This window comes from Lontra canadensis, unplaced genomic scaffold (assembly GCF_010015895.1).
Source record: "Lontra canadensis isolate GAN:19392208 unplaced genomic scaffold, GSC_riverotter_1.0 scaffold51, whole genome shotgun sequence".
NCBI lineage: Eukaryota > Metazoa > Chordata > Mammalia > Carnivora > Mustelidae > Lontra > Lontra canadensis.
This window is the reverse complement of record NW_022631045.1, coordinates 6,159,116-6,303,294: the sequence shown is the minus strand read 5'-3', so window position 1 is coordinate 6,303,294 and position 144,179 is coordinate 6,159,116. Positions and strand designations below refer to the sequence as shown.

Here is a 144,179-nt window from a genome sequence, read left to right as displayed (position 1 = left end):
TGAAGATAGTGCTAGATATCCTCAGCAGAATACTAGCAAGCCAAATTTAAAAAAACATTGAAAGGATTATATAGTGTGATCAAGAGGGATTTATTGCAGGAGTATAAAGATGATTTAACATCCATAAATCAATCTGTGTGGTACATTAACAAAATGAAAGATAAAAATTATTTGATCATTTCAATAGATGCAGAAGAAGCATTTGATAAAATTCAATGTCTATTAATGATAAAAACTATAAAAACTTAGCTATAGAGCAAATGTAGCTCAATATCACAAAAGTCATATATGATAAGCCCACAGTTAATATACTCAGTGAAAAGCTAAAAGCTTTTTCTCTAAAATCAGGAATGAGACAGGGGTGTCCACTCTCACCACTTCCATTCAACATAGTTCTGGAAATACTAACCAGAGGAATTAGGCAAGAAAAAAAAATAAAAGTCATCCAAGTAAGAGGGAAAAAGTAAAATTATCCTTCTTTGCAGATAACATGATCTTATATACAGGAAAGACACCTGAAGACACCACCAAAACACTTAGAACTAATGAATAAATTTAGTTAAGTGGCTTGATTCAAAATCAACATACAACATACAAAACATAAAAAATCAGTTGCATTCTATATATCTATATAGAGATATCTATATATCAACAATGAACTATCTGAAAAAGAAAGAAAACAATTACAGTCACAGTAATATCAAAAAGAATAAAATAACTTAAATAAATTTAATCAAGGAGATGAAAGATCTATGCACTGAAAACTACAAAACATTGATGGAAGAAATTAAAGAAGAAACAAATAAATGGAGAGATATCCCCTGTTCATGGATTAGAAGATTTAATATTGTTAAAATGCCCATACCACCCAAAGTGATCTATAGATTTAATGCAATCTCTATCAAAATTCCAAAAGCATTTTTCACAAAAGTAGAAAAAAATTCTAGAGGTCATATGGAACTAAAGACCCTATGTAAGCAAAGCAATCTTGAGTCAAGAAGAATACAGCTAGAGGCATCACACTTCTGATTTCAAAATGTATTACAAAATTTACAAAAGCTATAGTAAACAAAACAGTATGATACTGATTTAAGAACAGACATACAGACCAATGGAACACAACACAGAGCCCAGAAATAAATCTACTCTTTATGGTCATTGATCTTCAAAAGGGTAACAAGAACACACAAGAGGGAAATGATAGTCCCTTCAATTAATGGTGTTGGAAAAACTAGATATCCACTGGATATCCAGATTGAATCCTTTTCTCACACTATGTACAAAAACCAATTAAAAATAAAGACTTAAAGGTAACAGCTGAAACTGTAAAAGCCTAGAAGAAAACAGAGAGGAAAATCTTCATGACAATGGTTGGGGCAATGATTTTTTTTTTTTTTTTTAAGATATTACCCCAAAAGCAAAATTGGACAAGTGGGATTTCTTCAATCCAAAAAAATTCCACACCACGAAGGAGCAATCAACAGAGTAAAAAGACAACCTAAAGGATAGGAGAAAGTATTAGCAAATCCTACATCTAATAAGGGAGTAATATCCAAAATAGTTGGAATTCAGACAACTCAATAGCAAAAACAACCAAATAACCTAATTTAAAACTGGGCAAAGGACAGACATTTCTCAAAAGAACATATATAAATGGCCATCAAGTATATGACAAGGTGCTAATTGTCAGGGAAGTACAAATTAAAACAATGCAATATGTATTCACACCTCTTAGAATTATTATTATCAAAAAATAAAAGGTAAGTGTTGGTGAGGATGTGGAGGAAAGGGAACCCTTATACACTGACAGTAGAAATATAAGTTGATGCAGCCACTGTGGAAAAAAGATTCCTCAAAAACTTAAAAATAGAACCTCCATATGATCCAGCAATCCCACTTTTTGGTATATGTCCAAAGGACATGAAGTTGCTAACTTAAAGTGATATGTATACATTCCCAAGCTTATTGCGGCATTATTCACAGTAACCAAGTTTGAGAAAATTACCTACTGTCAATAGACTAATGGATTAAGAACACGTGGTATGTGTGTGTGTGTGTGTGCGCGCGCGCGTGTGTGAGAGAGAGAGAGAGAGATAAATGTTTGTCTTGTTGGTTTATTTGTTATGGAACACAATTCAGCCATTAAAAAGCAGGAAATCCTGCCATTTATGACGTGAATAAACCTGAAGAACATTATGCTAAATGAAATAAGCCAGACACAGAAAGACCCAACACTGCATGATCTCACATGTATATGAAATTTTTAAAAGATGAACTGATAAAAGCAGAGTAAAATGGTGGTTGCCAGGGTCTGGGAAATGGGGGAGATGGTGAGATGTTAGTCGAAGGGTACAAAGTTCAGTTGTACAAGATGAGTAAGTTCTGGAGATCTGATAGACAACATGGTGATTATAGTTAAGTGTACTGTATTGCATACTTAAACTTTGCTCAGAGAGTAGATCTTATGTTCTCCCCTGTGTTAGGTGTTGGATATGTTAATGAGCTTGATTGTGGTAATCATTTCACAATGTATATGTATATGAAAACATCACATTGTGTACCTTAAATACACAGTTTTTATTTGTCAATTATACTACAATAAAGCTAAGAGAACCCCCCCCACAGCTAACCTCATGCTTAACAGTGAAGAAAATATCCCCCCCTATAATTAGGAGCAAGAGAAGGATGTCCAATCTCACTACTGCTATTCACAAGCAATCAAAGAGGAAAAAAAAACAAAAAAACAAAAAAAAACAAAACACATAGGACTCCATCAAAATTGAAAACTTTTTTAAAAAGACACTATCAAGAAATTGTAAAGAGAACTCACAAGATGGGGCAGGATATCAGCAAACTATGTGTCTGATCAGACCCAATGTCCAGAACATAGAAAGACCCATTGTGAGTGAACAATAAAAAGACAACCCAATTTAAAAATGGGAAAGAGGGGTGCCTGGGTGGCTCAGTGGGTTAAGCCACTGCTTTCGGCTCAGGTCATGATCTCAGGGTCCTGGGATCGAGCCCCGCATCGGGCTCTCTGCTCAGCAGGGACCCTGCTTCCTCCTCTCTTTCTGCCTGCCTCTCTGCCTGCTTGTGATCTCAGTCTGTCAAATAAATAAATAAAATCTTAAAAAAAAAAAAAAGGGAAAGCATCTGAATAGACATTCCTCCAAAGAAGATATACCAGTGGCCAATAAGCACATGAAAAGATTCTCAGTATCATTAATCATTAGGCAAATGCTATCAAGTCAGAGTGAGATACTACTTCATACCCACTAAATGGCTATAATTTAGAAAATGGACAATGATAAGTCAGTTTGTAGAGAAGTTGGAGCTATCATCATTGCTAGTAAGAATGTAAAACAATGCAGCTCTTTGGAAAACAGTGTAGCAATTCCCCAAAACATTAAACAGAATTGCCCTATGATCCAGCATTTCCATTCCTAAGTATATGCCCAAGAGAACTGAAAACATACGTCATAAAAAAATTGTGGACCAATGTTCATTGAAGCATTATTTCCAAGGGCCAAAAGGTGAACAGAATCTAAATGTATGTCAACTAATGGATAAGCAAATGTATATCCGTATAACAGAATATTATTCAGCCATATAAAGCAATGAAGTATTGGTAAATCCTACACAGTGGATGAATTTTGAAAAAATTTTAATAAGTGATAGCCAGACACATCATACAACAAATTATATTACTCCGCTTATATAAAATGCCTGGTGGTGGGTATTGCGGAGGGCACATATTGCATGGAGCACTGGGTGTGGTGCATAAACAATGAATTCTGAAACACTGAAAAGAAATAAAATAAAATGTGCAAAATAGTCAAACACATAGAAGCGCAGATTGGTGATTGCTAGTGACTACTGGTGGGAAGGAAATAGGGAGTGACTGCTAATGGATATGGAGTTTTCTTCTGGGGTGATGCAAATATTGTGAAATTAGATAGTGGTGATAGTTTCAAAATGTTATAAATATACTAAAAATCACTAAATTATATAATTTTTAAAAGTGAGTTTTGTGATATATGAATTATATCTCAAAAACGTATATTTTTTACATGGTTAACAGAGTCCCTGTAAGTTTTCTCCAGAGTAAACCTCTCCAGTCTTACCAATCATTCCTCATATCATTAACTCAAACTTCTACATAATGGTGACTTTTTTCTTTGGGGATATTCCTAAAATTTAATCTGAGGTAACTAAAGAGTGTAGTATTGATTTGATCAGTATAAAATAGAATGGGACTGATAGCTACAGTTTTAGACTCTGTATTCCTTTTAAGGTAGCTGAAGATTATGTTGTATACTTTCATCATGTTAACGCATACTGACCTTACTTTCATGTTAAAAATTGAAGTCATTTTTCAGATGTCATCCATTCTATACTTGTAAGATTAACTTTTTGGTTATAAGTGTAGGAGTTTCCATTTGGGCCTGAAGAAGTTTATCTTTATTTTGGCCCATTATTCTAAACTTTTTAGTTATTTTTCAGATTCTTATGTTACCATCAGGTAGACAAGGTATCCCTTCCTGTTGCCTATACAGTTTCTAATTTCATCAACATATTATCAGTGTCCCCATCCAGATCTTTTTTCTTTTTTTTTAAGGTAGGCTCCATGCCCAATGTGGGACTCAAACTCATGACCCTGAGATCAAGAGCCACATGATCTACTGTCTGAGCCAGCCAGGCGCCACCTCATCCAGACCACTAATAGGTAGAGACATGTCATATACCACTGTACCCCTTTTTTCCCAGATAATAGGCAACAGTTCATTGATTAGTGCTCTTTCAATATTTTTGTACCTAAACTAGGATATGCTGTTATAACAAATGAACCCCCAAATATCAGTAACTTAACAGAAATTTAATTCTTACTCATGTCTCTGTCTAGTGTAGGTTGGGCAACTCTCCTAGGCACTTTGCCTCTATGCACCACCAAGGGAACTGGGCTGATTTCCATCTCTATACCATGCACATGGTGGATAGGGCACAGAGAGAGAGAGAGCTAAGTGTCTCACAGGAGATTTTACGAGGTAGGTTTAAAAGTGGCCTTTATTGGGACACCTGGGTGGCTCAGTCAGTTAAGTGGCTGCCTTCAGTTCAGGTCATGATCCCAGAATCCTAGGATTGAGTCCCACATCGGGCTCCTTGTAGGGAGCCTGCTTCTTCCTCTGCCTCTGCCTGCCATTCTGTCTGCCTGTGCTCTCTCTCTCTCTATGACAGATAAATAAATAAAGTCTTTTTAAAAAATTATTTAAAAAAGGGGCCTTTATTACTCCTGTCCACATCCTATGGGCTGTATCAGTTACATGGCCTCCAACTAACTATTGGGAAATGTAGTCTTTCAGTGTCTCCAGGAAGAGGAAATAGTATTGATGAGCTTCTAGCTATAGTTTCGTAATAATAAAACCTCCACCATTCAAGGTTGGCAATAACAGGGGACTTCCTGAGTGGGAAAGGGTGAATGAAACTTGCAGCCTTACTCTTCTCCCCGTAGGGTTTTGCCTTCCTTTGGAGCTCTCTCATTGGCATTACTGCCATCACCACCAAGATATCAGGGGCTGCTGAAACCTCTATAATATGCCCACTGAAGAGAAACTCACTTTCCACCAACCCAAACAATGTGGAAGAGATGCTTTCACCAGTTGAGTTAGATGAAATAGGTGAGGTTGTTCCTTCCACAGTCCAAAGAAATATGGTGATGATTCCACCAGTTCCTAAGTCCTCTCTGCTGTGGATTCTTGGCCCCTCCAGGCAACAAAACAATATGACTCACCCAGTGACTCTCTCTTGCAGGTGGTCCAACATCTGTTCGAAGAGGAAACACTCCTAGATGTCTCGTCCCAAAGAACTATGAGAATTTTTCCTGATAAATCAGCTCTTCTCCAAAAAATTGTTACCTGGGAAGCCCTTCTCTTTTAGGGGGACATCCCAATTCCAGCTTCAGAAGGAGTGTAGTCTCACCTGTATGATCTTAACAGGACAATCATAAGATGACCACATGTTCCACTTAGAGGGGAAGGTGGGAGGATTCTAGAAAAATTCTTCCTTGTGTAGAGCTGTCCTAACAACTACCATGACATGCACTAAACAACCCTAGCCACTGTGTCTAACAAAAATGACTCCACAATTTTCAAAGGTATCCTAGGATCCACAAACTGAGAATCCCTGGGATTTATACGTAAACTTATCCAAACCCAACCCTTCAAAGAAGTGGATAACTTTTTCCCAGTTTCTTTTTTCTTTTTTTTTTTTTGAGAAATAATTGACATACAGCACTGCATATATTTCAGGCATACAGCATGATGGTTGGATTTACGTATCCTGTGAAATGGTTACCACAGGAAGTTTTACTAACACCCAGCAGCTCCTATAGATACCATAAAAAGAATAGAAAAAAAAAAAAAACACCCTTGTGATGAGAATGCTTAGGATTTACTCTCTTAGCAGCTTCTCCGTATATCATGCAGCGGTGTTGGCTATAGTCGTCATGTTGTACATTTTATCCTTAGTACTTACTTACCATATAACTGGAAGTTTGTGCCTTTTAACCACCTTCCTTTGATTCCCCCTCCCCAAATTCCTGATTCTCGGTAAACAAAAATCTGATCTCTTTTTCTAAGAGTTTGCTGGGATTTGTTTTTAGAATCTACATATAAGTGAGATCACACCGAATTTGATAGACACGGATATTTTAACCTTCAATTCCATGCACTTTAAAAAGAAAAAGAGGCTATTTATTTGGTTTCATGTGCAAAGAAGGAAATAGCACCATCAAATGCCTTCCTCCTTCTCCTCCCCCTCTGCCTTCCAGGCAAAACAGATTTGCCAGCTGATTGATGTGATGTAAGTGATCGTTCTTGAACTGTGATATGATACTTCTGGATTCCTATTTTCAGTTGCTTATTCTGTAAGAGAAAAGGAATCCAGGCATGGCATCACCCACACAAACAGCCCCCACCCCAAAAGAGACTTCTGAATCAGCAGCACCCCCAAACTGAGACTCCTTACAGAGCCCCTCTTCCTGTCCATCTCTCCAGGATCAGCTCCCCATTGGCCCATATCCCTTAAGGTCCTTACTACAGACTGGGGCCCTTCCTCATGGGCCTTTTCAGAGAACAGGGCTTCATTATTATTAAATCAATTGATTAAGTGATTGTAACATTTAGTAATTAATTTTTAAAGTATTTATTTATTTATTTATTTATTTGAGAGAGAGAGCAAAGCAGACTAGAACATGAGTAGGAGGAGAAGGGCAGAGGGAGAGGGAGAAGCAGGCTCTCCACTGAGCAGGGAGCCTGATGCGGGGGCTCCATCTTGGGACCCTGGGATCATGACCTGAGCTGAAGGCAGACGCTGAACCGACTAAGCCACTCAGGTGCCCCACATTTAGTCATTAATTTAGTAACGCTGAGAATGAAAACATTCTTATAGCCAGCATATAGTAACATGTCTGTTTCATAAATGCCTAAAAGCTTTTCTAAAGCCAGAGCATATTCAATATGACTTCTACTTTTTTCTTCTTTTGAGGTGAGATAATCATGATAATCAGAACAATATTTTGATACTAAAGCATAAAGTACTATGAGGGCTGGTTTTTATCTTGCATCATTTTACTGATCCATGTGACTGTGCCAACAAACATTATTCCACCAAATGGCCGGCTAATGACCACAAGCACTTGTGAGGCATTCCCCTAATCTAGCCAATATGCTAACTTCTTCAAGAGCAAATGAAAACAAAGGCCACATCATACAAGCTTAAAGCTCTTTCACATTTAAACGCACACAGTAAAAACCAATCAGATGTGGCTTTCATAAGACCTCCGAGAACTCTTCATATAACCTTTTCATTGCTATTACCTCTAAGGGAGGCAGCCCAGGCAGTGGATTTAGAGTCAGGGGACAGGGCTGGGCTTTGTCTCCTGTACCTAGCTGACGTTGGGCAAGTCATTTAATTCTTCTCTCCTTATCTCTAAAGATTAAAAAAATAATGCTTCCCTTCTAATTAGAACCTAGTTAGGAAAACACAACCCCCCTCAAATATTTAGAACCAAGGGATGTTAATGCAAAGAATTGCTTACTCAGGTGCTAGAAGCTCTGAGCCAAAGTGATGGTAAGGTAAACCAGGTTTGCAACAGAAGCAAGAGAAAAGGGCAAGGAGGCAGAATTTGCAATCCCAGGTACTGAAGGCATGTCTGGTGGGAGATGGAGCCCCAGAGTAGGAACAGCCACTCGCTGCTGAAATGGAGGAGCCCGCACCTCCCACCGGTGCTTCCCATTAGCCAACCCTGTGTTGGAAACCTGCTAACAGGGAGAGGGCATGGCCGGCAGGGTCAGGGCTCCGGCAGTACACAGCAGAGCTGAGAACCAATGAGGAATAAATCTGAGGGCAAACTAAGTACCTTTATAGGGTTATCGTGAGGATTAATAAAACCAGAAAATATATAGGAGAGACCTTTGTGAACCGTAAAGTTTTATACAACACAACCAGATCTTGATTTATAAGACATATTTCATTGAAAACATCAGGCACATCTCTTCTGTCCCCTATAACACTTTCCCTTTACTTGCTCTCCAGTTATGGTTTTCTGCCTAGTTCTCTTGTTTTTTGAGAACATGTCATGTCTTCCCTTGCGTGACTGTGCTCCCTGAGGCCAAGTCATAATAATGCTCACCAAACATTTCCTGTAGTGGATGTTCAGTAACTATGGGAAGGAGGAAGAGAAGGCAGGAGGGAAGGAAAGAAAGGGTGGAGGAAGAAAAGAAACATCGTATCTGGAAATGAAATTAACTCACAGTATAAAAGATGACTCCCATCTTGGGCATTAATAGCATCTGGGCAGAAAATTATTAATCAGAGGGATTGACCCAAGTGTTACAGGATGTTTAGCACCCCGACCCCCACCCATTAAGGGCCACTTATTCTGAGACCCACCCCAGGATAAAGATGCTTAGACATCTGCATCAAGTCTGGCCTCAGGACAAGCTTAGGCAACCCTTCTCCCACGCTCCCAACCCATCATACCTCCCTTTGACCATTCATTTGATTTTATGGTGGAATTATTCATTGTGTCCCAGTTGCGGGAGAAAGTAAATAAATAAAGTGTAAGTGTTCTCAGTACTCATTACGTACATGCAACACAAGAGCCATGAAGTGACTCAAAGGAAATTGGGGGGAGTTGGGCATTGTCATAGGAGAAACATTAGTTCAAAAGAAAAATATTTCCTTTGTCCTGCTGGCACAAGGCCATTCACTTATTCAATCAACAAACCTATTAATTAATTATGCCAGGTATTGTGTTAGATGCTGGAGCTATGGATAAATAGGGCAGTCTCTGCATGGAGTGTTTGCTCTAAAGATGGTGACTGAGAAGTGATTCATCAATTACAATGTTAAATGTGTGTTTAAAAGCTTAGATGGTGCCAAAGACCTTAGGGACAGGCCTGACAAACCACTGTGCTTCTTTTCCATTCAGGACGCTTTGGAAAGTCCTGGGCAATGACCGGTCCACATTGTAGGCTTCCAACAACTTCCCACCCCAGCCGTGGCAGGACCCGAGAGGACAGAAAGAAGCTGGTAAGCTGTCTGAGGTCACAGTGATACCTTGCGTTACAGCCGCAGGTTAAATTCGTCCTTGAACTGTGGAACACAGAGATGGCAGGCAGCTTGTGCCAAAGTGCAATCCATTGTATGACTTGACAAGATGATCCTTGTTTGTCTTTTCCACTAGGCTAGCTGACACATTAGCCTCTCTGTTGCTTAATGATGCAGTTGTTATTGTTGTTTTTCAGAATGAAGCATCACGCAGATACAGACACACGTGCGGAAAATATTTATGGCCTCTCCCAGTGAAATACATGTCAAGACAAGCTCTTCCACAGAATGCATTCACTTGTGTCACTCCATCCCCCATTTGCTAAGAAATAAGCGTCCAGGAATGGCAACATAACACTATAAAGATGTATAAAATGCACACTGTGAATTAGTCCTTAAAGATGAAAGGCTATGTACTTGGAAGTACTCAAATCTTTGTTCAAACTCCAGATATCTCCTGCTTGAACTGTAGATGCTGAGTGTGATTCATCAGAGCCTCACTCTTGTTCAGGCTGCAGACATGCTGAGAAATGACCCAATAATCTCGGCGGAAGATGAGCCTATCCGTTCTCTGAATTTTTGGAAACTCAATATGTGTAGCCGCTAATAGAGCAGAGTCATAATAGCTCCTTGTGGTGGCCCACGGTGTCAGGGGGTCCCAGCCTTGGACTTGGAATCAATAAAAACTGCACCAATGACTTTGTCTATCTATTGATCAGGGACCTTGTCCCTCATGGAGCTCTATGCGAGCCTCACAGTCCCCATGTGCACAGATGATTGTGTTTATGGTACTGGTGTGTGTTCCTCCTCTGGTATGAAGCTCTTATCCATAAGCCTTCCAGGCATAAACAGAATAGGAAATTTATTCAAATGAGACAATAAAGAATTCGAAAGTGCTTTGTAATCTGTAAAACACATGCTAATGATAGTGGTTTGTTGCCATTTTGTTATTAGTACCCATTTAAATCTTTGCTTGTCACAATTAGTTATCATCATCAACATATAAAATTTTGATGTTTAAAAAGCTGCAACTTAAGTTCCTCTTAGGACATCTTTGTTCAAGAAAAAACTGGGAATTTTTTGGTGCAGGAAGTAAAACCCAAGGACTTTGCCCTAAGCACATAGAGAAACGAAGTGAAGGAAAGAGGCAGTCAGTAAAGAGACAGGGAGAGGGCTGGAGGCCGGGAACTTGCTCTCTGATATTTATATCTAGGTTGCGTAGTACTGTGTTACACATCCCCCTCACTGCCCTAACACTTCAAGAAGACTTCTGCATATACAGCCTTATAGATCAGACATTAGTGGGCACAAAAGAAATCCGGGTGGCATGGAGCATAGGAGTGGTAGTGTACAAGACACCCAGAGAGCATGAGACGGCTAGACACTCTCTGGCAGTGGGCTCTTGTAGCTGCAGCAGAAATTTGGAGCCATAGTTACTAGAAGAAAGGTAACCTCACCCACAAGGTCTTTCCGTCTCATGAGGCAGAGCTAACAGTAACAGTGTGAGCCATATTTTTTCACCATGCTTTAAAGCCAATGTCATTTGAATCTCAAAGGCATAAGGATCCTAGTTGACATCTGAGCTGGAAATTCCTTGGGATTCACCGTTTCAAACTAATGGATTCAGGGCTGTGCCACTTTGATGGTGTTGTGAGTCTCCTGGTACCCTTGGAAACCAGGTATTAAGTCACGGCTCACAAATAAGCCCTAGCAGCCCATGGAGGTGAGAGCCCATTGGGTTGCTGCCCTTCATGCAGCATTTCTATTTCTGGGAACCAAAACAGCACTGGCTAGGATATGAGTAGGGAGCAGAGGAACTGGCCATGGTTCAGGAAAAACATAGACCAAATCCAGTAAAACCTTGAAGAAGACAGTTCAAGTTCCAAGATCCAGGAAGTGTCACAACTCGGATCCCACTTCTTGGTTTGGAATGATGGGCTTGGGGAAGCTGATAGGCCAACCAGAGCAGTATGTGTTCCTATGAGCCTGGAGTGGTCACTTGGTGGGGGTCCCTGCGTAGGCCCACTCCCCAGGCATCAGGGAGCAAGAAACACATTGTGTCAGAGAGATACAGTTGAGCCAGATCAACAAAGCCAGGAGGAGCTGAGGAGGAAAAGGGAAAACAAGAGGGGTAGGTTGGCCACGTGAGAGAGAAGTGCAGGGGTACAAAGATAAAAGCTCTTGCCTGCGCAGTCGCAGCCCCTTGGCATAGGAAGTCTGGGTGGGCTGCGAGAACTCAGCCCAGAGGTGACAGTAATGATTACATGACTGCATCTGATTCTTCAGGGTGCCCCTGAAGGCCTCTTGCATGTTCCGGCTTTCTAGTTTAGACTTGTGGGTCCATAATCAGTCATCAGCCAGGCCTACTGCCAAAGGAAATGTCTTCTGAAAAAGAAAGGATTTTTTTGGAGGGGGGTAGTTACCTTTATTTTTTCTTAATTGAGAACAAGAGGCAAGTACAGAGGCATCTGGCTTTGGACCCTCCACTGCCGTCCTGAAATAAAAGAGATTTGGACTGGCCGGGGTGGGGAAGAGCCATCCTGACCGCTGGAGACTACACCCCAGATAAGAAGAGCCAGTTTTCTAAGTAAAAGATTACAAGGCAAGACAAAACAAACCACAAATTAAATACATAACACTGTGAAATCACTTTGATAAGAAAATAACATAAAGATATTTTAAACTATAAATAAATATGTTCAGCCATTTTCATTCAAGAAAGCCAGAGAACTGCTTTCAAACCCTTTTAAGAATACTGAGATTTAAAAAAAAAAAAAAAATCCAAAGATTAAGAAAACTGAGAAGATGATTTTTGAGAGAGCTGAGAATAGTGTTGTGGGCAGGAAGGTGGATGGGCAGCTTTACAAAGGTGTCATTTCAGGGACACCTAATGACACAGCGCTCCCTAATAACCCGCCTTTGTCACTGGTGGCTAAATTCACTCCTTTGATAATGTATCCCTCTCCAGTGGCCTTCTCAGGACTCTAAGAGCCCAAGAGATTTCTGGAACATGTCAATCCCCTGGCCTGAACTTGTAGCCTTGGCTGGCTGGTTACACAGAAATGACTGAGGATGTGGGGGATCCCATGATTATTCAGTACTGGGGAGAGGTGGGGGTTGGTAGAGTAGATTTGAGGTAATTTTCTCCTTTCTCCTATATTGCCAGTACTTCTTATCCTAGGGAACAATCAGATGCCATCAAATGAGCAATAGAAACTAATACAGGTTTAATGAAATGAGGGCCTTGGATTGACAATACTTTGTTCTAAGGACTCTCTGGGGCCCTGGCTGCATAATTTATTCATAACTTGCTACTTCCCAGGAAGCGAAAACAGATGGTTCATCCCCATTTTCAAATTGGAGGTTGAAGGACTAAGATCAATAGGCATGATCCCATGGTAAACACTGTTGTCTGGCTATCCTCCAAATGCCCCTTCCTTTCGCCCTTCTCCTACTCTAAAGAGTGAAAATACCAGAGACTCATGTTCTAAACCTCCTTTGCCACTGAAGTAGTGCTAACAGAACTATACTGGGAGGTCTCTGGGAGGAAATTTTCCTCCTCAACCGAAAGTGGGAGGCACACAAGTGGGACACTTTTGTGTGACCCTCCTTTTTGCCCTTTGGACATGGTTAGGTGAGGATATAGTGCCTGGAGCTGTGGCAACCTTCTTGTGAGCATGAGGAGGAGGACAAAAACTGAATGAGATGACAATCTGGTGTCTTGACATCATAAAAATGCAAACTTTACCCAGCAACCACCTACCTCCAGACTTCTTGTTAAGTAAATAAAAATATATTTATTTTTAAGGCCCCACATTTCAGGTTTTTCTGTTACTTGTAGCCAAACACTTTAAAAAAAAAATTAGTTGAAACAAACAGAACAGCACAAATAATACAGCTGAAAATACAGAATGATGGAGTCAAGGTGGTGGTACAGGGGACAGTGTGGCCTTCCGTTAGAGGCTGCGACTTTGGTTACATTTACTAGGTAGTGACAAGGCATTTGTTTCAGACTCCTGATTTTCATGCCTTGAGATTCAAACTGCAACAGGGAAACAAAAGGGGCCCCATGGAAAACTGCTTTATTCCCTCCTTATCCTGCTTCCATTCTTGCTAGGACCTACACTTCCACCTTACACATGCCTTATAAGACAGATAAAGTAAGTCCTCCTTGTAAAGGTCAAGGAATTGAAGATTTCTTTGGAGTCTTCCCATACAGTAGATAACACCACCTAAGGAGTGACCTGGCAGGGTCACCAGGAACATTTTTCAAGACAACTGACTCATCAAGACCCCTGATTTGAGGGCATAAGTGACATATGGAAAACACCCAAACACTTGACTTTATTCCTGGATGTCTGAGAGGACATGTATACCAGACTACCATCCTCAATAAAAACCCCAGCATCTGAGCAAAGACAAGAATTACTTTCCTTTCCAAGTCTCTCAGATGCCCTGTCTGTATCCATACTCTCTTTCTATATCCTCAATAAATTCTGCTCTCACTTCCTCTCGGCTCATGTTTGATTTCCACCCTGCATGAAGTCAAGGATCCTCTTGGCTGGTCCTGCAGGACCCCCTCTGGGTCCTCAGACCCAGCCAGCCAGCCAGCAACATAAGCACGTGCCTACTGAGGCTATAGCGTGAAGGGAAGTAGTGAGGAACATTGAAGATGTTGGGTGATGTTGGCTACCTCTTTCAGCTTTTGGGAAGGTCCCACAAGAAGATACACATAGGTTGGAGAAGATCTGTCATTAGCAAGGGAAGAAGAAGATCCCTTCTGGGACGTTCTCTGCTGTAACCAGCAATCTAAATTGACTGAGAATTCCACAATTCAGAGATTTGTTGGAGTCAGAAGCAGGGGCACGTAGACAGAGCAAGAGATAAGACAAGTAAAATTAGAGCCCAAGTACTCAAACTCCTACCATTTGTTTTCTTTGCCAGGCAAAGCAGACACTCCTGCCAGAAAAGTTCTGATAAAGATGGAGCCGCCCCACCCAACCCTCTTGTTTTGAGCTGCTTCACAGCAGCCACCATTAAACTAGTAAAGAGAGGACCCGAAGCTGGTCAACCATATCCCTGGCCTGGGCTGCTGAGGAGGTGCCCCACTTGGGCAAGAAAGAACATATGGTGAAGATAGTTAGCTGATAGCCTCCAGCTGTTAGCCCCCTTGGGCTCCGGCCCAGCTTTACACATAGGCCTTCCTTGCCTTGCGTCTTATTTTCCTCACCTCGTGTCGTATCTCCTTGTTCTGTATTATAGGTTGCCAGATAGGCTGACGAAGAAATGGAATTCTCTCTCATTCTTACCATTAAAGAGCAACAGTACTGGGTACGTGCTAAAAACCAGGGACTGTTGTAGGCTTCCCATTGGGCCCTTTTCCAAATGCAAAATTTTATTGAAGGCATCTTCTTTCTACATCATTGTGTTTGAAGTGGCTACATTGTTTTTTAGTTAGAGGCTATTGCACTTGAATCTACACTGAGACATGATGGAGAAGATTACCAGCCAGCCAGAGATTCGAGATTTGGTGGCAGCTATAGTAACTGGGTGATTCAGCACATTTGTTCTCCCATTGAAAATGGGTGACAGTACTCCACCCACAGTGGCTACTGGGGAAGAATGAGGCCTAGAGACAGTGAGTGGCCAAGGAGATGGATTCTGGTAAACACTCTGGCAGGCCATCCACAGCCATGCCCAATCTTCCTTTCCCTTGTATACCTTCCAAAGTAGAAGCTGAAAACAACAATGGATATTTTCTTTGTCAGCTTCCTTTGCTGCTGAAATAAAAAGGAAGTCTGCAGGGAAGGCTTCTGGGAAGGTGATTTTCTTTCTAATAAATGGAGAGGTACACTGGGCCAGGGCTATTCTGCTTCCATACTTTCTTGTAGTTACAGTTATGTGGGGAGTTGATATCTGGAGCTATGGTGGCCATTTTATAACAGAGAAAGCAAGAAAGTGGCAGAGATAGAAATCCAGGCCCTGACACCTGGAATCACCCACCTCCAGACGTCTTGCTGGGTGAACAACAAATGTTCTCATGATTTCAGTCATTGGGTTTTCAGTTACCTGGAACTGACTGTGTGTAATTGATCTAATCTCAGACTTCTTTGAAAGAAGCACCTCCAGTATCTCCAGTAGTTTGGTTACCTACGTTCATCCTTCTAAAATTTAAAAAAAAAAAAAAAAAAAAATTAAACCAAAAAGCAGTATTTTGTCTTCCAGCTCTAATTACTGGCAAGAGCCATCTGGCTCAATGATTTTCTAATCCCTATTATTCTTCAGGTATCAGTCTGCCGCCGTAATTTTACAGATAACAAACTGAGGTCCCGAGCTGTGGGGGTGACTTGCTAAGTTCACTTTGCTTCTTAGTGACAGAACAGGGGTGGGAATTAACCCCAGGTCTCTTGCTCCCTTGTCAGATGCCTTATCGACTGAACTTTTCTTTCCAAGGGCAAGGACAAGCATGATCTCTTCTTTTGTCTCACTGCTTCCGAAATATCTAATCCAGAGCTGTCACGACCATATCTAATAGATGGTAAACAAAGTCTGGTGGAAGAAAGGAAGGAGGGGAGGGAAGGAGAAGAGCTACAGTGTAAACATGGGAGAAATCACTTGGTGACTGCTCGAGTCAGACTCAGGAGCCCAAAATTGTTCAGAGATATATATATTTTTAATCCCAAATCATCCTGCTGAAATGAAACACTGTACTCCCACACCATGAGCCTCGGACATCATAGGCATTTAATTAACACTTACTCAATTGAATGGAAGGAGTGGAGTCGATTCTTTATGGGGTCAAAAGTAGCACAGACATACATATTTTCTGTTGAATTACTTATTAACAGCAACATCGGGAATTATGTTTACTAACAATATTGTTGAGGGGAGAAGATGAAGATTCTTATGTTTCTCAGAAATACACGAGAAAAGAAAATGCTTTCAAGAATCATTTGAATATGACTTAATTCAATAAAATTTATAGAGCACCTACTATCTATAAGTGCATGGTTAGGCATTGTGGGATACTAAAGGGTGAAACAGATACAGTATCTTCCTAATCGACAAGAGTTTATAATCTGGAAATATGGATAAGACATTGACGTCTATACCTAACAAATCATGGGGTTACAAGAGCTATATAGGACCATAAAAGATGCATATATATTTATGAGTTCCTAAGAGAAGGCAGGGTCCTCCCAAGCCATATTAATGATTGAGTTTCATCAGAAGAGAGGTAGAAAAGCCACTGAAGATTTTAAATGAAGTGGTGTTTTGATGTTTATTTTTAAATGCATACTAGTGAGTTAAGGCTCAGATTATATTTCAGTATCTTGGCCAGCTAGCAATAGCACTGGGATACTGGCGATAGACTTTGCAAACTGTTCTCAGACGAGATTCCTTCTCCAGATTTGATGGTTGTGAAAAGCCTCAGGTCCCCTTTGCTGTTCATCATCAGCAAGCACTTGAGGAGCCCTGACAGTGATCTGGTTGCTGATCTGGGCTGGATAAAAGTCTAGTGCTGTGTTTGTATAATGATAGATTTAATATATGCCGGCTCACAGCATCAATGCTTTATCAGAGGAATAAATGGAAAGTTATTCTGGGCTGAGAGGGTAAAGAGATCAGTTTATGGAAAAGAGAGCCTCCTTACGCACATATTCTGTAAACTACAGATCAAAAGCCACAAGAGGAGCTCCAGCCACGAATAATGAAATCATACATCCAAAGGTCTGGATAGAGTCAGACATCCTGATGATTTCTTTTTAAGGAAAAATCAAGACTTTTGCCTAGTGTTGAATGCTTTGAAGATAAGTGCTCTGAAGGCAGAGCAAGAGAGCTATCATATTCAGGAGAGATGGGCGAAATTTCAAAAATGGGTTCATTTAAATAGCATGCCCTAGAGTATCCCGCCAGACAAGAAAGGTCAGAGTGGCTTTCACTGCATTGGAGGGGCACTCTGATCTCCAGTAATGTGGTTGTTCCATGATGTCAGGTGGTTAGAGACTAAGCTGACCTTACCGGAAGACTTCACTTTGGACTAAATACCCAGGCCCTACATCCTAACCAAGAAATTCCCAGTGTGGTGAAATTGTCAGAAAAACACAGCACAACCATGAAAGCCACGATCATACCCCCAACAGGTACATTTCTTAACTCCCACTCACTCCCCAACCTGTTAAATTTCAACCCTGTTGTCTCTCCACCCTCAGTGACAAGTAACCGCTGATGCTGAGGGAGGGAGACCAACTGTCCAGGGGGTCCTGGCCCTGTGCTGAACGCCCTGCATCTAAGGCAGCCCCCACAGCCCCCCACAGCCATGGGCAACCAAGTGAGGTTCCCAGTGCACGTGCAGTGACCCGTCTGCACCCCTCACACTTGACCTCTCAACAGCTGTGGATGTGAGTTCGTCCTTGTACTTTCAGAAGACTCTTTATTCCCCTCGTTTCCTTGCCTCCTCCCTCTCTCATTCTTACTTTCCCTATCTCTCCTCTCATTTGTCTGCTGACACTTCCCTTCTAACCTCTAGAATGTTAGTGTCTCTCAGGATTCTGCCCTTAGCTTTCTTTCCTTTTTTCTTCCCCTTTGCACTGCATTGAATAGAGACCCCCTCAAATTCATGTTCACTCAGAACTGCAGAACGTGAGCTTCTTTGGAACTAGGGTCTTGGAGGACACAATTAGCTAAGTTGAGGTCATGTTGGATTAGGCCAGGTCCTAAATCCAGCATAACCGATATCCTTACAAGAAAAGCACAGGACCCACAAAAATAGACCGACACGGAGGGAAAGCCATGTGACAACGGAGGCAGAGATTGAATTGTTGCAGTTGCAAGCCAAGGAACACCACCAATTGCCAGGAGCTCCCAGAAAGTAGGAAGGGGCCAGGAAGGATTCTTCTCTAGGGCATGGACCAGGTGAGAACCTGATTTCAGGCATCTAGCCTCCTGGTCTCTAAGAAGAGAATACATCTCTGCTCTTTTATCCCAGCTTATGACAATTTGTTCCAGCAGCCCTAGGAAACCAGTACAGGCATCTTAAATGTTTTATTCAGCCCTCATGGTCTCAATTCCATCTACATACCTATGACATCTAGCTCTTTCCTAAGTTCTAGATCTAAGATCTGCTACAACAGCAGTAACAGTGAACCTCATGTGCCTTTCATGCACTATCTCTGCGCAAGGTCCAACTCTGAATGTATCTTTTACATACCTGCTCTCCCCTCAATAATTTTTTATCTAGGCTAGTGCCATCACCAAACACCTCCCTTCTCAACCTTAAATCTTGATGTTACCTTTGATTATTTTTCCTCTTTCTCCTCCTTCTCCTCCTTCTCCACTTACCTGACCATTGAAACCTCACAATTCTCCCTTAGCAACTTCTCTCTATTCAGTATAGACGGTGTGTCCAGCCAGAGCCCAAGTGATCTCCAGGGCTAGATTTTTGACCTGGGTCTAAGCTTGTCTGATACATCTGGGCACTGGGCCGGTGGGGGAGATCTAGCCAGGAGCCAGTTTGGTTAAGAGATTTGTGTGAATTTGTGAGAGTATAACCTACATTTTTCCTGGCTTCGCCGGCCTATGATTACAAAACAAGGTCGTACTTCCCTTGTACAATCCAAATTATTATGGCAGGAGGCCTCATCCTATGTGCCTGCAGGAAACGAGTCTTCCTCACAGTGTCTTCGTGTTATTTCCAGAAGTCCCTAGAGGGATGTCTCAACTGTATTCACAAATCAAACTGGCACCTGCTGGCATCAGAAAGTGCATTAGTCAGGCCCATTTTGCCACGTGTGTTCAAGGCCATCACAAACTAGCTTATGGAAGACGAGAAAATAACTGGCTCCCATTGTTCAGAAAAAAGGCTGAAGATTTTCATGTAATTCAAGTAGCCGTGGAGGGGACCAGGGCCCCGGGACTAGAACCAGTACCTGGTACCTCCACACTACTTCTCTCTCCTCCTGTTTCTCATTTCGGCTGTCTTTGCTCTTCTTTATGTACTGGCTTCATTTTCTGTCCTTACCCACATGGCACAGATCATGGCAGTGATGTGAATGGATCCCAGGGACAGACTCTGATGAACTCTATGCAGCTCTCATGCCCTTGCCCGGACACATCACTGTGTCCAGGAAAAGGGAAGTAATGATTAGTGAGCCTGGGTCATTTCTTGCCCATTTCTGCAGCTGGGGGACAAAGTCCATTACTAGGACAAAGAGAGTGTCAGACAAAATCAAAGGCTACCTCAGGCCACTATACATGTGCTCCCTCTGTAATCCATTCCTGCTCATCTGTGTCTACCCTTCTGAAGCCTCCTGGTAAGAATTCATCACTGCCAATGCCATCATGAGACCCAGAACACAAGCAACATTATTTAAGGCCCAAGGGACACAATGCATCACCAAGAAGAGAAGAAGGGCGTTCTTTCATGTGAAAACTCATAGTCTGATGCCCAGTGTCCCCACGTGAAATCAGCAATTATATCTAGCATAGGAGGAAGTAAGATGAAGTAAGATGGTGACAGTATCCAGGGTGTGAATCTATAGGAAGAGGAAGTGAAAATTTCAGAATCAAGACCAGTGTCCCAGGGCTGGCTTTCTGTACAGCTGTTCAGTGAGCAAGAAATGAGAAAGAGATTTGGGAACTCAGAGATCAAACCAACAAGTGGAGACATACTGGCCCTGGGGGGGTTTCTTTTAAAGGTGTGTGTGTGTGTGTGTGTACCTGTTGACCAAATAACCCAAGTGAAAAAAGCCAGTTGTCCTAGACGGGCCCAAGATTCGGTACTTTCAGCATCCCTCACTCTGTCTTTCACCAAACAGAGTCATGGAGGCTCTCCTGGATTCCCACTGCAAGGGCTCGCCTTCTGCTTTCAGGGCCTGTGGCATCCTCCTCTCAGTAACCACAGCACGGCCAATAGAGCCCACAGTTAGCAGCCCAGCCTGATTTAAAGGGACCTGTTTAACTGAGTCTCACTTGCGGTGTGAAACACAAATGATTGTGCTTATACAGAGAGAGGCTTGGGGAATAGAAGTTTGTGGCTTGACAGAATATAATTAACACATCATCTACACAAAACCCAAAGATGGACTCCACAGCACCACCGCGATTATTCCCAGGAAACACACTGTAATTGTATCATCCCTTCCAAATACACTCGGACAAGCATTTTGTGTCTGGATGAAAGTCAAGGCAGATTAAGAAGTGCTTATGCCAAAAGCAGCTTCCCTGACCAGCAGGAAGAGGCAAGAGGTGAGAGGAGCTAAGGCTGGTTAAGTAAATAATTCCACCGCCGTACAATAGAATATGCTACATAATTAGGAATTACATTGCAAAAGAACATAGAATAACATGGGAAATTTCCACAATATAATGTAAAAAGAGAAGAATATGAAACTGGAAGAAACCATAGAATTGCAAGATCCTCAAATGTTTATGATTTTTGTGTGCTTTTTATGTATCTCTAAAATTTTTCTTTGGACTGGGTTATTTATAGAAGGAGAAAATCTCAACTGGCATTATTTGAAACAACAACAATGGCAGTGAAGTTCAGAAAAACCCTTTCTCAAACTAGAAATTTTTTTTTATTATTATTATTCCTGACCTTCTCTTCCTATTCCCTGGCCTGAATCCTACCCAAAAGTCAAGTCTGAGACGTTGAAACCTCCTGTCCCCTTTACTGCCCCTACTCATAGTTGGAGCCACCAGGGAGCAGAAAGTCCCAGGGTCTAATCTGATATGGGACACACACACACACACACACACACACACACACACAGTAAATAGACAGCCTTTCTAATGGGAACTTGAAAAATAAACTCTTTAAGTTAACGATGTTCTATAAAAACCAATTACTAAAGAAAATAAATTATAACAAAGGCAACACCACAAAGGATGACCATCTGCTGAGAATGTCATAAAGAAGATTTCTGCATGGGGAAGGAGGTTGAGGCAAATTATCTCTTAGGACTCCTCTGAATCACAAAGTCCATAAACCAAATAGTGAGCCCATCATAAAAGGAAGTACAGGGAAAAAAGAAAAAGAGGAACCCCCCACCCCCGCCCCGCTTTGACATATCTTCTGTGACTTCTGGCACAGCTGCCCACTTAGCCTTAGATTGGTAACCTGGCCTTTTTCCCTGTTCCCAAAAATCTCACCCTGTAGGTGGTCTGTTTCCCCTTAAAGGAAACCTGGGGATCACCACGCTCTAGTCCACTTTTATCTCCCTGTCTCTTGGGCAGTTCTGATGACAACCCCTCCTTTCCCCCTGTCAGCCCGCATAGCATCCTCTCTCCAAAGTTCTCAACTTCAACCCTTCTCATGGCTCTTCCCTCATCCGTCTGGTTGAGGCACCAATCCCTAGCAGGCCCTGGGGTGGTTTCTCACTGTGCTGAGCAATGGGGAAGAAACAGGCAGGGCTCCCACCGGAAGGGCTAGTGCTTCATGCCCTATACTGTATGCCAGTGTGTTTCCATATAGTAAGTGTGGGTTTGTGGAGTTAACAGACCTCAGCCTCCCCCAACCCCGCGTGTTTATGAGAACAGAAGGGTAAAGGCAGAGTGAATACAGGCTGAGCTCCGAGAGGCACACATTAGGTGCTTATCTGAGCTCATTTTAGCGAGTGGGAGCTGTGAATCCCAGAGTACTCAAATATCCTGCCCGGGGCTACGCAGCCAGTAAGTGGCAAAGGGAGGGTTCAAACTGGTTTTTCCATATCTTCCTGCTTATTTAGCTGGTTGAAAACATCAGATTTTGTTAACTTCTTCTGAGTGTCACGTCATTTGAAAAAAAAAAAAAAATAAGGAGTGGATGTAAAGGTCATGCTTGTTCCTCAACAATACTTCAGTTTAAATTTCAAGTTACATGTAATTAAATTGTATAATTTAGAATATAATGATGCCACTGTATTAGCAAGATAGACACACTTAGTGATGCTTACTACTGAACACAAAAGAGCCATTTAATTTAAACAAGATAATTCAAACATTTGCTTTGCCTAAAGCTCATAAAATGCCATTTCATTAAATCATGTTTTCATTTATGTAAGATGACTGTCGTATCAAAGCTATTTTATTGTTATAGAAGTTAAAAACAGTATGGTGCATTGTTATTAAATTATGAACATATAATGAAAAACACTTTCTAGAATAAACTATACTTGCCTATATTAATTTATTTAGTCCCTTGGTAAGATAGCAGCTAAGAATCTCTCCATTGTGGGCAAGGTTCTAGGTGCCTGGGGTGGAGCGGATTTCCTCCACGGAGCCACTGAGGGAGACAGACATTGTGGGAAGCAGGATAATGGTCCCCAAAAGATATCAGGCCCTAATCCCTTGAACCTGTGAGTGCCATCTTGCCCGGAAATGCCACCTTGCCCGGAAATGCCACCTTGCAAGGAAAGAGGTGCTTTGTAGGTGTGATTGAGGGGAGGCTCTTGATATGGGAGCTGATCAGAGCGGGCCTCCAGTGCAATTACACATGTTCTCCTAAGAGGGAGGCAGAGGGAGGTTTTGACACAGATGGACAGAGAAGGTGATTCGAAAATGGAGCTGAGAGAAGATGTCGGTCTTGGAGGCTGGAGGTTCGCAGCCACGAACCAAGGAGTACTGCTGGGAGAGGCAAGAGTGAATTCGCCTCGAGGTCCTCCAGAGGGAGAATGGCCCTGCTGACTGACACCTTGATTTTGGCCCAGGGGCGCTGACCTCAGACTTACGGCCTGCATTAACTGTGGGAGGATACACTTGTGTTGTTTCAAGTCAGCAAGTGTGTGGTGATGGGTTTCCGCAGCCACAGGGAGTGAACACATACGTGCACAGGGAAAAACGAGTACACTGCTGGTGATGGATACGCCCGGGCCTGCGACAGGTGGTGACTAGAGGCGCCACCCTGGGCGACACGACCAAGGCAGGCCTCTCTGTCCTGAGAAGGTCCGTGGGAGCCTGTGTGTCCTGGAGCAAGGCAGGGCCAGAAAGGCCGGCTCTGGGCAGTGGGCAGGAGGGGCAGGCTGGGCTCCGTGCGCGTCGGGAGCCAGCTGTGAGATGGTGTCAGATGGACCGGCCGGAGCCACAACTGGGAGGCTTTGGCGGCCGGAGTCAGTAGCCCGGACTATCTATTTGCGTGCCAGGAAGACACTGCGGGGATCTACCAAGGGCATAAGAGGACCTGCTTTACATCAGGTAGAGCTCAGCATCGAGAGAGGGGTTGTAGGACAGCAGAAAGGAGGGAGGTGGTCCAAAAGCTACTGCAGGCTGTGGTAGCTCAGAACCCAGATGCCGGTGCCCGACACCATGGCTTCGTCTTGCTCCGCAAACCAGCTCCTCCTCCAGGAGCCCCTATCCCAGTGACGGTACTGCTATTTCCTGGAGACCGACAGCAAGAAGCTGGGCAGTCCTTTTCCCCTTTTCTTCTCCAATCCCTCCCACTCGCCTCCTGCCATCACACATCACACATCCCCGGTGGCCTCTGATTCTACGAGTTCACACCGTGCCTCCACCGCCCCTCACTTTTGCTCAGGCCCTCATTGTGTTTTGCCTGAATAAACAGATTCGTGCCCCTAGCTGTATCCTGGGTCTTTCACCTATGACATGGGGGACCCTGAACTAGTGACTTAACCTCTCTGTCCCTTCGTTCGCTTATCCGTAAAACGGTGAGAACAGCAGCCTCCCTCACCATGGTGTTGTGGGGATGGATTCAAAGTGCCAGAAGCCGTGAATGCCATTATAAGGCTTACCTTCCGTCATCATCTTCCTCCTCCTCATCCTGACCGGCCTGCCCTTCTTCCTGGCCCTCTCTCTCCCCAGGCCCTGACGACACCACAGGGGGATTCACTTGCAGGAGCCTGCTCTGATCTGATCACTCTCTTCGGACAACTTGGGGAGCCGTGGATGCCTCTGGTATGCAGTCTGGACCCCACAGCCTGGCTTTCGGCCCGCTGCCCTTGCCCATCTTCCTGCCTCCGATCTGACGGCCCCCACCACAGCCAGACGTAAGCCTCATTTTGCCCGAACACGCGGTGGGCCGCTTCCTCAGCTCCAGGCCTCCGCCCTGCTCTCACCGTCTCTTCTGCTTGCACTTCTCTCCCCGAGAGCCGCCTCCGGGTGCCTCCTCGGCTGCCGGCCTGCATTTAAGCTTTTTATTCTTTGAAACCTTCAAAAGTTTCTCAGCGTTTCCCTTGGAGTCCTTGCCCTCTCTTCCCTGAATAAGCTCATTTATCCACATGTCTGTTTGGGGGTGAACTGCTTCCAACACGCTTTTTATTAGAAGACCGGGATCAAGACAATGTAATCTGAGGCAGGGCAGTCTCGCTCTGCACCCGTGAGGCCCTCCTTGATGACCTCAGGAAGGCCCCGGGCCTGGGAGGGTGGGGCAGGGCGGCGCCCACCATTCCTGAGATAAGAGCAAAAGCGGGTAAATTGGAAACAGGCCCTTTTTCCCCTGTAGATTCTAGGATTAGGTGGTGTGGTCTCTGAGGAAAGTCTGTGCTAGACTCGTGAGGTGCAACGTCACAGATGACCCAATAAGGCAATTGGCCAGTCCACAGGCTCCCGGGGCCTGTCAGCCATCCTCAGCCCACCCTGTCCGGCAGCTGTGATGACTGAGTGGGAAACATCATTGCATGTGGAGGCAAAGGTTACAGAATTCTTGAAGGAAACTTTGGAAAAGCATAGCATTTTCCCAGTGCAGGTGTGGGGTCCCTGCACTGGGATCTGGGGAAGCAGCTGTAGGGTGGGTGACCAGAGGGAAGAAATCCAAGACCAGAGTGGGGAGGGGGCTATGTGAGGGGACAACCTCCATGTATGGGCCCAAGTCTGGAAGGTGTGGCACAAAGAAATGTCTACCTAGAATTTCAGTTCTAATTCTCCCTACTTATTTGCAAATACTCTTCAGAGTTGTTTGTCTTGTCTCACCGCTGGGAACGTTCCCGGCTGCCTCTTCCACTCAGGGCGCACACACATTTTCATGGAGGAAAAGGATTTCCACCTCAAGATCAGAAAGAAGTATTGGGATGCATACTGTGTCCTCTCTTCTCACCCTCTCTTCATCTTCACAAAGGAGGAGGAATTGGTCTGGTTGATGCGTTGACAGAGGACAAATTCCTGACAAATTCCTGGGATCACATGCCCTATTCCAGCAGGTAGGGGTACTTGGCCTTAAAGGTGGGGAATAGGTTCAGCCCTTTCCTTGCTCTCCTGGCCTGTCTGTGCTCAGGCTAAGGGGTCCCTTGAATTCCCAGGCTGCATTGGGAGGAGGTCACAAACCAGACGGGCCTGCTGTGGGGAGGCTGGGCCAGGTGTCTGTCCCTTAGTTCCTCTTCCTCCATCTGTGACTCAATGGGGAGATCAGCTGGCCTTCACTGGGGGGCCTTATAACTTCAATTCTGGGGAAGGGAGTAAGAAAGGACAATTTGACCCTGGGTGCCCCCACCCCCTCAATGCTATAGTCCAGAGTTGCCCAGAAGACCTAGACTCTCAAGGTCATTTAGCACGTGCTGGGCCCACAATAAAGTGGATCCAACCTTTTTATTCCCAAGGTGGCAACTTGTACCATTTCTGGATTAGGTAGAACCTCCAAATCAATAAGCATCCAGTAAGGAATTTCATGTACCTATGCTGTGGTCTGAAGTAGTGGACGGGGTTGAGTATGAAGCACAGGGTAGCCCAGGTAGAGAGAGACCCGGTCCAGCCCTTTGGGTGAGTTCCTTCTGGGATAAACTACAGAGCCAGCTGCAGAGGAGAGACTCATGACCCAGGAGATGCTAGATAAGACTCCAGATTTGGGAGGCAATGTGACTTAACCTCTTGACTCTCCTCTGAGAGTTGGCAAAAGTCACCTTTATGAACAGAAAATGAAGGGACTCTACCATATCAATGCAATGCATCTACTTCCCGCTCCAGGTTATAACTGCCTCATGATCTACAGCTATGTTTAACTTATCTTTGTATTCGACTGTCAAGCATTGAATTTGGCATAAGGTTATCAAATCTCTCATGCTTATTGGACTGAATTAAAGCCAGATTGAAGAAAATGTGCTTCTGGGTAATAGATTTAAGGAGGAGGTTGGAGGGCATGGCCTCTGTCAGGATCAGAACAGGAAGTCCCCCAAAAGATCACGGCTCATCTCATTTCAACAGGAAGTAAATGACATCACCAATGGAAGTAGAATCTTTAGATACAAAGAACCAGCAGTTGTGAAAAGAGAAACAAAATCATTACAGGAATTGAGAACCTCTCTAATTAGTTCCATTTTTCTTTCTCTTGTCTCCCGTATATTTTCTTCCACATTCTCTGTAAGATTGCAGTGTGGGTCCTCCCCGGTCCTTTACCTCTGCTGGCTCTGGTTCTTGGATGAACACACACACACACACACGTGCCATTGTCCCTGTCAACTTGAGTATCTGCTAAGTTGCTATTCAGAAAAGGAATCCATGAAGAAATAAAGACCCAGTAAGATGAACCTCACAATTTCCTCCAAGGCACTGGGTCCCTCCTGTCATGGCCTCCTAGGCACACAGCAGTCATCCAGATGTCGGCTACTTCTTAACGATTAGAAACCAGGTAAGTTAAATTGATGATCTGAGATTCTGCCTTGGGGCATTAACGTCAGTCAATTATTGAAGTTACTGCTGGTTCTGAAATAGTGTTTGCTTTAAATCTCCAATAATGTAAATCTCATAGGCAGGAAGAGTCCCCCAGCAGCCATTCCAGCTCCAGTGAGAAACCGGAGAAGATGCTAAGAAGTTAAGAGGGGTAAAGACCAGGGTCTGTCATTTGACTAACACAACAATTATCTTTAACACCCAGAGGGGAGATGAAGACTTCTGTTCCGTTTCCTTCAAGTAGCAGGAAGAAGGAGAAGGAGAAGCCACAGACGGGAGTTTCAAATGACAGCATAATAATTCACTTGTGAAAATCGTAAGTGAGATTATGAAATGCTGTTATGAATAAAATATATACACCAATGCAATTTAAGCAGCCATCTCTCCCTTGTTAATTCTTATATTTTAGTCATATTAAATAAACCATTAAGATCTAAACTCCTGGGGCGCCTGGGTGGCTCAGTGGGTTAAGCCGCTGCCTTCAGCTCAGGTCATGATCTCAGGGTCCTGGGATCGAGTCCCGCATTGGGCTCTCTGCTCAGTAGGGAGCCTGCTTCCCTTCCTCTCTCTCTGCCTGCCTCTCTGCCTACTTGTGATCTCTCTCTGTCAAATAAATAAATAAAATCTTCAAAAAAAAAAAAAAAAGATCTAAACTCCTAAAATGTGTTCATTCAGCCAATATTTACGAGCAAGCACTGTGATCTGTGTTAGGAAGTGGGCTGTAGGGAGTCTTTGGAGCTTCCGGTCTACTCAGTGAGATCACAAGTCAATGAGATTATCTGCTCTAAGGACCGTAAGAGGTCCTACTGGTTTGTTAGGGCCGCTTAACAAACTGGGTGGCTTAACACAACAGAAATTTTTTTCACTTCTGGAGGCTAGAAGTCTGAAATCAAGGCATCCGCAGGGAGCCAGCTTTCTCTGAAGGCTCTACGGGAGGATCCTTCTTTTTCTCTTCCTAGTTTCTGTTTGTTGTCAGCATGCTTTGGGACTCCTTACTCTTAAGGTGCATCAGTCCAACGTCTACCTTTGTGGTCCTAGGGTGTTCTGAGTGTTTCTGTGTATACATAGCCCTCTTCTTACAAGGACCCCAATCATATCGGATTAGGGGCCCACCATATTCCAATATGACCTCATCTGAACTGATTATATCTGTTATGACCCTATTTCCTCATAAGGTCATATCTGAGGTTGGGGGTTTAAGACTTCAACTCCCATCTTTTCTGAATGTGTGTGTGGAGGGGGACATAAGTCAACTCATATCAGAGGGATCTTTTAAAAACTTGATGCCTTCTTGTGAATGAGAACAAAATTAAGGATTAACTCTTACTCTGTATGCAGGACTGTGGCATGAACATAATCTGACTTTTCTGGCCAAAGGGTCAACACTTGACACTGTTCCCAGTCAGGCATTTGTCCTTTGGGTGTCAGGGCTGCCCTGCCAGTATAGGGTTGACCCACTCAGAGCCACTAATGTCTACCCACTGGGGAACATGGGCCCCCTCTTCTCTCTCTTTCTTTTTTCTCTTCCCATGGCATCTTATTCTGAATGCTAGAATATACTATTTCAACATGATCCAACCAATTTTTCAATTCCAACCACCACCAATTGTCTATGTATTTTGAGGAAAGGTGTGGGGAGAAGCCTGTCCTGAGCAGACTTCTTGCCTGTCCTGAGCAGACTTCTTGGTCAGGCGACTGAGAGACCAAGAATGTTCTTATGAAGTGAAGAGCCATCTGGACATGGTCACCCAGGGAAATACCTCAGGCCTGCCTACTAGTCTCCTAAGTGAGGCCCACTTTTAGGGTTGGAACTAGAGCTTTCCTTGAGGGAGAACAGCTTATAAAATCAAGAAGGAGAAAAGCACTTTGCAAACCTTGAATAACAACAGTGGGTTATTTTGATGACCTTCATTTCCCACAGAAACAAAACAAAACAAAACAACAACAACAACAACAAAAAAACAGTGCCGTCAACATTACTGAGTAAATGCTGTTATTGAAATTACTGTCAGGGAACAGCTCAATTAGGCCCAGGCCACACAGAGGATACTAATGGCAGATTCCATGGGCTCAGGTGGAAAAGATCTTTACCTCCCTTTGCTGCTCCTCTCCCCAAACCCAGTCCAGCTGGAACCCAAAGCAAAAGAGCAGGAGGGAGGGGAGGAAATTGTTTTTATAGTCCTTTCCTGCAAGTTTCTGAATCTGGCTTGAGCTAGAGGGAGGAGAACAGCTTAAAGAAGATGAGAGAAAACAATTTTGATATCAGATTGTTTTGGAGTTTTTAATGTCTGCTAATAAGAATGGACATTTTCGGGGCGCCTGGGTGGCTCAGTGGGTTAAAGCCTCTGCTTTCGGCTCGGGTCATGGTCCCGGGGTCCTGGGATCGAGCCCCACGTCCAGCTCTCTGCTCAGCGGGGAGCCTGCTTTCCTTCCTCTCTCTCTCTGCCTGCCTCTCTGCCTAGTTGTGATCTCTGTCTGTCGAATAAATTAAAAAAAAAAAAAAAAGAATGGACATTTTCACCTGGAAATAACCAGAAGAGTTATGCATTCTGCCCTAGGTATTGTCCAAGGGCAGGGAAGAGCAGGACTGAAAGAGAATAAGTAAAAACTAGGAGGTACCCCATTGTGTGCAGCTGAAACATGTATGGTAGTAAGAGGATTATGATGGAACTAGTAAAAAGGTCTTTTTTTTTTTTTTTTTTTTAAGTAATCTCCGTGCCCAGTGTGGAGCCCAATGCAGGGCTTGAACTCATGACCCTGAGATGAAGGCTTGAGCTGAGATCAAGAGTCAGACACTTAACCAATTGAGCCATCCAGGTGCCCCAAACTAGTAAAAAGGTCTTTATTAAAGGGTCAGGTATAGCTCACAGTAGCATTACCATATGGAGAAACAGAAGTTCTTCGTGGATTTCATTTGAGCACTGACTGGTCATGGAAGGAAGGACTAGACTTCGGCCTGTCAAACATGCTGGTGGCACAGGCATTTCTCACAGTCGCCTTTCTTCCTCTCTCCTGATCCTCACTCTCCTTGTGGTCCCTACACAGCTTCCTCTTTCTAGCTCCCCAGTGTCCACATCTCCCCCATTCTACCTCGATAAATCCTATCCCTCTCCAAATGAGTTTCAACCCTTTGGTTTCTTCCCTTGTGTTGCAAACTTGAGTAGCCAAGGTTCAGCCAGACCCTAAAGGAGATGCCCATCTCAGGCCTGTTGACACCAGACAGAAAGGTTGTGTTTCTAAATGTGAGGGAGAAGGTGGATCCTTGGTATGCAGCTTTAGTACCACCTTGGAGCTTGCTGGGAAGGAAGAATCTTGGGTCTCACCTAAACCTACTGAACCCAAATCTGAACTTTAACAAGCTCCTGTGGAATTCACATGCAAATTAGCATTTGAGAAGGAAAAATTTTAAAAGTGCTGATAACTGGTTTTAACACATACCCTGGATGATGTCCATGACATTGGGAGAGGAGCCCTAGGCCAGACACCACTTCCTACATCCCACATGCTGAGTGAGAGGCTGTGCATTCAAAAGAGTCTTGCCCCTCTGGGTCATTCTCTGAAGAGCAACTTCTCAAAATCCATATGGTGATGATGATGATCATATTCTGTGTGTATGTGGGCGGGGGTGTATCTTTTTTATTTAAACATCTAAGGTTTCTGTAGTCAAATGCCCTCCTCCAACTTTGACAAAGTTCATGGCTGCAACAGATGTGTAACCAAGTCCCTAGCAGGGACCACAGCCTGGTTTGTGAGGTGAGCCTATTACCTCACAATGGGCTCTGGAAATCCATTCTCTAGTGAAGTCCTCATATACCACTCAGTCAGCTGCCTTCCAAGATCAGTAATTTGGAAGTGGCAGGTTGTAAGGAAGAAATTTCTGGGCACGGTTGGTGCCCCCGAAGCAGCAGAAACTGAAAATATTGATTGGACGTTTCTTCAACATTCCTCAGAGAATACATTTCACAGAGTGACTAGTTTAAAAAACAAAGCAGAACCTTTGGAGGGCAAAATAACATTCTTTCAAATTCTAAATGTATACAAAGTATAAATCTGACTAATTTTTGGAGGGGTTTTTTTTTCCTCAGTAAATATCCGTAAAGCCCTCAAGATAGCAATTGAGAAATGTTCTCCATTTCCTCCCAGCATATTTTAGCACTTTATTTTAGAATTCTGAACTTTACTGGGGCCTCCTCCCTAGCAACAAACAGCATTAAATCAACTGTATCAGAAGTCCCAGCCCCGAACCCCTCATACAGGATGGGGAGCAAAATATATCCAAAATCTACTCCAAGATAGATGATTCACGAGCACCCTTGAATCATCTTTGCTCTTGCTTTCAAGATGGCCTCTAACAAAATGTATGCCCAGAAGTAACGAGCTCATTTTTTTCTTATCCAAATTGCAATTCAAGTCTAAGAAGTGTATTCGTTTTGCATGAAATATTCTTTCCAAGAAGTTCTTCCCAGGTGATGACATTTAAACGTGCTTGCCTCGACAGGGAAGGCAGACAAATGGCTTTAGCTGGTCAAGGGTTGTATTTCTCACAGCCAAGGTATTCCAAATGGTTTCTTATTCCATGGGATCAATAAACAGCCAGGATCATATGCATAAAACTGTCTTAGCCTCACCAATGCTAACACAGACCATTTCTTGAGCTTCTCCCAAGGTAGAGCCTTAAAAAATCCTGACATCACTGAAATATATGTACAGTAACAAAAACAATAAAAGGTTGAAGATGAGCGAGACAAACTCAGCTCTGGACATGCCCTCAAGACAGTTGTTCAGTGCCATTCAGGCTTTCTTCTTATGCAGAAGAAACACAGACCAAATTTAACTCTGTCAGCAAGAACAAGTCCAGATTTCTGTCACAGTCGTCTTCGCCCCAGATAGGATCTATAAAAAACCAGCCGATGTGAAATGAATTAATGTGACAGGGCAATCACTGTGAGTCATAAAACCCCTTGAAGGACCTCAGACCTTCAGAGGACCACAAAGATGGAAAATGTTTAAATGCCATGATCTCCATTTATAGACCTCCTTCGTGCTTGAGCGTCCGGTGGCCAGGCTCGAGATCCACGCCACCCCCTCAGCCTGTCCGTGAACAACTCCCAGCCCCGACAGCCTGTTCATCCCTGAGGGGCCATCCTACACATGGGATCACATGTTTCCTTTTATAACCATACTTCCTTCTGCAGAACCATGATAAAATTTGTCCATCTACTTCCTGGAAGGTTTTGTGGGAACGTGTGCTCTTTTCAAAACTAGGGTGACTTTTTCCTGTGAAGTTTTTGGAAGGAGGAAGAATCAGAACTAATCTGTCTTCCTCTTTCCTCGGTGTGTTCTATCCCTTTCTCTTGATACTCCCTCCCTATATCGCTGTGACTGAATGCAGATTGGTCTTAAGATCCCAAGTCCAGGAAGTTTGGTTTCTCATTGGGTTTGCTTCTTTCCAAACCCTCCCACCAAATGGCAGAGACGAAAAACTGAGAAATCTAGCTTGGGCTTCTGCAAATATAGCCATCTGGCAACCATGCTTGTCCAGTCTTTCAGCCATGGAGGAACCTTCTTTCACTATTGGTATTGACCAGTGAGTTGAGTCCTCAGTGAGGACAGGAAAATATAAAACCCACTGTGGGGAAAAAAAAAAAAAAATGATAAATAAGAATGCAGAAGACCCGCAGTCACACATGAAACACATCAACACAACAACATCCTTAGAGATCCCTACACACATGGAAAAGAGAATTAGAAATAATAGTATCCAACAGCAGATATTTCTTGAGTCTACTATATGCCAAGCAGTATTCTAGGCCCTGCAGGTAGAAAGGGACACACTTAATAGAAAAAGGCTGAGGCTGACCTTGAAGACCTCATGCCTAAATGGAGATGCAGAAAGGTGAATGTCTTCATAGCACAAAGGGGCCGGGAGTGGTTATTTAACAACACCAGTGGGAAGGAAATCACCTGAGAGCAGAGAGGTACCTGACCTTTTTAAAAGCAACCAGCAATAGTAAGAGGAATTTTTTTTTATCATGTAGGAATATTCAGGGACAAACTAGCCTACCAAACCAGTGGTTTGGTAGCATAGTGGGTCTGTGAGCGGGCAGTAGTGTTAAGTCAAATTGACCCGAGTTTGAACCCAGGTTCTGGCCTATTAGCAGGATGCCCTGAGCAGATAACTTAGCCTTGCTGAATCTGTGAAATGGGGAGAGTATTGTCTATCTCCTAGAATTCCTAAGGGACAAAACACCATAATCTATAAAAAAAATGCTCATGACCAGGGTGCAGCACATTCTAGACTTTCAAAGCAACTTCTCTTCGTTTTTCTGTTTTTGGCTTTGGTGCCTACATGAATGAAGGACCACATTTAAGAGACAGAGTCCTGAAGAAGAGAAGACCTGGGTGGGTGTTTAACCCTTAACTTTGTATTTAAAAAAGAAACGGGGAGAAAAAGAATATAATGTAACTCCCCCAGGCATTGCATTAGTGAATGGAAAGAAGTTGCTGTTTCTCCCTTCGAGGCTGTCAGACCTTCAGGGATATCTGAAGAGTCTTATCCATGAAAGTCAAGGCTGCTGACACCATCCCCATTCAGCATGCCTGCTTGGTTGATGGACAGCCTGCCTGCGCAATCAATCCTGGCTCAGGGTAGCCCCTTGTACCCCAGCCCACTCCACACGTCAGGGCTTCCTATCGATTCTCTGTGTTGTTACTGCTCTGTGGGCCAAAGTCAGGATGGCTATGCTATGCTCAACTCCAGAGAGGCGGATCTGGGGAGCTGCTGCTGTCCTTCGGGGAGACAGCTGGGTGTCCAGCAGATCTCATAGGTAATTCACACACTGGAGTCATCGGAGAGCTGGGCTAGCACCCAAGGTGGCTGAGAAATGAGCTCCTTGGGGGCAAAGCTCTCCAGGCTTGTTCATGTAACAGAAGGGGACCCTGCCCTGGAGTTCATTGGGTCAAAAAGCAGCACTTCTCAGCACCATACACCAGGGTTCCCAAACTTAACACAGAAAAATACCCAATGTCCAGCTAAATTTGAACTTCCTATAAACCATGGATTTTTTTTTTTTTCCTTTTAAGGTAGAACCAAATTATTTTTTTATTTTAAAAAAAAAAAAAAAAAAGAAAAAGAAATTGTCCATTATTTATCTGAAATACAAATTTACCTGGGTGTCCTGTATTTGTGTCTCAAATATTTCATGGGATGTACTTATGCTGAAAAATGATCTGTTGTTTATCCGAAATCCAAATTTAACTGGGTCTCCTGCATTTGATATCTGGCGTAGCTACAACATACATAAATAGATGCATAAAGGGGACAGACATGGCTCCATCTGCTGTAACCCTGATGTCCAAAGCAGAGAGTCGCCCTTAGGACCAGTCCAAGCTTCTCTGTCTGGCATGCCAGGACTTCTACTATTTGCCCTACCTTTGCCAGCCCCTTTCTCTTCTTTCCCAGTACAGCCATTCTGTTCTAGCCTGGACAGTCTTCCTCAACCCTGAACATGTCCAAAATAGCCTACTGTCCATCACACAGGGACATAAATGTGTAGTGTTCTTTCTCCTGTTCATGGATCCACATCTTAGCCATGTTTCACAACCTACTCAAATCTCCCCCTCCTCTCTGTGTTCCACAATAACCCCTCCTCAACACACAGCCCCCGCCCAAGTCACCCTGAGATCGCCCTCTCTTGCTTGGAACTCAGGGAGTGTCTGCTTTCTTCCTCACTCATTTGGCGTTGAGTTGCCACGTGAGGTAATTTTCATGATTCTTGGTCAGGTATGAACTGATGACTCTAACTCTACAGGGCAAGAAATGACTCAGCCCTTTATTCTTCTACATCTGTTCTGAGCCCCCATTTGCCCAGCTGGTGGGAAAAGTCATGCCAGTGAGAGTAGAGTGTAGGTTCCCGCCATAGGACCACACGTGATGCCCAGGCTTGCAGCGTGGATGCACTTAGGGACAGGGTGGGTGAGGCGTAGGGCAGGGAGTAGATGCTAACTTCAGTCAGTCTTCAAGTCTGACAATCCACCCTGATACACACAAATGTCAACTCCCAAACTACATGGTAGGTCTGGCAACACCTCTTTCCACGGGAGAATGTATTAACACGACTCAGCCTTTAAGATCCAGCTCCAAAGTACTATCTTTGATGAACTGTTTTCTGATTTCTTCAGAAAGAAGCCAACACCCTTACAAGGGCTTGTAGACCCTCACTGACACTTCAGCCTCCCTTCCTTCTTGCTGCATCTCCCATCGCTTCCCCTTTGCTCACTCTGCTTCAGCCACACTGACCCCCTCGCTCTTCTTCAAACATGTTGTGCATGCTCCCCCCTCATGGTCTCTACCTTTGCTGACTGGAATGTTCTCCCGCCTCTTATTCACACAGCTATCTCTCTCTTGTCAGGTCCTTGCGGTAATGTCGCTCCTCCGTGAGGTAACTGTTGACTGCCATCTTTATAAACACCTAATCCTTTCCAGCCACCTCCATTCCTGCTCCTGCTTTAATTTTCTCCTTAGCACTTATCATCAGGTAACACACTGGTTTTTTACTAGCTTTTCTATTTATTGTTTATTGACCCCCACACTATAACTGCCGTAGCTCTAGTCTCAAAACCCGTTACAAAATCTCTAACTCCACCTCGTTTATTTTCTGATGTCCAACAGACTGCTCTCCCCGTCTCCCCCACCAGAGCCTTTGGTGTACTCTAGTAAGTGAACAACAAACGTGCCAGGGAATTGAGGCAAAAGAAGTGTGTAACAGTCCTTAATGTGTGGCAGGTAACCGGCAAATAAAATACTTGCTCATTTAATGAAAATTGAGCGCTCCAAAAACACATGCACAATCACCTTCGAGAGGATGTCATCTCCCAAATGTCACCTCCCAGGATCTAATAGGTCATCTTAGAGCAAACCAGTGTGGGGGACCTTTGCAGAGGGTAGAGGTATTATGGGGCATTGCTGTTTCTCCAGGAGAGGTGGAGTCAGGGTGTGGAGCCATTTATCTCCTGCCACTCCCTCCTTTCCGTTGGTGTGCCCTTCGCCCAGGGTCACACGCACAGGCTCCAACCAGAGTGGCTGGGTGCAGTCCTGGGAAGTGGAGCAGAGTGAACCCAGACTTTGGCCTCATTAGCACCAGCTGCCACCCACCAGTCACACACAGACTCCGAGAAACAAAAGAGAGGACACAGGATGGCTGGGGCAGACACATGAATAAACCAACACACCCGTAAATAATGAAATATTTACATGAGCCACAGGGTTTAGCAAGACTTCATGAGGAGAGCATTGAGTGGGAAAGCAGGAGCATAGGTGTTTTTCCTCTCAACCAGGAAAGGCAATGCCACCTCTGTGCATTTCAAAAGGATGCCTTAAGTCTCCTCAGTCTGCTAACACCAGCAATTTGCGGCTGTTGCTACTGTTCTTTGGATTACTAAAATACGTTTCTTTCTGTTTTAAAAGAAACTAATTGCAAACACCTTGGACGCAAAGAGGCTTAATTTTCTCCCAATTCAATACCTTTGTTGATGAATAAGAAAGGCCCATAATGCTATTTCTTAAAAGCAAATAACCAACTCTTTCTCCTGCCTCGGTCTGTAGGAAACTCGTGGCTTCCAGAGCTGGCTGTGGGTCAGGAATCATTCAACAAATGAAAGGGAGGGTCTTTGGACTCTCTCAGAGGGAAGGGCTATACTTTTCACTGCCCATTTATTTGCCTAAAAGCTGTTTAGAAAATAAATAAATAAATAAATAAATAAATAAATAAATAAATAAATAAAAGCTGTTTAGAGAACATTGCCAGAGCCCTGAGTAGGACTCTTAGAGGTGATTTTCTCAGCCACATCCTGCTTGCAGAGACTGAGGCAAGGACAGAGGACAGCTACCGTATTTGGGAAGTAAAACCCTAGAGTGGGGAGGATGAGAAGAACCCGGGCGGAAAGGCAGGGAAGACGAGCAGCGAGGTGATGTGATGGTACTGCCCCAGGCACTGCTTCTTGGTGGGTGGCCGAAGACACAGGCTGCTCTGTGTGTGTCCCCTCAGCCCAAGGAACCGCTGTAGGTTTGCCAGCAGAAGCTGTACCCCAGGTTAGAGACAGAAGAGGCTCTCCATCTTCAGTGACCTGAGCCCAGGTTCACTCCCAGGGAGGCAACACCCTGCTCTTCTGGGTGTCATCTGGTCCCTCAGCAGCCACTCAGGAAACCAGGTCCCATGTCCCATGGCTGTGGCATTACATCTAACTACCAGGGTGGAGAGCAACTTGGAATGAATGAGCTGGGCAGTGAGGCTATGAGGCTTACAGCCTCCGCTTGGCATCCGGGCAATTCCAGAGCTTGGCAAAGGCAACAGTGCTGTCAGTGGGGGCTGAGGGAATGGGCAGCACCTTCAGAAGCAAGGTGGTCATAAAGGGAATCTGAGGAGATCTTCAGCTTTTGGGTCCAATACAATGGATTTTTCAAAAAATTCTTCCTACTTCCAAACTTAGAACAAAGTTGCATCACAGAACAATTTTTTTGAAATCTGTTGCCATTTCTTTTTGTCTCACTGGTTTGCTTAAATCCAAATCAGGTCAGAGCTTTGCCTGGAAGGATTCTGCTACCTTCCCCCTCTTTCAGCCCCTGCTGTTCTGCTCATTTTCAATCCCATATTCCCAGAGTCCTCTCGCTATAACCCAGGTGACACCTTTTTTCCTTTCCCACCTAGTCCCTTCCCTCATCAGAGGATGGAAATTCTCCAAGATTACCACTGGGGACTCAGGTTGCAAGATTGTGACTTTGAATGATATACACAAGCCTCAAGAAAGATTGCTCAACCTGTCAAGGTAGCATTTGCAATTAAGCAGACTCCCTTGGGAAATGATTCTGAGCCAGGATACGAGGTGGGGAGAATGAGACTCGGCGGTGGCCCATCCAGGTTTATGGTCTGTCTCTTCTCATCACCGTCCAAGTGTTCCTTGAGGCTGGAGCGCTTCGCTTTTCACTTGCAGAGTTGGGTGGTAGAAGGACGGCCCAGAGCAGCGGCATGGGGATCTAAGCGACATGCTGCCTCAGTGCCTCAGTGACATTTTAATGCACTGACGTCTAAGACTTCCACAGAACTCAAGATGTAAGATGAAAAGGGGTTAGGATCCATTTAGCAATGTAATTCAAAAAAGTGATAGCATATGCATATTTTCCCAGATAGAAGATGCATTTCCCACCATTTTCCACAGACCATTTATTATTCAGTACTTGAACACAGCTAAGGTAGGGGCGTGTGGGGTGTGTGTGTGTGTGTGTGCAAGCATGTGCACATGTATCAGGAGTTATGAGACCAAAGAATGAGGCAGGAATACGATCTGAAAAAAGTCTCCAGCCTAGCCCCACAAATGCCCAAAGCAAATCAGTACAATGCAGTAGGCTATTTTAAAGATGATGGAGGAACAGAAATCTCCCTGCCATCATCCTTCCTGCCCTTTAACCATTCTACCCACAAGACCTATTGACGTGCTTTTTCCAGGAGAAATTTGAAATTCATTTGGATCCCCTGCCTCTCGTCCTATTTTATCTACATACTAACTGTTCACTCAAAAATAAAAGTAAAGGATCACGCAAGATGCATGCCACTGCCTTTTATAGTTAAGGATGAAAAGCTGGCTATGAAGGAGGTTAATGTTGTTATTCCAGAGAGATAACCCCGGTTGCTATGGCGAGGAATCTTCTGTCAATCACTCTCATGAAGTTGGCTCCTCTTGCGAGAACAGCTTCTCTTAGAGCTGCGGTTTGAATACATTTGCCACTGAGCTTTGACTCAAATGTGTAACTTAGTGGACAGGTCTCTGTTTTATTAATTGGAATATTGTAGACTTTACAGGTGATGCCTATAGAACGCAGCTGTGTGAAACTGTCTGCCTTCGGAGTGGGCCAATTTCACCACCAGGCTAGATACTCTTCCATCTCTGAAAGAGTGCATAAGGATTCGGGCAAGAATAGAGCTAACGGTGACCATCGAAAGGAGTGGATCCAAAGAATATGTTAGGATATGTGGTGTGATTCGGTTGGTAAGATAGGAGTTCTTCTTCATGGATTAGTTGATTGATTTTTTTTTTTTTTTTAATTTCGGTAGTTTTGATCTGTGGCGTTCACGGCTTAATGATCTGTCTTTCCCGCTGAAATTTATTCAGGCAATAATCCACAAGAAATTGGTTGTTTTCAGCAGTTTATGACTTGTTATTTAACATTTAACAGAATGGCTATTTATTTTGGAAACAACCAATTGTGAGAGGTTTATTGCTATTGTAAACCATAATCAACTGCTTGTATCATTACTAGTTTTGCAAGAGATAAAATGGGCAGCTGCAAGAGAAAATTGTTGAGTAGCTTTAAACATTTGCATTTGCCATCATACCGGGGAGCTACTTCACCTTGAACTTCGCCTTGCATTTACAGTGACTATGCACTTGCCTTCAGTATGAAATATTTCGCATTCTGGTTAAAATCGGATCTAAATAAAACAATGCTCCAGAAGGTCTCTGCAATTTTTTTTTCCCAATTATTTACATGGAAAAAGAAGATACGATTTGGATGAGCTAGGACAATGCTGTAGATTACATTCCGTTTATCCCAGTATCATACCACAAATTAAGTTTCATCGCTTTTAGAGAAACCCAAGTGTTTGAGTAATTTATTCCACCAAACCTCCGAGACTTCCTTCTGTCACCGGGGTTTCTGCTTTGGCTCTCGCAGCTCCGCTGTAAGATTCACTGCCATGACTAAAACCGAGAACATGATTAGATCTCTGAGCGGTGCTCAGCCTGGAGCCCCAGCCAGCTCCTGTGGCCCTAGACCAGGATTTATAGAAGACACCATGTGCATACAAGCCACACCAACTCTCTGGGGCAAGTTCAGTCTGAGTTGTTTGGAATTTCTGGAGGGAACCATAGAGTCCAAGAGCTGAGGCCATGGAGGGGAGTGAGGGCCTCAAGGTCCCCAGTGGATGGGGGCCCCGGACAATGAAACTTTGGGACAGAGGGCAAATCATTGTGTCTCTCTGAACCTCAGTTTCCATTCTTAAAAATGGAGATAATAATAATAATAATGCCACCTTGGGGCGCCTGGGTGGCTCAGTTGCTTAAGTGTCTGTCTGACTCTTGGTTTCCATTCAGGTCATGATCTCATGGTGGTGGGACTGTGGCCTGTTCTGGGCTTGCAGGATCTGTGCTCAGTGGGGAGTCTGCTGCCTCTTCCTCTGCCCCTCCCTCCACTCTCTTTCACTCAAAAACATATACATAAATTAAAAAAAAAAAAATACCACCTCTCCACTATGAAAAGTTTTTCCTGAGAGACAAAGAGTGGGATAATATATCAAAAAATACATTATGAAAGGGTTAAGATACAGCACACTGCTATAATTATAAACATTTTATTTTTAGGTATTCTGTATGTCTGCAAGTAGACTAAACCAGTTAAACAGCCACGAAGATTTAGTTTCAATACATGTGATATTTAAAGGTTTGTTTTGCAACAGGACTTCCTCAACCAGAAGTTTTTCCAGGCAGGAACCTGTGTACAGTAATTTCTATTTCAGAGAGAGGGTGGTAAGTAAAGGGGTGAATTTTGATCTCCTGCCTAGGAAGGAGGAATCCATTTTCTTTCTTTCTTTCTTTCTTTTTTTTTTTTTAAGATTTTATTTGTTTATTTGACAGAAGGAGAGAGACAGTGAGAGAGGGAACACAAGCAGGGAGAGTGGCAGAGGGAGAAGCAGGCTTCCCACTGAGCAGGGCTGGAGCAGAATGAAGGGCTCCACCCTGGAACCCTTGGATCATGCCCCGAGCTGAAGGCAGATGCTAAATGACTGAGCCACACAAGAACCCTAGGAATCCATTTTCTGATGGTCAGCGCCCTTCCTGCTCCTCCAACATATGTCTGCTGAGGGTGTGTTAGAGCTTGGGGAGGGGGGCATGGTTTTTATTAGTAGTACCTGCATTCCAAACCACAACCCCCAGAGGGGTTTTGAAGATTCAAGGGACACAGAGAGAGAAGGGTGACAGGCAAGGGAGGAGGGACAGAAACAGATGCACAGAGAAAGACACAAATACGCATAGAGACAGAAAGAGGGAGGGAGGAGGAGGTGGCTCTGTGGGTCCTCCCAGGTTGTTGACTGAGCCCTCATTAATAGCCGTAGGATGTGAACAGAAGGGAGGAGACAGGCCAATGGAAAGAAAACTGGAGAGTGTACTTTTTGGGGGTGGAATTGCTGCAAAAAGCAAAAATCATTTGCAAAAATGACAGACTTGTAATTAAAAAAAAAAAAAAAAATCCCTCCAAACCTCCATGGCTTAAACCAAGAAGTGTAAAGTGGTGTGAGGAGGTTGGCAGCATCCTCCTGGAGAGAGCGGGCAATGGAGACTTAGCAGGGCTGCCCTGTGGGCAGAGGGCTGGGGCTGACGGGATCCAGAAACCACCCCAGGCTTGGACCCTTCCCAGCCCTGGCCCACTGGAAAGGGGACCAAAGCCATACTATGATAAGGATGCCAAGGATCCTTGATCTTTTATTATCCTGCAGATTTCTAGAGCAAAATCACAGTAATAGCCATCTTGTACTTAGCATTTATCATGTGCCAAGGGCTGTCCTAAATGTTTTTCATGCATTATCTCATTTATTCCTCATATAACCCAATGAGTAGCCACTATTACTGTTCTCATTTCACAGAAGGGATCACATCTATCTGACCATATTCTTAATCATCCTGATATATATCATATTTAAGGAATTTTAAAAGAAAAAAAATCCCAGAACTCTAAACATCTTCACACATGCAACCTATTTTTTCCATAGTTCCAATTATAATGAACTTACACCCTAAACTCCCATTTATTTCATACACCATCATGTCATCATTATTATACCATCTCTCTTATCCCCTGAGTGAAAAGTATTTGGCATGAAAATTACCTGACTGTCCTACATCAGGTCCCTGGGGGTCTGCATTAGATCTGTGTCAACCCGATGAACGCTTGCTGGGTACTTCAGTAAGCCAAGCACTGCACCAGTCCTGGGTAAGCACAGAGCCCCCACCACTAACACGTGTCTCCACATGAGGCAGCCTCCGTCCCTCCCTGGGTTGCAAAGCACAGTCCAGGTCCTAGAACCATGAGAATGATGGGGATACTAGATTCAAAGTTACTTTTACTTTTGTTTCCCTCTGAGGCAGCCAACGACACGCAGCATATGGAATGTAAACAAGACAAAGAAGCAGGAGGGTAGTCGGGGGGTTCCCCATACCTCCACCATTTCTCACAGGGTATACCCAGTGTTTCCTGGTCCTGCCCGCTGGCATGGATTTGCGGTCCACCAGGATGGAGAACACAGAACTGCTGGACCATTGCCTTTGTACATCCAGGCTCATCAGCCACCAGAAAGATGGATGTGGCCAAACAAGGCAGTAATCCTACCACTCAACCCTGGAATCTCAAGGTCGTAGGCTGGCATGGTTCAATGGAGCTTTTTGCAATGTTGAAACTATTCTGTATCTTTGCTGTGCAAAAGGGTAGTCACTAGGTTCAGGTGGCTATTGATCACTTGATATGGAGATAGCGCACCTGAGAAGACCAATTTATAATTATATTTAATTTTAACTAAATTCACATTTTAACCGCCAATATGGCCACTGGCTACCATATTGGTCAGCACAATTCTAGGGTTTGAGATTCCAGGTGGGCCAGCGCTGGAACAGTCTCCCCTCACGTGTTCAGTTCTCCCATTCACACATCTAGGGAATCTCTGTGGGCAGACCTGGGTTCTGTCCTTATGTTCTTACATAGCCCTGATTTTCATAGTCATTTGACTTTCCTTTGCTCCATGTGCAAGTAGCAGGAGGCAGGGGAGAAGAGCTGCATGAATCACACAGGCTTTTTCTTGCAAGAGACAGGAACTAACTCAGGCTGATTTTAGCAGAAAATAAACTCATTACAAGGATACTTAGAGGTTCACAGAATCACCAGGAGGGCATGGGAACCAGGTTCAGGGTCCTGCAGCCAGGACAGTGACTTCAGCCAAATGCGGAGTTCACAGTCTCCACTACTGATAGTGCTGACATCAGTCACTGTGCGCCACCAGTCAAGGTTGGTGCCGGTGCTACCTTCAAAAGGTCATCCTTCTGCAGCCCCTGCCAGGACCTATGTTGTCATCGTAACTCCGGGGCAAGTTGGTGCTGTGCGGGTCACCTGCCCACCTCCCCGTTGCAAAGGAGGCTGGCAGAACACGGAGCTGCCCTTTTCAGCTTCTACAATGGTAGGGAGGAGCCATGTCAGCTTAGGGAATTCCACAAAGCTAGGAAGGGGCTCCGATGCTCAGTAATGAAGAGAATGGATATCCTTCATGACTGCTGCATTGCCCTTCTCCAAATCTCCAGGGAGGCCAGCAAGACCTGCAGTTCCTCTGGTTCAGTAAAGTCTGTCTGTGAATCTAGCCAGGCCAAGCAAAGACTGTGCAGCCAAATCTCCTTGAATGGGCCACCGTGCAGAATGGCTTACCCTGAAGGGCACTCAGATGTGATGCCATAGGTGGACAGTCAAGTATGTTTCCTAACACAGCCCCATGAGCTGTACTCCGTCCATTCCAAGGATGCTGCTGAGGACATTGCTGACAACCACTCAAAGGGTTGGGTGGGCCCCTATAAAGCTTAGGGTTGAAGCTGGGGTCCATCCGAAGCCTGAGTAGAAGACACCAGAATGTGGATTCTATGCATAAACCTCATTCTTTATTATTTCTTAAGTTTTAAACCTTTCCCCCCATGCCCTGATTTTTCTCCTACTTTAAAGTATGTGGTTTATTTTACATTTTAATTGTACATTTGCAATCCACCGTAACCCCCCTCTCGGAGCATGTCAAAATTAAAAATATTCAATAATATGTACTCACAACTATGCCAAGAGGTTGTTTCAATATGCACAAAGAAGCATGGGCGGGCTCTGTCTGGGGAGGTGGGGAGAGGAGGCAGTGCTGGGGAAAGCTCCTGAGAGGAGATGACCTTTGAAGGATAGAGAGGTAGACATTTATTCATAAAGAGGATAAGGCAAGGGAGAGCCTTCCAGGAAGCATGAGCAAAACCAATATTTAATTTTGGTTTTCAGCTTTTTTGCCCCTAAAGAATTACCGCTGTGGTTTGGAGGTGAGTTTTTAACGCACAGGCTCCTGGATGGTTTTTTCTGGCTCATGTTCTTGCCTTCCATGGATTTCCTCTTTCCAGGGGCACTCAGAGCAGAGTGGGAAAGGACTCTGAGGCCAAATTAAGAGGCTATCTGTTGGCCTTGGTCCGATCCCATCTGCCCCATTTGGCTGCCATCCTTTTGACAGGTGGGCCTGGCACAGCAGCTCAGGACTTTCGGCTAATTGTGTACAGCTCTGAATAGGCCTGTTCACTCACTTTGGAAAGGAACACCCAAATAAATCCACCCTTTTTGGTAGATTTAGCAGCCAAAGTAGCTTTCTGGAGAGCAAATGGTGCCAGACCTATTTAATTTCCTTGTCTGATAGAATGAAAGAACACACAGATAAGGAAGCAGAAGTAGATGCAATCTCCCAGGGCTGCAGGAGAGCTCTCAACTCTGCCCATTGTAACATTCTCATCAGCAGAGCAAGATGGCAGGGATGCAGTAGAGCACGATCCAGAGCAAGGTCAAGTGGAGCTTGATGCCCAACATGCCTGAGGCCCAGAGAGACCGGGGTGAGCCCAAGCTCTGCACCAAGACAATGTTTCAAAGTCTGCTGAGACTCCAGGGCTTCTTTCTTTGACAACTTGGTGGTCCTGGTGGGCTTCAAGCAGGGTACAGAGTAATCTCTCACGGAGGGGTTGGCGTGACTGCGGGGGCCCATTGGTGGTAGGAAGCACCTTCTGTGAGAAGGTACACCTGGGTTTTAAAGAGCCTGGCCTCGACTGTCTTGGGCGTCAGGCAGACACACTGCAGTTTGGATGCCAGCTCTGATCCTTCCTGCTAGCTGGGTGATGCAGGAAGGTCATTTACCCTCTCTAGACGTTAGTTTTCTTGTCTGTGAAATGGACAGAATTCTTTTTTGTAAATGCCTTTGTGTGCGCTAATAACTAGAGATTAAAATGAATGTAAAATGCATAGTGCCAAGCACTCAATAAATATTATTTCCTTTCTCCTTAACCCCAGACTTCTCAGTGCTCCCTAAATGGTCTGTGTCCAGTAAACCAGCGCAATTTCCAGGAGTCAAGATACACCATTGCTGCCAAGGATCTTTAATGGAAATAAAAATCTCTCAGAGGCCCAGAACCCTTGAACCTCAGGCCAGGAGCCCTGTAATAAAACAGAACCAAACAAAAAGTAAAGCACATGGGTATATAATCACAAATGGATAGAGCCAATTGGACTTAACAGGATTTTTTTGTTGTTATTTCTTTAAATTTTATTTTTGTTCCACCTTTACTGAGATATAATTGACATAAAGCATTGTACACATTTAAGATATACAAGCTGATAATTTGGTCTCTTTACGTAATCATTGCAAAATAATTACAATAGGCTTTAGTTAACACTTCTATCACATTATATAATTACCATTTTTTGTGTGTGGTAAGAACATTTCAGATCTACTCTCTCAGCAACTTTGATGTGTATAATATGGTATTGTTAACTATGAACCTGTGCTGTGCATTGGATCCCCTGAACTTACGCATCTTATTACTGAAAGTTAATGCCCCCCCCTTTTTTTAAAGACTTTATTTATTTAACACAGAGAGAGATCACAAGTAGGCAGAGAGGCAGGCAGATGATGAATTGGGCCGAAGGCAGAGGTTTAACCCACTGAGCCACCCAGGTGCCCCAAGTTAATGCCCTTTGACCAACACCTTTATCCCATGCCCTAGCCTGTGGCAACCATTCTACTCTTTGTTTGAATGATTTGGCTTTTTCAGATTCTACATGTGTAAGATCATACAATATTTGTCTTTGTCTGACTTAGTTCACTTAGCATAATGCCTTAAGGTCCATCCATGCTGTTACAAATGGCGGGATTTCCTCCTGCCTCGTAGTTAAATGATATTCCATCATATATCTGTACCACATCTTCTCAATCATTCATCTGTTGTAGACATTAAGGTTGTTTCTGTACGTATCTTGGTTATTGTGAATAAAGCTGCCACGAACATGTGGGTGCAGATATTTCTTCAATATTCTGACTTCATTTCCTCTGGATACATATCCAGAAATGGGATTGCTGGCTTATGTGGTAGTTCTCTTTTCAATTTTTTAATGAGCCTCTACATTGTGTTCCTTCCTTGCTGCATTGATTTACACTCCCACCAACAGTGCACAAGGATTTCCTTTTTTCCACATCCTCATCAACACTTCCTGTCTCTTATCTTTTGAGGTTAGACTTACTGTAACAGGTGTGAGGTGATAGCTCATTGTGGTTTTTATGGGTTTGATGTGGTGTGATTTGCATTTCCTTGATGAACCTCTTGGCTAGCTGTATGTCTTTTTTGGAAGAATGTCTGTTTAGATCCTCTGCCATTTTTTTATCACTTTTTTTTCTTTTTTTGTTATTGAGTTATACAAGTTTTTTAATATACTTGGGACATTAACCTCTTATCAGATATATGCCTTGCAAATATTTTCTCCAGTTTGGTAGGCTGCCTTTTCATTTTGTTGATGTTTTCCTTTGTTGTCCAGAAGCTCTTTGGTTTATGTAGTCCCACTTGTTTATTTTTGCTTTTGTTGCCTTTGCTTTTGGTATCAAATCCAAAAAGTCATCGCCAAGACCAATGTCAAGGAACCTTCTCCCTAAGTGTTCTTCTATAAATGTTTGTTGAATGTACAAGAACTGAGAGATTGTAGGTGTTCAGTGAGCCAGATGATACCACCTCTATGATAGTCTTATTGAACCAGGAGGATGCAGGAACCCTTAATCTAGTCCCCTAGATCTATATCTATACCTAGATCTATCCAGATCTATATCTACATCTAGATATAGGAATATACAATGCAATGTGAAGGTTGAATGCCTTCTTTCCCAACACTCACTTTCCCAAGTGAGCTAGAGAGCTCACTTCACCTCTCTGATACAGAGCAGACACTCAGTAAGGAATAACTTTCATTCCATAAAACTAGAATTAACCAGAAAGATGCCTACAGGGAATGTTGACCAGACACAGTGCATGTGGAAAGACTGGAGGATCCTATGGTCCAGGTTGTTGTTGGTCCTATGGTCCATGATGTTGTTGAGAGCAGTCAGGGTGTTGTTATTTACATCTCTGCTAAGTGTTAGAGACACTGGATTCCCTCGTTTAATCATTACAACTTGCAAGCAGGAGAGGGGTTTCTTAAGCTTTTTTGTGCCCTGGGGCACTGAACCCCTTTTCAGAATAAAGTTTTCAAATGCACACATTAAATAAATAAATAAATAAATAAATAAATAAAATTACAAAGAAAACCAATTAGTTTAAAACACAATCTTCATAAAGATTTAAAACATTTATGATGGAGTAAGTGCCTCATTATTAATACATTAAATATTGAGATCCAGCAGCAAGTCTGAAGCTATAATTTTGAAGTAGATGAATACAAACATATGTAGAGATATCTGCAACTGTAACGTGATATGCAAACTTCTGTGACTTCCGCTATCGACAAAGTCGTAATTTGTTGCTGACATTCGTGATTAAACAGGATGCTAAATTTCAGTTAAAGATTGTCGAGAATGAAAATGTTTTCCTTCCCATCCTGTCCTTAGACCCCCCCTCCCCCGGATTCCATCCACAATCCCCTTGGCAGTCTGTTATTAAGGTAAATGTTTGTATCCCCAGTTTTCAGAAGAGGAAACCAGACCTCAGAGAAGATCACAGAGTAAGTGAAAGAGCCAGGGTTCAAACTTAGAAGCACTGCTCACCTCTAAAACTTGTTCTGTTTTCACTCTAGTTGTGCTTCTCAATCTTTAATGAGCATCAGACTCACCTGGGAACCTCATTAATTGCACAGTTCAAGGCCCCACCCCTAAGGACTCTGGTTCAGGTTGGCCGAGGGGTGAGGGTTAGAGATTCTGCATTTCTCACTGGCTCCCCAGTGATACTGCTGGTCCCAGGACTAACCACACTGCGCTTCCCAACAATGATATGGGGAGACCTCATTCAAAGTAATGAGTCCATTGGTCTTTGACTCTGGAGAGACAAGGAGAGGGTAACTCTGGGCACCTTACACTGAAAGTCAGAGCGCCTTCATGGTCAGGACCTGCGAGTACAGGCTTGCTCTCACTATCTCCTTCTGTTGCCTCTTCTCCTCCTTTACATGCCATCTCCCCTTAAGCGATCTGTTTTGGCCTTGGTTCTTTCCCAAGATGTCCTCAAATTCCATTTTAAGCTGGTTTCACTTGGATTAAAAATTCTGCCGGGGGGGGGTGGGGAAGGAGTGGTCCCAGGGTGATTAACTTCAGCTGGGCCCTGGGGACAGCTCTGCCCACAGCTCTGAGGGAGAGCTGAGAGTCCCAACATGACTTTCATGACCCTGTGACCCTCAGTCCCTGATGCCTGGTCCACTGTGCTCCTGCAGAGTCCGTACAAACAGGCTCAGCCCTGTGCACCTGCTGGGTCACTCACACTGTACCCAGTCCCAGGATGCCCAACCTTGGCTGGACATGGACATACGGAAGGGTTTTGGAAAAAACCGTGGCCTGGCTCCCGCCCAAGAAACTCTGAGATTCTGGGGCACTGCCAGGACATTAAGAGTTGTAAAAGCTAGACAGGTGATCTCAAGGAATAGTCAAAGTAGAGAAGCCCTGGCTTTGTGAAAGGAAATCGGTCATGTGCACAGTGAGGGACTGTTGGCTATGCACTGGACAGTATGTCCGGTATTTGACTCACATCACTTTATTTCATCCTCACAGCAATTCTATGAAGTAGTGACATGATCCCCATTTTTCAAAGAAGAAAACTGAGGGTTCATAGAAGTTAAGTAACTTCTTATCATCATGAGCACTGAGTAATGTATAGAATTGTTGAATCACTATATATTGTACACCTGAAACTAATATAGCACTGTATGTTAACTATACGGGAATTAAATTTTTTTAAAATAGTTAAATAAGAACCAGTTGATAAAACAAGAGTGATATAATGGTTACTATATCTAGCAAAGCAGTAATTTGTGCCCCATTTTTATTTTAAAAAGAAATAATTCCTTAAAAATAAATATAGACTCACATCTTAAAAAAAAAAAAAAAAGTAGTAGTTAAGTAACTTGTCTAAAGCCACAAGTGTATGAGCCAGAATTTAAACCCACATCAGTCCACCTCTAAAGCCTGAGTTCTTGGAAGCCTGCAGGTTCCCAATGGAGGGGACATGAAAGAGGTAACATTCTCTTTTGCCCCCAGGCCTGATGCTATCCCTTTTAACTCGCAGTGTTTATCCTCTTTGCTGTGATCAAATGCTTAGAAAATGCCATGCATCTGGAAATCCATCAGACAGCGCCTGAAGGAGGCCTGCAGATCTGTAAGGTCTTTTCCAGCTCCAATTCCGGCTTTGTAAATCTATTTGTCACAAAAGGGCCTCCGTTCGTTTTGCTGGATGCCTCCTCTGGCATCCTGAATGCAACATGACAAGTGACAAATGTCTTCAGAGGTAGGGAGGTCCTTGGACTGAGATCATGTTGGAATGAATGACCACACCGAGGAGACTTAATAAAATCCCCAGCATCCACTCTAAGCCAGGAGTGAAGTTTTTAGTAACTTAGGCTAAAAATCTTAAGGGCAAGGAGTTTTGTACTTGGCTGAGAACAGTCCCTGGGAGGCAGCAGAAAAAGGGAAAGAGAACAGACTTTGGGGTTAGTCAACCTGGGAGCAGATCCAACTCTACACCTTCCTAATTGGGATTCTGAGCAAGGTGCTTAAGCTCTTGAAACTCCCGTTTTGTGGATGAAATGGGCATAAAAATACCTAGCTAACTGGGTTGTTTTGGGGAGTAAAGACATCATGTATATAAAGAATGTCTGGCACAAACATGAGGCACCCAATAATTGTCCGTTGCCATACCTTGCTTTGCCGTAAAGCTGGCCAAAGGACTGTTCTTTCTCTAGATCCTCTTGGATCAATTTTTCTTTTTTTTTAAATTTATATATATATATATATTTTTTTTTAAGATTTTAATTTATTTATTTGACAGAGAGAGATCAAAAGTAGGCAGAGAGGCAGGCAGAGAGAAAGAGGAGGAAGCAGGCTCCCTGCCGAGCAGAGAGCCCGATGTGGGACTCGAAGCCAGGACCCTGAGATCATGACCTGGGCCGAAGGCAGAGGCTTAACCCACTGAGCCACCCAGGCACCCTGGATCAATTTTTCAGCTGTTAAATAAATAAGAGCAAATATTCTTATTTAGTCACTGGCATTGATAAAAGTATTCATTCTAGTAAAAGCATTTAATTTGAGATAATATTGTAAAATATTATAGCTTGATTTCCAATCTAGAGATCTGTGTATTTGTCCATAGGCATTTTCTGGAAGATAAATTCCCAAGATCTATATTAAGAGGCACAGGAAGGGGCAGGCCCCAGAAAAAAAGAAAATGGTTGATGTTAGGATATTGGAATTATTGGTAATTTGTTATTCATTCTTTTAAAAATCCTTTAATTGCTGTTATATTTGTGCAGTACTTGAGAGAAAAAAAAAAGTAAAGCCAAATTGATAAGCAGTAAAAACGAACATTTGTGGAGAAGCTACCATGTACAGGCATTGGTAAACAGGCACATCTTTGTCTATGAAATTATTAAACTCCTGAAATCACCCTCTGAGGTACATATCATTATACCCATTTTATGGGTCAGGAAGCCCAGAGAGGCTACAAAACTTCCACAAGACCACTCTAATTGAAGGTGGTTCAGACACTGACACTTAGGTCTGTGTGACTTGGGAACAAGTGCTTCTTCAACAGACTGCGTGACTCTTAGAAAACAGCTAATTCAAGTGGCTCAGAAAAGGCTGCATCCTGCCCAGAGTCACACAGCTTATGAGCTGCAGAGCTAGGGGATTAGAACCCAAGTGTCCAGTCCCGAAAGTTACAGGAACTCAGGTGTGTTGTCCCTTTGAGGAATAGTGCTATCTTTAAACTTATTGTTAAAAAAAGAAAACACAAGATACTCAAATAAATCATTACTGGATAATTTAGATTAGACATGCAGGATTATGAGAAAAATGCCTTGATAATAACATAAGATTTGTTGTCCCCTCCCCTCTGTAAGCACTTGGAATGGGTAGTTTTCCAAGAGGCATCTGCACAAATAGTAGCATCAGGAAGAGAAAATCTAGGCACCATCCTCCTCGGAAAAGCAAATCAAATCGGTAACATGTGTAGGTGTGTCTGCTTAATGGAGTGGGTGGAGAACAAGACCAAAGATGACTCTGTGTCAAGTGAAAAATATCTTCATATAGGGCTGAACATATGCAGATCCCATTAGAGCAATCCAAGTCACTTACAGATGTTACCTGGCAGCTTTGCACCTGGCTCTGTGAAAAATACTAATTGGCTTCAAGGTATAGTCGGACACCTGATTGGCTGGGTTGCAAAGGAAAATTTCAAATCCATCCGTGTGCTAAGGTTGCAGCACAGAGCCTGTACTAAGCATTCTTGGCATGATGGAGTATGTGCTTGACACTGGCTAACATACACTGAGCTCCAGGTAGAAAACTGAAAAGAATGCAGTATTATCTCCCAGCCACTGACAAAATGGAGCAGATATTCATATGTGGAACTGGAAATAAGAAATACTGACTTCAAAGTCTGTGCTATTAGGCTGTGGGTGAGGCATTTGACCCATTTACGAGAGAAAGTTTCCTTCTTTCTTTCCTTCCTCCCTCCCTTCCTTTCTTTTTTAAAGATTTTATTTATTTATTTGACAGACAGAGAGCACAAATAGGGGAGCATCAGGCAGAGGGAGAGGGAGAAGCAGTTCTCCACTGAGCAGGGAACCCAATGCAGGGCTCAATCCCAGGACCCTGGGCTCATGACCAGAGCTGAAGGCAGATGCTAAACCAACTGCCCCTACAAGAGGAAGTTTCAACATTCCAACTCTGTACACATGCAGAATGGTTCTCAGATGAAAAAAATCAGTGTTGCCCTTCCTTGCAAAGATATTAATGCCTTGAACCTCTCTTGAAGGTGTCCAGAACATTCCGTGTGGTTCTCATTATTTCATTATTTTCCACTCCTTTCTCATTAGTCTCACTGTCTCACTCTATGGGCAGGTAGGTGGATGGTATTCCCGGGAGCAAACACGGTGAGGTGGGTTGGGGTGCTGGGCTGTGGGCCCAGAGCTCACGGATGGCAAAGCAGGAAACATGCCCCAGCGCCCTGACGCTGGGGAGTCTCCCAGCCTGATGAAGTTGTGGCTGGTGTGAAAGTGAAAAAGAGGCCAACAGTAGAAGAGGACAAAGGCAGATGGGCTTATTAGGACAGAGAAAAACTCCGGCTGCCATATGGCGGACTGCTAACTCCCAGAGAGCAAACACCAAAATCTTGGCCTCAGGCTAGGCCGCCTTATGAACAGAAGTGCTTGCTGTTGGGGCTTGGAAGGGGACACAAAACCTAAAGATAAGCAGTCAGCTGCTATGCATTTCTTCACTGGATCAGAACATTGGAACCTTTGTTGTAACACCAGCACTAAAAATCTTCAAACCTCTTTCGGTTGATCAAATTGTCCCCGACAGTCACATTATGCCATGGTAATTCCACCATGGGCCATGAAGGAGGCTCTGAGCAAAGACCGCCTGGCTTCCGGCTGATATCCACTTCCTACGCGTGTAGGACTCCTATACATTTCTTTCAGGCTGGTGACAGATTGGTCAGCCAAGTTCCTTTTCTGTCCCCAGGAGTAACTTTCAGCCTGGCTTTGCGGAAAAAAATGCATGAGGACAAAAGGCCCTCGGACCTCCTGACACCAGATACTCTACTTGGAGCCCTGAGGGCTGAAGCTGTTGTTGAACCTGCTGTCACCAAGCCATCCATGAGACCCCAGGAACTACCCGTTAGGCATTCTTGCTGTTAAAAAATTCAATCCGAAAAGGAAGAAGGTAACACATTAAGATAATTTACCTTTGTATTTCTACATAGAATGTGTCTACTTTACATATATCTTGAGCAAAAACTTCAAGTTAATAATTTCATCAGCTGCGTTGTTTTCAGTTTAATTTTCCTCTTTGTTACATTTCTTAAAATTTAACAGCCTACACAACCATATGTATGCTTCCAGTTTTTCATATCATGGTAATATGTACTCAATTATGTCTGTACAGAAAATTGATGTTCCATACATAAATCCTATCAACAGAGTCAAATAGAACACGTTCCCTGTAGGACTCAGTATATTGTTCTTAATTCACCAGACTGCTGTGGAAAACATATTCCTCTCCTGACAAAACAAAACTCAAGCTCGTATTTTATGATAGACACACCCTTCATGTTATGTTATCCCAATACTGTCAGTCCTCTTTCCCCTTCCTGTCTGCAAACACATCATAGGATGGTGTCTCATGACAACACAAGGCCCTCCCAGGCCAGGTGACTGTGGCGTGCACTGTCCAACTGGCCTTGGGAGAGAATTACGAAGTGACCACTGTGTGGGGCTGGCCAGATGATGAAGGGCGAGAGAGGAGAAACATAGGGCACGCCTATCTGTACTCCCCTCGGTGAGAAGTTGGAGACAGAACAGTAGCCTATCCGTCATTTACACTAAGTATGGAATCCAGGCATTTGTGCAGACATTTTCGGTAATACCCAGGGTAACAGTCTGGTTGCATCAGCATTTTGAATACCAATGCCTCTGTTTAGAGTTCTTTATGCAGCTGCAGGCCAAAAGCTGCTAGGGATACACCTGAGGCAAGAAAGAAATAAACCAAGGAAATAGGTACTTTCTTTGGTATCTGTGTTACAAGATAAATACACAAATCAATTTTAAAGTATCATTGGGCTGATTTCTATTTTTTCCCCTTGCTTATTTTGGTATGAAGGGTAAAAACTCAAGTTTCACCAAGGGCTTCTAAGAAAATCCATGCGTCTACAGTTTCAGTTTCTGATAGTAGCCTTTAGAAGTGAACCAATCAATAGTGTGTCCTGAGAGGCAGCCGGGCCCAGCATCTCCTGAAACAGAGGTATAAAAGAAATAAAAGCAGGGCCTGCAAGAGCGATCACGGTGTAAACGAAGTTACACAACACATACGATTAGTGTATTTTCTTCAAGAGTTGTAGGACAGAAAAAATTTAGTGTAAATTCAATTTTAGCAAGTCAGATTTAATTTTAACTGTGTTGGAAAACGAGACAGATAGAAGTATCTTAGTTTATCCTTTACAATTTTAAAGCAAAACAAACAGAGTAGTATATATGTATATATGTAAGTATGTATATAATTTTTACATATTGGGCTAAAAAAAATGTTTGCAAGGGGAAAAAAGCCCAAACGAGTATATAGTGTAAGAGTGTAAAAGAGTAGAATATTTAAGTAAAAGACTGAATACTTAAGTACCCAGAAGCTGAGGAACAAAGCATACCATCAGATCTGAGTGGGGCTGATTTAGGGAGGGCTGCATTTCTGTACATGCTGCTCTCTCTGCCACACTGCACTACAACATTCCAGGACAGCCTAAGAGATGCAAACAATACAGATGTCGTCTGACTTCCCACCACCACAGGACAAACATTATTAGATAATTTCGTCCCACTCCAGAGGCATAGAAGCCAAGATGTAAATACTTCGAAAATGAAATCTTGATGGTCCACATTTACAGAAGGAAAGAGCAAAGGGCATGGGAATCTAAGAGCAGATAGATGGAAAGACCAGGCAGTTGGCTTTGGAATGAACTTATTCGTGAATATAGGGGTATCTGACATTCAAAGAACTCACAAATCCACTATCAATATTAGAGTTATGCAGAGTTATAAATCTCTGGAAGTTAGAAACCTTTTCACCATTTGAGTAGAGCAGCTGAGAACACAGAAAATTAAGTGGTAATCTTAAGACACATTCTTAGATCGGCGACTTAAGAACTATGGGTTCTACTAGACAAGCCTTTAACTGTGCAAAATGTAATTCTGGAATTTGTATAAAAGCATGGCATGAACAAATAAGCCAGTCTACAATTGGGAATATTGCAAAGTTTTCAAGAAATCTACTGAGCTCTGGCAATTCTCTTTCAAATGCTGTAAGTGATCTCTTCTTGGTTCAGTTGTCTCTCTCGTTAACCTTAATTTTTTCACTACCCCCGTTCCTTTCAATAAGTTCAGCCTTCTTATTCTCATCTTTATTATATTGAGCAATTTCTTCATTTCTCTCCCAATGCCTGCTGCTTCAGTTTCACAAGCCGTCTTCTGAACTTTGCTCTAGATGTTTCCCTAGGAAGCTTTGGCCCATGAAAGTTTCACATAAAATCTCTTCTAAGTTTCATCGACCCCCCACTCAAGTCAGAGAAACCCAGCTGCTAAACTCTACAAGTGAACTTTCACTATGTGCAGCTAGACGGGCATCACAAGTTTCCAGGGCAGAAATCAAGACATTAGGCAGTCCTCATTCATAGTGCCAAATGACATGACCCTTCCATAAACATTTTACAAACTATCACCTGACATTCAGGGTTATCGATGAATGAGTACAGGGCCATGCGAGCCCCTTCATTTTACAATGATTCCCACATGTCTAGAATCAGTGCAATATAATGGGAAGGTAAAGAATATGTGCTTCAGAGTCAAGCCAAACTGGATTTGGATCCTAGTCCCACTGCTTATTAATTACATAATTTTGGTAAAGTTCCTAAACTCCTCTGACCTTACCTTTCTTTCTTTATCTGTAAAATAGGGATATAAATAGTACCTATTTCTTAGGGGTACTGTGAAAATTAAAAGAGATAATGTAGGCAGGATGCTTGGCACAACGTGCTCAACAACTATTAGCTAGTATTAATAAAATCTCTTGGACTTACGGTAACGAGCTGATTCTAATTTCTTAGTCTTTAGCACTACAGCTTAGATGTCAATATTGAACTAGTATTTTCAATGTGATTTTCATCTTGTCAAAACTGAATTAAATTTCCCACTGTTGATTTTACTTTCCGAGGGGCATCTTGCCCCTCTAAGTTGAGGTACTTATGTGAAATTTATAGCTAACATCTAGCCTGAGTGATCGTATTCTGCCCACGTGAAATAAAACTCTCTCTTGATGTTAGAGATTGCATATCTCCATCTATATTATAGTCTGTTCAGACTTAAAATGTTGACCAGGGCTGCTAGGCACTCCTGAATTGAGCAGAGGGGGAAAGGGTTATTATGGCAGGAAGAGAAATGAATAGCACTTAATGAACTTGCATTTCAATTGAGCAGGGTTTTTAATAAAAAAAAAAAAGCTTTTTATAAATTTTTGCTCAGCAACAATAAAAAAAGGAAAAGAGCACTCAACTGGGAACAATAGCTACTCAGCTCATAAAAATCATTAGAAGGAACATTTTCTTTGTCTACCATGCCCAGCAATTTCACTGGTGGGCAATGATCCAGATCACTTAGATTCTACCTAAAAAAAATGAGTCCAGAGAACTTCTCAACTTTTCCAGCTAATAAATTAAAATTCTAATTTTCTAATGTGTCTAACTCTACCATAAATAAAATTCGGCCCATAATTCATGGAATGCTTTTGACAAGTAGATGATACTGATGTAGTGTTAATGGGATATGCTCTTTGGGTTGCCCTTCTGATAGGAGGGAGGCACACTGCTGACATTGCCATCAAATCCTCGTTGGAGCCAGAGGCCTTTAAGGAGGTGACTGTGGGCGAGGAGCTGAGTGCCTGTGGATGGTATGGTTCCCAATGTGCAAAATAAGCTGGCCTACCTAGATATTTAACCTTGCACTGCAGCCTCTACAGCTCATCTTCAGTGAATTGAGTCAGAGAAACTTCAGTATTTTTGATTCATCTTTTCCCACAAATGTCAGTAAACTACCTTAAGCTAATTGCCAAACGTGTTAAAGATATGTCACTAAAGGCTTTTTTTTGTATTCAAGATTCTCCATGACAACCAAAGGATTTCTGTCCTTGGATAAAATACGTTATGTCTAATGACCATGCTGGGTAATCACAAGTGTGCCCAGTAATAAAATTCAGAATTTCTTAATTCAGTAGTATCAGGGGGAAAAAAGTAAGAATCTGTTTTTTTCTATTTATTTTGAGCATATTATGCATTTTAAGAATGTACTTTTTTTATATCTTTACGCCTGACATAGTATTTAATATTAACTGAATCACTAAAATGCATTTCAAACCAAATAAAGGGAATGGTCTGAAGACTAAATAAAACAATGTCTTCTGCAATCACCATAGTTTTTCCCTTACTGACCAACTCTCCACTTTTGACTTTATGCTGGAGATTAGCGCCACCAACTACGGTCTAAATGGCATCCTGTGCTCCCTTTAATTAACTGTCCATTTGACTTACACTTTCTCTGGATCTGGGAAGTAACTGTTTTATTTTTAAAAGGTCTTTTCTGCTTTCTCAGATTGCATCTAAGTTGTAAGAATCAACAGAAACTGCAATATCAACAAAGAACTTAATTAAGAAGAATATGCAGGGACGCCTGGGTGGCTCAGTTGGTTAAGCGGCTGCCTTCGGCTCAGGTCATGATCCCAGCGTCCTGGGATCGAGTCCCACATCGGGCTCCTTGCTCGGCAGGGAGCCTGCTTCTCCCTCTGCCTCTGTCTGCCTGTGCTCGCTCTCTCTCTCCCTCTGTCTCTGACAAATAAATAAATAAATAAAATCTTTAAAAAAAAAAAAAGAATATGCAATGACAGCAAATATGTAAAAGCCATCTTTACTGAGGATAGGTAACCATTCAAATAAGCTTTTTACAGATACTAAGGAGTTGAGGGTGGGCAGCTTTTAAAACCCAATTGCATAAGTATAACGCCATTTACAGAATGACTACTGAATTAATATCTACCTAGAGTAGTACTTGTGTCATCTGAAACTACTCTAGTTTACTTGAATTCTATGCTCCTGACAAAATTTTTAAAGCAATGCCTTAACTGATTTGAGTAAGCGGGGGAAAAAAAAATCTAAACCCTGCCCTGCTACATGTTAAAAACGGCCACTAGTTCTTCCACAATCCCCTGTACCCTCTGTCTTTGAGTCTAGGCAGGATCGGTGCCTATGGGAACCACTACCGGAGCCAGCTTGAGTTTGCAGCTTCCGCCTGCTGTCTCTTCACCTTCTCTCATTACACAGCCGCTGTAGTGTGATGATGCTTCTCTCCACAGCCCTGGGGAGAAGCTACGTGGAGAGCAACTGAGGCTCCTCCTGGCTGATGGCCCCGGTCAACCTCCCAGCCAAAGCCGATACTCACTTGCCAGCAACATGAAGAAGCTCCTCCACAGTATTTAAAAAGTAATTTTAAGATAGTTGAAATATAGTGGTCAGTTTACCTGGGATGACCGAGGATTTATAAAGGAGTACTGGAAAATGATGCTGCTGGGACACCTGGGTGTCTCAGTCGTTACTCATCTGCCTTCGGCTCAGGTCCTGATCCCAGAGTCCTGGGATCGAGCCCCACATTGGGCTCTGTGCTTGGAAGGAGCCCTGCTTCTCCCTCTCCCACTCCCCCTGCTTGTGTTCCCTCTCTTGCTGTGTCTGTCTCTGTCAAATCAATAACTAAAATGTTTTTAAAAAAAGGAAAGAGGGGCACCTGGGTGGCTCAGTGGGTTAAAGCCTCTGCCTTCGGCTCAGGTCATGATCCCAGGGTCCTGGGATGGAGCCCTGCATCGGGCTCTCTGCTCAGTGGGAAGCCTGCTTCCTCCTCTCTCTCTCTGCCTGCCCCTCTGCCTACTTGTGATCTATCTGTCAAATAAATAAATATCTTTAAAAAAAATTAAAAAAGGAAAGATAAGAAAATGATGTTGTTACTCTGTATCTGAATCTGTTTTCTCACCTTTGGGCCAGTAAAGTGATGATGACTGAGAGTTATTGGAGATAATAATTTCATGCAGTGTAAATAATAATATTTACAGATAATAATTAGCAGTATAAATTAAAGGGCTGGTCCTTCAAGATTATGTGTCTGCCCATTGCTTCTGAGAAACCCTGTATTCTAATCACACTAATAAATCCTATTTCTGCTAATTGTGAGTCATCTCAGGGGAAACAACACTGACTTACCAATCATATGGTTTATCTCTTATTAATTGTATCTCAAGCCCAGCTTTCATGCCACTTATTTTATGAAGCTCCTCCTTTATGTTCTCAGTTTAAAATATTATTTTCTTCTTTGTACTTCATTAGCATATCACCTGTACTTCTCTAATAGTGTGATTTATCTTTTCTCTAAATGTAACTTCTTTGAGGTCATGATCCATGGTTGGTTCACAACTATAACTCTCAGAGGACCCACTAGAGAGCCTTACACATTATAGGTGGTCAATAAATACTTGCAGAATGAATAATTGAATAAATATACAGTACTGGAAGGCTGTGATTAAAGACAAATTCCTCAGACTTCTCCTACCACTTTTTCAACTTTTCCTCACTGGGCTCATTTTGCAAATCTTTAATCATTTTAGTAGCTCTCCAAGTTCCCATGCTTCAGTTATAAGGTCTCAGAGAGAACACAGTTCTTTAACAAGTCCTAACCACTATTTTACAAAACACCATTTAGTAAATTTGATTGAGTTTCCAATCATTTTCTCATGGGATGACAGTCAGCGTTTGATCTCAAACCCTTACATAGGCAGAGCAGTAAAGTCCTCTAAGGAAACAAGGGATATTGTGAATATCAGTATCAGCAGTAAGAAAATTTCTACTTATTGTTCATAATTCCCACATTACTGATGATGATAACTGAGTGAGGGTGGGGAGCCAAGAGAACTCAGGACTAAAAGAACAAAAAACTTCAAATGTATGACTATCACAGAGAAAGGAAGGGAAAGAAGATCAGTCATTGAATTTTAAGGTGTTCCTTTAAAAGATAATAAAAAGATAGGGGCATCTGGGTGACTCAATAAGTTAAACGTCTGCCTTCAGCTCAGGTCACGATTTCAGCATCCTAGGATCAAGCCCCACATCAGGCTTCCTGCTCAGCAGGGAGCCTACTTCTCCCTCTCCCACTGCTGTTCCCCCTGCTTGTGCTCTCTCTCAAATAAATAAAATCTTTAAAAAGAAAGATAATAAAAGATAGATTGTTAATCTTTTATTATTATATACCTTAATAGTGGAACAAATGATTGTGGTCAGTACAGGTATGAAAATTATGAACAACGTGGTTTAGATTAATTTGCAAGACTTTTTTGTTTTATATTCTCCTTTCTTTTCCTTCAGAATGATTCTTAAGTATTGATCAATGTTTGGTGGTTGCTTCTAATAAGTCTTTTGCTTCATTTATTTTGGTTGCTAAGTAAGGAGATCCACCTGAAAGGAAAAAGAAAAAATAAATGGATTAAAACATACTTCATTATTGATATTTTCTAAAGTCTCAAATAAAGAAAAACACTCTTAATTAGAATTCTCTGATACTTTCCCACATATTCATCTTCTTGACAAAATTATTTTATAAGCTAAGTAGAAATCACAATAGCATAAATTAAATTTGTTTAGCGAAGCACTACAGATACCCAACAATCAAAGATAGCCTCTGGAAAAAATAGTGAAAGAAAGCTATGATCAGGAATTAATTTGAAAAACACTCAAATATTTCACTCAAATATTTCAATGAAATATTTCAAATATTTCACTGGTCAGATGTTGCCATTCAAATACTTGATCAGAGATTAAGTGGATGTTTAGGTATATAAAATAATGGTCTCACTCCAAAACTTTTTTCTGTAAAGGGAAGAATATTCAACTATGAAGGAGGGTATCTTTCTGAAGGAGGTAAAGCAATTCAAGGGAACTTTCAGAGTCATATCAAGCCTTACATTTCCACACACACACACAAAGTATTAGAAAATGCAACTTACCCAGTTCTAAAAATCATACTTATTAATACAGGTGAATGAACTAATAAATGAAGATAATAAAAATAATGTTAAAGGAAATGCTCCCTATTCTCCGAAATGATCCTAATTAGAATACTTATGGAGTAGTCTTAGATTCACTGTGCCCTAAAATAAAATTACATCAGTTCTTTTTTTAGAATTCTTTGTAATGAATTCTTTCTAATGCAAACAGCAAGATGGAAGGAAACTGAGCTGAATTTCAAATTCAGAATCATTATGAATCATAAACAGAATCTGACATACAAAAATACTAGCCCAAAAAAGTCACATTAAAGCTATTTAAGCATTATATGCCTTCTAACTTCTAGTCCTGAATATTTTCACTGCTTAATGCTTGAGCTAACAATCATACTACGGTTCACCAGTCTCTTTGTGTTTGTTTTTATTTTTTCATTCTTCCCCTGAGTACAAACCATCTATGGCTTGTGAAAACCTCAGAAAACCTCAGTATCTTACAACAAACCAAAACACATCTAGACAGCACTGGTGTATAAACTGTCCAGACCATAACCAAGCCTTTTATTAGTATCATACCACCAACTTATACAGGAAGAAGAAAGCAGGGAAAACAGATCAACAAATACGGTGCTGTAGTAGAAAGCGCAACGCTAGAGGAAGCTATATTTAGCTTTTTGCCCTTGAGGATCCTACTGACATTTCCATATCAAGATCTGAATTGCTATGAACACTTATGGGATATATTATGGAGTGTCTTTGAATATATAGCAAGAATTACAAATGAAGTTGATGAAAGTTTCCATATGCACTTGGTTATGAAATGAATTGATTTCATGATTACCTTTGAAATAATCTTGAATTAGGTAATGTCAATCTTGGTAAGATGTTTGAATGTTTAGTGTTTCCAAGGTGATGCCAGGCATTTTGTATGTCTTCAACAAATATTTAAATATTAATTGAACTCAAATATGACCTGTAATTGATTGATATGTACTCTGGATATTTAAATCATAGACCATAATATGCTCATTTAGCAGCTAGAAAAAAACAGAGACACTTAAATTAAAAGATGCATTAAAGGGGTGCCTGGGTGGCTCAGTGGGTTAAAGCCTCTGCCTTCAGCTCAGGTCATGATCTCAGGGTCCTGGGATCGAGCCCCACATCGGGATCTCTGCTCAGCAGGGATCCTGCTTCCTCCTCTCTCTCGCTCTGCCTGCCTCTCTGCCTACTTTTGATCTCTGTCAAATAAATAAATAAAATCTTTAAAAAAAAGTTGCATTAAACACTACATTTACTGATGGCAGAGTTACAGAAAAAGAACCAACAATTTAGAATATGGTTGAATTACCACTCACCCTCTTTAAGTCAGAGGCACAATGCACTTTCAATTTATGTGCATGGTAGAAACTTTGGTCAGCTCTCATTCTACCCTCATTCTGTCTTCCTAAAACTTGGAAAACTACAACTCCTATATTCTTTACAAGTAGTGTGTGATTCTAATTCGGATCTCTCAGTGAAGGGCAATCTTGCAAGATCTGGAAGGCTCAAGGGATAGCAAGGCTTTCTTGCTGGTCCTCTTTGTTCTTGCTGCTATCAGTGAGATCGTGGTATGGTAGTGGCAGCAACTGTGCTTCTTGTGCAGTGCTAGTGGCAGTCCACAACATAGCAGTTTCCCTGACAGAGCAGCTCTAGCACTATTTTGGGAGTCATTTTTGTAGGCCAAGTCTAGAATTCACTCCTTCAAACCTTCCAACAATCTGTAAACACTAACTCATTGTATTTAACGCTCTCCTGTTTAGAACATCCAGTTTCTGGCACTGAATCTTGACTGATATAATGATATATAGCCTATATTTAATGGACACAATCTACTTTTGGATCTTTCAAACCTGCTCAGATTTCTTGGGAGAGTCATCTGAATTCCATTTAGTTAGAACACTCACCCTCACACCTGATGTCTATACCACTGTACCTTCACTAAATACTGCCAGAGCTCTTCTGCCTTTGGCTACCATGAACTATTGTTTTAGACCAACCATCCCACTGACTCCAACTACAAGAGCTGAAAAAAACATATTAGTAGGAAAGCACTGGAGTTCTACCAAGTCAGCCAGGTCTTGAGGGTCAAGATCTTAGAGATAAGGAAAATGCATTGTAATGAGCCCAAATTCTGCACTATTTATATCCTTCACAGAAATCAGACACAAAATAGCACATACTATATAATTACGCTTATATGAAATGTTAGAAAAGACATCTCTAGGGGTGTCTAGGTGGCTCAGTCAGTTAAGCATCTGACTCTTGATTTCAGCTCGGGTCGTGATCTCAGGAATGTGAGATCAAGACCCACATCGGCCTCTGTACTAGGTTCTGTCTCTCCCTCTCCTTCTGGGCCTCTTTCCCCATTAAAACAACAACAACAACAACAACAACAAAAACAGAAAAAACCCCCACAAATCTATCTAATCAAACCCATAGCTGCAAAACATAGAATGGTGATGATTGCCTGAGTTGGGGTTAGGGACTGGCAGTGAGTTTTTAAAATGTTCTCTATTAATTGTGTTAGTGGTTACTTGGGTGTCTACATTTGTCAAAAATCCATCAAACAGTGCATTTAAATAGATATATTTTATTGCATGTAAATTATGTCTCAATATAGTTAAGTTAAAAAACATGATAAAGAAACAATCTAAGTAACATACATAAAACACTCCACTCTGCAAGTATAGAATATGCCTTCTTTTAAACTGCATGAGGAACATTTACTGAAGCTGAAAATGTGGAAGGTTATAGAGCAAGTCTCAACAAACTCTGAAGACTAAAATCACAACAAGCAGTGCAACATGGAAGTGTTTCCCATGGACTAGTGCTGGTTCACAGGTGTTAATGGACCACAACTAGATAGGTTTAGATATTGAGAATAAGTGTTTAGAAAATATAGCCATTTGATATAGTAGTGCGTCTCTATAGAACCTAATAATAAAAAAATAAACCTGGGGCTTTGCTCTTATATATCTTTTTATTTTGATTTTCTAATAAATTCATTTTTATTGTATTTTTTAAAAGTTGCTAGTCCAACATAAATTGGGAAAAAGGAACAAGTCCTCTATCACAGTTTGAGAAGTACTATATGAAATATGCTAATTGACTTCAGTAGAATTAAGGTGGACAACAATAATAAACACACATAGGGGATCCTAATGCTTGGAAATTAATTACTGTATTTGTAAATAACCCATGCATCAAGGAAAATGTAATAGAAATTAGCATTCAAGAGAATTAACAGAGTTAAAGTTTAGTTCTCTGAAAAAATTGATCAAATTCATACCAAAGCATTTGAAATTTAAATGAAATAAACTCCAGGAAATGGGGCGCCTGGGCGGCTCAGTGGGTTAAAGCCTCTGTCTTTGGCTCAGGTCATGATCCCAGGGTCCTGGGATGCGCCCTGTGTGGAGCTATCTCCTCAGCGGGGAGCCTGCTTCCTCCTTTCTCTCTGCCTGCCTCTCTGCCTACTTGAGATCTCTGTCTGTCAAATAAATAAATAAAAAATCTTTAAAAAAAAAAAGCAATAAACTCCAGGAAAAATGTAATATATCAAAACTGATACAAGAAGAAATAGAATACCAAAAGGATCCTCTCTTTTTGAGAAATTGGATCTATAATTAAAATCTTCCCACAAATAAAAAGCCTGGTCTGGATGGTTTCATCAGTGAATTTTTCCAAAAACTAAAAGAAAGAAAACCTCCCCCACCCCTCATTTCAACTCTTTTTATGAGGCTAGCATATCTTTAATAACAAACCCTGAGAGAAGTATCATAAGATGAACATAAATGCAAAAACAAATAAAATATTAGCTTATCAAATCAGGCTAAATATCATGACTGAGAATCTAAGACTGGCTTCAACATTAGAAAATGAATCAATGTAATTCACCACATTAATAGAATAAAGAATAAATATCCTATAATCATCTCAATAGATGTAGAAAACTCAATGCATATTCGTAACAAAAACTTTTAGTAAACTAGGAACGGAAGGGAAGTTCTTTTATGTAATAGAAGTCATCAAAAAATATAGCAAACATACTTAGTAAAATGATGAGACCTTTGGCTCTGAGATCATCAACAAGAAAAAAGATACCTACTATCATAATTTCTATTTAACATTATATTCAAGGGTCTAGCCATTTTAATAAATGCTCCCTTCCTTTCCCAATTAAAAAAAAAAGAAATAATGATTAGAATGAAACTGTCATTCTTCACAGATGACACGACTGAGTATGTAGAAAATCCAAAAGGATCTAAAGACAAAAATCATAGAATTAAATGAATTTAACAAGTTGTTAGATACACAACAGCAAATATACAAACTCAATAGTTATGTCTTAGAAAAAAATGACTATACAATATAAACTTTTGAAATACCACAATCTATAGTAGCATTTAAAAAATTGACGCCTAAGGATAAATTTAACAAATTAAGTATATGATTACAACCCAGAACACGGAAAAGCCTTATTGAAACAAATTAAAGATCACATACATAAACAGAATGATATGTCTTGCTCCTGGATTGGAAAATTCAGTATTGTAAAGATGTCAATTCTCCTGAAATGATCTACAGATTCATGGCAATCCCGATCATAACCCCAGAAGGTTAGAGTAGGAATGTGTATGTGTACACTTGTTCATGTTCACATGCAAATTGATACAATAATTCCTAATTTATGTTAAAGTGCAAAGGGCCAAACATAGTAAAAAAATCTTAAGTAGGATTTACACTACCAAAAGTAAAGATGTGTTATGAAGCTACACAAATTAAAATAGTATGGTATTGGCATAAAGACAAAGAATTTAACAATCAGAAGAGAGAAAATACAAAAAGGTCTCCATAAATATGAAGTTACTTGACTTATAACAAAGTAATACTGTAGATCACCAGGTGAAAGAACATTCTTTTCAGTAAATAATATTGGACCACCTGGATATCTATATTAATATCTCACATGATATACAAAAATTGATTCTAGTTTATTATAAGTATAATTATGCAAGATAATAAAGGTTTCAGAAATTATCTTCATGACCTTGAGACAGGCAAAAATTTCCTAGGCAAAATAAAACACACTAAGTATAAAGGAAAAATTGGATAAACTGGAATATATTAAAATTTTAAAATTTCTGTACAATGAATGGATACCATTAAGAGGCAAAAGCAAGCCACAGAGAGAAGATACCTACAACACAAAGACTCATGTCTAGAATACCAAAATATATGATTTTCTCAGAAGTCAATAAGAAAAGGAGATGACACAGGGCGCCTGGGTGGCTCAGTGGGTTAAAGCCTCTGCCTTCAGCTCAGGTCATGATCCCAGGGTCCTGGGATCGAGCCCCTCATCGGGCTCTCTGCTCAGCAGGGAGCCTGCTTCCTCCTCTCTCTCTGCCTGCCTCTCTGCCTGCTTGTGATCTCTGTCAAAGAAATAAATAAAATCTTTTAAAAAAAAAAAAAGAGATGACACAACAGAAAAAAATTAATAAATGCAGGATATTCATACCATGGAATACTATACAGCAATAAAAATGAGGGAATCATTACTACTGCATTCACTGCTACATAAATGAATCTCACAAAGATAATAAATGAAAGAAGACAAATACAGAAGACTGCATGCTATATGATTCCACCCATACAAAGTTCAGAAAACAGGCAAAGCTGATCTATGGCAATAAAAGCTAGGACAGAGATCACTTTTGGGGAGTGGGGAATGACAGGAAATGTACCTGAGGTTTTTTTGTTTTTTTTTTAAGATTTTATTCATTTATTTGACAGAGATCACAACTAGGCAGAGAGACAGGTGTGGGGTATGGGGGAGCGGGAAGGAGGCTCCCTGCTGAGCAGAGAGACCAATGCAGGGCTCAATCCCAGGACCCCGAGATCATGACCAGAGCCCAAGGCAGAGGTCCAACCTACTGAGCCACCCAGGTGCCCCATGGGGAGAGGTTTTGTCTGGTTTTCTTAATCTGGGTAATAGCTACATAAATTGGTTCACTTTGTGACAATTTATTGAGTTGTATATTTATGATCTGTGTACCTTTATAAATACATATATTTCAATTTTTTAAAGTTTATTAAAAAATTTACTATAAGGGAGCCTGGGTGGCTCAGATGGTTAAGTGTCTGCCTTTGGCTCAGGTCATGATCCCAGGGTCCTGGGATTGAGTCCTGCATCTGGCTCCCTGCTTTGCAGAGAGCCTCCTTCTCCCTCTCCCTCTGCATGCTGCTCCCCCTGCTAGTGCTTTCTCTCTCTCTGTCAAATAAATAAATAAAATCTTTTTAAAAAATTTAGTAAGGTATGTTGACCTCCTGCAGTTCAATGACATTATAAATTTATACTTTCCTCAAATCACTAGGGCTCAACAAACCTATGATCAAGACCATGATGATGAGGACAGTGACTAGGCATTAGTCTACTTTTTTATATAATCTCATCCCAGGTTCCCTTCTTCCTGGAGAAGATTGAAATCATGACTGTGATTTATCATTTAAATATGTCTATTTACCCATTAGATAATAAATACCTTGAAGAGCAATCTTGCCTTAGATATTTATGTATTATCAACACATCTCTGAGTATACAGATGGGGCTTGAGATACTCTTTGTGGAGGAGTAGGAAAAGTGATGAGTCACTATTCCATTATTTTCTTGCATCATGTACCAGCTTCACAGAAGTAAAACCACTCCAAAGACTCAGAAAACAGGTAAACAAGAGTGTTACAAGTAGGTGCTTTAAAAAATAAATAAATTCTGCAAAACATCTGAGTAAGAAATCTAACAAGCACAAGAGAAAATAAGCAAATATTCTATAAATAACAAGAATTTCAAAGCTAGATAGAATTATTAATAATTATATGTAACTAATAATAATAGTTATAATTTGATGATAATAATTTTATCTAATCAAGTATAATAATTGTTACTAATGTAAGTTTCATAACAAGCACACCAATCTGAGGAATAAGAAGATACAAGTTGCCTTATATCCTTGGGTCTTTCTTAGATCTTTTCATGGGTTTTTATATATTCTTTAACTTTCATTATAACTTATGAATATCTACATACCAAATCTGTAAGACAGAAGTAAAAAGTATTATCATTATCATCTACTGTCTGAAGGGTTCTTAAAGGCCACCCACATTTCTTAAAACAAAGATGGTAAAATCATGTGGAGGCAGATATTTTGACTTCTGACATGAGGAGTTCCACTGATCTGCTCCCCACTGGAACTGGTGAAAATTATGTAAAAAACCCCAATCACTTAAAACCTCTGAAAATGGTCTTAAAAGTGAAAAAGAAACATCCATTCAAGAAAACCTATGAAAAATTCAGTAAGAAAGGCAGGAAACTGGTATTTGAACAAAAACAGCTTCTTCCTTCTTTCCTCCCAGCTCAGGCACTGGACTGCTGCAGCCAAAAAACAGGGCTCCCTCTCTCCCCAGCTCCTGCACAAAGGACTTTCTTCTTGGGAGGAGCAGGCTCTCCATATTTCCCTTCCTGCTCCCAGCTGCCTGACACCAAGGCTAAGTCCTAAGGAAGTGATACAGAAGTTATACCTTAATTGTGGTTCCCTTAGAATACTGGGTCTCAAGAGCCCTTTTCCCAGTCCATCAGGCATGGTAGTCTCACATAGAAGAGGCAAGCCAAGAAGACTACTGCTCCCTGCACTGCATGCTTGGCTCCAACAGTGGGGGTTTCACTTGGAGAGAAGACTGCCATAGTTTCCACCCTCAGCTCCAGAGTCCCAGCAGATATTTTGCCTGTGAAGTACACAGGCCATAAAACAGAGAGCCCCTAATTTCTTTCCAAAGGAACAAACTTCATTTGCAACATAGCATGGAGGATGCTCACAGGGACAAAAAAATAATTGGAAGAAGATTCATGAATCTCGTGAACATACAGCATAGATTATAGGCCAATTCACAGGACAGAACCAGGGAACAAGCAAGCAGAGAGGAACCCCTCTGGGGTCAGAACAAATATCAAACACTGATCCCAGAAACTGTTCCATCAAAGAAGCAACTATTTGATTGTATTAGTTTATAGAGGAATTTATATCTCAGAGCATTGTTGAGAATGACTGAGTAACTGGTCAGAAATTAGGGTAGTTTACAGTTGGGTATGATCAAGAAAAGAGAGGAAGAGTGCCCTACTAGTACCACTGTCATCCCATGGTAACTGATGGCATACCCAAAGCCATACCTCCTTGGGGAGCAGTGTAAGAAACTGAACATTTCAAGGTGGGGGTAACAATTTCACTAAAATAATACTGACAGTTACTAAACAAATAAAATAAAAATAATAAGCCCTCCCTGGGGTGGACAAGTACCCAGAGCTGCTATGACACATAATATAAAATGTTCAGTTTCCAACAAAATATGCAAGGCATGCAATGAAAAAGCAAAGTATGACAGTATGAGCCATGCATATGTAATGAAAAAAGCAGCAACAGAAACTACCTGTGAAAGTGATCAGATGTATTTATGGGAAAAGATTCCAAAATAGTCATTATAGATCTACAGAACAAAATTTTTAAAAAAACCACTAGAGGTGCTGAAGAGTAGATCTGAACTGGCATAAGAAAGAATTAGTGAACTTGAAGATAGAACAATTGAGATTAAGGAAGCCAAAGATCTAAAATAAAAAATAAGAAGAAAGAACAGAGCCTTAGAAAGATGTGGGACATCATTAGACTCACAAATATACATGTAATGGGAGTACTAGAAGAAGAGGAGAGAAAGAAAATCAAAGAAAACTTTGAAGAAAAAATAGTTAAAAACTTCCATAGTTTACTGAAAAACAAAAACCTACACATCTAATGAGGTCAACACACTCCAAGTAAGATAAATAAAAAGAAATCTAAAGACACAATAAATCTAAAAACATAGTAAATCTAAATCATAGTAAAAATGCAGAAAGTCAAAGATGAGAAAATCTATAAAGTAATGTTAAATTGATTAAATAAAGAAGCCATTAGACTGAAGTGGCTTTAATGCTTTACTAGCCTATATAACCAAATCAAAACCTAAGGCTGTAAATCCCTTAACATTAAGAAATTAAAACCTGAGGAGGACTAATCACAGTCAACTAGGCTTTTCTAAATAAAGCAAATGGTTAAGCTGCAGCCAATCAAATAATTTGTTTTGCTTCTGCCTCTTCTCTATAAAAACATTTCCCCTAGCTCCTGTCAGTGGAGTGTTCTTAACCAATTTCAGTTTGGCAATACCCATTTCAAATAGATTTTTGCTCAAATAAACTCTTAAAAATTTTTTTAAAGAGGGGTGCCTGGGTGGCTCAGTGGGTTGAGCCTCTGCCTTTGGCTCAGGTCATGATCTCAGGGTCCTGGGATCAAACCCTGCATCAGGCTCTCTGCTTGGCAGGGAGCCTGCTTCCCCATCCCCCTCTACCTGCCTCTGCCTACTTGTGATCTGTCTCTCTCTGTGTCAAATAAATAAATAAAATTTAAAAAAATTTCTTAAAGAATTTATTTATTTGAGACAGAAAGAGAGTACACAATGGGTGGGGTAGAGGGAGAGGGAGAGGAAGAAGCAGAGACTCCACTGAGCAGTCAGTCTGATTTAGAGCTTGATCCCAGAAGCCTGGGATCATGACCTGAGCTAAAGGCAGACACTAAACCTACTAAGCCACCCAGGCACCCCAATCACTTTTTAAAAATCTCAAAAACCATGAAAAACTAATTAATGATATTAAAAAGCTACATAGAAAACATTCACTCAATGTAAAAGAAAGTAGTAAAAGAAGATTAATAAAGGAGTAAAAAAGACATGAGATATAGAAACAAAAAGTCAATCAGATGTAAATGCAACTATGTTAATAATAATATATGTGAATGGATTAAATAATCCAATCAATCAAAAAGTTATCAGATTTGATTTAAAAAACATGACCCAACTTCATGCTATCTGCCAGAGACACACTTCAGATTAAAAGACAAACAGTCTGAAGGTCAAAGGATGCAAAAAGATGTATCATGAAAAAAAAATCAATCACAGAAAAACTAGAGTGCATATACTCAAAATAGGCTTTGAAACAAAAAATGTAAATGAGACTTTAAAAGGGACATTTAATAATGATAAAAGGGCCAATTCATTAAGATTTGGCAATTATAGGGGCACCTGGGTGGCTCAGTGGATTGAAGCCTCTGCCTTCGGCTTGGGTCGTGATTCCAGGGTCCTGGGATCAAGCCCCGCTTCGGGCTCTCCACTCAGCAGGGAGCCTGCTTCCCTTCCTCTCTTTCTGCCTGCCTCTCTGCCTACTTATGATCTCTGTCAAATAGATAAATAAAATCTTAAAAAAAAAAAAAGATTTGGCAATTATAAACATACATGCATCAAACAACAGAGCACAAAAACAGAAACTAAAAGACATAAACAGAGAAAAAAGACAATTCAACAACAAAAATTAATGCTCCACTTTCAATTAATGGACAGAAGATCAACAAGAAAACAAAACTGCACAACATTTAAACCAACTAGATCTAACAGACATCTATATAATGTCTGTTAATCTATAGAACACTTCACCAAATAAAAACAGAATATACATTCTTCTCAAGTGCACATGAAACATTCTCCAGGAGAAGCCATGTACTAGGCTATTAAAGAGACATAAATAAATTAAAAGGATAGAAATAATACATCATGTTTTCCAAACACAATGGTATAAAATTAGAAATAAAAACAAGGACATATTTAAGAAATAGATTTGTGGGAATTAAACATACTCTTGTACAATCAACAAGTCAAAAAAGAAATCAAAAGGAAAATCAGAAAGTACTTTAAGATAAATGATAATGAAGACACAATATATTAAAACTCATGGAGTACAACGAAACCAGTGTCTACAACATGGCAATTATAGCTATAAATGCCCATGTTAATAGAGAGATCTTAAATCAATGACCTAACTTCAACCTTAAAACACTAAAAAGAAGAATAAACCTAAAGCAAGTAAAAGGAAGGACAGAGTTAAAGTTAAAATAGAAATCAAAGAGAGAACAAAAGAAAAAAAGAGAGAGAGAGAGAGAAATTAACAATCCCAACAGCTGGTTCTTTGGAAAGAATCCTTTAACTTGTTGATCAGCAATACAAACCTTAAGCTTGTTTGGCCAAGAAAAACAACACAGTCAAATTACTAGAATTAGAAACCAATGCTACTATCAACCTTAAAGAAATATAAAAGACTATGAAAGAATACTAAGAACAACTGCATTTCAACAAATTCGGCAATTTAGATAAAGTGATCGAATTCCTTGGAATATACAAATTACTGAAACTTAACTCAAGAAGGAACAGACAATTGAAGAGAGCTTTAACAACTTCAGAGACTGAATCAGTAATCAAAAAACTTTGCACAAAGCAAAGGCTGAGCCTAGGTGGTTTATAGAAGAGGAGGAAACACCTCCTAACTCATTTTATAAGGCCCACATTATCTTGACACTAAAACCACAGACATCACAATAAAACTACAGACTAATATTTCTTATGAGTATGGATTTAAAAAAAAAAAAAAAACCTCAACAAAATGCAAGCAAACTGAATCTAGCCACATTTTAAAAAAATTATACACCAGACCAACTGAAATTCATCCCAGGGATGTGAGGTTGGTTTAACAACCAAAAATCAATTAATATGATACATTACATCTACAGAGTAAAAAACAAAAATAGAAGGGAACTTATGAACCTGATAAAGGGCATCCATAAAAACCCCACAGTTATATCCTACTAATGGGGTAAAGATTGGATGCTTTTCCCTAATATCAGAAACAAGATAAGACTATCTGTTCTCACAACTTTTCAAAATATTATACTGGAGACTACTCAGGGCAATTAGGTAAGAAAAAGAAATAAAGGGATCCGCACAGGAAAGGAAGAAGTAAAGCTACCTCTATTCACAGACGACACAATATTCTCCTGAAACCACTAAAAAAGCACTGGAACTAATAAACAAGTTCAGCAAGGTTGCGGGTGATAAGACCAATATATAAAAATCAGTGATATTCCTATACATTTTCAATGAATAATATAAAAATGAAATTAAGAAAATAATTCTTTTCATACTAGCATCAAAAAGAATAATACACTTAGGAATAAACTTATAAAGTGCAAAACCTGTACACTTAGAACTATAAAATTAGTGTTGAAAGAAATTAAATTATCTAAATGAATGGGAAAAATCCCATGTCCATGAATCAATGGCCTAACATGTTAAGATGCAATATTCCCTAATCTGACTTACAGATTCAACACAATCTCTATCAGAATCCAGCTAACTTCTTTGTAAAAATTGACAACCTGATTCTAAAATTCATATGGAATTCCAGGGGACCCAGAACAGCTGAAACAGTCCTAAAAAAAAGAATACAGTCAGAGGACTTGCACTTCACAAAATTAAAACTTATTACAAAGATTCCCTAGAGAATTCTACCAATCACTAAAAGAAGAAATAATATCTATTCTCCTGAAGCTGTTGCAAAAAACAGAAACAGAAGGAAAACTTCCAGACTCTTTAGACAGCATTACTCTGATCCCCAAACCAAGCAAAGAACCCACCAAAAGGAGAATTTCAGACCAATATCCCTGATGAATATGGATGCTAAGATTCTCAACAAGATCCTAGCTAATAGGATACAACAGTACATTAAAAAGATTATCCACCACGACCAGGTGGTATTTATCCACGGGATGTAAGTGTGGTTCAACATCTGCAAATCAATCAATGTGACAGAACAAATCAATAAGAGAAGAGGGAAGAACCACATGGTCCTCCCAATTGATGCAGAAAAAGCATTTGACAAGATACAGCATCTGGTCCTGATTAAAATGATTCAAAGTATAGGGATAGAAGGAACATTCCTCAACTTCATAAAATCTATCTATGAAAAACCCACAAAGAATATCATCCTCAATGGAGAAAAGCTGACAGCCTTCCCTTTGAGATCAGGAACATGACAAGGATGCCCACTATCGACACTCTTGTTCAACATAGTACTAGAAGTCCTCGTAACAGCAATTAGACAACAAAAAGAAATAAAAGGTATTCAAATTGGCAATGAAGAAGTCAAACTCTCTCTCTTCGCAGATGACATGATACTTTGTATGGGAAAACCAAAAGACTCCATCCCCAAACTACTAGAACTCATAGAGCAATTCAGTAATGTGGCAGGATACAAAGTCACTGTACAGAAATCAGTTGCTTTCTTATAGACTAATAATGAAAATACAGAAAGGGAAATCAGAGAATCAATTCCATTTACTATAGCACCAAGAACCATAAGATACCTGGGAATAAACCTAATCAAAGAGGTAAAGGATCTGTACTCAAGGAACTACAAAACACTTATGAAAGAAATTGAAGAAGACACAAAAAGATGGAAGACCATTCCATGTTCATGGATTGGAAGAATAAACATTGTTAAAATGTCTATACTGCCTAGAGCTATCTATACTTTCAATGCCATCCCGATCAAAATTCCACTAGCATTTTTCAAAGAGCTGGAACAAACAACCCTAAAATGTGTATGGAACTATTAAGAGACCCCAAATTTCTAAGGAAATGCTGAAAAAGAAAAACAAAACTGGGGGCATCACCTTGCCTGATTTCAAGCTTTGCTACAAAGCTGTGATCACCAAGACAGCATGGTACTGGCATAAAAACAGACACAGAGACCAGTGGAACAGAGTAGAGAGCCCAGATATGGACCCTCAACTCTATGGTCAAATAATCTTTGGCAAAGCAGGAAAAAATATACAGGGGAAAAAAACCAGTCTCTTCAATAAATGGTGCTGGGAAAATTGGACAGCTATATGTAGAAGAATGAAACTTGACCATTCTCCTACACCATACACAAAGATAAACTCGAATGGATAAAAGACTTCAACGTGAGGCAGGAATCTATCAAAATCCTAAGGAGGACATAGGTAGTAACCTCTTTGACATTAGCCACAGCAACTTCTTTCATATATGTCTCCAAAGGCCAAGGAAACAAAAGCGAAAATGAACTTTTGGGACTTCATCAAGATCAAAAGCTATTGCACAGCAAAGGAAACAGTCAACAAAACAAAGAGGCAACCCACAGAATAGGAGAAGATATTCACAAATGACACTACCGACAAAGGGCTAATATCGAAGATCTATAAAGAACTCCTCAAACTCAACACACACAAAACAGATAATCACGTCAAAAAATGGGCAGAAGACTGTGAATGGACACTTCTCCAAAGAAGACATACAAATGGCTAATAGATGAAAAAATGTTCATCATTAGCCATCAGGGAGATTCAAATCAAAACCACATTGAGATACCACCTTACACCAGTTAGAATGGCCAAAATCAACAAGACTGTAAACAACAAGTGTTGGAGAGGATGTGGAGAAAGGGGAACCCTCTTACACTGTTGGTGGGAATGCAAGTTGGTGTAGCCAATTTGGAGAACAGTGTGGAAATTCCTTAAGAAATTAAAAATAGAGCTTCCCTATGACCCTGCAATTGCACTACTGGGTATTTACCCCAAAGATACAGATGTAGTGTACCCCAATGTTCATAACAGCAATGGCCACAGTTGCCAAACTGTAAAAAGAACCAAGATGCCCTTCAATGGATGAATGGATAAAGAAGATATGGTCCATACATGCAGTGGAGTATTATGCCTCCATGAGAATGGATGAATACCTAACTTTTGTATCAACATGGATGGGACTGGAGGAGATTATGCTGAGTGAAATAAGTCAAGCAGAGAGAGTCAATTATCATAGGGTTTCACTTACTTGTGGAGCCTAAGGAATAATATAGAGTATGTTGGGAGATGAAGAGAAGTGGGTTGGGGGAAATTGGAGGGGGAGATGAACCATGACAGACTGTGGACTCTGAGAAAGAAACTGGGGGTTTTGGAGGGGAGGGGAGGAGGGGGTTGGGTGAGCTTGGTGGTGGGTATTATGGAGGGCACGTACTGCCTGGAGCACTGGGTGTGGTGCATAAACAATGAATTCTGGGACACTGAAAAGAAATAAAATTTAAAAAAGAGAGAGAAAAAAAAAGCAAAAGTCACCAAAGATAGTGTGGTACTGGTAGAAGGACAAACATGCAGATAAGTGAAATAGAACTGGGAATTAGGAGAAGGGAGAAGGGGAGGGGATAGGGGAAGGAGGCTTTTTGGCTAAAGGATATGGGGTTTCTTTGTGAGGTAATGAAAATAGTCTAATCAACAGTGGTGATGGCTGCACATATCTGTAAATATATCAGAAACGACTGAATTGTACACTTGAAACGATGAATCACATGGTACATGAATTATATATCAATAAAGCTGTTTAAAAAAACAATCATGTAGAGACAGGAGAATTTGAAGAAAACTTTGAATCTTGATTCAGTGTATCAGGTGTAGAGAATCACTGAAACATAGAGTTGGAAGAGTCTTAAAGGGTTCTACACCTCATTACCCAATAAATGAACACTTCCTATGATATCCCTAACAAATTGTCCTCCAGCAGTTCTCAATCTCAAGTTCACTTCACTGCTCTTCTGAACTTCTCTTCTTCCACTGCTGTGGCTGCAGTGCCTAGAACAGGGCCTGGATCCCAGAAGGTACTCCATAATAACTAGCTGACTGATATCTTTTGAAGGGGAACTAATATAACTCCAACTATAAGAACAGTCTTCCACATAGAGGTCCAATATTCAAACTGCTCATGGTCTCGTCTCAGTAAACATACTTCTGTCCTCACAAAGGCATAGAAGAGAGACTTCACACATATGTGCAACATTTTAAATATTAGATGCCTCCAAGATTCTCATTATAGTAAGGTTTCTTGTTCTTTACTGCTTTGGCCAAAAACCTAAGTAAGCCATTCTTCCTTACTTTTTTCTTATCCCCAACCCATCAACTTCGTTGGCTTCACTTTCTTTTTACTTTTTTTTTTTCTTTTTAAGATTTTATTTATTTATTTGACAGAGAGAAATCACAAGTAGGCAGAGAGGCAGGCAGAGAGAGGGGAAGCAGGCTCCCTGATGAACAGAGAGCCCGATGCGGGGCTTGATCCCAGGACCCCGAGACCATGACCTGAGCCAAAGGCCGAGGCTTAACCCACTGAGCCACACAGGCGCCCCTTGCTGGCTTCACTTTCAAACTGTATCATCAAGTAGACCATTCTTTACCTCTTTCTTAACAAAAATCCTAGTCTAAACCAGTATCATTCTTTCTTGGGTTACAATATTCTCTACTGACTTCCTTGCTTCTACTCTTGACTCCCTATTTTTTCGATACCTAAGCAGTCTAATTATTATAAATCAAGTAACATCATGCCTGTCACACTTAAAAATAAAAGCCAAAATTCTTAGTATAGCTTGCAAGCTACTCCATCATTTAACCCTGGGTATCCTATCTAATCATACCTCCTGTCATTCCTTCCTTTGCTCATTATACTCTGGGCAATCTCCTTATAATTTCATAACATACAGTATGCTCTTTGTACTTGATGTTCTTTCTGCCTAAAATACTCTTTCTTCAGATTTTTGTATAACTTACTCTCTCAGGTCTCTCTCAAATATTATCTCCTTACAGAGAATTTTTAAGATGCTATAAGTAATACTGCAGTTACAGGAGGCAGCTGTCTCTCTCCAGCTGCCAATCTCTATTCCCCCTACCTCATTTTTCTTAAAAGCACGTACCATCATGGTACATTTTCTATATTAGCCTTTTCTGCATAACAAACTATCCCAAGACTTAGTGGCTAAAAACAATGGTTTTTTATTCTCACTATTCAATGGATTAAGCCGGGTGGTTCTTCTGGGTTGGCTCAGGTCTGCTATAACTGGATGGTTATAACCTGGATAGGATACCATGGGCAAAATGATGGACTGGGACCTTGACTGCACAGCTAGGCCGCTGTCACTTGCCTTTCATCCTTCAGGATCTGAGCCTGGTTTTCTTCATATGGTGGTCTCCAGGTTCTAAGAGGGTAACGGCTAAAGCTGCAATACTTCTTGAGCTCTACTATATCCTTTGGTCAAATCAAGTCACAAGGCTAGCCTAAATAAAAAGGGTAAGGAAACAGACCATCTCTTGATGTGAGGTGCTGTAAAGAATTTGTAGACAATTTTAACCTAACAAATTATCTATCTACTGTCTCTCCCAGTGGAATATAAGATCTGTGAAGGCAAGACTGGCTCTCTTTTCAGTGTCTAGTATATGTCTGGCTTGTATTATATACTCAATAAATGTGTGCTGAATGAATGAATGACCATTCACATGACATTGCTTTCAGCTTTTCACCATCCTGTTTGCTTTCCTTTGAATACTACTTAGTTTGTCAGGATCCTTCAAAATTTGGGATATAGAAAGAGACACAAAATTTTACATAAGGTCTAACTGCCCAAGCTCTGTACAGCAGGAAAATAAGTTATCAGGTGAATGAATGAGTGAATGAATGACAAGCACAAAAGACTATAGTAACATTCAATCTCATAATACTGATACCCTGTATCAAGTCCTTTAAGGCAGCTTAAGAATCCACTGACATATTTTAGTGACTTTTACACTGCTGAGTCTTATAGGCTTTGAGACCAAATATACCCCCATGGCTCCTTTACATCTGAAACACTGGCAAGTCTCTGTCCTGTATTTACACAATTGATTTAGGGGACCTAAAAGAACATTACCTTTATCCCTATTGAATTTAAATTTAATCTCTTCTAAATCATTGATCTCTCTAGTTGATCATTTCCACTGACATAAAAACCTGCTCAAAACTGCTCAACAAGCTTCCAAAAAGCATATTTTCCAAGTAAAAAACAAAGAAAACAAAAGAAATTCTTTCCCTTAATGCCACATCCCTACTTTCTAGCTACTATTCCATTTCTCTCCTCATCTTCCTTACAATACTTCTAAAGAAAGCTGTTTATATAAGCTAACTCAACTTCCTCATCTTCCTTTCACTTCTCAACCCACCACCAATTAAATTGTTTTATAAGGTCATCAAAGTCTTCCAAAGTTGCAAAAATACTATGGATCCTCTTCTCTGTCTTCATCTTAATGATTCTCACAGTAATATTCAGCATAGCTGATCACTGGTTTCTTGAAATATATTCCTCTTTTAGCTTCTATGGCACCATTCTCCTCATTCTACTCATATTTTTTAAGTATATCTATGAAGTCACTGAAGAAAAAGACACTCCAATCTTTTAAGATTTTGAATGTGCCAAAAGTAGTAAAGAAGAAGGAACATAAAAGAGGTGAGTCAGATAGAAAACAAACAGTATTGCATGGAGCACGGGGTGTGGTGCAAAAACAATGAATTTTGGAACACTGAAAAGAAATAAAATGAAAAAAAAAAAAAGAAAACAAATAGTAACATGGTATAAATATATTCAAATGTCACTAAGTACATTAAATGTAAAAGAACTAAAACTTGTATTAAAAGTCGAAAATTGTCAGACCTCATTAAAAAAAGTAAAGCGCAGGGCTGCCTGGATGGCTGATTCAGTTGAGTGACTGATTCTTGGTTTTGGCTCAGGTCACTATCTCATGGGTCATGGGACTGAGCCACATGTTGGGCTCCATGCTCAGGAAAGAGTTTGCTTGGGGATTCTCTCCCTCTGTCCCTCCTCTAACTCAAATGGGTGTGTGCACATGGCTTTTTCTCTTTCAAATAAGTAAGTCTTAAAAAAAATTAAAACCCAACTGCATGCTTCTTAGGAAAGACCAACTTCAAACTTCAAAAATAAAGATATAGAAAGACCGAAGAAAAAGATTGGAAAAGATATACCATGTAAACACTAAACCAAGTTAGTGTTTACATGGTATAGTTACAAGTAAAGCAGACTTTACAACAAGAAGCATTACTAGATATGAAGGACGACATTTTAAAATGAGGAGGGTTCAATCCACAAGGAAAATATAATAATTCTAAATTATCTGTCCCCAAATCATATAATCATATTACCACAATAAGTAAAGCAAAACAAACAAAACCTAAATGGAGAAATAAACAAATATACAAACATAGCAGGTAAATAAGAAATGAGCAAGGATAGGAGTGAGTCCAAGATGGTGGAGTAGGAGATCTTAATTGTGCCTGGTCCCAGGTATTCAGCTAGAAGGTTTTCATATCATTCTGAACACCTGCAGACTCAACCGGAGATAGAAGAAAAGAATAGCTTCAAGTCTACGAGTAGAAAAGTGATGACTTTTTGTAAGGTAGGAGGTGCAGAGAAATGAATCCGAGGTGATAAATGAGAAGACAGACCCGGTGGGGGGGTCCTCCGTTAGCCAGCTCCTAGCAAACGGTGGAGCAGCGGAGCATAAAATCAGAACTTTTAGAAGTCTGCTCCGGTGAGGGACATCACTCAGGCGGCTAAGTGGGGGCCGAAACCTAGCTGGGACAATGTGGTCTCAAGACCCTCGGGTCACAGGAAGACTGGGTGCCTGAGTGCAGCAGAACTCCCAGGCATCAGAACAGGGAAGCCAGCTGCAAGAGCGAGCCCAGGAATGGGCTCTCAGCTCGGGGTTGCCATAAACTGCAAACTGCAGCATAGTTAAGCAACTGCTCCTGAGCAGGGGCCCAATAAGCAGGAGAACCAGCAAGATCACCCCCAATTTCCTCCCGTAGGAGTCTGCAGGGTTTGGAGATTCCAAATGGGCTGTGTGCTAGAGATAGAAACACCGTGACCTGGTGAACATGGAGTGTGGCCTCGAGCTTTCAGCTCCAGGCAGAGATTGGGAGGCCGCCATTTTCATTCTCATCCTCTAAAGCTGCACAGAAAGCCTTCAGGGAACAAAAGCCAAACAGAGGAAACAGGAGATTACTTAACTTAGCCTGGCCTCCTGCCAAGTGAGGTACAATTCTGCCTGAGGCAAAAACACTTGAGAATCACTGCAACAGGCCCCTCTCCCAGAAGATCAGCAGGAACATCCAACCAAGGCCAAGTTTACTGATCAATGAGAACTGCAGAACTCCAGCACTAAGGGAATACAGCACATAGAATTCATGGCTTTTTCCCCATGCTTATTTAATCCATTAAGTTCAATTTAAAAAAAAATATTTTTTCTTTCCCTTTTCAACCAATTTCTTATCAACTCCTTTCTTAAATCTTTTTCAATCTTCATTTTTACAGTTACACTGTATCCCTTTCATTGTATTTAATCTTATTTTTGTGTATATATATATGTTTTTCTTTCTTTAAAATTTTGGGATGCAGTTTCTTCTAACAGACCAAAATACATCCAAAATCTAGTGTATGGCATTGTTCTATTCACCTGTCTGACCATATTCCCTTTTTTTGTTGTTTTGTGATTTTTTTTTCTTTTCTTTTTCTTCTTCCTTTTTGTTTTGTTTTGTTTTTGTTTTTTCGTTTTGTTAAAGTCTTTTAAAATTTTCATCTTTAGGGATGCCTGGGTGGCTCAGTTGGTTAAGTGCCCGCCTTTGGCTCCAGTCATGATCCCAGGGTCCTGGGATCAAGTTCCGCATCAGGCTCCCTGCTGTGCTGAAGCAGGAACCTACTTCTCCTTCTGCCTGCTGTTCAATCTCTCTCTGACAAATAAACAATAAAATCTCTTAAAAAAATGTATCTTTACAGTTACATTCTATCCTTTCAATAGTAATTAATTAATCTTATTTTTTAATATACATTTTTCTTTACAATTTTGAGATGTAGTTTCTTCTAACAAACTGACCAAAATACCCTCAGAAGATAGTGTATTATTCTGTTCTGTTCACCTGTATATTTATATCCCTTCCCTTTTTAAGGGTTTTTTTTTCTCTTTTGTTTTTTCTTGCCTTTGAATTTCTACTTTTACAGAGACATTCTAACCTTTCCTTGTATTTAATTTTATTTTTGTACACAGATAAATTTTTCTTTCTTTACAATTGTGGGATCTCATTTTCTAAAAAGCAGACCAAACTACACACAGAATCCAGTTATTGCTCTATTCTGCTCACCTGTCTGATTATATTCTCTTTATCTCTTTTTTTTCTCCTCCCCCAACTCTGGTTTCAGGTTGATTCTGATTTGTTTAGTGTCTATTTCTCTGGGGTTGTTTTTGCCATTTTAGTATTTTGTTCTTTCATTCATCTATTCTTCTCTGGACAGAATGACAAGATGAAAAAACTCACCTCAAAAAAGAGAACAAGAGGAATTACTGACTGCCAGGGACTTAATCAGTATGGATATAAGTAAGATGTTGGAACTAGATTTCAGAATAATGATTATAAAGATACTAGCTGGGCTTGAAAAAAAGCATAGAAGATACTAGAGAATCCCTTTCTAGAGAAATAAAAGAATTAAAATCTAACCACACTGAAATCAAAAAGGCTATTAATGAGATGCAATAAATAATGGAGGCTCTAACTGCTAGAATAAATGAGGCAGAAGAGGGAATTAGTGATACACAAGACCAAATGATGCAGAATAAGGAAGCTGAGAAAAAGAGTAATAAGCAACGAGTGGATCATGAGGGGACAATTCAAAAGATAAAAGAAACAATATTAGAATAATTGGGACCTCAGAAGAAAAGGAAAGGGGGGGGGGCAGAAAGTATATTGGAGCAAATTGTGGCAGAGAATGTTCCTAATCTGGGGAAGGAAACAGGAATCAAAATCCAGGAGGCACAGAGAAATCCCCCCTCAAAATCAATGAAAATAGGTCAACACCACAACATCTAATAGTAAAACTTACAAATCTGAGACAAAGAGAAAATCCTAAAAGTAGCTCAGGACAAGAGTTCTATAATCTACAATAGCAGAAACATTAGATTGGCAGCAGATCTACCCACAGACACCTGGCAGGCCAGAAAGGGCCAGCATGATATATTCAGGGTGCTAAATGAGAAAAATATGGAGCCAAGGATACTTTATCTAGCTAGGATGTTATTCAAAATAGGAGTGATAAAAACCTTCCAGGACACACAGAAACTAAAAGAATTTGTGATCACTAAACTAGCCCTGCAAGAAATAGTCAAAGGGATCCTCTAAGCAGAAAGAGCCCCAAAGTAGCATAGACCAGAAAGAAACAGAGACCATATACAGTAACAGTCACTTTTCATGTAATACAATGGCACTAAATTCCTTTCTCTCAAAGATTACTCTCAATGTAAATGGGATAAATGCCCTAATCAAAAGACACAGGGTATCAGACTGGATAAAAAAGCAAGACCCATCAATATGCTATCTGCAAGAGACTCATTTTAGGCCCCCAAGATACCCCCATATTTAAAGTGAAGGGGTGGAAAACCATTTATCATGCTAATTGACATCAAAAGATATCTGGGGTAGCAATCCTTATATCAGACAAATTAGATTTTAAACCAATGACTGTAGTAAGAAGGAGGGAGAGAGGACACTCTATCATAATTAAAGGGTCTACCCAATAAGAAGATCTAACAATTTTAAATATTTATGCCCCTAACATGGGAGCAGCCAATTACATAAGCCAATTAATAACAAAATCAAAGAATACATTGATAATAATACAATAATAGTAGAGGACTTTAACAGCCTCCTCACTGAAATGGACAGATGATCTAAGCGGAAAGTCAACAAGGAAATAAAGGCTTTGAACGACACACTGGACCAGACGGACATCACAGATATATTCGGAATATTCCATCCTAAAGCAATAGGATACACATTCTCCTCAAATGCACATGGAACATTTTCCAGAATAGATCACATAATGGGTCACAAATCAGGTCTCAACTGGTACCAAAAGATTAGAATTACTTTGCTAAGGCTGCTATATATCAATGAGAATGAACACATTCCTGCTCCACATTACAATATGGATGATTCTCACAAGGATAAATATTGACTGAAAGCAGCCAGATGCAAATGACTACACACATTCAAAAGAGGCAAAACTAACTTATGATATTATAAATCAAGACAATGTTTGTTCTAGGGATGAAGCAGACTGGGAGGGCTCATGAAGGGGATTCAGAGGTGTGATGATGTCCTAGTTCTTGACCTGGAGGCTGGTTATACAGGTGTTTGTAAAAATTTACGTAGATATATACTTAATGATTTGTCCACTTTTCTGACTATATACTTCAATATGAAGTATATTTAAAAATAAAAAGAAGTAAGGAAAGATTGAGGAGAAAAGTGATTTCTTAAAAAGTAAATTAAATTACATCACTCTACTGCTTAAAAGCTAACGGAAACTTCCCACTGTTTTTAGAATCAAGTTCAAGTATTACACAGCACATATGTGTGTTTCATTATCAGAAAGCATACCTGCAGTTTTCAAAATGTGAACACCACCTCATTTCAGGCTATCTCTCCCCTTACATATTATATCTCTAGCAAGCTAGTTTTCTTTCAAGTCCTTAAGCTCATTATTTTCTTTCTTCCCTTAGAGCCTTTGCATATGCTAGTTTCCCGACCTTCCAACCATTCTTCACAGAGATAGCTTCTTTCCATCCTTTAAGTCTCTCCTCATAGAGGTCTTCCCAGTCACTTTATGTTAAGCTGCCTCTTTCTCATATTCTATATCTCTGCCTGCTGTACCCTTTACTACAATGTGAAATAGGTTTACTTGTTTTTTGTCTGTCCCTCCATCAGCATACATGCTCTATGAAGACAAGAATGTAGTTGTCCTGTTTTACAGTTAAAGCCCCAAGGTTTACCACAATATCTGGCACATTAGAGAAGTTGAGTAAATACTTTCTGAAAGAATGAAAGAATAATTATAGGTTGTTTCATATCAGTGTAATAAATCTTTAAAATTTTTCATATGATCATTATGTATTAGTTATCAATCTCAATTCTATTTTACCTGTACATTTTCTTCGTATACCATCTTTTTATTCACTTGCTTACTCATTCATTCATGAAAAAAATTAAGAGTTTAAGTGTCAGCAATAGAGATTATAAAAATGAATAAGCCATGTTCTTTACCTTTTAAAGATCACACCATTTATCAAAGAAAATGAATATGGATAAAACAAAATTATACTTTTACCAAAAAAGTTATTAAATACAAAACCTTAAGTCTAATTAAAATGTTAAAATAAGGGGAAGAAAAGATGAGACCTTTGAAAGAAGTTAATAGTCTAGTTACAGCTATCAAAAAAGGAAACCAAGCTAATTAGGCATGACTTTTTCTTAGTGAATTCATTTTGACTCTTGGCGATCGTGTCTTTCTTTTTGTAAATGTTTACAATACACCTTTTAAATGTACTATATCATAATAAATCGTAATATATTATTACCAGGACTTTCTGTCAAATTTAGCTTCTTCTACAATGAGAGTAATTAGTGAAAATCCCTTCACTTTGATTTATTTTTAGTCCCAATATTTAATTTTTATTTAAATCCTATTTTTTGAAGATTTTATTTATTTATATGAGAGAGCGCATGAGAAAGAAGAGAGAACACAAGCAGTGGAGAGGGAGAGGGAGAAGCAGACTCCCTGCTGAGCAGGGAGCCCAATGTGAAACTCGATCCCAGGACCCTTAACTGACTGAGCCATCCAGGTGCCCTATTTAAATACTATTAAAGAAGAGTGACAGTACTGTATGTTTATTGAAAGGGGGCATAAATGAAAAAGGAATGAGAATCTCTGCTATAGGCAGGCAGATTTCAGTTAAATATAAGGAAGAACTTTCTAGTACTTAGAGCTGCCTACCTATAGGCTTCCTATAAAGCAGGAAGCTCTCCACCACTAAAAATCTTTAAGGAGAACTAATCGGACATTGTCCCCAGGATACAGCAGAAACAGTCTTGACTTAGTAGGCAGCACTGTTCACATCAGTGTCTCTCAAACTATGGTGAAGATGCACTTGTAAAGAAATTTCCATTCTGTGGTAAACTAATACATTACAAATTACAAAAGTATCACACATTTGGATGTTACTACAATGTCAAACTGCCATAAGGGTTTCTTTTGACTTCTGTTCTTAACTCATTGCATACCAGTAACAAATTGGCCCATGTGAACAAGCAAACTATACTTTTGAGTAGCACTGAATTAGAGAGTTTATAAGAGATCACTGAGGTTCTACAGCTTTTCAAATTTACCTAGTCTGTCTTCCTTTATATTAAGTATAATGTGAACTGCTTATTTCCTAACAATTAACCTCTTTCTTCAGCAATTTAAAAAAGCATAACCTAAAAGATATTAACCTGAAAGCATTGGATCAACTGAGATTTTATCTCACTAAACTGAATAGCAAAATATACTTTTTACGAAAACACATGTGAATGCTCATTTAAAACTAGTTACAAAAAATTTATTTTTAGCCATCCCCACACCTAATTTTCTCGTGTTACCTTCTTTGCAAAAACTGATAATGAAATGTGTGATAAATTATAGTTGATCACACATTTGAAGTTCTAACTTTGTTTTACTCGCTGGCAGCAAAACCAGAAGAAAACTGACTTGGGGATGAAGTGGGGGTACATTCATGAATTTCAGAAGCATGGAGTAGGGGATTTAAGTTTTTGAAACTACCTATATAATACTCGGTCAGTGCTGACCTGGCCAAAGCAAATACGATAAGGAATTTGGAAAAAGAGTAGACAAAATTAAAAGTTGCCTATTCTCATATTTCCCCAAATACTTCTAGTTTTCTCTATCCAAGGACAATGAGACATTCTTGCTTAAAACCTGGTAACTTCTCACTGAAAAGAAAACAAAACAAACCACCTTCCTTCTCCAGAGACCATTTCAGGATTTATGCATTATCATCTCCCAACTCCATCAATCCATGAATACCTTCCCTCCAGTAATGCCAATATTCCTTAATTTACCCTACTTTTTACTAGAGCAGGAGTTCTTAACTGTGAGCTTATGCGTGGGTGTTGGGAATCTATGAGCTCTGAAACTCCAAATGTTTTTAAAATTGTGGGTGAATGACCAATTACATGAGCAAAATGTCCAGTTGTTAATACATTCCTAGAGGGTACAATAATCCAAAATGATTAAAAGCATCTTCCTGGAGTGAAAAATGTGATCTGAATAGAAATATAGGATACAGGTTCTTCATTAATTGAATAGGCATATAAAGATACTATATTACTTAACAAAAAGGACTTTAGAAATAAATCTCTTCATTTTGTATAAAATAAAATTGACATTTGGAGAGGTTAAGGGAGTATGCATGGTCATACTGGTAGTTAGAAGGCAGAAGCCAGAGAAAAACAACAGCCTCTGGCTTCCAGGCTCATTCCCTTACATCCTGCTACCTATACAGGGCCAGAACGGGTAACAATAAGCACCCTACAGGCAATCAATCCCACTTCTGATAAATATATAACCTCAGAGTAAATCAAGTAATTCTGTAAATACTACTGGCTCACAGGACACACATTTTCTTTCTTTATTAAAGGTATCTAAAAGTACAATTTCTCTTAGATACATTTTAGAACTTGCTTCCATCCCAGTAGGCACAATCAACAACATCAACAACTTGTCAATCATCTGAAAGACATGAGTGCCTGATCCTACTGCAATCAATCAGAGAAGGGCATACACTTGACCTGGAAAGGACAAAGGATGTTTAGTAGGAGACAGAGGGCTTCAAGCAGGCACTTTAAACACATTTCTTTCTGAGTCAATCACTCTGAAAGCCCACAATGCGAAGTAAATTAGTTGAGTGGATCTTTCAGTAACTGTTGAGGCTATTTAGAAATGTTAAGCAAAATCTCTTTTCAAAGTTTAATCTCTTATTTATTCATACTAAAGAACAGCAAATAAAAAGCCAAAGATGATGTTTAGTGAAAAGAATTTTTATAGTACATAATTGAGAAAACTGAAAAAGAATGTCCTACTTTGGTGTCAGTTATGATGTGCAAAAATCTAAAATTTGTTTTTAATTTTTTTCAAAAAAATTAGAAAACTGAAAGTCTGTAAATAAGAACCCAAAAAACCCTTTACTCTCTTCCCCTTACCGCACCCTTGACTTCTGAAATACAGTGCAACTTTCTACCATCTGTTATTTTAGAGAAGAAACAGTAATGAACATATGGGCTTTCCCTCTCAAGCAGCTGTAGTGTAGTTAAAGTTATAATAATTGTCTTTCTGTAAGATAAATTTACATTAAAAACCTGGCCAGTTAAAAACAAACGGCTCAGCCTCAGAGCCTTCCAGAATAAAATTAAGAAATTTAGAATTATCTATGACATAGTACAGAGATTTAGAAGATATCCTCTAAATCTTATGCTTTTATGTTTAAGGTTAAACAAACATAATTCACGATGCCCATATCAGTTTACATAAGAGTTCACAACTCATGTTTTCTCTTTCCCAGTCAAAATGCTAGGAGCCTCACACAGAGGCTAGGTACACATATATAAAAATCAGTAACTAAGTTCTTGAAAGCACTAATATGAATCTACCACTTCTGTAGGCTACTTAACTTCAATCCCAAGGCTTATTTATTTATAAGAAAATCACAATACATGTGGCATATAAACTTCCATTTCAACGATATATATATACATATGTTTATATATATATATATGTATATATATATATCACTTATATGTATCACTTACAATGAGTTTAAGTAAACTGAAAGGAATTCAGAGCAGATTCAGATGCACATTTTATGAATAATAGGAATTTTACTTACCTTTATCTGGGTGATTCAAAATCATAATTCTTCTATGAGCTGTTCTAATCTTGGCCTTGCCAGCAGATGGGCTGTAAAAAGAAATTAAAGTGCTTATAATAGTGTCAAATGGAGATTATAAATTAACAATTTATATGGGTTTCAAGGAATTAAAAACTAATGAGAATTTCACCATCTTGTGGATAAATATGAAATTACAGCTTGTCACTTAAGTCTACTAACCATCAAAATAAACTGTTGACTAATGCATGTATTTTTCTTCCTTTGTAATGTAAGTCTCTTTTTTCAATCAATTTAAAAAATAAAACACAATGGGGTGCCTGGGTGGGGCAGTTGGTTAAATAACCCACTCTTGGTTTCAGCTCAGGTTGTGATCCCAGGATCACCGAGCCCCGAGTTGGTCTCTAGGCTTTGCCTGGAATCTGCTTAAGATTCTCTCTCCCTCTCTCTCACTAAAATAAATAAATAAAACAGCATACAAGTTAAGAGGGGCATTTTCTCTAGACTAGACTGAATTTGAAAACATATGCCTCAAGTTACCCGGGGGAAAGCAGCTTAAATAGTGTTACAGACAGGTATCCAAACTCCAGAGATACTAGACAGTCAGATTTCATTTCCATTGCTACTTAGGATGGGGTAAACTTGGTCAAATTCTTAACCTCTCTGTACTTCCGTCTCCTCATTGTAAACCAAGGCTAGGAACAATATATTCCTCATAGAGAGACTGTAGGGATTAAATTAATTAAAACCATCAAAGTGTTAGAACAGTGCCTGGAATGTAGCAAGGGTTCCAAAACAGTTAGTTTTTATTAATTATTATATTTCAACAGAGCATCTCAAAACTCTTCATAACCTGTAGTTTATTTAACTTATGAGAAATGTATGGGAGATGCCCTTGCTATAGACAAAAATTAAGAAAGTTAAATCAACTTAAAATTATTTCAATAAAAACTAATTTATCCAGTATTGGAAATGTTTCTCACTAGTACATTTTCCAGGCAAGGAAACAAAATTAACACTTAACAACAACAAAATTCTGGTATTGCTAATTAATAGCTATATTATTTTACCTAAGTTACTTTTTTGGGCCTCAAACTGGGATAGTAGCAGCTGACTTAAAGTACAGAGTGGTTGTTGCAAACCTCAAAGTAATTTATGTGTATGGATGAACCACATTGTACTGGCTATAAAAGCAGGTACTTTTAGAGATAGTCAGACATAGGTTCAACATCCTGATTCCACCATTCATTAGCTGCAAAACTCTGTCCTGCTCACTTAAACTGTGAGCGAAAATTCTCTCATAAGTAAAATGAACATTCTAAACTACCTCCCAGGATTATTTTAAGAATAAATTAGATAATGCAAGTAAAAGGATTAGCATAACCTAGCAGAGAGTTAGCATTGAAAGTGTTCAAAAATAACTAGTCTTTAGTTATTATCATAAAGATAAAGCATGTTTATGAAAATATATTACATATTTCCCACTTCTAGAAATATAGTATAAATCACCTAATTTAATGTTTCTTGAATGACTCAATAGTATTAATCTGAGTATAAATTAAGTGCAAAGAAATTCTTAAGGTCTGAAGAGATTTGTCACCCTTAAAGGGTCCTCCAATGCTTTCCATTTAAGTTCCTCTGTCTGTTTTTTAGCACTGCCCCCCTTGCTATCAGCTGTGAACCCTTGTTCTGCCATTGTTCCAGTCTAGCTATCCCTTGACAATTACTTACACATCTAATCTTTTGAGATTAAATAACAGATCACCAAGCATGTTAAAACACACTCTCAATTGCTGAATATGCATATAAAATATTCTTCTGTGAGTAAAAAAAAAGTCTTGAGTCAAAGACAAAATCAAAAGAGAAAAAACATCCTGAGACAAATGGAAATGAAACTGGAAATATAACAACAAATTTATGGGATGCAGCTAAGGGAGTTCTAAGATGAAAGTTTATAGTAAGTTTATAGTAATAAATGCCTACATTAAGAAAAAAGAAAGAACTCAAATAAACAACTTTATCTATGTCGCAGGGAAGTAGAAAAAAGAAGGCTAAACTAAAACAAGTTAGCTGAAGGAAGGAAATAACAAAGATCCAGAGTAAAATAAATGAAACAGAGACTAAAAAGACAATAAAAGATTATCTTTTTTTGTATTAATGAAACTAAGAGCTGTGTTTTTTTTAAAAGATAAACAAAACAGACAAACCATTACCTGGACTCATAAGAAAAAAGCAGAGAGGACTCAAAACAGAAATTAAAGAAAAAAAGACTTTACAAAGATACCACAGAAATACAAAGGATCATGAGACTACTATCAACAGTTATACCCTGACAAAATGGACAATGTAGAAGAAAAAGATAAATCCTACAAACATATAAACTACCAAGACTGAATGGAAGAAAGAAAATCTGGAAAGACCAATTATTAACAATGAGATTGAATCACTAATCAAAAACCTTCCAACAAAGAAAAAAGCCCAGGACCAACAGCTTCACTGAAATATACCAAACATCTAAAGAATACCAGTTCTTCTCAAACTTTTCCCAAGAATAGAAGAGGAAATGCTTCCAAACTCATTTTATGAGGCAAGCATTATCCTGATACCACATGTAGACAGGACACTAGAAGAAAATTACAAGCCGATTTCCCTGATGAACACAGATTGACCAAAGTCTTCAGCAAAATATTAGCAAGTCAAATTCAACAAAACATTCAAGGATCACATATCATGAACAAGTAGGATTTATTCCAGGGATGAAAGGACTGTACAACATTCACAAATCAGTCAATGTGAAACACCATAAATGTGAAACAAAATGAAGGATAAAAATCATATGACATTTCCAAAGATGTAGAAAAACCATTTGATAAAATTCAATACCCATTCATGACAAAAACTCTCAACAAATTCAGTACAGAGGGAACATACTTCAACATGATAAAAGCCGTATCACAAATGCATAGCAAATATCATACTCAACGGTGTAAAGCTCAGAGTTTTTCTTCTTAAATCAGATATAGCACAAGGCTGTATGCTCTCACCACTTTTTCCCAACATAGTACTGGCAGTCATGGCCAGAGCAATTTGGCAAGAAGAAGAAATGAAGGGCATCCAAATCAGAAACAAAGAAGGAAAAGTGCATATGATATGATTATTACATAAAGAAAACTCTAAAACTGTTAGAACTAATCAACAAATTTGGTAACGCTGGAGGATACAAAATCAATATACAAAAATCTGTTGCCCCTCTATACACTAATAAACTATCAGAAAGAGAAAGAAAACAATTCCATTTACAATTGCATCAAAAAAAAAAGAATAAAATACCTAGAAATAAATTGGACTAGGAAGTTAAAGACCTATACACTGAAAACTGTAGAACATTGATGAAAGAAATTAAAAACACCAATAAATAGAAGGATATCCCACATTCATGGATTGGAAGAATTCATTTTGTTAAAATGCCCATACTATTCAAAGCTCTACAGATACAATGAAATCTCTATCAAAATTCCAAAGGCATTTTTCACAAAAATGGAACTATCCTAAAATTTATATGGAACCACAAAGACTCCAAATAGCCAAAGCAATCTTGGGAAAGGACAAAGCATCATACTTCTTAAATTCAAATTATATTACAAAGCTAAAATATAATCAAAATAGCATGGCATTAGATTAAAAAACAGATACATACATCAGTGGAACATAAGAGAGAACCCAGAAATAAATCCATGCATATATGGTCAATTAACATATAACAAAGGAGACAAAAACATAAAACAAATAAAAGATAGTCTCCTCAATAAATGGTACTGGGAAATTGGGACAGCCACATGCAAAGGAATGAAACTGGACCCTTCTCTTAAACCACACAAAAAAATCAACTCAAAATGGATTAAAGCCTTGATAAAGACCAGAAACCATAAAACTCCTAGAAGAAAATACAGGGGGTAAGCTCCTTGACATCAGTCTTTGCAGTAACTTTTTAAATTTGAAACCAAAAGCAAAGGCAAGAAAACAAATTTAAACAGCTGGGACTACATCAAACTTTAAAAAATTTCTACACAGTAAGGAAAACTATAAAAAAAATGAAAAAAATTAACCTATGAAATAGAGAGAAGATATCTGCAAATCATATATCTGATAAGAGGTTATTGCCAAAATAAGAACTCATAAAATTCAATAGTACAGCATAGCTAGATACATAGATAAGTAGATCTGATTTCCAAATGAGTGGAGGATCTGACTAGACATTTTTACAAAAAATAGAAAATGTCAAACAGGTACATGAGGTGATCAGCATCACTAATCATCACAGAGATGCAAATCAAAGCCACAATGATACAACATCCGCAGCTTACAGAATGACTGCCATCAAAAAGATGAGATAAACAAGTGTTAGAAAGATGCAAAGGGAACCCTCGCACACTGTTCATGGAAACGTAAACTGGTACAGCTACTATGGAATAGTATGGAGGTTCTGAAAAATTAAAAATAGAACTACCTTATGACCCGGCAATTCCACTTCTAGGTATGTGTCTGAAGGAAATAAAAAATAAAATCACTGTCTCCAAGAGATATCTGCACCCTCATGATCCCTGCAGCATTATTTACAATACCCAAGACATGGAAACAATCTATGTCCATCAACTAAAAAAGAAGAAAATCTTGCTATTTGTTGACAACATGAACGGGCCTTGAGAGCATTACGCTAAGTGAAATAAGTCAGAGAGAGAGAGAAAGACAAATGCTGTATGATCTCATATATATGGGAAATCTGAAAAAGCAAAACACAGAAACAGAGAACAGACTGGTGGTTGCCAGAGGCAAGAGTAGGACGGCAGGGGAAATAGGTGAAGGTAGTCAAAAGGTCCAACTTACGGTTATGAGGGAGTCCTAGGGATGGAATGCACAGCATAGTAACTACAGTTAACAATGCTGTACTTCATATTTGAAAGTTGCTGAAAGAGTAGATCTTAAAAGTTCTCATCATAAGAAAAAACAAATCTCTAACACTGTGAGGTAAAGGATGTTAACTAAAGTTTTTGTGGTAATCATTTTGCAATCTATACATATTATACATATATCAAATCACTATGTAATTCATCTTAAATATACAACGTTAGAGGCACCTGGGTGGCTCAATGGGTTAAAGCCTCTGCCTTTGGCTCGGGTCATGATCCCAGGGTCCGGGGATAGAGCCCCACATTGGGCTCTCTGCCCAGCAAGGGAGCCTGCTTCCCCCTCTCTCTCTGCCTGCCTCTCTGCCTACTTGTGATCTCTGTCTGCCAAATAAATAAATAAAATCTTTAAAAAATATATATACAAAGTTATACGTCAATTATATCTCAATAAAATGAAAGGAAACAATTTTAAATTAAAAAACATTTTTGAGGGGAGGAGTCAAGATGGCGGAGAAGTAGCAGCTGAGACTACTTCAGGTTGCGGGAGATCAGCTAGATAGCTTATCTAAAGATTGCAAACACCTACAAATCCAACGCGAGATCAAAGAGAAGAAGCACAGCAATTCTAGAAACAGAAAATCAACCACTTTCTGAAAGGTAGGACTAGCAGAGAAGTGAATCCAAAGGGACTGGAAGATAGACCGCGGGGGGAGGGGCCGGCTCCCGGCAAGCGGTGGAGCAACGGAGCACAAAATCAGGACTTTTAAAAGTCTGTTCCGCTGAGGGACATCGCTCCAGAGGCTTAACCGGTGTGAAGCCCACGCGGGGTCAGCATGGCCTCAGGTTCCGCAGGGTCACAGAAGGATCGGGGGTGTCTGAGTGTTGCAGAGCTTACAGGTATTAGAACGGGGAAGCCGGCTACAGAGACAGAGCTGAGGAGTGAACTCAAAGCTCGGGGTTACCTTGAACCGGTCGCAGGCTTGGTCAGAACGGAGCGCGGCCGGAGGCAAGGCAGACGGGAGTAATTGGGCGCTGTTCTCTGAGGGCGCACTGAGGAGTGGGGCCCCGGGCTCTCGGCTCCACCGGGCCAGAGACTGAGAGGCCGCCATCTTCATTCCCGTCCTCCGGAACTCTACGGAAAGCGCTCAGGGAACAAAAGCTCCCGAAAGCAAACCTGAGCAGATTACTCAGCCCGGCCCCTGGTAAGGGCGGTGCAACTCCGCCTGGGGCAAAGACGCTTGAGAATCACTACAACAGGCCCCTCCCGCAGAAGATCAACAAGAAACCCAGCCAGGACCAAGTTCACCTACCAAGGAGTGCAGTTTCAATACCAAGGAGAGCAGCGGAATTCCAGAGGAGGAGAAGGCAAAGCACGGAACTCATGGCTTTCTCCCCATGATTTTAGCCTTGCAGTTAACTTAATTTTTTTTTCTCTTTCAATTTTTTTTTTCTCTTCTTCTACTAAATTTTTTTAACTTTTGCCCTTTTCTTTTTTAATGTTTTTTAACTAGTTTATCTAATATATATATATATTTTTTCCTTTTTTATTTTTTCCTTATTGGTTTTCTTTTTTTATTTGTTTCTTTTTTCTTTTTTTTTTTCTTTCTGAACCTCTTTATATCGCCTTTCCTCCCCCTCACGATTTGGGATCTCTTCTGATTTGGCTAAAGCATATTTTCCTGGGGTGGTTGCTACCCTTTTAGTATTTTACTTGTTCCTTCATATACTCTTAACTGGACAAAATGACAAGGCGGAAAAATTCACCACAAAAAAAAAGAACAAGAGGCAGTACCAAAGGCTAGGGACCTAATCAATACAGACATTGGTAATATGTCAGATCTAGAGTTCAGAATGACGATTCTCAAGGTTCTAGCCGGGCTCGAAAAAGGCATGGAAGATATTAGAGAAACCCTCTCGGGAGATATAAAAGCCCTTTCTGGAGAAATAAAAGAACTAAAATCTAACCAAGTTGAAATCAAAAAAGCTATTAATGAGGTGCAATCAAAAATGGAGGCTCTCACTGCTAGGATAAATGAGGCATAAGAAAGAATTAGTGATATAGAAGACCAAATGACAGAGAATAAAGAAGCTGAGCAAAAGAGGGACAAACAGCTACTGGACCACGAGGGCAGAATTCGAGAGATAAGTGACACCATAAGAGGAAACAACATTAGAATAATTGGGATTCCAGAAGAAGAAGAAAGAGAGAGGGGAGCAGAAGGTATATTGGAGAGAATTATTGGAGAGAATTTCCCCAATATGGCAAAGGGAACAAGCATCAAAATCCAGGAGGTTCAGAGAACCCCCCTCAAATTCAATAAGAATAGGTCCACACCCCGTCACCTAATAGTAAAATTTACAAGTCTTAGTGACAAAGAGAAAATCCTGAAAGCAGCCCGGGAGAAGAAGTCTGTAACATACAATGGTAAAAATATTATATTGGCAGCAGACTTATCCACAGAGACCTGCAGGCCAGAAAGAGCTGGCATGATATATTCAGAGTACTAAATGAGAAAAACATGCAGCCAAGAATACTATATCCAGCTAGGCTATCATTGAAAATAGAAGGAGAGATTAAAAGCTTCCAGGACAAACAAAAACTGAAAGAATTTGCAAACACCAAACCAGATCTACAGGAAATATTGAAAGGGGTCCTCTAAGCAAAGAGAGAGCCTAAAAGTAGTAGATCAGAGGAACAGAAACAATATACAATAATAGTCACCTTACAGGCAACACAATGGCACTAAATTCGTATCTCTCAATAGTTACCCTGAATGTTAATGGGCTAAATGCCCCAATCAAAAGACACAGGGTATCAGAATGGATAAAAAAACAAAACCCATCTATATGTTGCCTACAAGAAACTCATTTTAAACCCGAAGACACCTTCAGATTTAAAGTGAGGGGGTGGAAAAGAATTTACCACGCTAATGGACATCAGAAGAAAGCAGGAGTGGCAATCCTTATATCAGATCAATTAGATTTTAAGCCAAAGACTATAATAAGAGATGAGGAAGGACACTATATCATACTCAAAGGATCTGTCCAACAAGAAGATCTAACAATTGTAAATATCTATGCCCCTAACGTGGGAGCAGCCAATTATATAAACCAATTAATAATAAAATCAAAGAAACACCAACAATAATACAATAATCGTAGGGGACTTTAACACTCCCCTCACTGAAATGGACAGATCATCGAAGCAAAAGATCAACAAGGAAATAAAGGCCTCAAATGACACACTGGACCAGATGGATATCACAGATATATTCAGAACATTTCATCCCAAAGCAACAGAATACACATTCTTCTCTAGTGCACATGGAACATTCTCCAGAATAGATCACATCCTCGGTCCTAAATCAGGTCTCAGCCGGTATCAAAAGATTGGGATCGTTCCCTGCATATTTTCAGACCACAATGCTCTGAAGCTAGAACTCAATCACAAGAGGAAATTTGGAAAGAACCCAAATACATGGAGACTAAACAGCATCCTTCTAAAGAATGAATGGGTCAACCAGGAAATTAAAGAAGAATTGAAAAAATTCATGGAAACAAATGATAATGAAAATACAACGGTTCAAAATCTGTGGGACACAACAAAGGCAGTTCTAAGAGGAAAATATATAGCGGTACAAGCCTTTCTCAAGAAACAAGAAAGGTCTCAGGTACACAACCTACCCTACACCTAAAGGAGCTGGAGAAAGAACAAGAAAGAAACCCTAAACCCAGCAGGAGAAGAGAAATTATAAAGATCAGAGCAGAAATCAATGAAATAGAAACCAAAAAAACAATAGAACAAATCAACGAAACTAGGAGCTGGTTCTTTGAAAGAATTAATAAGATTGATAAACCCCTGGCCAGACTTATCAAAAAGAAAAGAGAAAGGACCCAAATAAATAAAATCATGAATGAAAGAGGAGAGATCACAACTAACACCAAAGAAATACAGACAATCATAAGAACATATTATGAGCAACTCTATGCCAACAAATTTGACAATCTGGAAGAAATGGATGCATTCCTAGAGACATATAAACTACCACAACTGAACCAGGAAGAAATAGAAAGCCTGAACAGACCCATAACCAGTAAGGAGATTGAAACAGTCATCAAAAATCTCCAAACAAACAAAAGCCCAGGGCCAGATGGCTTCCCGGGGGAATTCTACCAAACATTTAAGGAAGAACTAATTCCTATTCTCCTGAAACTATTCCAAAAAATAGAAATGGAAGGAAAACTTCCAAACTCATTTTATGAGGCCAGCATCACCTTGATCCCCAAACCAGACAAGGATCCCATCAAAAAAGAGAACTACAGACCAATATCCTTGATGAACACAGATGCAAAAATTCTCACCAAAATACTAGCCAATAGGATTCAACAGTACATTAAAAGGATTATTCACCATGACCAAGTGGGATTTATTCCAGGGCTGCAAGGTTGGTTCAACAACCACAAATCAATCAATGTGATACAACACATTAATAAAAGAAAGAACAAGAACCATATGATACTCTCCATAGATGCTGAAAAAGCATTTGACAAAGTACAGCATCCCTTCCTGATCAAAACTCTTCAAAGTGTAGGGATAGAGGGCACATACCTCAATATTATCAAAGCCATCTATGAAAAACCCATCGCAAATATCATTCTCAATGGAGAAAAACTGAAAGCTTTTCCGCTAAGGTCAGGAACACGGCAGGGATGTCCATTATCACCACTGCTATTCAACATAGTACTAGAAGTCCTAGCCTCAGCAATCAGACAACAAAAAGAAATTAAAGGCATCCAAATCGGCAAAGAAGAAGTCAAACTATCACTCTTCGCAGATGATATGATACTATATGTGGAAAACCCAAAAGACTCCACTCCAAAACTGCTAGAACTGGTACAGGAATTCAGTAAAGTGTCAGGATATAAAATCAATGCACAGAAATCAGTTGCATTTCTCTACGCCAACAACAAGACAGAAGAAAGAGAAATTAAGGAGTCAATCCCATTTACAATTGCACCCACAACTATAAGATACCTAGGAATAAACCTAACCAAAGAGGCTAAGAATCTATACACAGAAAACTATAAAGTACTCATGAAAGAAATTGAGGAAGACACAAAGAAATGGAAAAATGTTCCATGCTCCTGGATTGGAAGAATAAATATTGTGAAAATGTCTATGCTACCAAAAGCAATCTACACATTTAATGCAATTCCTATCAAAGTACCATCCATTTTTTTTAAAGAAACGGAACAAATAATCCTAAAATTTATATGGAACCAGAAAAGACCGCGAATAGCCAAAGGAATATTGAAAAAGAAAGCCAAAGTTGGTGGCATCACAATTCCGGACTTCAAGCTCTACTACAAAGCTGTCATCATCAAGAGAGCATGGTACTGGCACAAAAACAGACACATAGATCAATGGAACAGAATAGAGAGCCCAGAAATAGACCCTCAACTCTATGGTCAACTAATCTTCGACAAAGCAGGAAAGAATGTCCAATGGAAAAAAGACAGCCTCTTCAATAAATGGTGTTGGGAAAATTGGATAGCCACATGCAGAAAAGTGAAATTGGATCATTTCCTTATACCACACACGAAAATAGACTCAAAATGGATGAAGGACCTCAATGTGAGAAAGGAATCCATCAAAATCCTTGAGAACACAGGCAGCAACTTCTTCGACCTCAGCTGCAGCAACATCTTCCTAGGAATATCGCCAAAGGCAAGGGAAGCAAGGGCAAAAATGAACTATTGGGATTTTATCAAGATCAAAAGCTTTTGCACAGCAAAGGAAACAGTTAACAAAACCAAAAGACAACTGACAGAATGGGAGAAGATATTTGCAAACGACATATCAGATAAAGGGCTAGTGTCCAAAATCTATAAAGAACTTAGCAAACTCAACACCCAAAGAACAAATAATCCAATCAAGAAATGGGCAGAAGACATGAACAGACATTTCTGCAAAGAAGACATCCAGATGGCCAACAGACACATGAAAAAGTGCTCCATATCACTCGGCATCAGGGAAATACAAATCAAAACCACAATGAGATACCACCTCACACCAGTCAGAATGGCTAAAATTAACAAGTCAGGAAATGACAGATGCTGGCGAGGATGCGGAGAAAGGGGAACCCTCCTACACTGTTGGTGGGAATGCAAGCTGGTGCAACCACTCTGGAAAACAGCATGGAGGTTCCTCAAAATGTTGAAAATAGAAGTACCCTATGACCCAGCAATTGCACTGCTGGGTATTTACCCTAAAGATACAAACGTAGTGATCCGAAGGGGCACGTGCACCCGAATGTTTATAGCAGCAATGTCTACAATAGCCAAACTATGGAAAGAACCTAGATGTCCATCAACAGACGAATGGATAAAGAAGATGTGGTATATATACACAATGGAATACTATGCAGCCATCAAAAGAAATGAAATCTTGCCATTTGCGACGACGTGGATGGAACTAGAGGGTATCATGCTTAGCGAAATAAGTCAATCGGGGAAAGACAACTATCATATGATCTCCCTGATATGAGGGAGAGGAGATGCAACATGGGGGTTAAGGGGGTAGGAGAAGAGTAAATGAAGCAAGATGGGATTGGGAGGGAGATAAACCATAAGTGACTCTCAATCTCACAAAACAAAGTGAGGGTTGCTGGGGGGAGGGGGGTTAGGGGGGTGGGGTTATTATGAACATTGGGGAGGGTATGTGCTATGGTGAGTGCTGTGAAGTGTGTAAACCTGGCGATTCACAGACCTGTACCCCTGGGGAAAAAAAGTATATTATATGTTTATAAAAAATAAAATAAAAAAAAAAACAAACAAACAAAAAACAAACAAAACATTTTTGAATAATATAGAATTTTCGTTAGTGCAAAAAAAATAATAAAAAAGCCTTTTTCTGTAAGGACTAGTACGGTATTCCTTTAGGCTGTTTATGAAAGTCATCTGGGGGACCATTTCAAACTTACTTTTTTGGTTTGCAGATACTTCCCAGATAACCAATCAAGACACTGTCTGATTCTAAAGACTACTAAGTTTGAAAAAGAAGTCACTAAACACTACACCAGGGCTATGAAGACTTTATTGTTTTACTGCCTACTAAGAAATGAAAAATACATTATTCTTTAAAATTCCAGTATGTTTAGTTTCTTGTAGTAAATATACATTTATCATTCTCTTTTGTGGTGCTCTGTAGTATTGTTTTCCTTTATTAGTTATGTTTTCTAGTTGTTCTGTAGACATTTGATAGGTCTCCTTAGGTAGACACTAAAGAGCAGAAGCTATGTGGGATCAAGCCCCACATCGGGCTCCCTGCTCTGTGGGAAGGCTGTCCCACTCCCCCGCTTGTGTTCCCTCTCTCGCTGTCTCTCTCTCTCTGTCAAATAAATAAATAAAATCTTAAAAAAAAGTAGTATCTAGTATTGAATACACAATAGGGCTTAATGCATTTTATGCATCCTCCAAAAGAAAATGGCTATTAAAAAGGCAAACTCCTTCAAAGAATAATGGCTCTATATTAGTAAATACTAACACTCTAAGGCATTACTGTATTACAGAAAATTTTAAAGTGGAAAAAGAGGAGCTTTAAAAAACATTTTTAAAGTGGACCACTACATAATTAAGTTATAAGTCCAGTAAAATCCAAATCTGCATTCTGTGTGTTTTGGTGGGGGGCGGTTTATATGGTAGGTTGTATCTTATTCTGGATATTAAACTTTAATTTAGCATATGGGACAAAATTTGAATATTATCCTTGATAATTACACCTGATAGATTATCCTTGATAATCACTTACATTGCCTATAAAGAACAGTACACGTGGTTTTGTACATGAAGGTCCATAAAGCATTATTTACTATAAGGTCTGTCAACCACAGAACTAGATAGATTAGAGGAAATAAGAAATGCAAGAGAATGGAGCCACGGCAATGTATTAATATTTTAAAGAATCTTCTCAAAATATAATACTACCTGATAGAAAGAAAGGGCTAGAGAAAAGCAAATAAGGCTTATCTTTCTATTTAATGTGTTAAATAAGGGTAAATATTTAGCTTCTGCATTGGTGATATCGATGGGAAGAAAAAGGAACCAACATTTATTTCGCACCTGTTTTTTGGTAGGTACTTTTATAAAAAGGTATCCTCCTATCATTTTATATTATTTCAGTAAGGCTAAATCGTATTAATTCTATTCAAAACTGAAGAAACTGAAGGGCAGAAGAGCTAAAAATAACTTGACAAGGCTCATACAATGCGGTACTTCAGTGACAGAACCAGGAGAAGGATCTGTTTGGTTCAGCTGGTATTTGTTGAGTAGTTACTAAGTGCCATGTTTATATTAAGAATGTATGTATTGGGACAGCCGGGTGGTTTAGTCATTAAGCGTCTGCCTTCAGCTCAGGTCATGGTCCTGGGATCGAGCCCCACATCAGGCTCTCTGCTTGGCAGGGGGCCCGCTTTCCCTCTCCCACTCCCCCTGCTTGTGTTCCTATCTCTCTCTCTGTCAAATAAATAAATAAAATCTTTCAAAGAATGCATGTATTATATATGTACTAATCCTCACAACAATTCTAGGCAATAGAAACTGATATTATCTCTATTTTACAAATAATGACATTGAGGTCACATAGCTAGGAAATGGTAAAACCAGTATTCATACTCATACTCACCTATTATTAGAGGATATACTCTTAATCTTAATCAGCAAATTATCCTTGTAAAATTTTCTATAGCTTCCAGTTCAACAGGATAAACCTTTATAACCATAAATCTTAAGTCCTAATTATCTGTTTCAACAGGACTGGCTTGGATGATATTAACTGATAGTCTCAAAAACCTTTGTGTTGGGCGCCTGGGTAGCTCAGTGGGTTGAGCCGCTGCCTTCGGCTCAGGTCATGATCTCAGGGTCCTGGGATCGAGTCCCGCATCAGGCTCTCTGCTCAACGGGGAGCCTGCTTCCCTTCCTCTCTCTCTGCCTGCCTCTCTGCCTACTTGTGATCTCTGTCTGTCAAATAAATAAATAAAATCTTAAAAAAAAAAAAAAAAAAACCTTTGTGTTCAGTTTTAAAGTAAGTTTCATATTCACATTTCAAGACTATGAATGGAACGGTATGGGGGTCCAATAAAAGTTCAAGAAAAATAACAGTGCCATCCTGAATAATATTAAAGCAAATAATAATCAGCAATATAGCCAACTTCCTAATTTGGTTTCCCTTACCTAAAACCTATTCCCAGTGAGCTAATTCATCTCTTATTTAATAAAGCACCAAGCTGAAAGAGCTGTTTCCGTTGCTTTCCACCCCTCTGGATTTCTTGCTAAGTCAAAAGAAATAATTAAATGTTTTGGTCTTAAAAATATGCTGATCTACAAGAGATTTAAAAGACTATCTCAACATAGGGCTTTATGCCCTATTTTGCTTGTTTAATTAAATTATCAGAAGATCTGCTGTAGATGACATACTGTAACCAACCCCCACAAAAATTTAAGTGAGTTCTAAAGGATCATAAGGTAAACAAATTAATATTAGCAACTGGCAAATCTATAGCAGGGACATCACTTAACACTAAAAGTTAAGAAAATATCATAGAGCAATCACACAACATTAACTTTCTCCTACACTGTCCAAAGTCACACAATAAACAGATTACTAAGGTAAAACAATTATAATAAAATATGCTAGATGTCAAATTATGGAAAAAGAATTGTGAGACAGATCCCGTATTATAACAGAAAAATGATAGATATCAAATTATGAAACTAAATCCAAAAAAAACAAATTCAGTGTCACAATAAGGGATATTTTGATAATTGCTGTGAAATTAGTATTCAGAGTTCCTTTTTAATAAAGACATATCACGGGGCTCCTGGGTGGCTCAGTGAGTTGAGCCTCTGCCTTAGGCTCAGGTCATAGTCTCGGGATCCTGGGATCGAGCCCTGCGTGGGCTCTCTGCTCCGGGAGGAGCCTGTTTTCCACCACCTCTGCCTGCCTCTCTGCCTACTTGTGATCTCTCTGTCAAATAAAATAAAAAATAAAAAACACTTTAAAATTAAATAAATAAATAAATAAAGACATATTACGTCATGCCTGATATTTTTAGTGGGAGTAGGATATATTTTTAGATTTGAGGTTTTAAAATATAAAAATTTTGTATTTTCTCCGCTGCCTCCTATTAATAAGTTAAAATATAAGGATAACTTTACTCTAACGTTTTCTCATTTTTTTCAAAACAAGCTTGGCCACAGAACAAAATAATACTTATGCAGCACACCTACCTTATACCCAAAATAAGACTAGCTTCTCGCCTACTCATTTTCTGTTCAAATCCTCCTTTATAGTAAGATGAAAGGCTCTGTACAGGAAAGAAAGAGCATGAAATAATTAGTTTCATGTATGAGGTGGCATGACCTCAATCCCATCATAGCTGCAGTAAGAGTAATGCATTTTACCAGAAGTCAACTTGAAACTGTGGAGGGAGGAGAACTAAACAATGAGCCTTTACAAGAAACTATGACCACAATGAACGTAAAAAACATTAACAATTTTTTCACTTTCAAATACATTAATTTTTCTACACTAAGATATAACAGAATTAAAATGAATCAGTAGAAGCAAAAGGCTTGAACTTTTCCTAAGCTCTGCAGTAATTTTCTCTTTGGATAACCTTGCTAAGTCACTAATGTTGATAGGACACACATCTTTTTTACCTCCTGGACTGGCTGATAAAGAAGGAAGAAAAGGAACTGACAAAGTGGGGAGGACATCAGGAGAGCAGACAGGCAGGCCAAGGGAGACCAGCAAAGGACTACAAGGTCACTGAAAGGTGGCTGGAAAGGCATGAGCAAGAAAGAGAGTAGAATCAGAGAGGCAGCCGGGCTAGAATGGTGGAGCAAGGCTGTAAGCAACAGAAATAATTTAGGAGTTTATTCTCAGAGAACTGGAGTAATGTCATCTGACTATATTTTGAAAGGATTACTCTAAATGCTATGTGGAGAATAGGAAGAAAGGTGCAAGAGGGAAGCAGGAGACCAGCCAAGAGGACACAACAATAATCTAGTCAAGAGATGATAGTGGTATGCGCCAACATGGTAAGAGCGGAGCTAGTTTAAAAGTGATCTGATTCTAGATGTATACTGAAAGCAACCCTAACGTTTTCTTGGTAGATTAAATAAAGGATATGAGAAAGAGAGGGATTGACGATGATGTACTAAACACACAATACACTGTGCAGCTTCCCCTTTGGAAGTGAAGGACTTAACACTTTGGGTGCTGGGGCTATCGCTGGCAGACAGCAGTCAGCTGTCAGACTCTTTAGGAATTGCCTTGGCTGAAGAAAGTCAAGTTCAGGTCCCTTTCCCAGAGCAGTCTCTATTTAATGACTGGTTGATATGGGGGTATAAACATTGTAGTTCTCTAGAGCTCAGTCCTTCGACTTCATATCTATAGTTCACTGACCAGGTGATCTCATTTAGTCTCATGGCTCCTTGCCCCAACCTGGGACAACCACAATGAGCCAGCCGAGCTTCAGAGCTTGGCATTGGGTTGACTGAGGCCTTTGTTATGACCGTACTGCAGCCTAAATTGTCCCTCTGCCTTTCTCCCTTGTCTTCCTTTCTGGAGCTGCGGATCCTAAGAGCACTTCCTAATGAACTACTGTTGCAGGAGTTCTATTCCTTTAGTGCCCGCAGTTCTTGGTCACGCTGCTTCAAAGAATGAAGAGGTAGACCAGACGAAGAGCGGTGGGCAGCAAGGGGAACTTGATTGAGTGGTAGTACAAAGCTCCCAGAGAGGGAGGGGACCCAAGAGGGTTGCCGTTTTGACATTTAAATCCAGGGGTTCTTATGAGCTCTTCTGCAGAACTATCTGAAGCTTCCTGAGTGTGGGCCCCCTCTGGAATGGCTGCTAAGGCATGACACTGGATGAGATCACCTACGGAGTGAGAGAAGAGAAAAAAGTCCAAAGACTGAGCCCTAGAGATTGCAAGTTTGAGGGGCAGAGAAATGGAGATAAGTCAGTAAGCAGACTGAGGAGGCCTAGCAGTGCAGACACCAAAAGTAAGGGAGGGAAAAACAGTTTCAAACACTTCTGATAGGTTACATCAGAACTGAGCTGAGACCTGGCTGTTGCATTTATCAAAGAGGTCAAACTCTTTGACAAGAGCTGCAGGGAGTGGGAGTGAGAGTCTGATTAGGGTAGATTTAAGAGAGAATAGGACGGAAGGAATGGGAGACAGTAGTACAGACAATGCTTTAAGAGTTCTTAACAAAGAAACAGGATGCGTGAACTCAACTTTTAGAAGGAAAAAAATGCATCAGTGATTGTATTGCAAACATGTTTTTAAAACATGAACCCCTATTTTTGTAAGGAAAAATAAGTAAGTATATGTTTACATAAAACAACATCAGAAAGTATATACACTAAAATGTTATTTTTGGTTGGTGACATCATGAATAAATTTTTTTCTTATGTTTATTTTTACTTTCTCAATTTTCAAAAATGAACACAGGCTACCTGTATAATTTTTTTAAAAGGAGAACTAAATAAAAGACCAAGGAAATTAGTAGAACTTAAAAAATGAGCCAGATCTGGTCATTTATATAAGCTGTTGTCTTCGAACAGCTTGTGATAAATTTCTACTTGGTAAGAATTCGCTGGCAATTAATTCACGTAACAAGCACTTCAGCACCTAGTAAAGCCAGGAACATTTCAAATGAGACAGGTCAAGTTTAGTTCTTCATCACAGAGATGCTAATCTATCAATGTACCAGTGCTGGGAGGAATATGACATACTATTTCAAGTTTCAAGTAATTTGTAATCTAGAAAGAAAACTAAAAACAATATCCTTCTCCAAGTTGTGACGGGAGGAAGAGAATCAAATTATTTAAGTACACATAGTAACCTGGACAAATTATACACATGCACACACATACACTTCCACACACACAGAAGGGAATATATAAAGGACTAGGGGATTTAACAGAGAAATAACAGATGGTTTTAAGTTTTCTCTCAGCAGACTAAAGTTTTTCCTAGATGCATACCTTCCTCTCCAACATTTCTGTAAGTATTTATTTAGCTTAGGGAGCTCCAAAATTTCAACATAATAAACATGATAAATTGATGTTTCAGGAAGTGTCACTCCCACTAGTCACAATGCTCATTAACCCTAATGGCAGGAATTGTACCTGAGCAGTTGTTTACTTCCAGTTTTACCCAGGTGGAAAAGGAGACCCAGAACTTAAAATCCAGCATTTGGATAAGGCTCATACCCTAAAACACAGACCTGCTGAAGAATAAGTGAGTATGTGCATATCTATAAGGGACAACTATAGAACAACTCCATCAAATAGAGTGGATGATTAGAACTTTTTTTTTTTTTTGGTTATACCTTTCTAATAGAATTTCTAAGAACAAAATCAGTATGATTCCACTACTTTTATGTTGCTGTCTATTTGAAATATACCCTGAACCTTACAAATTATTATTTTGCGTTATTCTATTCATTGAGTATATATATAAACATACCTCAAAATCATTTTCCATCTAAAATTAGCATTAAATACTATAGTGCTATATACTATCAAAGGAAATATGAAATGAATCAAGTTAAACAAAATCTTCATTAGAAAATTTACTCAGCCAAGAGCTAGATATACAAAAACTCTCCAGACAACCAAAGAACTATATCATTCCATAATCTTAAGAGAAGAAACACATTTACCATAAACTATAAATTCCTATTATTTACAATAATCTATTTCACTTAGAGAGCCACAGAGGGATGATTTTAATTTGTGCTGTTTCCATGAATTTCACTTAACCATAAGACAAAGGAAGTCCAATTTTTTAAAAATTATATTCAAATGAAAGGATATTTTCACAAATAGTAAAGTAAAAAGCCTTAAAAGAAGATGAATGACTTAGGTTTTTTTTCCCCCAGGGAAAAAAAAATAGGGGTAGTTAAACATTACCTGAGGTAATAACATACTAACATATTAAAAATCAAGCAAAAAAGTACTGGTTCAAAACAGAAGATTGCATAAAAAAACTCTCTTGCTTTCTAAAGTGCCTCTGAAATGAGAAGAGAGATTTTTTTTTTAAGAGAGATGTTTTTAAAAGGAAAGTCCATTATAGCCCTAGAAAACAAGAGATGATACAAGTAGCAAACCAAAAACTTTGAAGATAAATACTGAAAGGCTGAAAACAGGTAAGACTTGCACATATGGAAAAATCACTACAGCCTTAAACACCAGAGGAAAGAAGAAAACCCTTTTCAGGAAATTAAAAAGAAAACCATACCCTTAGAATCAACCATACAATAACATCAGGACAATTAATTAAACTACAACAGCAGAAATGACAATTTCTAACCTCAGTAATACAGAGCTTAAGGGGCCTACCGCCTGTCATTTTGCCCTTAGGCTAAGAAAGACAACTGCATGTCCTGGGATGTATCTCATTGTGTGGGTAGGTCCCAAGAGAAGCAAAGTAGAGTACTAGCAGATCACATATCAGAACCCACAAGGCCAGAGAGGGACACAGTTATGCCAATGAATAAGATATACATAGTTCTCAATGTCTCCTCAACCTCTCTCTGGAGGTCCCAAACCTGCCTTTTGGCTCCTTGTTTGGGAAGACATGCTATTGACATATCCCATCTACCTATTCACAGCCCACTATCAACCTTCTCATTCAATAAAATTATTGAAGTGAGTCTACCAAACTGCTGAGGAAGGTCACTTATATTAATCAACTTAGTTCTCACAAACATAAACCAAAAACCAAGGATTACCAGACATTTGAACAAATCCAGTATCATGGGGGAAAAACAGAACAAAGATGAACAAATAACAACTGGCTTTTGGAGAAAAGAGATAAATCAGGAACCAGAAGAGGATTTGTCAAAATTTGAATTAGTATCTTATATCCATAAAAGTGTAAGTTGCTATGAAAAAGAAACAAGAAAATTTTCAGATATTAAAATATTACTGATACAAAAAATTTAGCAGATGGACTAAATAAAAAAATGGTCACTGCTAAAAACCAATTTGATGATCTGGAAAATAAGCTGTGGAAATACTGTGGAATATAAAACAAAAAGATAAGAAGATGGAAAATAGAAAGAAAATGTTCAGAGACATAAAGGACATACTTAGAGGTCCAATGTGTCTCTAATAAGAGTTCCAGGAACAGAGAAGAGAGACAATGGAAGGAAAAAAATAAAAAACAGTCTAAGAGAATCTTCTAAAATAAAAGACAGGCAATTTTCACTTAAGTCTCACTAAGAAGACCTGTGAAATTTCAGAACATCAATAATAAAGAGAACCCCCCAAAACTTCCAGAGTTAAAAAAACAACCAAAAATCACCAAAAAAAACCCAAAAGCATAAAACACAAACAACAAAAGAGAACCAAAACAGGCAGCTTACAAAGGAGTAAGAATAAGAACATCAGAAATTCTGGCTGAGAGCCTTGAGTGTACCAGAAAATGTGGCTAAGAATATGTAGGAAAGCATGTACGTGGGCACTGAGGTTCATTCAATCTGAGCAGGTTTTTTTTTTTGTTTTTTTTTTTTTTAAGTAATCTCTACCCCCAATGTGGGGCTCAAACTCAAGACCCAAGATCAAGAGTTGCAGCAGGCTCCACTGACTAAGCCAGCCAGGAGCCCCCTGAGCAGAGATTTCTATACTCCTCTCATACTGGCTCCATCAGATTCCAAAGAGCCAGCAGCTACCTGATGATTAATGGTGAGAGCAAAAGAAACAAGTCGTTAGCAGAGAAGAACTTAAGAGATTTACCATCCATGCATCCCATATGAAAAAAATTACTCCAGGAAGTATTCCAGAAAAATGGAGGGAAAAAGGTATGAAAAAACAAAGATGAGATTTAAGAACAAGATGATGTTAAAGCACAGAGAAAGCACAAACTTCACAGAAACTTGAACCTTGCAGGCTTTCTTTTGAGTCATAGAGATTTAGTGGCCCATGATTACAATTCGCATTTTTTAGCAACTCTATTTGGTTTCATAATGAATCATACTTACAACATCAAAACACTGTAAACGCTGTGTTTCGTGAAGTTTGACAATTTGAAATCATTAGTGCCAGGAGAAAGTATGTATATATTTATTTCTCAGTTTCCCTAGAATTATTAATATTTTAAGAACTGTTTAAGACGCTCTTATCTTCACAGAGGTATAATTATGATGACAGTGATGATGATAAAGATGTTCTATGAAATATTTTCACTGCAAATTGCAGGAATAGTACTTTGTTGGGGCAGGGAGGTGGGGTAGGGCCAGATTTATAGAACAGTGTTCCTTACCTCAGGCCCACAAAGGTGAAGGATAAGAGGGATACATCATTTCTCTCTCCTTAAGAAATGCAGGTACCAAGTTCAGTATACCCATGACAATCTCTTAAATTATTCCACCTTATCCATGAGCCTCCACAGAGCAGGGAAAATTTCCTCATTTTCTTGCTCTCTCTTCCTGTTTGTTTAATGATGTAGTTCTACAAAACTTGTGAATCTTTTATTTACAATATAAATATATCTATTGAAGATCACCTTAACAGAAGAGAAATAATTTCTGAAATTTTCTCCATTCATTATTTATAAAAACATATGGAAAAAAATAAATAACAATCCATTAAAGAACTTGCTACTATTTCCATTCCTGGATTTCAAGCCACCATTATCTATTACCTGCACTATCTCAATACCCTCTTAACTGGACTGATAGCTTTTACTCTGGCTCATTCTTGTCTACACTCCACCGCAGGCAAAGTGATAATCTAAAATGCAAATCACATTGCCTCCATGGTTAAAACCTTCTAAAAGCTTTCCTTCCATTACACTGTAAGCAAAATTTGCAGTTTTTATCTATAATCTATGGGGCTTTAAATGATCTAGGCCCTACTCTACCACGATTATCTTTGCATACTCCTCTGGAGTTATCTTACGGCAAAGCTCATTTCCACCTCAGGATCTCTGCAGGGTTCTCACTGCTTGGAAAGAGATTCACCTGGCCAAGTCCCTCATCTTCTCACAAAGGTCTTCCCTGATCCATCTAACATAGATTCCTCACTGCTGTTACTCTTTAACCTCTTACCCTGCTTTCTTAAAAGCAGTCAACACTTCTACATATCATGTATTTTACTTATTTACTTGTTATTGCCTGTGTCCACTAAAATGTATGCTCCTAAGGGTAATGTCTTTGTATGGTCCCTGACCATAGCCCACTCCCCACAATAACGTCTGGCATGTAGTAGGAGTTTAATGAATATTTACTGAATGAATGCTAAATACCTATTAATACTGCAGCCAAATAAAATATAAATAGGAAAACAGAAGGAACCCCCCCCCAAAAAAACATGTTCCCTCTCATCACAGACATGCATTTCTAGGTCTGCAAAATCACTTGCACTTCTTCTGAACCTGAGTTTAATTACTTGTCAGTATGTCATCCCTTGAAAGTGTGGTCATTGTTCATGACTACCTAAGCCTCACAAGCCTGTAATGACTTTGCTAAAACAAGTCATTCATTCTCAGATTGCTGCAAGCCAAGCTGATCTATCCCAAGTTGATCCATTCTACTGCCCAGAAGTCAATGTTTATGCTGTAACGCTTCAGTGAGTTTTCTTTGCATTACGTCCAGTGGTTACAAACCAGTTCACTACACTGTAGCTTTTCAGATACCTACTATCACTCATTCTTCGCTTATATTCAGCTCAGAGAGTAACTATAATGCCTGTAAATGAATGTAGAAATCATACAGATTTCAGAATTGGAATCTTCTAATTTTGTGTTTTAGATGACCAGGTGGTGGTACAAGGGGAACCCATTTCAAATTTTAGGATGAAATAAACTCCTGAGTAATAAACTCCCATCAGGGCAGGGACCATATCTGTTTTGTTCATTAACTATACCCAGCTTCTACCACAGGGATTAGCATAGAAAATCACTGCAAGAATAAATTAGTATTAATTAAACAAAAACAATAAATTACCTCAAAGTTGGTGTGATACTACTAAAAGGAATATAGTAATTAGATGTCAAAACAGGAATGAGGTTAGAAATAAAAATAATGTGACCAAGAAACTAAAAAAAATCAATAAATTAAACAAACTGTCCAAGGATATAATGAAGAAAACTACGATGTTGGAAAATCCAAGACATTTTCTGAATCACTATCAAATATGGCATATAAACAAAAATCAAAATGAGCCTTCTAACTAAAGCCATCTTAAACTCACAGGAGTGGAAATCTTCTTTGCTGTTTCTGTGATTACTTGTTCTAGAGGCTTCCAGATCTGAAACACGTAGCGACCTAAATAATAACAGGAATAAAAGCAAATATATTTTCTGTAATCAAACACAATACCCACAAGGTACTAACCACAATATTTACTGATAGCTTCTTCTATATATGTTATTTCAACAATCATTTCAAAATCTACCAGAAAGTCCTATTTTTTCTTTTATTAAATTTTATTTTATTTTTTCAGTGTTCCAAGATTTAATTGTTTATTCACCACACACAGTGCTCCAAACAATACATGTCCTCCTTAATACCCACCACCAGGCTCACCCATCCCCCCACCCTCCTCCCTCCAAAACCTCAGTTTGTTTCTCAGAGTCCACAGTCTCTCATGGTTCATCTCCCCCTCTGATTTACCCCAATTCACTTTCCCTTTCCTTCTCCTAATGTCCTCCATGTTATTCCTTATGCCCCACAAGTAAGTGAAACCATACGATAATTTACTTTCTCTGGTTGGAAAGTCCTATTATTTTCAAATTCTAATTTATTAAATAGAGGAAGCATTTCATTTTAACATAATTAAAACAGTTCCTAAATTTATCAAGTTCTAATTCATGATTATAAGATTAGAAAATGTCAATGTTGATGTATCTTACACATATACAATATACTAGGTAACAAAAAAATAATATCCTAGTACTCTTTCCGCCACAAACTATAGATAAAGTCCTCTCACGTATGTATATTCACACATCTGGTTATTTGTACTGGTTTTCTCAGTGATAATCACTTCGAAATATATAGAAAACAAAAATTACTTATGATTTGTACAACACAGGAATAATTTTAATGGCGTTACCTCTAAAGTAAAAAAGCAGTTATGAAAAAAATATTCACCAAAGATGTTTTCTGTCAATTTCTCACTGAGGATGACTATTCTCCTAAGAACATATTTTATTTTGGTGCTTTCTTTTCTTAGGTATCCTATTAATTAAAAATCCTCTGAGTCTTCAATAGCAAAACAGGTTCCAAACTGTTTCAAGGGTATAAAACAAAAATAAAATATTACCTGGCCAATTTACCTTTTGTACCCTAATCAGCATATAGATCTACTAATAGTATTGTCTTTCTTCCCAAAAGTCTTGCTAGAAAACCCATTATGACACTCTGGATTTATTCATTTCCAGCCATAACCTTCTTTGCAAATCAAGATTTCCACTGGGAGAGTTCAATTATATACATCTTTTAGAAAAAGTTACCGTCTAACCATACTGTTATTCCTGTGCAAACAACATTTAAAAATGAAAAACAGGATGCTAGAAATGGAAAATGGGAAGTAGTCAACCCAAGCAGAAGATAAAATAATTCTTGAGATCAAGGAGAACATTAAATAAATTAAACAAGTGAAATTAAATAACCAAAATAAGTGAAAGCCTAACTCCTTCAAATCTCTTATCCTAGAGATATTTTTTAAAATTTTTTATTTTTTTATAAACATATAATGTATTTTTATCCCCAGGGGTACAGGTCTGTGAATTGCCAGGTTTACACACTTCATAAGCACTCACTATAGCACATATCCTCCCCAATGTCCATAATCCCACCACCCTCATCCAACTCCCCTCCCCCCAGCAACCGTAAATTTGTTTTGTGCGATTAAGAGTCTCTTATGGTTTGTCTCCCTCCCGATCCCATCTTGAACTTCCATCTGATTCTATAATAGTACAAAGCATACCTTTTAAATTACTTTGGAATTCCTTTAAAAGCACATACAATCAGGCAGTCTCAATGAAAACAGCAAGTAAGGCCTTCAACAAGTGACATCTGGAGGTTTACTTGAATCATAAACCAGAAGATCTAGTTCCAAAGTGTACTTTCTCCTAAATTCTATTATTCAGTTATATTTGGCTCTGGAAGAGATCTGCCTGCTACTTAATATTCAAGTTAGTAATAAGAACTTGGCAACAATGTGGTATATATACAATACACATGACAGTTCTTCTCATTTTAGAAAGAAGAACCTGGCAGAAGTACAGCATCTTTCTTTAATTTAAAAAAAAAATCTTATATTTGAATTTTAAAATAACTATGTCAATAATAGTTAATACTGTAACAGTTAGCACTACAATTGTTTCATGTTTATGGGCAAGTTTGTCAGAATTCCTTTCTGGACATTAGAGTCTCCTCATGAAACGTCAGTATAGTTATAATGCCAAGACACAAGACCCTGACGGCATAAAGACCAAGAGAATCTGAACCACTGATCTTCTTGATTTCAAAGCATTTACTGTTAAGGTGCTTTAAAAGAGAGTTTTGTGAAATTAAGTACCATATAAAACAAAACAACAATTTTTTATGTCTCATTTTTTTACTGGATATATACCACAATGGTATGTAGCTTCACTTAAGAAGAAGATCCAAGAAGCAAAATCAAATCCATGGAACTTGAGATACAAATGCTAAAACAAAAAAAGTAAAACTTTATCAACAAGGAGATGTTCTCAGATAACATATGATTAGGAAATAGCTATGCAATTTAAAACTATAAGTTAACGCCTGGAAGAGAAAGCAATTTTTGCTTTAAATTTTAATACCTATTCTTTGGTGATTTGGGTAGTAAAAGAAATTCTCTTGAGTTTATGAAAGAGATTATAGCAATGTGTTAAAAATGAAGTTACTAATACATTACAGGGAACTATTCTCATTAGAACAAGCAACAGCTCAGGAAATGTGTAATCTAATCCTGCACGGAAAAAAAATCAACATGGGAGATTAAAGGAGCCCTATATCACTTACACTGCTTCATATTAAAGAATTTCTTTAAAGTATACTATTGCTCAAACTAAAAAAAAAAAAAAAATGCCAGGAAGGTCAACTATTATTAGGGCTAGTTTTCCTAACTTCTACTCTGTTAATTTTCTTCACTACATGGTTTACCTAGTTTTTGCTACATTGACAAATGTTCAGTGACTATACATGGAGGAAAAATGAGAATGTAGGTCTTAAAACCCAAACCTCAGAATACAGAGGTTCTCCTCATGAATCACTATAGAAACTATTTGAAAATATTTCTCCTGCAACATTTATTGATAAGTTTTCTTTATTTATCTTACCTGCAAATGCAAGAGCCGCAACACCCAGTCCTACAGCGATCAAACTTCTTGCCTATGAAGAAAAAAATGATTATATCACTTACGGTCTTACACACTAGCTTTTTTAAAGTAAACCATTTTAAATAATGAAAATAATTATTTTAAATAATGAAAATAATTATGTTAAATACATTTCCCTCAAGCTCTGCTGTGAAGATGAGAATTTTTTTCATCTGCAGTGTCTATGGGATTCTACCTATTGCATACTATATCAGCTAATTTTCTGTAAACTAAAATCATTCTAGATATCATTTAATTTCCATATATTTGAATTCATTCTACCCAAGAGTTTGTATGTCACCTATTGGTAAAATATTTTCTGTAGATTACTCGTTTTTAAGATTTTATTTATTTATGTATTTATGTATTCATTTATTTTGGGGGGTGGGGAAACAGAGGGAGAAGGACAAGCAGACTCCATACTGAGCACAGAGCCCAACATGGGACCCGATCCCACAACCTCAAGATCCTTACCTGAGCCAAAACCAAGGGTTGGATGCTCAGTTGACTGAGCCACCCAGGCACTCCCGTAAATTATTCTTTTTTTTTTTTTTTCCGTAAATTATTCTTAATAGTCGGTTGAATATATTTATCTTCTACAAAGATAAAAAGCACATATTTCCGGGGCACCTGGGTGGCTCAGTGGGTTAAAGCCTCTGCCTTCGGCTCAGGTCATGATCCCGGGGTCCTGGGATCGAGCCCCGCATCGGGCTCTCTGCTCAGCGGGGAGCCTGCTTCCTCCTCTCTCTCTGCCTGCTTCTCTGCCTACTTGTGATCTTTGTCTGTCAAATAAATAAATAAAATCTTAAAAAAAAAAAAGCACATATTTCCTTAATATTTACAATGCTCAATGGCATTTGCTATATTTAAAATTTTGACAAAACTTTAGATCCATGTTTAGTAAATAAGTCAACCTGACAATAGTTAGTAAAAATTATGAATAACTTTGGGGTGCCTGGGTGGCTCAGTGGGTTAAAGCCTCTGCCTTCGGCTCAGGTCATGATCCCAAGGTCCTGGGATCGAGCCCCACATCGGGCTCTCTGCTCAGCAGGGAGCCTGCTTCCTCCTCTCTCTGCCTGCCTCTCTGCCTACTTGTGATCTCTGTCTGTCAAATAAATAAATAATTTTAAAAACCTTTTAAAAAATTATGAATAACTTAAAAGTTAATTTCTACCTTTCTAGACCAATGTAAAAATGTTTAAATGAGTCAAGAATTCAGAATATAAAATTATGAGCTCATTCTGATAAAAATCTACTTTAAATTGGTTATATACTTCATATTATTTTAGGCTTTTCTCCTTTACCATCTCAGAAAAATATTTCAGTCACAACAGAAAAGGTTTATGTAGCAGAGATCAATGTTTCCCCCCAACATCCATTCTCCCTTTGTTCTCTAGGATCAGGAGTTCCTATTTTTAGCTGGACATATTTCTAAGCCTCTTTTAGACTATGCTATGTTAACTAAGTGTTGGCTTTTAAGATAATAAGCAGGGTGATGGTATGTGCAACTTCTGAGAAGCCCTTCAGGGACAGGGGAAATGTCCTTCTCGAAAACTTTTCCATTCCTGCTTGCTGAAAATGTAGACATTCTTCCTGGAGCAGATCTTGGATAAAGAAGGAAAAACAATGGATGAAAGGAGGCTGTATCCTAGATTATCACGGAGCTGCCACAGCACCCCTGGACTGCCTTTATTTATGTGAGATGATAATAGAATTCTAGCTTCACAAGCCACTATTATTTCCAGGCACTTGCAACCAAATCAAATTTTGATGATATAGAATTAAGTAGAGACACCACAGAAATGTTTCTGTCTGATTAGTGGTGAGAGAGGTAAATCCACAAGATCCAGGAAAGACATTCAAAAACAAATCCAGAATAGTCTCAGCAGGGAACAGAATGGATTCATTTCACATTGGTGCATAAGTAGTAAGATGGAGGCTGAGACCAGAGGGATGATAAAACCAAAAAGCCCTGCAAACATCTACAAGTCTACAAGTTCCGTGAGGGAATACAAGTCTTGGGAAATCGAAGCCCCAAATCTTCAGGGGAAGATTTTATCATGAGAAACACCAGGAAACGAAGAGCAGCTGTATGAGGTGCTTTAACTTTAATATCCAGTAGCTCTCTCTTAGAAATCTAGAGCTCTTCATAGACAAGATGAAGTTTAACTATAGTTCTCAGTTCTAGTTCTAAGATACACCTTTCACCAGGCAGTACACTGGCACACTTTAGGAAAGGAAGATTTTTTTTCCCTGGCAGAGGAATGGAAGCCTAGAGCTAGCTATAGAGAGAGGCAAAATAGTTCCCGAAGTTCCTTTTAGGTTGTCTAGACAGGTTGTCCTGAACAGAAGGGAAGTGAGTACTGATTTAAAAGAAGATATTCTCTTGAGGTATATTTTTGCTATTTTCTAGAGCTTCTCTGAAGCTATATAGTTTGAAATTTTCAGTCCTCCACTGGTTCACTTCAATGAACTTCAGTCCAAACAAACTACTCAACTATTTCATGTGTGAATTTATTTTCCTTCCTTAAACCTTGTTTATTCTTTCACCTGACTAGAAATATTTTATCTTTGCCTACCCAGATAGGACTTGTTCTTAACACTTCAGCCTAAATATGCCACAGAATGGGAGAAGTCATTTGTAACACATTACAATGAGCACATATCCAAAGACATATATAGAATTCCCCCACATCAATAATAAGTAGAGGTACAATCCAATAGAAAAATGGGCAAAACATCAGGAGCTTCATAGAAAAAAATCTAAATGGTTAAAACATATCAAAAGTACTCAACTGAAAGAGTAACTAGGGGATACTAACAACAACAACAAAATGGCGCTGAGATATTAATACCAGCATATAAAGATCTCTAGCCTTTGTGGAACTGAGGCTAGATCCTAAGCACTAAGGATCCCTACTGAGGGATCCTAAGCACCAAGCAACAGTATCTATACTTCCGAGGATTATTGTAAGGATAAAATATAATAATGTATATAAAGGACTTAATATAGTGGGTTGGCACATAGTAAATAGTCAGTAAATGGGAACTGCTTTTAATATTATCAATAAAAATAACTAGCTATTACTGAATATAAGTGGTATGACAGAAGTATGAATGGTGTTATGTAAACACTGAAATCTGTCTAGAGGAAGATTCATGGAAGTAATATTTGAGGTAGGCCCTCGAAAATGAATTGATCTTTTCTAGATTAAATAATCCCAATTTTCACATTTCAAAAAATGCATATTTAAAAAATACAAAGTCTTGAAAAGTTGAGTTAGTCTAATTTCATATTTTTATAGATTAATATTGTGTCATTTTTATGACTTCAACTACTCAAAACACAAATAGCTGTCTCTACAATTCCAAAGAGATTTTAATTTAAAGGTATTTATATCAGAAACATTAAAGCACTAGGCATTTGGTCATTTTCCACTTTTTTTTTTAATTTTTTTTTTCATTTTTTACTTTAATACATAAACCTAAACTGTGTTTAGACTTTCTTTGTACTTATTTCTGAAGACCACATTATCCAAGTCCTCACTTGCCCTCTAGTTTCTGGGTGGGTTTTGCCAAGGAGAGGAAGTGTCAAAAAGAACACCAAGCATAGGTTACCAATAGCAGGCAGGACTCCAGACACTTCTGCCTACTGCATCTTGGTATCAAAGTTGCCAAGGAAAACACTGTAAAGTCAAGCACTGGATAATGCTTTACTTACTTAAAGAAGATAAAGATCAGTTCTAGTTTTATGCATTAGTCCCTTATGGCTAGTGGGTGCCCCCAGCAGTTAGCTGACTAAAGGAAATGGGCCTACAAGCACCCACCTCTCTGGTGGTATGATGGAAGGACCTTCCCCCTCCCTACCCCACACTGTCTCTGGAGTCTGAAACACTGAAATATCTGAGGGCATATGTGAAAGCCATTGACTATGCTTAAGCAGAGCAAAGAAACACTCAATAAGCCCGAAACCAGAAAAGATAATGCCACAGAGGTGGGAAATCCAGCACAGGCTATATGAGGTCCTCATCTCTTGGTAGGGAAGAATTCTGAGCCCAAGGCCCACTTTTATGTGGCCAACTGGGACTGAATATTGTGCATAAGAGACAGTCCTTCCCAACAGGAAGCATTAGCAGAAAAGCAAAAGGTAGAAGGAGATAGAAGTAATGGTACAATTTACTCCCAGCTATGCTTCCTCTTCGGCCACAGCTCCTGTTAAAGGGCTCCTCTTCCAAGCCTACAACTCTCATTGGGTTCTGGAACATAATTCTCATCCTCTTGCCCCTTTCCCTGGGTGGATTAAGTTTCTAACCTTTGCCAGTCTCTAGGGGATTCATCATTCATTTCTGGTTACCTTAAACCATACCTACCTCTGCTAATAATCCTTCCATTAAACTATCTTCAAAAAAACCACCCATTACCACCAGACTCTCACGAATACACACATTACATACAGCAGTCACTATACTATGAACAAGGCAAAGGCCTATATCAAATGAGTCCAATGGAGGACACTGACCATGATGGGCCTCTAGTGTTTTCATGAATCTCCCAAAGACCTTTTAGTTTTACCCTTATTACAAAATTATACTAATTAATAGTTAAATGTGTTGTTTCCTTCAGCTTTTCTAGATATCAAGCGTCCTTTAAAAATCTAATGAAATCTATGGATCACCCCAGAAAACCACAAATACATACACACAGCAAAATTTTTATATAGTTTGAAGGGATCCAAGGGTTTCTCTGAAGATTTTCAGTTTACAAGTCCCAGTATGAGACTCTCTGTAAAAAATATATATAAATAAAGAAGCTCACTAAAGTAAAAAAGAGTATATCAGATATATTTGAGCTCCTAGAGCACATCAGAAACCTGCCATGTAATTTCATTTTTCATTCATTTAACAAGAAAAATATTAATAATACAACAAAATAGTAATACAAGAAAAATAATGTTGATGCCAGAATTAACCTCTATTTCTAAAGATTAACGTCACACAAAGATAAACATGAAAGGCCTTGAAACCTTTAAAAACAACAACAAAACCAAACCCAGGTTAGGTAGATCACTGGAGCAAATAAAAATATTCAATATATGACAAAAAACTGTGCAATCAAGTCTTATTTATCCACAGTGAATGGATAAACTATAGCACAGCTCATCAAAAACTCATTCTCCTTAATGGGATTAAAATTCTTTATTGGAAGGTGTTATATTTAATTTACCTCTTTAACGGTATTTGCAATTAATTTGATATTAAAATAATTTATACTTTTAAGCATCGATAATTGATAACAAAAACATATTATTTGAAAGATGAACTCAACTTGAGATTTTCAAAAAAATACCATGTATCTTACTTACACAATCAGATTTTGTACTCTGACATAAGAACAAAGGTCTTTCTCATAAAGTTTTCAGTGGAAATACTAAAACTGTTAGCTATAAGCCATTAAGTTAAAACTTTAACCTTAACTGGTCCAGAATAAGAATATGATCAATTTCCCAGAAAAACATATTTATCTACTACCTAACCGTTTTCCATTCACTAAAAAGTCACTGGTATTTTTCTTTTTCAGACACAAATTGAGAAAGCTCTAAAAGAGCACTAAATTCCCCAGCCCTCTACATATGTGAATGACCCCAATGGGGAAAAGAAACTATCTAATTACAAATACAGAAAACAGGAAGTACAGGAGAGCAAATCTGAAATCTCAGCAAGTAGCTCACACACAACTCTTAACCATACCTTTATTTGGCTTTAATTTTTAAAAGTAAAATAACATCTAAAACATACTGGGACTTTTAAATTGCCCATGGTTATTTGGCACAACTGGGTAAATATCAGAGAATTCCATCAACATCTTCTCTAATTTACAACTGTTGAAAAAATTTCACATAAGCTTTATTACTATGCTATTTCACATTTACTTAAACTTCAGTATTCTATCCTCAGGCGAACAGGATGTAATTTATTTCTTTTACATATGCAACATTGTATCTGATCCAGTGTCAAGCTCATGGTATTCTTCAATTTTTATTTTGAATGTTTTTTAAATAATGACTCTGTAAAGCTAAATTGCCAGTAACAGAATGACAAAAACAACACTGAAAAGACCATTTAAAAGCAAAAGGGTGAGTCAGGCATAGTGTTAGTACCACAAGGAAAGTCATTTTCTAACAACGAGGCAATAACCAGGTTAAAATTGCTCATGCGATTGGATTAGCATCGTGGTACTTCTGTGATTTTACAGAAACTAGAGAAATGCTATTTCTTTGACTTAGGAAAACTACAATATGTGCTGAAAATAAAAATAATCAGGCAGTGGTATTTAAAAAAAAAAAAAAGATGTGTATATACCTTTACTCTCACCTAGCTAAAACTGCCATAGTTGTCATACACACACAGGAAAGAGAAGATGGTAAATGTAGATGCCATACAAGGGTTTTTGTTGTTGTTTTTAAAAATATCTACAAAGCTGCCTTGGGCAAGTTTTAGTTTTGAAATATTTGCAGACTCGGATGTATATGGGCTTGGAAAAGCATTATCTAGACCCACAGAAGGTCTAAATAAATTCTTAGATACATTTTTCTTCTCTGTACAAAATTAGGCTAGAACATACTTAAAGAAGCAGATCTTTCTATAAAAATGTGCAGATATAAGAATGACAAATACCATGTGATTTTACTCATAAGAGGAATTTAAGAAACAAAACAAATGAACATGGGGGAAGAAAAGAGAGAGAGACGCAAATCAAGAAACAGACTCAACTACAGAGAACAAACTGACGGTTACAGGGCTGGGGGGTATGGATGAAATAGATGATGGGGATTAAGGAGGGCACTTGTGATGAGCACCTGGTGCCCTACGTTAAGTGACGAGTCACTACACACTACACCTGAAAATAATATACTTTATGTTAACCAACTGGAATTAACTGGTTATAATAAAAACTTAGAAAAAATGTATACATATATACATAAGAACTAAATCAGTTACACATCAGTTAGAAACTCTACCAACTAATTCTTTTACAACTAGTCCAGACTGGTGTTTGGAAACAGTGGTCTATATAGGGAAAATAGAAAACATTCTATTTGTTCCAATTCAGAAATTCAGTTTTTAACAATTTCCTTATGATCACCTTGAAAAACAAAGACAATATATATACACATAACAAATTCATGTGATATTGGCTAATGGTATTAATTCTTTTTTTTTTTAAGAAAGTTTTTTTTTTTAAGATTTTATTTATTTATTTGAAAGACAAGTAGGCAGAGAGGCAGGAAGAGAGAGAGAGGAGGAGGCAGTCTCCCCACTGAGCAGAGAGCCCCATGCAGGGCTCAATCCCAGGACCCCAGGTTCACTACTTGAGCTGAAGGCAGAGGCTTTAACCCAATGAGCCACCCAGGTGCCCCAACGGTATTTATTTCTTAAAAATTCAGGACAACTTTAGATTTTATCTGTGAAAAATGTCAAAAAACATAGTTTTCACTGTGTTACCTTTGACCATACACGAAGCATAAATACTTTAGATATTAAAATGTCAAGGCATATGCATAATAGCACTGCAGAAACCAATGAATGATAAAATCTCAATGAAATCATTGAATGGTTTCAAAATAGTTGGAGAGGTACCACAGAGATTCCTTTTCTTATACTGCTAAGTCTGACTGAAGAAAAAAGTCTTATGTCCATACTAAAAGGTATCAGAAGAATTTTATGGCTTCTGATGTCTGTTGGCCTTCAAATCTGCTCACTATCATCTCCTCCTCATCCTTACCTCATACCATTCCCCATTTCTCTTTGCCTTTAGTATTCTAAATTTGTATTCTTTTAGAAGACTTCATGTTTTTCATCCATGTGGCAAGCATGAACTACCTCAGTCTTCCACCCTGATTACCCATACCTTTCACCCCTGACAGTATGGGCTTTGAAGTTAATCAGGCTCAAAATCCAAATCAACATTTACTGGTTGTTACCCTAAGCTGATTTGTCTGAACCCATTTCTTCATCTATACAATGGAAATGTGAATAGCTATGTCATAATACATTCAAAATAATTTATGAGACAAGGTTTTGAAAAATGACCATCACACTGTGTAAACGTGGCAGATCTCCACTAGTCCTTCTTTACTCCCATGTCTTTACTCTTACTCCATCCTCTTTGCTCAGTCCTCCTGGAAAATTCCTACTTACTCCTCAACAAATGGTTTCAAGGTTATCTCCCAGGGAAGCCTTCCCCATCCATCTCCTTACCCAAGCAAACCTCTATAGTGCCCCCACAGTATTTAACAGATCTATTATAACACATGGTATACAATTTAATAATGGTTTTACCTGTCTACTTCAAATTCTTTCTAAAATGTGAGCTTTCTGAAAGTAGGGACTATTTATCTCTTTGGATTTCCAATATCTAACAAAGTACCCAGTACAAAGTAGCTTTTTTAAAATGTGTATAATGAGATGAAAATGACCTTAAGAAGCTTCCCCACTATACAAATGGCTTTTAGAATCTGTATGATTTATATACTGCATTGTGTGTCTACTAGTGAATGGAATTATATTTGAAATGGGAAAAGAAATGGACAGTGGTCATCAAATTTCACTAAGACACTAAAACATAATCATGTCTCTAAACATCCTAGACCAGGTAAATATATCTAAGAATCTCACACATGACCAAGAAAATGAAATAAAGAGCTGTGTCTCAGTTAAATTTCATTACAAAAATCAAGATAATTCACAGGTCCATGTAGGAAAACATGAAAAGACTGAATTGTTTTAAGAAAGAAAATAAAGAAACTTCCAATAAAAGAGTTAGGTACTTTTCAAGTAGCTATTTGGATGCTATCTCTCATCTCTGACTGGTTGACTGATTTCAATAAATACTCAGTGGGCGCCTACTATATTATATGCCAGTCCCAATTCTAAGTTCTGATGATTTATCAGACAAAATCCTTATCCTTCTGAAGCTACACTTTAGCACAAGAAACAGACATTAAACAATATAAATCAGAAAAATATACAATAGAAAGTGTTATGTGCTGTAGAGAATATTAAGCAGGTAAAGAAGTGGGTGTGTATTTGTATACTGAGAGCAACTAATTTAGATAGAGTAAGCAGGGAAAGCTTCACTGAAAAGGTGATTTTTAGGGGGGAAAAAAAACCTGAAGGAAGTGGAGAAGCCATGCCAGTGTCTAAGGAAAGATCACTGGGCAGGAAGAATAAGTATGAACGCCCCAAGCGAAGGGTATGCCTGGTGTGTTTAAGGAATACCCAGAAGGCCAATGTGCACAGAGCAGAAATCGACAGAGTGGGAAGGATTATGGAATGAGGTCAGAAGGTAACATGGGGACAGATCATGTCAGGCCTTAGGGGTCAACATAAGGATTTTAACTCTGAGTGATACGAGACATGACTGTTCTGAGAAGAAGCCTAACATTATCTTATTTAGAATTCTAAAATTCACTAGATGTCATGTTAAGAATAAACATGTCAAAGCCAGAGACAGGGAGATGACTTAGGAGTCTATTAAAAGAATCCAAGAAATAATAGTAGCTTGCACCAAAGGAATTAGTGATGAAGACGGGGAAAAGTAGTCTGCTCCTGGATACATTCTGAAGGCTTTAAGATTTGTTGAGAGGGGTGCCTGGGTGGCTAAGTGGGTTAAGCCTCTGCCTTTGGCTCAGGTCATGATCTCAGGGTCCTGGGATCGAGACCCGCATCGGGCTCTCTGCTTCGCAGGGAGCCTGCTTTCTCCTCTCTCTCTCTGCCTGCCTATCTACATGCTTGTGATCTCTCTCTGTCAAATAAATGGATAAAATCTTAAAAAAAAAAAAAAGATTTGTTGAGAGATTGGAAGTGACGAGAGGAGGAGAAGAAACAGTGTCCAATGATAGATGAATGGATAAAGAAAATGTGTGTGTGTGTGTGTGTGTGTGTGTGTGTACACACATACACACAATGGGATACTATTCACCCATAAAAAACAAGCAAATTCTGGGATTTGTGACAATATGGATGAACCTAGAGTACATTATGCAAAGTGAAATAACCCAGACACAGCAAGACAAATACTATATATGATCTAACATTTATGTGGAATCTAAAAAAGCTGAACTCATGAACTCACTGGAGTGGAGATTAGAATGGTGGTTGCCAGGAGCTGGGGGTAGGAGAAATGGGGTGATGGTGGCCAAACTTGCAGTTATAAGATGAGTAAGTTTTACACCTGAATTTGCCAAGAGTATGTCTTAAGTGTTCTCACCACACACATACACACACACAATGTTTGGTGATGCATGTGTTAATTTGCTTGGTTGTGGCAATCATACACAATGTATATGTATATCAAATTATACTGTATACCTTCAATATATACAATTTTTACTTGTAAATTATAATTCAATAAAGCTGGGGCATAAAAAGGAATGTCAAGGTTATTGCCTTAAACAACTGGAAGAATGGAGTTGCCTGAGAGAAAAATCTGAGAGGACTGAGGTCAGAAGAAAGGGAAGTCATCAGCTCTCTTCTGGACTTTTTTTCCTAAAAACATACCATGATGAAAATGGTAAATAAAGCCCAGGCAAAGCGGTACATGAATTCATAACACCTGGGGAGAAAAAAAAGTTCTCATCTAAGAATAGAAAAGAAGAATGAGCAGGTTGTTTCAAAAAACATTCTTTCTTTGTTATCTTGCAGTGACTCAACTCTCAAGGGTTAATCATAAGCAAATCACTTTCTGCTGAACTCAGTGTTTTATGCTGCCTTATTATTTGGTTCAATTTCTACAAAGAAAGCTCTTTGAATTTAAACAACGTAAGTGAAAAAGAAAAAAGAGAGGAAACAAGAAAGACTGTTGGCAAATCAGCAGAATTTGGGAAAGAAAGGTATTGCACATACAGATCAAAAGAAAGAGGAGAAGACAATTTATACTCAAGAAAAAGTGTCAGACATGATAAAATGACATTAGGAAGAGAATTTTTACAATAATCCTTCCCTAAAATCTTCAAGCTGGCATGAATTTCACAGATTTTCATATCTAAATTGGACCAGTACACATTAATTTACTCAGCCTTTACCATCCATTGCCAAAAACAAATACATGTGAAACTCTCTCAAAACACGAATTCCCCTGAAAACCTTAAATTAAGCAAAAAAGGAAAGACAAAGTGAACTACATCTTTATTTGCTCCACTTTAAAGTCACTTGATTTATTTTTAACTGCAGGCAAGCATTAATTTCTATACCAAGACTAGAGAGTAAATAAAATGGCAAAACAAAAACAAAGCAAAATAATAAAATAAAACCAAAAGCCAAACATAATAAAAAACAGAACTCTTAGCCTTGGCCCAATTGAGTATTTCTCTAACTTCTAAAATAATTAATAAAAATTCCCCAAACTTATTTTTTTTTATAAACATATATTTATTTTTTCCCCAGGGGTACAGGTCTGTGAATCTCCAGGTTTACACACTTCACAGCACTCACCATAGCACATACCCTACCCAATGTCCATAACCCCACCCCCCCAATTCCCCAAACTTATAACCTTGCTATACATAATGATTTTTTTCTATCTTTTCTTTTTTAATTTATTCATTTGAGAGAGAGAGAAAGAGAGAGCACAAGCAGGGAGGAAGGTCAGAAAGAGAGGGAGAAGCAGGTTCCCAACCAAGGGGGGAGCCTTATGGAGGACTCAATCCTAGGACCCTGGCACTATAACCTGAGCTGAAGGCAGATGCTTAATGGACTGAACCACCCAGGTGCTCCTACATAATGATTTCTTAAGAATAATTTTTTAAAAAGATTGTATTTATTTATTTGACACAGAGAGAGATCACAAGTAGGCAGAGCAGCAGGCAGAGAGAGAGGGGGAAGCAGGCTCCCTGCTGAGCAGAGAGCCTGAGGTGGGGCTCGATCCCAGGACCCTGAGATCATGACCTGAGCTGAAGGCAGAGACTTAACCCGCTGAGCCACCCAGGCACCCCAAGAATAGTCTTTTAAGTACTGTTTCTTCAGTGATCCACTTTCTTGTGATCCACCTTGTCTCCACTTTCTCCTAATAAAATAAAATATCAACAAAGATATTAAGTGTGGCTGGTCGAAGTCCTGCCCCCATATCAACGGAGCTGTGGATGCCTCAGAGAGCACGAAGAGCTGCTGGGCTTATCACAGGTTTGCCCAACCAGATTGTACATTTGGTTACAAGTCCTTAAACTCAAAGATGGTTCATCTCCATGTCCATTTGGTTAGGTCAGTCAATGCAACACTGATGGAGGTGTTGCTGTGTGGATTATTTCGAACACGTGGTTAGTGTTTACTATCAGTTGCTGTTAAAGGAGTTTATCTTTGATAATATTGTGGGCCTGTACAATCAGTTGAAAGGCCCTAAGAACAAAACTGAGGTTTCCCTCAGGAAGTAGAAATTCAACCTCAAGAATAAGCTACTGTCTAAAAGTTTCCAGCCCTCAGGCATGCCCTACAATTTTTTTTTTTTAAGACTTATTTATTTGAGAGAGAAAGAGAGGATGAGCAGGGAGGGGAGGGCAGAGGGAAAGAGAAAAGCAGACTCCCTGCTGAGCAGAGAGCCTGATGCCATGTGAGGCTCAGTCCCAGGACCCCAGGATCATGACCTGAGCCAAAGGCAGATGCTTAACCGGTTGAGCCACCCAGGCACTCCTGCCCTACAAATTTTAGACTTGCCAGTCCACACAATTATGTAAGCCAAATCAGCAAAATAAATAAATAAATAATACATACTACTTGGTTCAGTTTTCTGAAAAATCCTGACTGATATAGATTTCTGCAGTGTTTCAGGATCAGAAAATAAAGCCTTTAGTCATATGCCCTTAATTTGTTCATTGTTCACTAATTAATCCAATATTCAAACATTTAATCTGGTTGTCTACTACAGGACCAGACACTGCACTAGGGGTAAAGAAATAGAACAGTAAGATGACCTCACAAAAGTTATAAACTGATTCAAAATTTTAAAACAAAACATGTATGTCTTCAAATTTTGCTAGCTTGCTTTAATTATTTTATTTATCTATAAATGTATCTAATTCCTTTGAGAACTTACTAAATTTTTAGCCAGAAATGCTTCCTGAAATAATAAAAGTATGCTAATACTATTTGTCAATGATTCTCAAAAGTTGACACATAGGACATTACCATTCTTAAGCTCAAATTTTAAACCAGATAAAAACATACTCCAGTTTCTTTGCAAAGGCACATGGCTATAAATGCCATCCCTTTCCTCATCTTGCTATATTAACGTGCAGGAACATTGAGGTTAAGATCCACTGCTTTATACAATTATACTGAGATAACAGAGTGCAGAGAATAATGTAGTGCACAGACTTTGCTGGTGTTAACAAGGTTCATCAGTCAATTTTGGAACAAGGATGCAAACCAAAAACCCTAAGCATATAAAATTATAGTAACATAGTAATTGGAATTATCTAAAAATTTGTAAAAACTTTTACTTTAACTTGAGATGGGAAGACTTCATTTTTATATCTTCATTACAATTTAGTCAATGTAGCAGGGAGCAGTGGAATGGAGAGGCTGAAAGATGACTTCAGCAGATACTTGACCAGGGGGCACCAATAAGACACCTGAACCTACTCTTACACATTTTCCCTGAGAGCTGGTCCCACCCTCTATCTGGACGTTGGCACTTTTTCTCAAAATACTCTCTCCTCTGAAGCTGCTGGCTGTGAGGAAGGGAGCGGAGGTACCTGAGTCATATCCCCACTACTCTCACTGACTCTATTTGTCCCTGCCCTTCTGTTTCACCACCCTTCACTAAAAGATATGATCAATCCCTATCCCTAACACAGAAGGGTGTTTGATATATGGCTTTTCAGCTACTAAACAGCAAAGAGGAAAAATGGAACTACTCTAGACAGGCAGCAAGATCAAGTAAACACCCAAATAAGAAAGAAATCAATGCCACTGGAATCTCCCCTATTCCAATAGCACCACCTCTCTACCTCCCAGTTTATTTCTGTTGTGATCCCAGACTACAACTTTATGATCTGTCTCCCCTACTAAATTGTAAGCCTCTAGAGAGCAAGAAGTAGGCTTTATTCATCTTTGTAGTCCCAAAACAGTGTATGGGTCAAATGAGTGACAGGATGGATGCCTACGGGAATAGATGGTTAGACAGACAGATGGCCAGGTGGCTGAGTACTCTGCTTCTGGGTAATCGATGGCTTCTGAGAAGAGTCCAGATAAACCTGAAGGACAGAGTTAAGGTTAGGCCAAGGAGGAAAATGGAAAGGTACTGGGACAAATAAAGGTTAGAAGATGGGGAACCTGAATTCTGATTAAGGTTTTGCACTTAATTCACTGTGAACTTAGGTCACCATGAGTAAATGTTGGAGAGCAGGGATCATCTATAAACTATGTTAAATATCTATAAAATGTTAAATCTAGATTAGATTCATTACCTGTGAAATATTTAAATGAATTCAACCTGACAACTTATATAAAGTCAACTTCCATCTATTTAACAATATGGAATCATCTCAAGATTAAGCAGACTGACCAGAGCAGGCAAGATCTTCAAAGCAAAATTCTAATCAGAAAATTAACTCAGAATGGTACTGAAAAACAACTATCACATTTGGAAAAGATTTGTTAAGAAGTAAGATCCAGTGTAGGCTCTGCATCCTTGCTTTGTGTTTCCCAATGCTAAACACGTCAAATCTATAAATGTAACTTTTGAGACTTGGTTCTTTGGTGTGAAGCTTCAGATACACCTGCTCTCAAAAGCTGTGTCTTTTGGGCACTCAAGGTTCAGTTCATTTAGGTCTAAGAGTTGGTTTCTTTAACTTTCTTCACTGCCCTAAATTTCTCTTTCAAGTTTAAGGAGTATCCTTAGTTCTGTTTCTAAAATTTGGAAGAAAGGGACTTTTTCACCCAATGGATATCCTTTACCATTTTATTACTGTACTTTTATTAAATTATTTCTTTGTCCAGTGACTTCCTGAATTAAGAGTTCTAAACTATCCCTAAATTAAGGTCTAAACTTTTTAGCCTTTTTTTAAATGAGCTTTCCCCTCCCCACACCTCCACACTCCACACCTACTTCTCCCCTCAATATATTTATTTGTTGTCTCTTTCTGGAAAATTTCTATTGACTGTTTTAAAAGATGCAAGCAGAAATACTCACATTATTCTAGATACAGAGACACTATACTTTTATACAAAAAGATATATTTCTGTTTTATTTTGAACAGCTTCCACAGGGTGTCCAGTGTTTTGCCGGCATTTCTTACTGCAATACAGTAAGTCAAAGTCACAATTATAGAGGTGAAACAAAAGACAGAAAACGTCTAGCATAGAAAAAACCCACATTTTCCAGAGGAAGACACTGAAGTCCTGAAAAGTGACATGCTTGCCCAAGTTATAGCCGGGTTATCAGTGTCTGCATTAGAACTAAAATATAAGTATTTTAATTCCATACGGGACCCTGTCTTCAACCAACAATTTAAAATTAGTCCCATACTCTTTAAATTATAAAAACCTGTCAATCTTTCCATTGTAAACTCATATTTGATGAAACATCCCTATCTGACTTTAATGACCATTCACAAAAACCTTGTCATGCTTTATCCTATTTATTAGTTTAATTACCTAAAAAACATATTATCATTTAATTATCTAATGCCAAACTAGATCCTAGCACCAGTCCTTGATGCCCTTCTTATAACTCCCTGCTTTTTCACAAAATTTGATCTTCCCTCACCCACTCCCAAGAAGTTGTATTTTCAATATTCTTATATTTAATATAAAATCACTCAGTTTGTTAAGTATGGAAATAGATTACACTGACCACTTTAATAAGTATGTAAGTGAAATCACTCTTATATCCTTAAACTTTTCTTCTAGATAGGGACATGTGGCAATCTTGTCATTCTTCCAGTACAAAGGCCACTAATGAGAAGCATACATTTTAGCCAACAACTCCAAGTCTTACAAGTTGTTGAGGGAGTGAGTCAGTAAAAAAATCTCATGAACTGATGCTAGGAATTCAAACTGGGACAATCTGTCTTGAGGGTAATTTCATCATTGGATTCAACAGCCTTAAATATATTCAAGTCATTAGGCTCAGTAAGTATAATTTTAAAAAATTATCCTTAAGAAAATAATCGAGAGGTGCATAAAAACTTACATATGAGAATATTCATCACTGCACTATTCGCAATATAAAAACTGGAAACAATGTGAATACCCAGCAATAGGCGGATAATTAAGTAAATTAGGGCATACCTGAAATATGCACTGACAAATAATATACTGAGGAATGGTTATAGATGATATAATAAATGATTATAAAACAGAATGTACAGCATAGACACAGAAGAAAAAGGAAACAGAATGAGATAAACCAAAATTTAACCGTAGTTATATATTCTTAGTACCTACATTTTATCATTTAAACAAAGTCCTAGGATCACAGATTTTTAAATCAAAGAAATATGGTTTGACTTTTGAATCTGTACTTGTCAGTTCCATGACCTCTGACAAATTACTTAACCTTCTCATCTGTAAAATGAGGATAATAATTATAGATAAGTATGAATTTTTATAAATTAGAACATTCACATGTATCACTTAGTATTTGGTATGTGATAATCATTTAATAAATGGTAGGTATTACAATTACTATAATATATTATTACATGGTTGTTTCAAAGTCAGAAGAAAAAATAAAGGTTACTAGGAAAGAAAAATCTTGCAAAAATCCTACTTGGTCAGAAGGTTTTTTTTTTGTTTTTTTTTTTAAAGATTTTATTTATTGATTTGACAGAGAGAGATCACAAGTAGACAGAGAGGCAGGCAGAGATAGAGAGAGAGAGAGAGAGGGAAGCAGGCTCCCTGCCGAGCAGAGAGCCCGATGCGGGACTCGATCCCAGGACCCTGAGATCACGACCCGAGCCGAAGGCAGCGGCTTAACCCACTGAGCCACCCAGGCGCCCCGGTCAGAAGGGTTTAATAACTTAATTTCTTAAGCAGAAACCCTCTGACCTATTTATTTCCAAATAAACTTTGAAAACAAACTCCTCCTGGCACTCTTCAATAAAAACAAATGCACTGATCTTTGGCATTTCCCTTTTTATCGCTACACTTAATTTTGCACCCTGATCATAAAAATGATCTTGCTGCACCTCTAGCTAGCCTCGTCTTTATCATGTACTCCTACAAGCTTTTATTACACTGACTTTAGAGTCCCTGGCAAGTACTCCCTAAACTCTTTTGGCTTACATCTGATGTATACCCTACCTGCAACAATGCAGCATTGCTTATTCTTCTTGCTTGGGAAATCATGCCATTTTCTGAAAACTTTTACTCCCTTACAATGAGCTATTTCACTTTAGGCAACAATTTCTTAAGAGTGGTTATGCTTACAGCTTAAATTTCATTACACAGTATTCTTTTCTTCCTTTCTGAGTTAAGGTGAAATAAAATTAACTCTGCTTCAAGGTTTAAGAATTTTTAACGTATCTTGAAGTATCTGAAGACTGAAAATTACCACAAAAACCAGGACTATAAATCATTTCTCGGAGTTGGATTACATCAGGTTCCGATATCTAAATGATGGAGCAGCAATATCATTCAGTGAAAAAGTCAAGGACTTTTCAAGTCAAAATTGGTTTATGATCTTAGTCCTGCCACTTACTAGCTATATGACCTTGACCACTTTGGTCCTCAGTTTTCTTATATATAAAATGGTGAAAAGTAGCATCCACCTTCTCAGGGTTATGAGAAATGGGAAAATGTAATCACAGCATCTAGTAATTAGCAACCATTGACTAAGTGCTAGTTTACTTCCTCAATTATGCGCACGCACATCATGAACTCAGTACCTTCATACCTATCATTCTGTTTTATCTTATTTTTATATATTCAACAAATAAAAATAGAAAACATTACTAATATTATGGAAGCAGGAGACAGGTATGAATTTTTTTCACTTTATAAAATAACGTACTTAAAAAAGATTAAGAAGCAGTGTTTCGAGGCAAACAAACTTGAAAAAAACTTGTACTGGCCAAAAGTATATTTGGAGTACAAGGACCTAAAGTGATATTCTACAAAATCACAGTGTCAAAAAGCCCGAGGATGCCAATGCAGACTATAACGTTAGTGTCAGAAACAGATCTGTTGACACTTAGAAAAGAGAATGAATGAGTCATGATATTCCTACATGATATTCCAACTGTTCTAAACTACATGATAGTCTAAATATTTTTTAATAGTAGAATAGCACAAGTTTTCTAGAATGGAAGTAAAGGCTGAAACAAGTTACCCCAAATTACTTAAAGGAAATATACAAATTAGGTATCAATTCATGGTACTTTTTAAAACTCTTCACAAAAACCCATAAAATATACCTAGAAATATTAAGTACTATGGGTGATGGACATTGGGGAGGGTATGTGCTGTGGTGAGTAACTGTGAACTGTGTAAGACTGAGGAATCACAGACCTGTACCCCTGAAACAAATAATACATTATATGTTAGTAAAAAAAAGTAAGTACTATATAAAGTTCTTGATGAGTAAAACTTTAGCATAATTGCAGATAGGAAGTATTTAAGGGAAAAAGTGCTATTTATAGCACCATCTATAACTGATTTCATCTCTGTTTTAGTTCTTATCCCTTCAGTTCTATATATCTGCTACACAAAATTATTTTTTCCGTTGAGGCAGTAGTGACAACTGTTGTTAAATTCCAGGTACGCCAAAGTGAAATGGAAATTATTCCCTGGAAGATCATAAAAATCTTTTAGAGAATATGCAATATTTTACTTTATACCTGGAGATAGGCACTTCTGTTCACTGACTCAGTAAAATTCTACAAGAAGCCAGGAATATAATGATAAATACAAAAAGACTGATGAATCTCTCTCTCTCTCTCTCTCTATCTCTCTCTTTGATTTCACAGTGCACTGGCATCCTCTATTAACAGTCCCGAATAGAAGAAATTGAAAAATAAAAATAAAGCCAAACCAACAAAACAAAAAAGAGCATGGCTACAGGAGAAATACTACGTTTTCTGGTGGAATGAAAGGGTAGCCACTTACCTCAAGACAAGGAACTCTTTTACTATCATACTTCATCAGCGATATAAGAAGATAAGGAAAATGGGGACAAGTTGGGTAAGAGGAAAAAATGAAACTATTAGGATCCAGAGTTGTGACCCAGAATGAAGTTTCCCATGAGGTAAGATTTCATACATAAAACGCTTCTTAGACAGATGGTTGATTCTAGGACAGGCACAAAAATATACAAAATGAGCCTAGAGCACCTTACCTTATGGTGCCAAAAGTAAGGAAGTGCTCAAAAAAAAAAACCCCACAGCAATGGGGTATGTCGAAAGTGCACAGGAGCCAACTGAAAGAGCCACCAAGGCCAAAGGTGGAACCATTTGAGCTACAAGATAAACAATACTGGATTATAACCCCCCAAAGAATAAATATCCACAAATCTTGACTGATGTAAATAAATGACTGAGTAAATAAGTGGGGGAGAAGAGACAGATCTCCCGTGCAGAAAAATTACAAATGATTTCATAAAGAACTCCACCCTCAAGGAGGGGAAGCTTAACTCCCCACTCCTTAAATGTGCGCCACACATAGTGACTTCCTTTCAAAAAGTACTATAATATAGAAAGGGAAAAAAAGTTAACTTTACCATGGAGAAACCAGAAAAATATTACTTCATCAGATTAGATCAAGGCTAACTTATATAGTGAGAGATCATGTTTATAGTTATGTGCCTTTCATATGGACAAATTCTACAAAATATTTGACAAGCATTCCTCAAATCTGCCAGGGTCATCAAAAACAAGGTGAGTCTGAGAAACTCTCATAGCCAAGAGGAACCAAAAGAGACACAAAAGCTCAATGTACTGTGGTACCGTGGATGGGATATTGGGACATTCAAAGGACAATAGGTAAAAAATGAAGAATCTGAAAAATGTACAGACTTTGGTTAGTAATGTTATTAAGCAATATTGGTTTGTTAATGATAGCAGACCATACTAACACAAGATGTTAACGGGGGAAACTGAGTGAGGTACACGGGGATTTTGTGTGCTATCTTTTCACTTTTCTATAAATCTAAATCTGTATTTGAAAAAAAAGCCTATTTTAAAAGGAAAAAATGTTACCCATGGTGATCAGATTTTCATGAGAGCAAATAATGTTTATTTAATTCCTAATAGCATTTAAATAATATTCAGAGAACATAAGACGGTGAAAATGGAGTTCCTGAAAGAATACTCTGCCTTACACTGCGAGTGAGTGAGACTCCTGTGGACTAAGGGACTACACACCATTTATAAAATAGTGTTCTGTAACAGTGTTTTTAGGAGGCTATGTTTACAAATTTCTCAACCTCTGTGGAATTCAAATCACCTCACAGCTGAAAATAACCAACGTGAGAGTGTTCGTCCCAGAGCTGTTTGTATTCACTGATCCATTCCCTGGCTTCCCCCTACTCCACTCCATTGGCAGGACAGCTAAGTCCTGCAGGCTCCTGTGTCACCTGGCTCCAGCGGGGTCCCACCAATGGGATGCAATCATAGGAGACAGGAGGGTGGTAAAGGGGAAAGGCCACGGTACCTCTTCTCTTTCCTCTCTGTGTCTCCGTGGGTGCAGCTCCCCACTGGACAGACCCCCGTGGTCCAGTTACCAAGGATGGTTATGAAAACACTACCTCTTTCCTTTCGACAGCCCTGAGAAGGCTAACAGCTTTTTCCTGTTCTCAACCTCTGCACTGCCTCACAATCTCGCCTGGCTTCACACCAACTCCATCACCTATAAAGCCAACTCTCTGTGCTACATTTCCTTTGTTTTACATAATTTAGATGTGTCTGTTTTCCTGGTTAGACCTTCCCTGACACAATTAGGAAGTATGAAGGGGAAAGAAGATAGAATTATATTTTGACTAAAAGCAGAGGCCAGAAAGCAGAATACCTTTGGGGTTCATCCACACATCAACTGTGGGACCTTGGGCAAATTATTTCATTGCTTTATGCCTCAATTTAGATCTGTAAGTGGAGGGTTATAATAGTACCTACATCTCACAGGGTTATTACATGGACTAAATGAGTTCATGCATTTAAAGAATTAGCCTAATGCCTGGTGAAAAACATTTGGCTACCACTGCTATTACTGCTGCCATTATGGCCTCTAGACTCCAGAGGACTGCCCATTCTAATACAGTCTTCACTGATCCCGCCCTCTTCTGCTTCTCTATCCTCTACCCCTCTGTTAAACACTTCTCTAGGCTTGATATTCATGAAGCCCAGCTCCTACAAAACTTCAACTGCCTATAGACATGGTCCTCACTCCTAAACCTGCCATTCAGGTGTATCCACAACTGTAATCCCAATGTATTTTTCCTTATTTTTTTCCCCTTGATAGTAAGCTACACTTGCTTTTCTCTATCTCTAGCTTCTCTTGAAAAATCAAATATTTTTCAAGCCCCTTGAGGACAAAACCCATGTTTAATTTGTCTTTGTACTTAACTATAGCACTTAGCCTCGGTACCTTACCTAATGGGACTCCAGATCTCACATTTAGGAAGTTTGGCTTTTGTCTCCTTTGCCCGAGGAGACATATCTAAAAAATGTGGCTAAGGCCAATATCAAAGCAATTAGTGCCCATGTTTTTTTCTGGGAGTTTTAAAGTGAAACTCAATAAATAAGTGTTGAATGAATAAATGAACAAATAAACAACAGTGCTTAATAGAGCTGGTCTTGAATTAGGTATTTAAATTTGATCCAATTTACCTTCTAGAGTGGTGCCTGGCAAACTTACAGGCCACACCCAAATCTGGCCCTCCAACTACTTTTGTAAATAAAGTTTTATTGAAACACAGCTACATTTATGCATTATCTATGGCTGCTTTTGCTTGACAATGGCAGAGTTCCCTAGTTTGGCAGAGACCAACCACATGGCCTGCAAAGCCTAAAATACTATTTAGCCCTCTACCAAAAAAATTTGTTGACCTCTGTCCTTGAGGGTGGCAATTGTGGTTTATCCATATCTGCCCCACAGACATCTAGTATATAGCCTCCATGTATTTGGTATTCAAAAAATTTTTTTATTAAACTGAATGCACTGACAAACTTTAAAAAGAGATTTGGAGACTGTGTTTTTGGAGGTAATAAGCAATAAAATGACAAAAACCATCAGAAGTCCAGTGTGTACTCTGATGGTATATAAAATGTATTAGATGCTTATCTAATTTTAGCCTTTACTATTAAAAAAGTAAAAAAAAAAAAAGAGAGACGGTCTCATTTATCTTACTCTTTTTATTCCTTAGGGCTATAAACATTATAAAACATTTCTATAAAAAATTTCTCAAATCCTCTATTTTTTTTTCCTATCCAGTTGTTTCATTGAACCACTAATTTAACCATTTAACAAAAATTTATGGAGCAGTAACTATGTGACTGGTACTGGTACTATGTTGAGAGCTGAGAGAAAGAGGATCTTTAAAACATGATCTCTGCCTATAACGAATATCTAATCCTAATTTTTTAAAGATTTTTTAAAATTTTTTATTTCACGGACAGAGATCACAAAGTAGGCAGAGAGGCAGGCAGAGAGAGAGGGAAGCAGGCTCCCTGCTGAGCAGAAAGCCCGATGCGGGGCTTGATCCCAGGGCCCCGAGATCATGACCTGAGCGAAGGCAGAGGCTTAACCCATTAAGCACCCAGGAGCCCCTCTAATTTTAATTTAAAAGACATATTTCAGTGGTACCTGGGTGGTGGAAGGTTTTAGCACCCTCTCAGGTTGTGATCTCAGGGTTGTGAGATTGAGCCCCACACTGGGCACTGAGCTCAGCACAGAGTCTGCTTTGGATTCACTCTGCCTCTCCCTCTGCCCTTCCTGCTACCGCTTGCTCTCTCTTTCTCTCTCTCTAAAATAAATAAATTTTTAAAAATAAATAAAAGACATATTTCAAAAAGGAGAAGCACTATTTAAATAACACCAGCAAATCAACAAATGGGCCAAGTCTGGTATCTCTTGTTACTGCCATCTAGTTTCAAATATCCACCAGAAAAAAACCAGGGCACCTCAGTGGTTCAGTTGGTTAAGCATCTACCTTCAGCTCAGGTCATGATCCCAGGGTCCTGGAATCAGCCCCACGCTGGGCTCCCTGCTCAGTGGGGAGTCTGTTTCTTCCTCTCCCTCTGTTCCTCCCCAGCCCTATACACACTTCTCTCTCTCCCTCTCTAGAAATAAGTAAATAAAATCTTTAAAAAATATATCCACCGGAAAAAACAAACCCAAAAAATTAAATGTTCCACTACTATGAATCAAAGAATTTCTGTAAACTGGGAAAACAGCCCATTCCATCACAGCTATTGCTCGGCGGCAATGGGGGGGGGGCAGGGAGGGGGGAAGGGGGGGGTGGGGGGGGAATCAAAGTTGTTTACAAATTCCCTAAGGCATTTATTCTTCCAAAACAGTAAATAAGCAGTAATAACCATCTCAATGAATATAAATTGCTGAAAGCATTATAAAATGCCAAAACTTCTATCTCAAGACTATAATATTTAAGTTCAAGATAGACAATGGTTGTACCAGTGGGAAATTAATAAGGAAAAAAATTATTCTGCCTCAAGAAGATAGCTGTGATGGAGAAAGGAAAGATGGAGACTATTCACTCATACCACAAATATTTATTTAGCATTTACCATATACATATACAAATATTTATTGAGCATGCACCAGACCTTGTTCTAAGTTCCAGGGATAGAATAGTGAGTAAGAAAGACTCTTGTTCTCCTTTAGAAGCTAACATTAAGGAGAAGTCCTACAGAAAAAAATACCTTTATCAATATGTTAGAATCAAACATTCAAAGTCACTCAATAGTAATAGAAGTTAATAGCTGTTCATTTAATGAATAACTAAGTGACTACCATGAGTCAAATACAGTGCCAATGACAGAAGCACATCAAAGTTCTTGTCCAGGGCACCTGAGTGGCTCAGTCAGTTGAGCATTCAACTCTGTTTTGGCTGGTCATAATTCCAGGTCTTGAGATGGCCCTACCTTGGGCTGTGGAGCCTGCTTAATATTCTCTCCACCCCCTCTTCCACTCTCCCCCCAGCTCATGTTTGCTGTCACTTTTTTTTTTTTTTTTTGAGGATTTTATTTATTCATTTGTCAGAGAGAGAGGGAGAGAGAGCAGAAGCAGGGAGAGTGGCAGGCAGAGGGAGAAGCAGACTCCCCACTGAGCGGGGAGCCCCAACGATGAAAACATGGGGCTTGATCCCAGGGTCCTGGGACAAGAGTTTCCTAAGTCTGTCCTAAGACAGACGCTTAACCAGCTGAGCCACCCAGCACCCTTGTCGCTCTCAAAAAAAAAAAAAAAAAGATATACAATCTGTAATCCATGTGATTTCTTAAAAGGAAGCTTCAAGGTAAACATTTTAAATGAAAAATAGTAGAAGTGCTTACTTTTGTTTCAGTAATAAATAAGTACTTAATAGTTTACAAGTTTGATAGGTTTTTAGTTTTCATGTTATCAAGTTGGCCTATAACTGAAATGTATATATAGCAAATTTTCTTGTATTTTACACTATCCTACTAACACAAGGAGTTACACTTTTGGGGAAAGTACTGAAAACTAAAGGTTATCATTTCATACAAACTGGGTTTTTTTTTCAAAATGCTTTAAAAACTGATAATATACTCTTCCTAACGTTAAAGCTTCTTCTCTGCTTTTCCATGAGAATCAGATTTGCTAAAGCAAAATCTGACCATGACCTCTGACTATTACACTATTAATTGTAAGACACTATTTTATTCAAGGTACTACCCAAGTACTTTTATCTACATTTTTATCTTTTTAATCTCCTAAATTGGTTAATGCACATGAATTCTTAGTCCCTAAGGGAAAGTTTACCTAAGAGTTATTTAACAGCTACAACTGCAGATGCTGTATTTCAAAAACTTCAAAATAAATTGCATCTTAAAAAAAATGATGAGAAAAATCTTTTCTTCAACTCCTTGACATTTTATTTTCTACTATTTTCAGTAAGATTGCCAAAATGTCCCACTCTTGGGTCATTTATTTTTTCCTAACGCTTACCCTTTGTCAGCCTTCCATCATTTTCAGTACTTCCGAGCTCCCCCCAAATTATTATTATCAGTTCTCTTAACTTCTAACTCATCACTCATAATTACCTGGACCAATGATTCCAACAGAAGCAGAATAAGCCCTTAGGGACATTTTGAAAATTTGTGAGGACCTTTTGGTTGCAATAATAATTTGGATAGGAGGGCAAGTATTTGGTGGATGGGGGACTATTCATCCTAGAAGTTATAAAATGTATGAAACAACCTTTACAACAAAGAACTACCTGCATCCCTCAGGGTTTTAAAAGATTCTACTGTACACTGAAGTAGGTAAAAGCTTATTTGTTATCATCTTAGTCTAGAAGTTTATGTAATACAGTATATATAAAATGTATCATTTCACACTGTTTTAAAAAGACTAAATTTTTCTTAAGTACAAATCTTATGTAAATTGAGGGAAGATTCCACTTTATCTAATTTAAAATTCTACCAAAAATTGTTAACAATTTGGGAAAAATCAGTTTGCCAATGACAATGGCCCTTGTGGTATCTGAAACGCCAGTATAATACATTGGAAAAGTGGTCTGTATTTGTAGCTGTTACACTCACAGTGGTTCTTTGCACTGGTGCAATATGCCAGCAACTGATTACTTCATTATGTCTCCTAATGTAATCATGTCTGACCATTTACATGCTTAAATAGTAAACATGTTTTTTTCTAATAAAATACTTCACCTTTATGTCTCAATTAGAGCATTACACTGATTTTTAAGTTATTTTATGAACAGATTTCATTGCCTGTCAGTATCATTTTAGGATATTACAGGAGACTTTGAAGAATACTGGTTATAAAAAAAGGGGCACTACGTTGGACAGGAATCACTAGAATCACTGGCCTACATCTTAGCCTTCATGTGACTGGACTACTAAAGATGTCTCCTAACTGATATCTTAAATTCTACACATATCTTCTTCCAAATGAAGTACCTACAGATGTAAAAGATCACCAACATTACTTCTATCTTCAAAATACCACGGAAGCTCCCAGCTGCCTTGCAAATCAGTCCAGTATAGAGATTTTTACAACTCTCCATAAAGAGATTCCTTCTACCTAACCTAATAATTTATCCAGTCTACATCACAGATTGAACACTCCACTCAGAAAGCCTTATTTCTAAGAAGTCAGCAAATGGAAATGGTATATAGGATTTGGAATTCTAGGTCTGTCTCTTATTAGGAGAATGATTCTGGGTAGGTTACTTACCACTTTAAGTCTCTCTCTTTCTTTTTGTAAGATTTTATTTATTTATTTGAGAGAGAGAGAGAAAGCAGGAGTAGGGAGGAGAAAGAGAAGCAGCCCTACACTGGACTGGGTCCCAGGACCCTGGGATGGTGACCTGAGTGGAAGGCGGACTTTTAACCTGAGCCACCCAAGCATCCCTGAGTCTCCTCATCTCTTAAGTGAGGTGGGTATTAAGGAGGGCACATATTGCATGGAACACTGGGTATAATGCATAAACAATGAATCTTGGGACACTGAAAAAACTAAATTAAAAAAAGAGAGAGAGAATTAAAAAGGACTTGCCTCACAAGGTTGTGGTAAAGAAGGAATCAGATAAGCAGAAGCTTAGAGCCTGCTACTTCAAACTTTTATCTGTTTTGTTTTTTTTTAAAAGATTTTATTTATTTATTTATTTATTTGACAGAGAGAGATCACAAGTAGGCAGAGAGGCAGGCGGAGAGAGGGGGAAGCAGGCTCCCTGCTGAGCAGAGAGCCTGATGCAGGGCTCGATCCCAGGACACTGGGATCGTGACCTGAGTTGAAGGCAGAGGCTTTAACCTACTGAGCCACCCAGGTGCCCCAATCTGTTTTGTTTTCTTATCTATTCCAAGGTCTTAGGAAAATACGGGGCACCTAGCAGTATTCAAGAAATGTCTGTTGAATGAAAGCATATTGCTTTCGGAAACCTTCCCATGTAAGCCCATCTGACGGCTGCAGAAATCTACCCATTAATCAAGTAATGATAACTGAGTGCTCATAAATTGGGTGCTTCCTTGAAGTAAATCCGCAGTTCCCGCTCTTAGGAAACTTAGAAAAATGTTGGAAAATGAGAGGTCAACATAAAAGATGTCACAATACAGTGTATGAGTGGTCAGCACTGGTATGGACAATAAGTGCTATGCATCTAAAGGCAAAGTATATAACACTGCGGGCTGGCACAGCATGGAATGACGTGTGAAAAAGAATTAAAACAGCCCTGTCTCTAGACTTTCTCCAACTAATCCATTCTTCTTATACAAAGCCTGAGAGAGCTTGGTTTAACAGCCCAATCAGTTCTCAGCTTAAAACTCATCAAAATGGTACCACTGCCCTCAGGATATCCCAACTCCTTCAGGTGCTTTACCAGATGCTTCATATGTTCTAATTCCCATTAATCTTTGGGAACTAAAATGATTAATAATGTAGCCACTAGCTACACGTGGCTGAACACCTGAAATGTGGCTAGTCCCAAGTGAGATGTGCTGTTATTATAAAACACACACTGGATTTCAAAGACTTGGTACAAAAGGGTGGGGGGGGGAGGATGTAAAATATCTCAGTAATTTTATATTGATTACATGTCAAATATTATTGTGGATACACTGGATTAAATAAAAATACACTTAAAATGAAATTCATCTCGTTTTTAGATTTCAAATATCACTACAGAAAACTTAAAGACATATATGAGGCTCTCATTATGTTTCTGTCGAACGCTTTTCCCAACTCAGCAGCTCAGCCTGAAAAAACCACCTGGCGATTTCCAACTGGGCCCTGGTCCTCTGGCCTACGACTCTGTAACTACTACTACTGGTGAGTCAAACACTTTTTCCTCTTCCTTCCGCTGATTTCACAGCCACTCGTTTTCCATAGTTCCGTTTTTAATCGTCCCTTTCTCCAGGACGCCTCCTCTGACCTCACTCCCTACCCCGCAACACTGGAGTGGGCTCTCCTCCTCTGAGAATGCCCCCTGGAGTACTTATCACACAGTAGGTGCAATTGTTTGTCTCCCCGCTCGGACCCCCGACAACACTGTGAGCTCCTGGAGGCAAGGGCGACTCTGTGCGCCGGGCACAGAGCACGACTCCGCGGGACGAAGGAGGAGGTGGGACAAAGATGTGAATACAGGGACCACCGCGGTTCGGGGGGTGAGAGGGTACAAAGGAGTGAGGCAGCGCCCTCGGGAATCCGGGGGTGCCAGCAGGCAGGCCCGCGGAGGGGCGGGAGCAGCCGGCGGGACTCACCAGTCCCTGGTCCACGTCCGTGTCCGGCCGTTTGGTCGCCGGCAGCGAGTACTCGGCGTAGCGCAGACCCTCGCCGGCAGTGGCGACGCCGCCTCGGGCAGCCATGGCAATACGACGCAGAGAGACTCGGGGCGCCGAGGCGTCGCCTACGAGACGGCCGCAGGGACAAACTAGTTAGGGCGGTTCACTCGCGGGTTTCGCTGGCGCCGCCCCTGCCTCGCGGGTGGAGGGCAGGTCACCGGGAGATCTCGTTCTCCCCCAGGCTCGGGCCACTCTGTCCCCACAAAGCCGAGGGTCAGACTCGGAGCTGAGGCCCCTGGGACGTGGAGGGGTTTTTTGTTTGTTTCTGATCCTCAGGCCCAAAGTCAACGTTGGGCCTCGTGGGCATTGTGTGGTGGAGCCTGGCTCCTCCCCAGCCCTCTTCCCAACAAAGGACCAGGATTTAAACCCTATGGTCAGATTTTGGTCTCATCAAAGGGCTATCAAGGGAAGACCCGGAGACTCCAACTGCAGTTCTTGAAGGTCCCTGACTCACACAAGACCGTCCTTCCCACCCCAGCTACTGATCATACTTCTCTTTAATGCCGCAATCTCCCACCCATGAAAGCGATAGAAGTGGCAATTTGCTTATTCTATAT

The 144,179-nt window shown here is 39.4% G+C and overlaps 1 protein-coding gene and 1 long non-coding RNA gene across 2 annotated transcripts; one reads left to right on the top strand and one right to left on the bottom strand.

Moving 5' to 3' along the window:
- Positions 1-45,995: 45,995 nt before the first annotated feature.
- LOC116877319 lies at positions 45,996-54,675 on the top strand. The gene is made up of 3 exons (XR_004384608.1): positions 45,996-46,034; positions 48,609-48,610; positions 54,467-54,675. It is a non-coding gene; the product is annotated as an uncharacterized LOC116877319 (long non-coding RNA).
- A 5,707-nt stretch (positions 54,676-60,382) lies between these two features.
- Positions 60,383-143,694, bottom strand: DNAJC15 (DnaJ heat shock protein family (Hsp40) member C15). Its single transcript, XM_032873961.1, has 6 exons — positions 143,542-143,694; positions 115,098-115,149; positions 111,980-112,053; positions 103,999-104,075; positions 88,805-88,875; positions 60,383-60,615 (listed from the first exon to the last, which is right to left on the bottom strand). Exons 1-6 carry the CDS (start codon positions 143,644-143,646, stop codon positions 60,545-60,547), a joined length of 450 nt encoding a protein of 149 aa, XP_032729852.1. The 5' UTR covers positions 143,647-143,694; the 3' UTR covers positions 60,383-60,544.
- Between the last annotated feature and the right edge of the window lie 485 nt (positions 143,695-144,179).

What these genes read in the sequence shown, in the direction of transcription:
- DNAJC15 (XM_032873961.1), bottom strand. Translation starts at nt 143,646, where the DNA reads ATGGCTGCCCGAGGCGGCGTCGCCACTGCCGGCGAGGGTCTGCGCTAC. An exon ending in CAAAGAAGATTTCCACTCCT is followed by an intron (nt 104,076 to 111,979) that starts GTGAGTTTAAGA and finishes TTTCCTGTACAG; the next exon opens with AGCCTTTCATCTTACTATAA. An exon ending in AGTCTTATTTTGGGTATAAG is followed by an intron (nt 88,876 to 103,998) that starts GTAGGTGTGCTG and finishes TTCTTTTTACAG; the next exon opens with CCCATCTGCTGGCAAGGCCA.